At 42.4% G+C, this 144179-nt stretch overlaps 1 protein-coding gene across 1 annotated transcript; it reads right to left on the bottom strand.

Annotated features, from left to right (window-relative positions):
- Positions 1-54921: 54921 nt before the first annotated feature.
- On the bottom strand, positions 54922-131526 carry KIT (KIT proto-oncogene, receptor tyrosine kinase). Its single transcript, XM_044418061.1, has 21 exons — positions 131424-131526; positions 98942-99190; positions 90883-91161; positions 90166-90302; positions 86303-86462; positions 82832-83021; positions 81335-81450; positions 72552-72666; positions 69141-69334; positions 68559-68665; positions 68338-68464; positions 67212-67316; positions 66287-66397; positions 64951-65092; positions 63226-63314; positions 62814-62941; positions 61506-61628; positions 58426-58537; positions 58204-58303; positions 56252-56357; positions 54922-55057 (listed from the first exon to the last, which is right to left on the bottom strand). Exons 1-21 carry the CDS (start codon positions 131482-131484, stop codon positions 54932-54934), a joined length of 2877 nt encoding a protein of 958 aa, XP_044273996.1. The 5' UTR covers positions 131485-131526; the 3' UTR covers positions 54922-54931.
- Between the last annotated feature and the right edge of the window lie 12653 nt (positions 131527-144179).

Below are 144179 nucleotides of genomic sequence, written 5' to 3'. Positions count from 1 at the left end.
GTGCGCATAGCCAGCAGTGTGACCACTTATTAATGCGTTTATTTATAGCCAGGACTGGAGTTTGCAGGCATGATACAACTTGACAGGGTGTCTTCAGCCCTTGAACTGCTAGATGATGAAAAGCCACATGGCTACCTTGAAAGAATGCCCCATAGTCCATTTTTGTCTGGGACTTAGCCCACATTACTGTATCCAGTGCTCCATCCTGGTGTTTCCCAGGGCTCTTGTGTAACCCCAGAGATTACATATTCCTGAAGGGTACTGGAGAAGGTCAGTGGTACCTGACCTTCCTCAGGACCTCATTCAAAGCTGGCACTGTTGCAATCTCAACCAAACAGTGGTTAGTGGGTCATAGTAACTCCCCACCTCCCTACCCCCCCATCTTGCTGGGCTCTAATACTAGCCATGTGAACTTCAGAACTCAGAACTCAGTAGTTGCTTTACAGAATGTTTCCAAAGGACACAATTGGAAGAGGCCTTTCCCCTCCACTCAAGAACAGAACAATTTCTCGCAACATGAAAAGCTGATGCAAGCCTCCCGCTAAAGCCATTGGGAGCCTTTCCAAAACATTCAGTAGGACTTGGATTGGACCTGAAGTGAGCGATTACCACTGGGCACCAAAGAGGATTTTGTGTGCCAAGCCTAGACAGGCTAGGAAACAAATACCTGATGTCAGTCTTGGAGAATTATTCTGTTGTAATGCATCTCCCCCAAGGAATAGTCTCTCTCCACAGTGGTAAGTGAATGCCAGTGCACTTAAGAATATGAAAGTACATTTATGTTCAGACATGAAAATGAGCTGTATCTGCTGGCCAGTTGTAAACCAGAGGGGTTGAACAAAAGGATTTAGCTACCAGATGACAATGCTACAATAGAGTGCAGTGGAACATTGGTATTATGTGTTGATACACAAACAAGTAGCATAGAAAAGCTTTATCCTTCACTATCACCACCTCCACTTCATGTTTTGTTTTGAATATCTGATGGATCTTGGATGTGCCAATTACAGGTTTTTGTTATTGCACAAATTCCTAAAAAGCTATTAGAATACATAGCTTTGCCATTTTTAAGAACAGTCTCATATTCAGATCACAAACAGAAAAAAATAATAAGGCAGTTCTTAAATCAAATTGTGATTAGGAGTTTCTATTAAGTGACCTCAAATTTAGACCACTTTAAACTGTTTAAAGCTCTGTTGAAGTGGCACACTTCTTCAGTTATGAGAACATTAATGTTATACCAGTAAACAAGCTTCCACATGGCTCCCACTTTAACTGCAGTCTCTGGACCAGACAGCCTGTCTGCCCAAGTAGTCCAACCACCTGTTAGGGCAGTAATCTTTTCAAGATGAAGCAGATTGGAATTCATATGGCATTTCCCCAAAGCCTTGCAATATTGTAGAAGTTATAGTGGCATTATTCTCAGATGGCATCTGTGTGTGTGTGTGTGTAATTGATGCCAAACATTGCATGCCACTTCTTAGGGCCCTTACCTCACAAAGCAGCTACATCAAATGGACAAAACAACATTACATCAGGTTATATATGTGTGTGTGCAACAGGTATTGCAAATAAATAGATGAAAAAACTGCTTTAGGTCACACAGCTATCAACTACTTTAAATAAATGCAGCAGTAAAATGACACATTTTAAGGCACTTGTGGTAAAAATATTGTGACTTGGGTCTGCAAAACTCCCTGCCACAGTTCTTACTGAAGTTCTCAGATCAATTTCACTGTTAAAATATGTGCTTTCCACTGTAAAGCTTTTCATCACTGCCACCAAAAGGAACTCCCTGAATCTTATGGACATTTAGTAGCTTAGTTCATATGGCAAAGGCATGGGATTGATAACAGCACTAAAGACAAGTTCAGGCCATGAACAAAATTATTATTTAAATGGGGAGCCATTCACTGGACCCTCTTCCACACCCAAATTTGGCAAAGAAGATAAAAACCATTTTTGGGGGGAAAAAGGCATCCTCTGTGGCTGTAAAATGCTTTTTCTTTGCAAACATTTTGTTATGTTCAGGATTTATATGGCAAAAGAAAAAATCAAAGATTAAATTAAAAATGCTCCAGGAGGCCAAAGGGAATGGGGGCTTTGGCCTTCCCGACTGGATGCTGTACCATCAAGCTTGTGTTTTAATGTGGTTAAAAGAATGGATAACTTTAAGAAATAAGAGAATTTTATATCTTGAAGGGCATGATTTACAAGTGGGATGACATGCTTATATGTGGTATGAGACATGTAAGACATATGGTTATTTCTTAAATCATATATTAGAAATTCATTGATGTCGGTTTGGGAAAAGCTAAAGACAAAGCTTTGTACTAAGTTGCCAAGATGGCTTTCTCTTATGGAAGCTCTTACATATCCAAATACACTGCATTTTAATATGATTGTGAGATATGATGATATTTTAGATAATGATGGAAAATTGAAACGGAATCAAGTACTACAGGTACTGATCTTTCTTGGTGGCACAAGGTTCAAATACAATCGAGATATATTAAAGACTATAGAATGTATGGTTTTTATAAGGAACAAACAACATTTGATCAAATGATTTTAAAATCAAATGAAAAATGATTAAAAGGTTGTATAACTGTATTTTGGATATGAAAATGAAAGATAACAAGTTAAGGAAACTATGCTAACATGGGCACAAAATTTTGGATATAATATTGAGTTACAGAAATGGCAAAAGCTGTGGGAAAGAAATATTAAGATAACTTTAGCAACTTCATAAAAAGAAAACCTTTATAAAATATTTTACAGATGGTATTTATCGCCAAATAGATTAGCAAAAATGTTTCCAAATATGTTAAATAGATGTTGGAAATGTAAACACAAACCTGATACTTTTTATCATTTGTGGTGGACTTGTGTTAAGGCAAAAAAATACTGGGTTAAAATATACAAATGGCTTGAGGAAATGCTACAAAAACCTTTACCATTTAAACCTGAAGTTTTTCTATTAGGAATTATCCCTGATAACTTTGATAAACAAGCTATATATCTGACTTTACATGTAATTACTGCGGTGAGGATTGCATTTGCTCAATACTGGAGAAGCGAAGAGCCACCCACTGGAGTTGATTTTAAAAAAGATTTTGGATTGTGCGGAGATGGACAGATTGACCTTGTCTTTGAAGGAGAAGGATGATACATGCTTCTATCAAACTTGGAACTCTTTTTACTATTGGTTGGAGAAACGAGACTATGCGTAGAACTGAATATGGTTATTGATTGCAAAATAGAATAAGATGTCAACCCAGTATGTCCGATGTCTTGAATAATTGTTGTTTTAGTGTTGGATTTGTAGAGAAAAATGATAAAAATTTGACCAAAATAACCCCCATTGTTTGCAAACAAGATAATTTTTGCCCTTTTGGCATTCCATAGCAACTACAGACAGTTTTCCTCCCAAGCACCTGCAGGGAGGAGATACAACCATGGTGGGGGAGCTAAGGACAAAAATGGCCCCAGATCTCCCAAGGTTGCCCACTATGAAATAAAATGTCACTTTTCAAAATATAGGCTGAGATTGCTTACATGAACCTAAGTTTGGTTACACCTTGAAACAGCTAAATAAGCTCTCTTATAATCTCTCTCTCTCTAAATAATCCAAGACTTCTGACCTGGATAGTTACATCAAAATTTAACTGAGGGGTCACTCAGAAAAGAAAAAAAAACTAAACAGGTAAAAGTACAGTTTCTTCATATGCCGTTAAAGTAGATAACCATTACTGGATTATGTTCTGCAGGTGTTGCCAGGGAGAGAGAAGAAGCAAACTTTTGGGGGTCAGCTATGAAAGGGATTACTCTTATCTGAGAGAAGTGAGAGAAAGCAAACTTTATTTTTCTATCTTCTTACCTTTAGTAATCATTGGAAGACTTACATTCTAAGGCAGTATACAGATGTCAAAATATGGTGCTTCCAAATTCCTGGTAAGAACAATCAGAAGGCACTGTGCAGTTTTTCCATCTTTCTCTCCTTAACAGATTTTTTGCAGCAAGGGAAAAGTTGGAAAAAGTTGTATGAAAATATGGAAGGCTATGAAGAAAATGTTGAACTATTATGTTTTAATTTAGTGACTAAATACAAAGAGATGAACATTAGAAGGCAAGCACCAAGTGTGCCTTTGGTAGAGCTTTGTGCTGGAGAATTGAGACAGTGACAATATCAGTGACCAAGCATGGTAAGGTATCATGTTGTGTGAACCTACTGCCAGCGTATCCAGAAGGCATACAGAGGAAAGCCCTGATTTTGTGACTGCAACTGGTCAGTACATTGATGCAGAGCAAAAAAATCCTCATTCCCTGGTCATGTGGGAATTTAATCAGAAACTGCACCTTGAACTGAGCCTGGAGCTACCAAGCAGCCAGTCTAATTAGTGCAGCACAAATTGTATATGACTGTACCATCCCTGGCAGAAGGTGGGTACCTATATTTTTTCTCTATCTGAAACTGCTGAGTTGTCTTCAAGGGCAGCCCCACATGAAATGTATTGCTGTAGTCAAGCTTAGTTTGTTAGAAAAACATGGATCAACATAGTAACAGTGTTGTTGTTTGTATTTGAGCCTCCAGATAGTTGGGACTACAACACTCAGTATTCCTGACCATGGTGTCTGGGACAGATGGGAGTCACAGCCCAAACTTCTGGAGCCACCGCACTGGGGAAGGCTAATTTAAACAATTAACAAAACAATCCTATGCAAATCTACTTAGGAGAAAGGATGGCTGAATTCAGTGGGGCTTACTTCCAGGTAGGTGAGTATGGGACTACAATGTTTATGTCTGTTATCAGTTAATAATAATAATCATGGAATATGCACTCTAGAAAAGAAGACAAGAAGTCATGGAAAGTGCATAACTGCCACAACTCCACAGTATAAAATGAAAATTTGGAAGTTTTCTATCTTTGAGCTGAATCATGACGAGTCTTCTTTCAAAATATGCAGCAGATTCAAAGAGAGCCAGGAGAATGCTTCAAGGGCAGGCCTGCAGGAAGCATAAAGCATCATATCCAAGATAAAGAGAATGCACACTCCTCCTTCCATTTTGAACAGTGTGACAGGATTTTCTGGCCTGGTGGTACAAGGTAGCCTAAAGTTTCCTTATCATCTCACAGTACAGAAGTTTTTGACAGGGTCATAGAAATAGCTTATAGAGAGGCAGGATAGCACGGTAGAAACGCTAGTGATGTTTAGAGCAGCAGGCTCAGAAACAACAGTGGTTTGAAATGATGCAGGTATTTTTGGACACACAAGGAAAGAAAGGATGCTTATTTAATTTGCTCTATCTTTCTGATGGAGCGCACAAGTGGACTGCCTCCTCCTCCTCCTCACAAGACTCCACTTTTTCAAACAAATGTCACGTACATAATCACCTACTGAGGACACAGTGTTTGGTGAACATCCATACAGAATTCTGGTTTGAGGACTGAGCTTATATCTGGGTGGTGGGGGTGGGGGTTATGGGTCACAGTAAATTCTTTATGGATATGCCCATCAGTTTTTGCATGACAAGGTAATTGCCTGCTTTAACTAATTAGCTAGGAATATTCCCTGCTGTCAAAGTGGCCTCTTTGCCACAGTCATGTTCGAATCCATTTCTAGACAAGTACTTCGTGTATTCCTGCTTGTTTCTCACTCCAAAATTAGCCTGCTGCTGAACTGGCCCATGGATCAGACAAAATATACCATGAATATTAAAAGTATGTCATCCAATTTTGGATATGATTTCCGCCGGGCAGAAATAGGCACTGAAAAAAATATCTGTGTGGTTGGACGTATACCACTTAAATGCATAAAAGCAGAGGAAGACAGAGTGGTGTCAACAGGCACAAATGAATCCAGAACCAGAACACAAAGAAATGACTGCTGGGCAACAAGCCCACAATCTTAAGACAGAACCTGAATCACTGAATGCATTTTCAAAAAGGCTAACGGGGAGGCCATTTCTGAGCTTCTTCTTGAAAAAGTTAACTACATCCTGGAGCCGACAAAATGTCATCCTATTTCAAGAACAAACCTAGAACATAAACCAGGGGAAAGCCACATAAAAGCATGCCTTTTTCTCACACTCAGTTAGGTTTTTTGCTAAAGCAAGGCTGCCAACGGGGGTGAAGTATCATTAGTTTGTAGATGACACTCTGCTCTAGCTCTCTTTTTCAGAAATGCAGGTGAAGCAGTGACTTTCCTGAACTGGTGTTTGGACTCAATAATACGTGGATAAAGGGCCAGTAAACTGGGATTCAATCCAGACAAGGCAGAGCTCCTCTTAGTGAGGTGGTTCAGCTGTCCAGTTAAGCATTCTCCAGTGCGCTCAGAGTGGGTTTGCACCCCTCCCCACTGGAAAGTTCAGGTTCATAGTCTGAGACAGCTTGTAGATCTACTTCGGTCGCTCAAGTGTCTTTCATTAGTGTCACAATCTACTTGGACACTATGCCCTACCTCTTCCTCCAAGTGACAGCGCCAAGGGAAGTGTGCAAAACGGCAACAAGGGCGAGGGCTTTCTTGGTGCTGCCCCCTATACTGGGGTACCTGGGCTCATGAATGCCTCAGTTCACGACCAAATCGAGTCACGAACAAAAATTTCATTAAAATTTTGACTCAGGTCGTGAACTCCGCATTGGGTGACGATCGCTGGGGGTGGGGGGGGGGGGAGATGGCTGTGATTGTGCCCGTCTTTCCTGCATGAACACAACCGCAATCTCGGCCATTCCCCCTGACCCCCAGCACAATCATGCCTGTCTCTCCCCCCCTCGAGCGCACCCGCGTTCGCACCCATCTCTCCCCCCCCCGAATGCATCCGCAATCATGCCCGTCTCTCTCCCCACTGCCCAACACACTGGGATGATGGGTGCGATCGTGGTCGTGTGTGGGGCGGGGAGGAGATGGCTGCTCTCATGCTTGGGGTTGGTGGGGGGGGAGATGGCTGCAATCTTTGTTGTTCTTTGTCACTTTGCTTCACATTTTTCTGATTAAAAAAAATAGTTACAGAACAGATTAACCTTATTTACACTGAACCTTATCGGGAAATTTAACTTGGCTCATGACCAGTTTGGGTCATGACCAGAGTCCTAGAATGGATTAAGTTTGTGAGCCAAGGTACCACTGTATATAGAACAGCCTTCCCACTGCAGCCCAGCTGGTGCTGAATCTGTCACCTTTTTGGTGTCAGACTAAGATGGCTGTCTTCTCTGAAGCCTTTAAAGACTTACTTGGCCTCCCAGGAAATTGAGGTGGATTACCAGGTGTTTTAGAGTCATTCTTTGCTTTTCTTTGCTATTGTCTGTTTTCTTGTCCATTTTTAGCTGTTCTGAACCTTTTAATACTTTTTCTGATTTTATGATATTTTATTGTCTGTTTATATGGACTGTTGTAAACTGCCCAGGCAGCTTTGGCAGTGGCACAGTATAAAAATAACATCATCATCATCATCATCATCAACAACAACAACAACAACAACAATAAGAATAATTATAAATGTTCAGCTGATATATTACGTAAAATCCTTGGCTGAGTTAGCTTGGCTACAGTTATCCATGCTCTGGTCACCTCCTGACTGGATTATTGCAGTATGTTATGCACTGTGCTTCCTTTGAACATGGTCCTGAAACTTGAGTTAGTGCAGAGTAGAACAGCAAGGAAGCTTTCTGAGTCTGGCAGTTTCAAAAGTATCATTCCAGTGCTCTCAATTGCAGTAGCACCAAGTCATTTTCTAGGCCTGATTCAAAGTGTCTGAGCCCTAAACACCTTAAAATTACTCAACTGAACAGAACATTTTCTCCCATATCTATCTACTTGCTTACTTATTTACAAGATTTACATACCCTGCTTACTAATGAAGAAGGCTTTCATTCACCAGTCCTTTTGAAACTCTCTTTTTGTGGTCTTTTCTCCCTGGCCTAAATAAATAGTAGGGCTGCAGGGCGAAAGTGGATTGGGGCCACACAACTCCCAGACAAGGGTGTCCTGAGCTGTTCAATAGGAGCAATGCACATGGCATTCACTTGCAAAAACTGTGGCCTGCAGGACTCCTGCCACATGAAGACATTTCTTAGACACAAATTAGATGGTGCATGAGGTTCTGTGTTACTTTCTTCTGCAGAATTTGTTTGGCCTCCAGGAATCTACACAAGGCCATCACAAGTCACCAAACCAACTTGATTTATGCTATTGAAGGCTCAAATCTGTTCAATTTTAACACAGAAAGAAGCTTATGGCGACTATTTTGTCTAGTTATGGTTTAACATAGAGGTGTTGAACCACAGTTGGACGGGCCAAATCTAACCCTACAGGGTCCCCAGGCAGCCACCCCTAGGGAACCCCAGGTTTCCACATCTGCTGATCATTTGATGGTTTCCTGGCTTTGGAGTCAAGCCAGGAAACCATTCAGTTATTCAGTTATTTATTCAGTTCTGAAAGGTTGAAAGAAATATTTCTCCCAAGGCTTACAGCTTCTCCACATGAGGAATTTGTTGTGTGTGCCTCTGTCCTTGCTCATGGCTGTGTATGTGCTCTTTCAATGGCGTTGAAAGAGCACTTTCAATCTGACTCTCCAGATTTGCTTCTGCACCTAATGAGAACTTTCAATACTTCTTTTCCCAGGAGAATGTGGGAAATACAGCTTTTGATTGTGAAAGTGAAATAAAGCATTATTTCCACTTGCATATTTGCATTTTTCTGTCATACTGCAGTGCCACCTAGAAGTTAGGTAGTGGAAAAGCAATGCTGTTCCTGTAGTGTTCAAACTTCAATGCTGCAGTGAAATGGAAAACGAATAGCAATGAATGAATAGACTATTAACAGTCTAGTTACTGACAGTAAGAGCTTTATGTTCAAATATCCTGGTGTTTTTAACATTCTGGCTTTCCTTCTTTTCTTTACAGCCTGCTCATCATTGAAGTGCGACCTCCCAAAAGCTTCCACAAAACTGAATTTGTGAAAGAGATTAAAAGAGATTCAACACCTCTGTTTTAATAAAATAATACCAGAAAGGTCAGCCTCTATGGAATAAGGTTAATGGGTGGATTGGGGTGGTCTCATGTCTAAACTGAACTTTGCTGGAAGTGCTTTCTCCTTTGCGAGAAAACAGTGAAATTTGAGTTTAGTATGCTCATATCTGTGTTTGTTTTCACTAGTTTCCCCATTTGCTTGTTCAGCCATGTTGGGTTAGGAAAAAAGGCCCATTTGCTCATGTGGCTGCCTGGAAATGCGGGCATGACTCCTTTCACCGCATCAAATGAACTGCTTAAAGCTTTCTGTCTTCCCTCACTGAGCAAGTCTTCCTTATTCTTTCCTTGGATCTCAGGAAGCCATGCCAAGAGAAAGGGTGTGGAGCATCAAAAAACAGGCTTCCAAAATGCAGTCTCACTTTGTGCCATTGGAAGTGGTGCATGAGCTGCTCACACACCCCTCTTTGGATGCAGAGACATTACTCCTGGAACGAGTGTGCTTGGAGAGTTGGCCAGTTGAAAAGCAGTTCATGAGCAGCTCGTGAGTGACTTCCAGCTTGGCTGCTTCACCTCCCTAGGCTTTGCCAAGTTGAAGTGCCAGAAAGGGAATCAACCACAAGGCCTTTTTGAGCCTTGCATGTTTGGCAACAGCCTATCTTGGCAAGGGTTGTGGAGGGAGTGAGGTCTGACCCAGCACTGAGGCAGGCCTTTTTACGGCATTCACCGCTGCACTGCATGCCCCCTTTCCCTGTCGGACACCCCCTTAATTTCTGCTGTTGCTCCTTCAGTTGTGTGAAGAGCTCCACAGCCACAAGAAGCTGGTCTGCGACTCCTGCTCATCTGGGTTTTGCAAGAGGCAGGCAAGCTCTAATGAGAGTCCCACAGCCGCTTCTTGGGGCCATGTGTGGCATGCACAAGGAGGGGAACAACGGGCATTTTGCTACACCAGAAGCTTGCTGACCACTGTATAATGGTGGCAAATGTCAGGCAGGGAGAGTGAGTAGCAGTGGACACTCCTGGCAGGGCGCAGCAGAGTGCTGCAATTCACTGCTCCTTCTCTCTTCCACTTGGTGCAGGCAACTCACCCTGCTTTATGGTAGAAAAGATCCCAGGGGCAGATTCTTCTCTAGAATCCTGGTGAGCCAGTGCAGAAATAGAGTTAGGTGGAAGGGTCTGAATGACTATAAGTCATCCCTGTGTGTATCTTGCATGATTATTCTGAGTCATGCCAACTGCACCTGCAATGTAATACTTTGGGGTGTGAGTATGGCAAGGCTAAAGGCAAAGAGAGACAGATAAAATACAAAACATGCAAGCATATTTTAGTTTAAATCTCTTGCCACCAGCTACTAAGCCTTCAGAGAGCCGTTACAAGCTTTAAAAAGGGAGAGGGGGAAGCTGCACAAGGGTCCAGAAACCACCAAATAATCAATGTGGTGTATTATTTAGACAGTTGTGCTGGGTTCTTTTTCCCACTTGGCCATGAAGCTTGCTGGGAGACTCTGGGCCAGTCCCTGATTGTCAGCCTGATCTACCTCACAGTTGGTAGTTGTACAGATAAAATGGAGCAGGAGAAGATGAGGATTACAAAAGCCACCTTGGGTTCCTTGCATGAAAAAAGATGGGATAGAAATAAAACCAACAAATAAATACACCATCAGTTATTTCAGGAAAGGAATGGGTCCAGGGGAAGGGAGGGGATCTTCTGGAGGACCCTGGAGCGCTGGATTTGGCCTCCTGGCCTGACATTCTGCACTTCTGACTTAGGCCTTTGTTTCTCTTGCCTCTTAGCAACACGCCAGAGAGAAAATAACATAAAATGAATACTGCTTGCCCAAACCAAGAAAGGGTTTTGCAGCTCGAGATGCACACATCCGCTCTGTGAGAGGCAAGAATCACGTGCGGGCCTACTTGGCTACAGAACACTGCCTAGCGATGTGACAGAAAGTGACATGTGACACAGCTTTCCACAAATTGGCAGGTCTGCCATATGTTCTGAAATCTGGTCCATTTGATACGAACAGTACATTTTCAGAAAGACAAGTTTTTGGCACTTAGCAATTTCTCTCACTGATTTGTCGCTGTAGCAAATGCACTGCTTTTATTGGATTTGTGCTCCTGCATGAACAGAACATTGGGAAAAAGTTGATCAGGAAGAAACAGCTTCCACTAAATGGAAAGGTGAGACATACTGTCATTTGAAGGACAATTAAACAATTTGCTTTCCCACTAGCAGTGAACAATTACTATTATTGGAATATTATGGGGATTAATATTAGAGCCCTGATTTTTGAGTAAAACATTTTCAGAGAGACAAAGCAAAAATATTGCACCAATCAATGTTTCCAGTGTATATTCAAAACCTCTGTCTCAAAAGTTCTCTAGAATTTTCAGAACTGGTGGCAAACAGCAGATATTTCCTAGGACTCATAAGGCTCCTAATGGTGCTGGGTTCTTGTTATAATTATGCCAGTCCCATTATTTCTTGGCTTTACGTTTCTAGCTCACATGACTGCAAAGCAAGCATTTTAAAACAGAAAACTGATGAGAAAGAAAGGATGGTGATCATGAGGAGCCCAGGTTCATTTTGTTTTTGTTTTCCTTAAGCCATGGTTACTTCCAGGTGCAGAGTAAGCTCGAGGAATGACAATTTAAAACTCCCTGTGGTGCATTTGATGGAAAGAAAAAGGTGGAGGAAATGTTAATCACCCATTTTCACCTGGCATTTCCACTGAGAAATCTCCTTATCCCACAACTTGTTTAGTGTTAGGAGTTATGTTTCCCTCATGAAGTCCTGTTTCAGCCTCAGGTCAGTTATTGTACATGAGGCTATACAAAAACTCCTTCTTGCAGAATAAATACTTTAAAGCAAAGGGTGTTCTGTGATGTAAATTCTTACACTCACAAACAGAAGCTTTCCTGTTTACTGTTCAACCTTTCCTTTCCTTGCCATAAGATGTGGGTGGACTTATGGGATCTACTTCCTTTCCCTTCTAAGAGCAAGTAGAGCCAAGCATTTGCACTATTACTTAGTGAGGCAGAAAAACATTTAGAATTACAGAAAGGTAAAGGATACCTCTGAGCACAGGAACAGCAGTCAAGGAATTGGTTTTTGTTGTCCAAAGAGGTTTTATTTCTTTATTGGATTTATATGCTGCTATTATAGCCCACATCTGGGCTTTTTGCATGGCTCACAAAAGTCTTGGACTTTTCACACACAAAAATGCTCCTAGTTTTCCCACTTCCCAAATTTTGTTCTTTGTCCCAGACTAAGATAAAGGCAGAATAATTGCTTTAAAAAGATGGAAGTCACAGCCCATGCTTTTCTACTGGAAATTTTCCAGATAGATCTGCCAATAGAGTCCAATCTACCTTCTTCCCCAAGATTTAAGTGATCAGAAATAAGATCCTAAGCCAGGTTCAGTGCTCATCTAGTAGTATTTATTATATGGATAAGTAATAGGATGAGGTTTAATTTTAAACCATTCTAAAACAAAGAAACAGAGCCAAATACTAGTTCCAACCTTCCTTAATGCTCAAATCAGAATTCTGTGTACTGGTAAATTTAGTGTCCAGAGAAAAGGCAGTGAAAGCACAATCTTTTCAAAAGAGACAGAAGGAACTGTGTAATCCACATCTCCAAAAGGCAAGCTGTACACTCCAACACTGTGGCTCTGTGATGTTCTCACTGGCAATGTACGTGCTGCATACCATGTTGCCCAATTTCATGGCACAGCTGCTTAAGATCAAGCTTGCTTCTTGAAAATCCACCTAATTTTTCGGCAAAGTTACAAAAATGGAGGAAGGCTAAAAGCATATCTCATACTTTTAAAACAGTGGCCAGCATCTTACATGAATGTATGCAAATCAACATAGACACCCAAGACAGAGGGCTCTAGTTCACACTGCTAAATTTCCCTAATGGAGGTATGCAGTCTGTTGAGAAGGGCTCTTGACATGTTCAGCAGTCAGCAATTTCTGTCTTGGCAGCTGCTGGAAAATATGCAGCCATGATCACAGAAATGGCCTGGGCCATTTCCAGAGGATGGGATGATGGGACATTTGTCAGGGCTATGACATTGGCACCACTCCACCTCACCTGCCTTTGCTATACCAGGGGAAGCTTTATGCCAGGGAAGCATAAGAGCATTCTTGGTTGGGTGTGTACTACTTCTTCAAAGGTAACCCAGCACCTGTTACAATTCTGCAGATGCTGCTCCAGAGCAACTCCACCTCAAATTGCCTTTCCTGTCACCGGGCTGTGACAAATGGCTTGCAGCAGAGGCACACTTCCACCACCTCCGTTCCAGGGAAACTGCTTCTCATCACCATGGTCACCAGCTGCTGTTGCTCCCCACCCTGCCTGTTCTATTAGCTGTGCAGGTGCCAAGCCCTCATGGGTCTTCGATAAACCGGTGTGGGAAAGGCCAGCTCTTCAAATAGAGAACACCTACAATTAGAAGATAGTCTTCTGTAAAAGAAGCCCCCCTTAAGCCCATAACTGTCAATGCTGAGCCCACAGTTTGGCTATTTCTGACCTTGTCGGTGCATCCAGCTGCAAATCCAAAGCACCTGGTTTGCTGCTAGGACCACAGAGGGACCTGCACAGCATTCTAAACTGGTTGAATTGGGAGAGCCAGCCCTGCATGCTGCATGCTGCCTTTGTTCTTTGATCCTCACCCTGCCCTGATTTCCCTAGATTCTCATCTGATGCCTGTCTGCCTCTAGGTCTGACCTGCACATTTTCTGATCTGCTTCTTGGTCTGTTTATCTGAAGAGCTGAAGTGAGGTTCATTGGATTGTGGCCTGGAGCCCAGGTTCTGGGTAGGTAGTTTGAGCTTCATCCCGCAAGGGCTGCTATGTGCACTATAGTATAGGCCTTCTTTGGGGTACTGACTCTGGTCTAGAGTGCTGGAGCTGAGCTGAGCTGAGCTGAGCTGAGCTGAGCTGAGCTAGGCAGTACTGCTGTGTTGCTCAGAGTAGCCATGTGCTCTTCACAAAGGACAGTTCTCTGTCTCAAGGGTTATCCTTAATTTGAGGATGTTTCCTGCTCGAGGAGGCTGCCCAGTCCAAGTCCAGTACAAAGATATAGAAATAGCAGAAGGAAGAGCTGCACCTTGGGGTGGTCCACCTGCAGCATACCAAGCAAGGTACACAGGTCTCCTGGAATGCCACCATGTGCACTGTGGGGATATGTACTGTGTTTCTATTTAAATTATAATAATTGTTTCTAAATTTGCACCTATACATGTAAGTTAACATAAACAGATGTTAATTGCTGTACATTGCTCCCCTATTTTGCGCTCCCCTTCAATGATGTATTCCCCATTTTTTGGTGGTTCATATGTGCTCCCCCAAGCCCCTGTGCTGTTACTTGAGTATATTTCTAAATAACACCTGCAGCTTTGGATCGGCCACTCATTTTACAGAAAGGAGCATCTTGGTCCTTCAACTGAGGATATTATATGTAGATTTCAGGTAAACCACATGCAGCACTTTTTTATTTTTAGAAAGCAGAGCACTGCAATCTTCCATCAGGACATGAAAGCTTATTGTTCACAAATGATACATAATGTCACAATCAATCACCCTAGAGATCAATGATGAAACATTGGTGAGCATTTGACTTTGGAAGGCTTTAAAAGCTTTCCTAATCTTCCCATAATTAAAGTCGTCAAGCTTCTTTATGAAGCTGTGCATCACTATAGAGAAGGCTTTGCCAAGACACCTTTTCTTTGGCAGCTGCCTGCTGTTAGGGTCCCTCTTGTCATCTAACATTTTCTACTCCTGAATTTATCAAGGGATGTGAAATACTTGAATAGTGACTCAACTCCTACTTAGCTTTGAGGATGCACACAGGGGTGCTCTGAACGGTACACATGTGAAAGAAAGCCTAGAGCTTTTCCTGACTGTTGCTTAACACAGAGCTCCCCACTGGATCATTCTGGCAGCTCACTGCCATGCGCACTTGGTGGGTGCGCCAGGAGGCGTTTCTCAACAGGCATTGTGCTTTAACTGTTTCACACTGGAGACAGATGCGATGCTTTAAGAGTGGCGGAGGTTTGATATCACCAACACGGTCTCCAGATTTGCTCTGTGTGCTCTGCTGAAATTAGTTCTGCAGGTTTTCAGAATGGCTCAGGAAAAAACAGTCCCTTTTATCGAGAGCAGAGACAAAGGCTGACTCAACTATTGTGTATACAGCTGTGGGTATACCTCTTTGGTGCAGCCTGTATGACATCACTGAAGGCAGAGGTGGACTACACATTGTGCAGGCCATGAGAACACCATCAAAAGCAGCATCACTGTGGGCAGTTCCCCCCTCTCAAGTGCAATAGTCAAGCTGAGTATGAGTGCTCTTCCCACGTTGTACACTCATACTTGTATGGCTCTACCATTAGGCTAGGGGGTAAATTCACAGGTTCAGGGATCAAATCCAGCAGTCTAGTGGTCAGAGTCCTGCCTCCCAGATGCTCCCAGTGGCCTTGCCCTTTCTTCTGGTTCCACTCCTGTTTGTCCATCTGCAATCATTTGATGGTTTCCTGGCTTTTTGAGGCAGCAAGGGAGGGGCATTGTGGCAATGTTAGGAAGAGATTATTACTTACTTGAAAGAGACTTTCATTTTGAATTCTCCCTTCACTGAGCAATGCACTTGTCATGAAGAGGTCTTCCAGATGACTCCTTTCTGTACTGCATGCAGTAATCTCCTTGATAGAAGCTATTATCAGTGATGTTGTAAAGAAAAGGAAGAAAACACTTTGTTATACAAATGTGAATAATTCACAGGTCTACCAATATTTTTCTGTTTAAATACTGTTAAGTGGGAGTGATGCCTGTTTTCTTTTATTATGTAATTGGTCAGCCCAGCCAAGAGCAGGAGAGAAAACTACTGGAAGAAGCAGAAAGAGGACTGAGAGCAATTGAACAAAATTGAAAGGTTATAGTTCAAGGGACAATAACAGGGGGAATGGTGGTGGGGATCCAAGTAAGTAAGAGAGAGCTACAAGGATTACGATAGAGGTACTTGTCCATAAGATGGAGGGTTTATATAACTGTCCATATCAGGTAACAGTTTAGGGTGCTTGTTCCCAAACTGGGGGGCCTGCATTTTTTCACCAAAAATTATACCAACAAAAAACATGTATTATTATTATTTTGTTTGCATTTGGATTCTGTTTTGTCAATCAAGGCAAAATCTAGGAATTGCCTGAATGCACAGGCAGACTTGTGGATCACAGTCAGCAAGAAAGTTCTACATGTGACAAAGTGCATGCACATGGTAGGTATGTTATGAGCAGAGCTGGCTAGAGCAGAGGGTCAGACAAGATAGCCTGGGAGACCCCTTCTGACTCGCTCTGTTTCTCTGTTTCTATGTTTCTAAAATCATGAATGAGAAGCAGGAACAAAGAAGTCATTGAATGTTCACAATTGGTATTGATTTTTGCTGTTTACATTTTTTTTCCTAATTGCTCAATATATATTTGAATTTTATGCACTGAGTTAAAAGGGCAAATTTTAGTTTGGTTCGTTCACCCTTAGTACTGTATGTAGTTTAGTTTGTGGTTCAAAATTTTGAATTTTTCATCTTTAAATGTAATATTGCTTTTGTAGGGAGTGTGAACATAAATCAAACATTTTCCAGGGGCGTGGGGCATAGAAAAGATTGGGAACCACTGGTTTAGGGGTTGTACTCAGAAGCAGAATTTGAGAAATTTCATTAATTAGATGTAGCTATATCTTTGCATATATTAGGATCAAATTATATATTTGTGATTCGTTGCACTATAGTCATCCTATAGTCTATTAGGATCTTACATGATGTTATTGGGACTGTATGTTCTTTGTTCAAGTCTTTGTTAGGTGAATCTGCTCTTTTAGCAGAACGATAAATAAACTTGCAACATACTACAATCAGTTAATTGTTTATTATTGGCCTCCAAGTCAACAGATCAGAGAGAACCACTTGCAACATCGGAAACCTTCTGGTTTAGAGGTGGGAATGAGGCTTTTATGACTACTCCAACAAAGGCTCATGGCCTGCAATTGACTGACCAAGAGTCTCCCTAATTTTATAGGCCAGGCTACAGCTCCAGCAAGAAGATTCCTCTTCAGTACCTGCATGTGAAAGCAGAGGACTAATCTAAAGCCAAAGACTCTGAAAACACCTTGTTTTTTTCTTCCTTTCCTGGATTCATCTGCAGAGCCTGCAGCCTATGTGGTATACCTAAGCAACTGGAAATGTACTGCTGTTAAGTACATGCTATAATTTGTTTTTGTTTTATATGATTAGCACTCTCTCTTTCTCTGTGTTTATTTATTTTGTATATATTTATTTATCTTGCATGTTCTTGAAGCAACTGAGTTCTTTCAGAGCCACTTAGGGTAAAAGATCTGGATGAACCTGTGACCTGTATTAACCAGTTGGCAGGATTACATATGCACATTTTGAGGTGGCACAGGCACATGAAAAGGGCTATATTAAATGCAAAAGAACCTGGCAGTTGGCACCATACAATGTGCCAGGACCATGAGCAAAATTGGTACTTAGTCCCCCAGTGTCCAGACCAGCCATATTTCACAGCTGGCTATGGGTTGTGCCCAATTGCAGCTTTTCACAATTAAAGGATGGCCCAGGAGCCTTCTCTTCCTGCTGAGTAATTATTATTATGCAAAACAACTCTTGGAGAAAGAGCGCAGCAATTGCCAGTAAGAAAGCAAATGGGTGATCTTCTGGAAAATGTTCAATATGCCATGATTCCTTTCAATTGCATAAAAAGTTTATTTCTAGAGAACAGTATATTGTGTGCAACTGTGCAGTGTAGAACTACCAATTAAATCAAAACAGCTGCTAAAAATAGCCGGTTGACCGGGACTTAACTATTTTTGGTCTCAGATAATTAGCTATATATATAGTTGGCTGTGAATATATTAAGTAGAATTTTTTTAATCGGCCATGGACCATTAAAGGAAACAATTCCCCGTCCCTTATAGTGTTCCTCATTTAAAAACTGTTTACAATCACCAGACTTCTCTAACTGTGTCTTTTACACATGGCGTGGCAGTTATGCACTGTTCATTATTTTATCCTTTCCTAAGATCCTCTGAGGTAAGTGGTTTGTTATGCAACAAAGAGTCAAATTGCCACATGTCACATGAGAGTACAAGGAAACCAGGCGATGCCTTAGATAAACTGGGAATTTGCTGGGTTACAGTTGTTGTTTTTGGACACACCAGCAGCAAGCGAACTACCCTCCGATTGTGAGGGCGATATATTCGTTCAGAAGTTCCGTGTAAGTAACCCACATGAAGTGCCACATTTCCTGAGCATCTGGGTTTCATGATACCTCCAGACCTCATGGATTTCCTTGTGAAGGCCTCTGGCTTCCTCTCTGCAGAGTCAAAACCTAGCAAACTACCTTCTGTTGTGCAACAGCACAGGGCCCCCCGTATGTAATCGGGTGGGCGCTTCAGTTGCACCGTATTTCACTTTGAGGTAAACAGTCTAACATTTGAAGTGCTGTAGAAACCTAACGATTCTGAGGTAGGTTGCAAGGTAGAGCAGCCTTCCCCACCCCGGTGGCTTCTGGGTGTGTTGGACTGCCATTCACAGCATCCCCAGCCAGAAGACCCATTGGCTTGTGGGGAATGGGAGTTGGCAGCAAGCTGGGGGCAGACTGTGACTTTGCCTGGGGGTAACTTGTTCATTGCCACCAGCCATTCAGTGCTTGGCTTCATTTCATGGGCTTGGACAACAGGATATGATTTTCAAAACAGGGTTCCTGAAACATAATATGTTCCTTAAGGTGTGGTTGGCTAATCACTCAGTTCACTCAGGCATACGCTTAATCTAATTTTTATGACATACTGTGCAAACTCCCTTGCAGCTGCATAGCAGGATCTGAAAGGTGAGTTTCTCTACCTCCTCCGAGGCACCTTCCTAATCTGCCACTTGAAAAGCTATTTTGGAAAGTCATGGGTTCCTCCCTTGAAAGAAGCTGCAGCTTGAGGGAGAAAAGGGAAAGCTGGGATTGCACACGCAAATGCAGATCTTGGCCATGGCGTGACCTGGCGGGCAGATTATGGGTGCTTCCAGATTAGGCTTTTATCACATGGTGCCCTGCCTCATTCTTGGAACCAAGGGAGTCCAGACAAAGCTGTCTTCCATGCATAACTCTCCCGTGCTTTTTCCACCATTGTTTCTCTTTCCAGGAAAAAAATCATTTAGAAGGAAAAGACAGAAGAGCCGTGCAGTGTCTTCAGCCTGGTGAAGCTAGAGAACCCTCTCTCTGGAAGCAGCCGCTGATTAAATCCAGCTGAACCAAAGACTTTTTGCAAATGGCCTTGGAAGGTCATTGCAAACTCTTAGCTTCTGATCTGTGAAAAAGTAATGATCACAAAGAAGCCGAGAGGAACATTGAGATAAGAGGTCAAGAAAGGATGGCATAGAATAAAGGGACAGAACTCAGGCCCAGGAGCTGATCTGGGTTCTCCAGAGATCTATCTCTGCCAGAATTTCCTAAAAGGCTCTTCCCTAGTCCCACTCCCTTTTTGTCACCCTCTGATCATTTGGTGGTTTCCCAGCTTTCATGCAGTTTCCCTCCCATTCGAAAAGGTTGTTCTCCTGAGCTAAAGTTATGAGCCAAAACAATGCTAAGCTAAAATGTGCTGCTTTTTTTGTTCCCACCCTTTTGCCTTTAGCTTGATCCGCTGCTGCAATGTAGCCACAGAATGGTTCTCTGAATCGGAATTTGGCCCTTGAGCTGGAAGAGTTTCTGCAGCTCTGGCACAGAGGACAGACAGGAGTATGGCCACAAGTTCCTGGCCCTAAGCCTACATGCATGTGGACTGGCCCTAACCCTACATGCATGTGGACTGTGCTTGTAGAGACTTGTAGGTACAGTTGGGAGTTGTGGTTTTGCACATTTTCCAACCATGCCCACAGAAAGGCAGGTTGCTTACCTGTAACTGATGTTCTTCGAGTGGCCATCTGTGCAGTCACACATATGGGTGCTGCGCCTGCGCAGTGCCTAGGCCGGAAGATTAAAAAGCTAACGGTTTTTGGTGGGAAAACTCCGCTGCCCTCCCCCTTCGTGGTATAAATAGAGCGGAGTGTCCGCCATTTTGTTCAGTCTTGAAGTCCGAACATTCGCCCTCTACAGGTTAAGAATAAAATTAATGACAAACAGCACTGTACCCCAATGGTACCAATACAAATTATAGTACGGTACCGAGAACAATATCCACTCACCGGCATATACCATCGGTACTGATGCAAATTACAGTATGGTACCGAAAAGCAGTATCTACTCATGGACACCGAGTGGGGCCGGTGGGTGGGTTGTGTGACTGCACAGATGGCCACTCGAAGAACATCAGTTACAGGTAAGCAACCTGCCTTTCTTCGTCGTGGCCTCTGTGCATCATACATATGGGTGATTAGCAAGCTTACCCAACTTGGAGGAGGGAGGTGTCATCAGCGAAGAACAGACGAAAGAACAGCCCTGCCAAAAGGGCAGTCCTGCCTGGCGTGCACATCAAGCCGATAGTGCTTGGCGAAAGTGCATGGCCCTGCCCACGTTGCAGCTTTACAGATATCTTGAAGCTGCGTTAATAGCTGAGGAATAGATGGGAGGCGAAGAAATGTTCCTTTGGATAGACATAGAAGGGTGGCGAACCACAGTTGTCTCGGCCACCATGGAGTTATTATTATTCCCGTGGCATTCTCTTGAGATATTTTCGCTACCACTTTCGTTAGAAGTGGGATTGGAGGAAATGCATAAAAGGCTATGTTGTCCCAGGGGATCATAAGGGCATCTCCCATCGATCCCGATCCTATGCCTGCCCTGGAACAGTATAGGACACACGCTCTGTTGTCACAAGTGGCGAGCAAGTCCAAGTCCGGATAGCCCCACAAACGGAAGAGGTCCTGGCATATTTGTCTGTCCATCTCCCATTCGTGCGTTGTTGACATATGCCTGCTCAACATGTCTGCTTTGGTGTTGTCGGTCCCTGCGAGGTGGACTGCTAGAAGCATAATGTCCCTCGGTATGCACCAGTCCCAAATGGCCATCGAGAGACGTGCTAAAGCTGGCAATTTTGTGCCGCCCTGTTTGTTGATGTAGAAGACAGCTGGTATGTTGTCTGATGCAATCTGGATGACTTGTGGGCATAGTACAGTCTCAAAAGCCTTGAGGGAGTTGAAGATCGCTTGAAGTTCGAGGAAGTTGATGTGCTTCCTTGCTTCCCGTCGGTTCCAAGTCCCCTGGACCCAAAGATCCGAACATGTTGCACCCCATCCGAGTAGCGATGCGTCTGTATACAGGGTCTTCGTTGGATGAGGTGTTCGAAATGGGACACCGACAGACAGATTGCTCGGAATGGTCCACCAAGCTGGAGTGTCGAGTATCACAGATGGAATTTGGATCAGTTTGTTGAGAGAATCTTGCTGTGGGCGAAACTAAGTGTTGAAAAACAGCTGCATGGCCCGCATACGAAGTCTGGCATACGGGACAATGGCAACTGCAGCAGCCATGTGCCCCAATAGTCTCTGAATGGATATAGTCGGAACCGTTCCGAGCGTTCGGATTCGATGGATGTGGGCACATAAGGTAGCTCGACGGTCCGGAGGGAGGAAAGCTCTTTCCCATGTGGAGTCGAGACATGCCCCGATAAAGTCGATGACCTGTGTGGGAATAAGGGACGATTTTTCGTGGTTAATACATAGTCCAAGATCATCAAGCAAGATGCAGGTCATGTGTATTGCAGACAGAAGACCTTGTTTAGTTTGGGAAACAATTAGCCAGTCGTCTAAGTATGGGTATATTTGCACTTCTCATGTCCATAAGTGTGCACATACTGGTGCCATACACTTTGTAAAAACTTGAGGTGCGGTGGCCAGGCCAAAGGGCAGCACAGCATATTCGAACAAGTCGAGCCCAACAGTAAAACGCAGGAAACGTCTGTGCGAAGGATGGATAGCAATATGAAAATAGGCATCCTTCAAATCCAATGAGGCAAACCAATCCTCTCTCTTCAGTAATGGAAAAATATTCTGTAAAGTGGTCATCTGAAACTTTTTTGGTTTGATGTATTTGTTAAGATTTCGTAAGTCCAAAATCGGATGAAGACCACCATCTCTTTTCAGGACCGTAAAGTATCTGGAGTAGAATCCGTGCAACTCCTCCAAGCGGGATAGTTGTCAAATTGTGCGAAGAAACTGAGAGACTTCTTCGCACAGTACCGATGAAGAAGATGTAAATTGAATCGGAGATGGTGGAGGGACAACATCGAATTCCTATATCCAAACTGAATGATAGACAACACCCACCTATCAGATGTAATGGACTCCCAAATGGGGAGTAGGCCCTGAAGCCGGTCCCCAAAAGGGAGAGGGGAAGGTGGTGTGGGAAGAGAGAGAATGGTTCACCCGGACTGTCAACATGGACGTTTATCGGCGTCGAAGCACTGCCAGCCCTGGGAGAAACGTTGCTGTGGCTGTTATCTCCGCCGTTGCTGCCTTTGCTGGTAGTGTTGCCGAGGGTGGAATTGTGGACGGTAGGAGGAACGAGGCCATTGCCACTTATGCCTCTGTTGAGGAAGCTCCATGCGGTGCGCGGTCATACGCAATTCATGTATCGCTTTTAGTTTGCAGTCGGTTTTTTGATGAAACAATCCGGTACCGTCGAATGGCATTTCCTCGATCCTCCGTTTCATCTCATTGGGGAAATTGCAATTGCGGAGCCACGCGTGTCGGCGCAGTGAGATGGCATTCACGAGAGCCCTCGAATTGGTGTCTACGTGATGTCGTGCAGTAGACAACTGTTGCACTGCTATCTGCATTGCTTCTTTGATGAAGACCTTGGCAAATTCGGCTTGGTGGTCTGGAAGGGAGGAAGCAACATTATCCAGCTTCTGCATAATAAAATACTGGTAACGTGCCAGTGTTGCTTCATAATTCGATATGCACACACCGAGTCCAGAGGCCGCATAGACTCGGCGCACGAGCATATTGATTTTCCTCCCTTCCTTGTCACGAGGGGCTGTGTGTCCCCTGGACTCCCTGCCCTGGGAGAATTCAGTGACGACAGGGTTCAGTCGCGGATGGCGAATCAAGAACGGGATGTCATCCTCTAGAACTCTGTACATGGCCTCATACCGATGGGAGGTGGCTTGCGGTTGGGCCAGTTGATCCCGGAGTTGGACCATAGCCTGCCGAAGTGTGGTAATTAGCAGCAGGACTATGGCCGCGGACTGTTCTCCCCTCATGACATCATAGAATCGATCCATGGATGGGCCAGGCTGTTGCCTCGCTTCAATTTCGAGGGAACAGATGAGGCGGGACATGAGCTCCGTAAAAGAGACATGTGGCTCATCGGGTGAAGCAGGTCCTTGGGAGGTGACTACTACATCGGGGGATGTAGAGTCAACTTCAGATTCGTCCAATTCCAGATAATAAGGAGGACGGTCGCTCGAAGACAATGTTTCGGGGGAGGTTGGACGTCCCCTCTCCACATGCCTGGACGTCGAAGGCAAATCTCTCGGGACTGATGGAGACACACGATCCTGAGGGAAATATGGATAGGATTGATAACCACCCCAGTCTGGGAAGGCATCATATTCATGCATCCTCCAATCGTCATCCCAGTGTTCCAACAAGTGGCTGCAGCACCTAGGTGGCGACGGTGACTCCGCAGGTGGCTCAATCGTGGGCATTGGAGTCGGAGATCATTCCCTCAGTGGGGTGTCTCTAATCTCACCATCAGAGATGGACTCCCGAAGCAGCTCCTCCACTTGTTGGGGCGGCATGCTCTCAGGCCGAATGTCCCGGCGGTGTCACCTGCGGGGCTGGTGCCGAAGGGGTTGGTACCATGGCAGCAGATGGTACCGAGAAGCCCGACAAACCTGAGCCCCAGTGTTTGGGGCGATTTGGTTTCTTGGTTTTGCGAGTGGGTTTATCTGCCTTCTCCTTCCTCAGTACTTTACGAGTGGAAGGCTTATCTGAACCCGTGTGCTTGCACTTCTCCCGTTTCTTGGCTGGAGAAGAAGGCGGCACCTGGGTCTCTGCTGGAGTAGCGCCTTCAGCCGAAGGGCGCTGAGGAGGAGTGATGGAAGCGGGACGCTTTGGAGAAACGCTCACAGTTGAGGCAGAGCGTGGAAGAGGTGCGGCTGAAGAGGAACCAGGCCGTAAGAGCAGTTGATCAGATTGCATCAAAGCCTGGTCCCAGAGGAGCTTCTGGAGATGGTTCTCCCTGTTCTTCCACGCTTGCTTGGTAAATGCCAAGCAATGGCCACACTTGTCAGTTCTATGCCCCTCGCCGAGGCAGAGAAAGCATAGATCATGCGGATCCGCGGGCGACATTTTGAATCCGCATTCGGTTCATTTGCGGAAGGCCGCTCGCTGCGCCATCGCGGAAAAAGAAGAAAAGATGACAGGAAAGAGGGTAAGATAATTTTTTTATTTTATTTTTTTAGAATAGAAATAAGAGAGAGGGATACACAAACTTGGAATATAAGAGTTTAGAGTTAAGAAGGGATAAAGGCAAAAAACGGAAAGTAAGGACTCAAAGATCTTAGCGAGGGACGTTAACAGGCACGAAGCGCAGCAAACGGCAGTCGCAAAGACTGAACAAAATGGCGGACACTCCGGTCGATTTATACCACAAAGGGGGAGGGGAGGGGAGGGGAGTTTTCCCGCCAAAAACCATTAGCTTTTTAATCTTCCGGCCTAGGCACTGCGCAGGCACAGCACCCATATGTGTGATGCACAGAGGCCACGATGAAGAACCTCTGTGTCCATATAGTTTGTATAATCAGAAGGACACGACAGATGCTTAAATCACCATATACAGGTCCGGGAGTGGGGCTGGGCACCACAGCCCTGCTCTTCTGTTATGTGCTATCATTCTGCACATGTTATCATTTGAATAGCATGACAGAATGCTGTTAGCCTACCTTATGGGGATGAGATGGTCATAGGACAAAATAAGCCAAATTTAAAGGCATGAAAATACTGTGCAACTGCAGCTTTGTCCTCTCCTATGCATGTAGATAACAAGCTGGCCTTTGTGTTGAGTTCAAGATTTCACATGCCTTATGGAAGTTGATTCCGTCTACCTTGGCCTGTGTGCTTAATGACTTGCTTTAGAAGATCTAGTTTTGTTAAGGAGCGTCCGTTAAGGATTGATAGCCAAATGCTGGGGGCAGGGGGAGACATTTAGAATATTCTCCCCCAAAGAAACTGTGGCTCTCCATTTATTACAAAACCTTTCACATCTCCTACGCAGGACTTCAAAGTCAAGCACCATGGCAAAGTCTGTTTGCCTTTGAAGTCTTTGAAGTGTTCAAAACAGCCGTTCTCACAGATGAGCAACTGGCAATATTCTTTAAAGTCCAGTAACAGCCAGACTGATGAGTGCTTTTGTGGCTGCATTTTGGAGTCCCACTGTAGCCTTTCAGTGAAGGAAAAAGCTCTGGCAGGGAATGGAAAGAATGGAAATGGGGCAGGGAGAAGGTGGCCAGCTGGGTCAGTGGAGGATGGGTACCAAGAGCCATCTTTTGCCTGGGTTGTTCCCATGTAGATTACAAGTGCTGAATGGTCCATATTCTTGGGGGACTCCAACTACCATAATCCCCAGTCCCCCAGGGCCAATGATCAGTTGGGATAGGAATTAAAGCTCAACAACATCTGGAAGCCCTGGTTTCCTAAACCTTATTCTAGAGGTTGAATTGTCTGTAACAAATCCATAAAATACATGATTCCGCAAGCAGCAGTTGGTAAGCCTGAGTGACCAATGTACAGATTTCTCTTGCCCATTAACTGCTTCCCCAATGATTTGAATGGAAAGCGATCTTCAAATGTGGATTCTCACTGGAGGGAGAACAGCTCCCACCACTGAAATTAACTGGGAACGTGCAACCCTCACTGAATTTGAGACATGCGGTATTTGCAGAAACATTTTCTATTTCTTTTCAAAGAATTCATGTTTAATAAAAACCGAAGTAAATTGGGAAGTGGAGGGAATGTATGGATTTCTGTAACAATGTGAGAGAACAAAACCTTTTCTTCTTCTAGAGTTAAGACTTCTATGCAGGTAGCATTTTCAACCTGACACCCTCTAAATTAGGAAACCAGAAAAGCTGATGCATGTTTATTCCTATGCCTTAATGAGGCCCTTTGAAGATTAGAATTATGGCAGTCCAATACCCAGTGAAGTCAACAGGGCACCCATCAGACAATGTTTTTTTAAAGATCAAAGTCTAGGTTTTTTTAAAGTGACCATGCTACCTTGGTTTCTGTGGTTTCTTGTAGTAGAAGACTAAATATGTGGACAGCAGATCATTTATTTGGCAATATGCCACCAAATACGTCAGGGATGGGACATTTGTCCCCCTAGAGGTTGTTGAACTGCAACCTCCAATAGCCCATTATGAAGAAGTGCATGTTTGCTCCTCCACTATAGACTAGGAAAGCAGGTGGACCAGCCTTCAGCCCTGCTTTGCACAGGGCTTAAGTCTTGGGAGGGGAACATGCGCTTTACTGGGCTTAAGGATTCAGGGCACTGGCCTAGGCTGCAGCCTTATTGCCATATAGAGGAAATGGAAGCACTGTTAGAACAGAAGATGCTCCATTCTGGGCAGCGACTTGCTGGCCCTGGCTCTTTTCAAGATCGGAGTGAGTGTGTTGCTTGTGCAGTTAAACGAGGACTCGTAGTTCCAGAGACCAAGAAATGTGCACTTTCATATGTCACATGCTCTCTCATGTACTGCCGGTCTCAGAGTTCCTTAGGCAGACCCCAAATGCATGTCAGCAAACAGGTAGTTCACACATATCCTACTGATCTTTCTGAGAATTCACTTATGCTTTTTTTGTGGGGGGCATTGAAACAAAGCAGCACACCAGTAGGAATTAACATAAGTCTGGGCCTCTTCCCGGCTCTGTCCCCCTGCATGCCCTTTGCCACCTCTCTGAGAACTAGTTGTACTCTGGGAGAGGCAGCTGGTGCAAGGGGACAGGCCTGGGGCTTGGTCTTCACAGTCCCAGCTCTGAGGATTCGGATCTTGGATGTGAAGCTCCAAATAGTTCCCAGACAACATGAGGAGGCCATTGGCTTGCACCCTAAGAGGGGTTCTAACTACTCATTTTCAATGAAGTGCCTTGGAACCCTTCAGCCAGAGCCCTACAGATTTAGTTATTAATTTATGCACACTGCTAATGAGTGTGGAAGAAGCTGGCATGTTAGCACTCATCAGCCTACTTTGGGTCAAAAACAATTACACCATCTAGTTATTTCGTCCACTGAGAGTGAGTTTGCAATAGTGGGGAGATGATGACTTTTAAATGAAAAAGACTGAAATAATAACACTTTAAATGAATCGATCTATTTATTAAATGTGTGCATTGGTGTATTCAAATAATAATTGGAAATATAAAAACATCAAACAGGACCATATCCTTATTAGGACCAACCCAAAAGCTGCAAATTAGTTAGCAAGTTTCATAGAACTCATCTCCAGACTGGAGGTTATATTCATCAACCATACCAAAAAATGGAGAGGAATATTTTTGGGCACCGTAGAAACCTCTCATGGTGCAATTTCAGATAATACAGACAATATTACTTCAGAATTAGCATTTCTTTCATGATTCAGGAGACAGTATGTATGTGATGGAATTGTGGTAAGTCTGTGGTAGGGTAAGTCTGTGGTTGTGTTACATGTCTGTACTGGGGGCCTCAGTATATGGTATGGAAATTTGTATGGATATTAGGACCCCCTGCCCAAATTGAAAACTCCAAGGATAAATTATGGAGTGAAATGGTGACAGGAGGTTCCGCCAGGGCCGTCTTAACAGCATTATGGGCCCCGGGCAAAACAGTGTACTGGGGCCCCTACAACAACTACAACTACTGTTATTTTTGGAAGTTTTCCAATTTTCCAAGGGTTAACATACACCGATTAGTATGGAGCCCATGGTCAAGTGCCCGTCAGGTCCATGCGTTAAGACAGCCCTGGGTTCCACCCATCATTCATTCCAATGATTTTTGGAATCATTGATCCAGTGTAAGACTTCCATGCTATTTAATCTCTGTCTTTTCCTCTTCTGGGTGGTCTGGCAAACTCTTTTACAGAGGACAGGCCTCTGTAAAATATATAAAATCTGTTATAGAGAGCAGGCAAAGGATAATCCCCAACTGAAGGTTTCCCTCTATTTGAAAAGGTCTCCAGTCCAATCCTGGTATAAAGAACTGTCAGTAGAAAGAGCTGGGCCTTAAAACATACAGTTCATCTGGTCTGGTGAGATGCATCATATTTCTATTTAAATTATAGTTATTGTTTTGAAATTTGCACCTAAACCTGGGCATATATTTGCATAAGCAAATGTTACACAAATTGGTGCCTTAGTTTGGATGATGACTACCCTCTTTTTTGGCAATGTACAACTGGGCACCCTATTGTGGCAGTGTTCAGGGATGCTGGAAAACCAAATCTCCTCTTCCATCATGTACAATTACAGACAACAGGTATATAGGAAGTGTCATAATCCCAACAATAAAAATCAGAGATCTCGCCTCCCACCCATTATTTCTGCATTAACCTTCTCAATCCCTCAAAATATCCTGGAGGTATGAATGATAGGCAGACAGCAACACTCCAGCAACAATGTACATCCCTTTCTCTGAACTGCTTTATCACCATAAAGCATCTATTGAGGTGGTGTGAGCTTTTTCCACATTTGTAGGGACAGACAGACTTCCATATCTTGAACCTATATTTTTCCACATTCACCTTTATTGTATTCTGTCCTGTCACAGTGCCCTTTGAGTGGGTCTCTTCAATTAAACAGCCCATTAACATTATTGATAAAACATGTTTATAAATCAAAATACTATGATGGATGGGCATGGGAAAAAACAACCACCAGTAAGCAATATACCTCTGTATCAGAAGACAATAATAACTGCAGTGGGAGGTCAGCTTTGGTTTTCTTCAAAGGCGCCCTTATGTGTGAATCTTTGTTAACATGCTATGCAATAAACTTTAAAGCTTTTCCAGATGGAATGACATGTGCCTGTCTTTGCCTAATGGATATGTAGTTCAGAAAATACACTTTCATGAATGAATCTCTTTTTGCTGGTCCAGTAACATGACATTTCAAGTTCCAGTGGGAGACTCTTAGTCTAAATAGCTTAAGGAGATGTTTGGACTATATTTATTATGCCCTTCTATTCCATCAAAGGTAGCATTCATGTGCAAGACGCTTCAAGCAGAGTTATCATGGGCATGCCGAAGCACCTTCCTTTGAGCGAAGGCCTATTTCTCACTACACAGAGGGCTCACTACAGTCAGTTAGATAAGGGTTTCACCGTGTCCTTCTTTCCCTACCAGTATTACAGACTATAATAGAGTAGTGGGCAGGGGGATCCCCTCATCCCAGCTCATTCACAACTACATCAAGGAATGAGAAAGGTGGGTTTTCATACAATGAAGAGAGCCCACCTACTGGTACCAGTGGCAGGGCAGCTTGAACAAGAGGGCACTCTTGCAAAGAGCTTGCTGGCCTGGATAGACCCTTGGATGATCCAACATGGCTTTTACTGTGTTTTTATGTTTAGCCTTACAGCAGTCAAGAAGGAGCTGTGGCTTCTCCAGCTACACTTTGGGTCCATTTCTTGTCTTCCAGCTGTTATGGGACAAAATGGTGGCCCTGATTCCTCCAAGATAGCGGCAATGCAACTGGATAGAGAGAAGAGTGGTTAAAAGCCACACGCTGGGAGTTGTATGCTTTTTTTGTGGCTAAACACAAATAGGATTGTGCCTTTAGTTTCTCAGGCAAGGGTGGGCAACTACAGGGATGCTGGTGGTGTGGGGTGGATTTAAGCTCCTGGAACCCTTTTCTGGAGGCCATACTACTGTTGAGTGCTGCTGGATTTTGGTGGCAGCAACCACAACAGCAAAGCAATGGGCACTGATTTTCGGCACCCAACTCCAGTATCGGCCTCAAAGGCCAAGTTTAGCTTTCAACCAACTGCCTCTTGGCTTATAGCTACATTTGACCTTCTTCGGTCATTGTTGTCCTTTGCCACCAAAACTCACCAATTGTTTTGCCACTGTTGACATAACATACAATCCAGGGATGCCGGGGTCACACTGCAGTGGGATACAAGCAGCCCGTAGTTGGTGCATTGCCCGCCTTTGCTCTCAGGAATGCTGTGAGGATAGAAATGGAAAAGAAGGCTTCTTATGCCACCTGGAGCTGCTTGGAGGAAGGTGGGGAGAACATTGCAATGAAGAACATGTCAATTAGGTGCCCGTGCTACTCTCACTCCAAGCCAACGCTGTTGTGATTTCCAAGCTGAGATTTCTGCTGGACCCTCAGCACTGCAGTTCTGTCAGGCACAGGGTCTTTCCCAGGTTACAGATCCCAGGATCCTTTGGGGAAGTCATGACCCCTAAATGATAGCATAGGCATAGGCGCACCCCCAGGTTTAAGTCAATTTGATGCAGCGGACTACAGTTTTCCAGCAAGAAGACAACGTGGAATTGTCACTGTGCTGTGTTGTACTTGGAATACAGTTGCCTGGAACCTCTGTGAAAACGGTGTTGTTCTAATCCTAGAAAATGGGCAAGGTCCTGGATAAGGCCTGTGCATGAGGATGCCTCCAGATCTCCTCTTTCTCCCCCCACCCTTCCTTTCATCAGATCCAATGGCATTTTAAAACCCAGGGTGGCAACATATCTGGCTCATGTGCAATCAGATTTGAGAGCTGGGTTATCATGCATGCCAGGAAAAAAATGCATTTACAGAAACGTGCCCCCTCCCCACAGAATACGTATTAATAATGTATAACCATAATTTGAAGATAATGCAATAATTGCTTGCTTGATTACGTAGCCAAAATAATCATTTCTGAGATGTTTGATTTCTACACGGTGACTGCATTCTGTATAATTTGGTGTTGTATGAAGGGCTGAGGAATCAGGGTGGGGGTGGGGGAGTCAGGGAAGAGAAAAGCAGATGCTCATCTATTTGTAATGGTCCAGAAAGCAGTACTAAATTGAACTGGAATTACTTTAAACCTTTCCAAGCACCTAATTTTACTTTTAAAATAATCACAGCATACATGGTCTTATATTACTTGGTGAAAATCTATGTAACATTCATGGATGAAGAAAACAATTTCCTCTACTTAATAATCAAAAAGTAATCTGCAGCATATTTGTTTTTAATAGAGCATCTCATTTCTTCCTATTCTTAAGTTCTTCTTCTTCATTTTCTTCTTCTTCACCATCTTCTCTTGGAAACATATTTATATTTGCATTTGGCATGGGCAAACTAAATACCAGGCCAGTGAAAAATGCTCAATGCACTTTTAGCTGGAAGGGATTCTCATAATTAAATGCAGGAAAACTTAACTCTGAGTAAACATACACAGAATTGGGTAGTAAGTCCCATTGAGTCCAACTGAGGAGGATGAATTCATGCTTAACTGCATGAAGCCAATGGGATTCAGAAGTATTAACTGTCGGCAGGATAACTCCCTGTAGTTGCACCTGTGAGGTAGGCAGAGATCAAGAATTACCCAGTGGGCTTCATGGCTGAGTGCAACTAGAACCTGGATCTTCCAGGTCCCTACTCCAACCTCTAAACCATCAGGACACACTGATTCTCAGGCATGTTTCCTTAGAAATAAGCCCTACTGGAAGTTCACGCTCCAAATAAGTGTGTGTGAGAGTGGGACCAAAGCCCAGGGTGGACAACCTATGGCTAGCCTTATATTTTGGCCTACCGCTCCCATCAGTGTGAGACAGCACTATCTGTGGCATAGAATTATAGGTCAAAACTCTCATGGATCCTAAGTGGTTCCTCTGGGCCATAGACAGTCTTGGCTTCTGACAGTCCCAACAATTCAGGGTTACATTAGCATACATTTCCAGCTTATCTTCCAATTTCAGCCTTCTCTGGGCAGCATGGTGAGAGCAAAATCCACATTTTCCCTCCATGCTTTAGCTTGTCCACTAAATCAGACATGCTTTGCCTGAATGGGTCTTCCACCAATCCACTGTTGTGGATTTCAGAACTGGTTAGCCATAGAATATTCACATTCAGGTATTTACTATTTACTATGCAGTTTTGCTGCCCAGTGTTTTTTGTTTATTGAAACTAGTGCCATGCCATGTCTTTCCCCATAAAAAAGTAAATAAATAAATAAAATTCATCAGCATCTTATATTGATAGATTCCAAAATTCATGTTAATCCATGTTAGACTTAGAAAAAGTATTAGACTGAGGTGGATATTGTATTTTTTTTCTTAAACGCAGCACTGTTACCTCGCTTTATTTACTGGCATGGTATTTGGCCTTATTTATACCCATGAATCAGAAGAAAAGGGTAGAATTCTGGGGTGGGGTGTACCCACTTCTGTAAGGGCTATTCTCATTTTTTAAAATGCTTGTCTGTTGCTTGTGGTTTTATTTGGTCACCCCTTCTTTTTGTTTGGTATTTTCTGCTTGGAAATGATCAAAAACCAGTTAAAAAGAAAGCAGATGCTTTTCTTCATGATGTGCTGTGTGGCTGGGTTTTTGTTTTAACCCATAGCCCATATTTAATATACAGAGACAATAGTGATTGGACAGGCTAGAAATATCCCAAATAAATAAATAAAACCGGCACCTCAGCCCAGGATTCTGAAAACTATTCTGCCAAATCTAGAGCAGGTGCGCGTGTGTGCGTGCATGAGTGTCAGTCAATATATCTGGAAATGAAGAAAAAAATTTCTTTGATAATGAAGATTTCATTCAGTGCTTGATACTCACCAAGGAATAAAATGATCCAATGTAAATGATACATTGAACTTAATCTTTGCCAAAACTGTACTGACAATGAATGGTGGGTGCAACAGTTTGAAACATATGCACCAGAGACAGGCACTTTCCACCTGAATAACTGTTAGCTTGGATTTCCTGATCACTTCCTCAGAAGCCTGGGGAACTGCTTCTTCTTTGCAAGCTGGTATTGTGTAGCACCAGCTTTGGCTCAAGGCACACACACACCCTGCCACCAGAAGTCCAGGTAGGTTATTTGCACCCATGGTTGGCCATACTATTCTGGCTCATGAGGAAGAGCATCCCGCTCCCTCTTGGCCAGTAAAAACACAGTGATAATGAAAAATCAAGGCTGCCATTCTCTGCACCAGGGTGTCGAACCTCTTTCAGCCCAAGGACCAAATTCCATTTCAGAAAAGCTTTCCAGTGAGGGAAGGCCAAGGGCAAAGAGGCAGCACCAAAAATTCTAGCTAATTTTAGTTGGAACTTCTTCCCGTCAGTAACTAAACCTTAAGAGAGACACCTCAACCTTTTGGAATGAAAGATCTGCACAGAAGATGAGAAACCAAGAGACGATTGATGGTTAGGGAAAAGGGTGTGGAACCATGGGACTCAAGGGCCATACTAATCTGAAAGAGCATAATTTGGGCTGGATTTGGCAGCCCAAGGCTCTACAGGTCTGCTAAAAGACAGACTGGGTTCAGATGAGATGATAACCCAAGCTCAAGGGTTAACTATAGCTTAAGTAGGTGCTGTCATTGGGCTGTCAGTTGCCATTGAAACATGGGATCTTATATTGTCTGAACCCAACCAAAATAACAAACCATAATGAAGAGGCCACTCTTGAAAACATGGGTTCTTCATGGTTAACAAGCCATAGCTGTTTAGGGCTGCTTGGTTCAAACAGGAAATCAACCATGTTTCAGCCCACATTCATCCCATGCTCAACCCCTGACTCTGGGTGATCATATTGTCTGAACCTGGTCACTTTCACATGGGTTCCTTGTATCTTACTTCTGAGTAGACTCACTTAGAACTGTGGTATAAGCAACTCTCTACTGTCCTTCATGGCACCCCAAATCAGCAGCCTGAGTGAGATTAATGCTTCTTCTTGCCACAGTCTGAGCTGTGAACAGGTCATGCTCTTCCATTACATAGCTAAGTTTTGGTCTCCTCTGATGTCTGGCAAAAGGAACAAGAAATGTGGTGCAAAGGGATACCAATTTTGGCACATAAGGGCAATTAAATATCAAATCCTCCGCATTCTTCAAATGTACATATGTTGCTGGGGGAAATTAAGAATGTAAAATGTAGACACTCAGAAGAAGAATTAGGAATACATGAAAGCCCCTGCAGTAATTAAAGTCAGAAATGAGTTTTTGTGGCACGAAAGAAATGCTAGGTACAGGAAGTGGCCAATTTGGTTTAATGAAGGATAGTTCCAAGTCTGTTGCTAAAAAGGAACTCGTGCTAGAAATGAGAAGGTGGGTAGGAAAATCAAGCAATGAATTATAGCCAAAGCTTGCAGGCTAAAGATAACAACATAGAAAAACAAAAGAGAGAGAGAGAGAGAGAATGTATGCATCACAACTAAAGAGTAGGAAAAAAGTATGTCTAGGGCAATGGTAAAAAGGAATGCTGTCTCAAGCTTTTTGAGCAATCCAGGTACATAGAAACCCCTTTCTACTGGGATTCATTTAAAATAAGGTGGAATATATATTTCACCTGGTAGCAGTATGTAATTGTCAGCCTTGTCAGTGGTGGCACCCACCCTTTAGAACATTCTCTCAGTTGCAATCCAAAAGGCAGAAATGGGACATGTTTTAGACACTGTTTAAAAATGCCTCTATTTATGCAAGCTTACTCTGATCAATGAGGCTTTACTACCCTGTTTTATTGTCTGATGATGCACAATTTTAAATGTTCTGAACTATTTTAATTATTATTTTTACCTTGTTTTATATTGTTGGCTTTAATGTAAATGAGCTAGGAATTTTAATTTGTTCAGTGGCATACAAGATTTGTAATACATACCCAAAGTGTGACAAAACCATTGTTCCTTTCCTGTTCAAGTCACATTTTTTAACCTGACATATTGCTGTTTTGTTATGCCTGAAGAACTGGTATAATTGAATACAAATGGAAATTCCTGTTACAAACGTTACCTCAGTCAAGAACTCACTAATAGGGCAATCCTATACATGTCTGGGGACTGCAGGTGGTGCAGTGGTTTAAACCGCTGTGCTGTTGGGCTGGTTGATTGAAAGGTCACCGGCTCGAATCTGCACAACGGGGTGAGTTCCTGTTGTTCTGCCCCAGCTCCTGCCAACCTTGCAGTTTGAAAGCATGCAAATGCAAGTAGATAAAAAGGTACCACTTCGGTGGGCAGGTAACAGCGTTCCGTGCACTTTGGTGTTTAGTCATGCCGGCCACATGACCATGGAGACTGTCTGCAGACAAACGCTGGCTCCCTCGGCTAGGAAATGGAGATAAGCACCACCCCCTAGAGTCAGGCATGACTGGACTTAATGTCAAGGGGAAACCTTTACCTTTACCTTTACCTTTATGCATGTCTGCTGAGATATAAGGACCTCTTATTCTTGCACTTAGGAAAATGCACATAGGATTGCAGGCTGACTTTAAAAGCTGTTCCAGCCCATGAACTGCTCTTGAGCAGGGCTCTATGAGGAATCTACTGGAGACAGGAAATCCATTGGATTCCCCATATTTGGCTTTATGGACTCTGGTCCAGTTTCCAAACACTCTTTGCACTGCAGAGTTTGATTTACTACTCAGCTCATGTTCTTCGTGAGCTGCATCACACATATGGGTGCTGCGCCTGCGCAGTGCAACATGCCATCAAAACAGTACTGAAGGTGGGTTGAGTGGTCAGATGGATAAGTGGTTCAGACAGGTGCTTAGGTTAATGCATGATCACTTTTCCTATTTTCTTAACTTTACCTGGATAAAGACAGTCTATATTTTCTCTTGACACTTCATGTGAACTGGCTCTCAGCTCCAAATCTATCATAAAGGCTTACTTCGCAATATTAGATTTGCATAATTATTCCAATAGAATTAATCCCCACTTTGTCTTTTTCCCATTTGCCCATATCAAGATGTTTGTTGGAGGTGGCCGTGTTTGATGGTCACTATGCGGATGAGCTTCCTAAGGAAAATCAAACTTGTCCTACTAGATCACTTGAGAAGTCATTCTTAGTCCACTGTTTTGTTTCCAACGACAGCAACAATACTCATATTTATGGCTCCAGTGCAACACTGCAAGCTATGACGTTGCCATCCAGGAGAACTTTGCATACCCCTGTGATGGCGCGAAGAACTGGGTGGCCAGATAAGAGAACTAATTGATTGAACAAGAATGGTGAGGAGGAGGATTATTTTTAAAAAGCAATTAGAATGGTAGTTTTAGAAGAGGCAAAAAATAATAATCACACAGATAATTATTTTCCATTCACCTGTTAAAATTGGCTCCACTGCCTCATAAAATCACAGAACAAATATTAAAAGAAGAAATATCAATAAGCACACAGAGGGGAACAAAATATTGACTTAAAGGCAAGTGTTGAACAGAAAAGGAACAGAATGTGATCACTTCAATGAATTGTGAACTCCGTGGAGATATTATACAATAGGGCCCCAGGGATAATGCAAAGCAGCTTTGGTGTGAGTTGAAAAGGTTCCCATGTGCATAGCCAAATTTCACCATTTTAACTGCCAGTGGTTTTGGCCGTATAAATACATCTTAGTTAATGGTGGAGGGAATTCCATGGGTAATATGTTTACACCCATAGGTAGCTTTATAAGTGAAATATTTGGTGAACTTAACACTTGGTGATGGCTTTCAACCGGTCACGGAGAAGGACTTTTATAGATGGAACAGAGGAATTCACCTTATCATCTTGATGCTCAAGAACTTCAGGGGAAGAATAAAATTATTATTGTTGTTATTATTATTGCTATTATTATTAATTTCATGTCAGTACCCCCAGTATAGCCAGAGCTCTTTGAGGGGTTTTTAACAGTTCATTAAAACAGTACAATAAAATGCCATAAAGAGAAAAATTAAGAACAGCTAAAATAAATAAATAAATAATAGTCCTGTAAGAAAATCTAGAATAGGTGATCCCTTCAAGCCCCTGATATCCTAGTAGATCTTTAAAAGTCTCAGCACAAAGGGACTGTTGTGATCTGATGCTAAAAGCATGACAAGGTTGGCACCAGGCAGGCCTCAGTGGGAGGTTATTCCATAGATGGGGAGGGGGGGTTAATGCCATAGAAGTTTTCAGGTGTTGGTTCAGGTGGAGACCCTTGGTATTCCTTGGCAGCTTTTCAAGGCTTCCTCTGTCAGAAGCCAAATAGCAGTGAACTGGATGGAAGGGAAGCAATGTTGCTCCATCTTCACTTCTCCCTTGACTGGAATGGCTTGTTCATTTTTGGAGTGGCACTCCAAAGCTGCTGAATAAAATAAGATGCTCCAAGTATGTTTGCATGGGAAACAGGACCTGTGTGAAAATGGCTTCCCCAAATTCTGCATGCTATTTAGAGGAAGGGTTGAAATGTGTTGGTTCAGATATAACTGAATGAAGCAACACTTACTATTTTCACTATTTGAAAACACAGTTACTGATCTTGAACAAGATAGTGGAAGATGGATAAATGCAGTTTGACAAGAAGATAGCTGGAATATAATAAAGGCAGCTATGATTCTTCTGTGAAATGAAGTTGTTTGCTTGACCTGGTTAAACCAATGCACACATGTGTACCCAAAGACTGCAAACACATATGAATAATACTTCTTAAACAAAGCATAGAGAGGTTTTTGACTGATTTCTTGCTCATATTCTGAAAGACACATCTTGCTGATTCATCTTTTGCACCCAGACATGAAGGCTTCAAAGTTTTGAGGGAAGCTGGTTGGAGCTGGGGGTCAGACTAGATAGCCTGAGAGACCCCTTCTGACTTGCTATGTTTCTATGTTTGTTTCTTAATGCAATGGGTGGCCTAGAGCAGAAGTGTGCAGAAAGTAATTTTCCAGATATTTTGGACTTCATCTTCCAGTATTTGTGACCATTGACCCTGCTGGCAGGGACTTCTGGGAGCTGAAGACCAAAGAATATGGCAATCCACCTTCTACTCACCCTGGCTTAGAGTCCCAAGAACTGAACAGCACAACCAGAGTATGGTCTGTAGGCACATAAGGCATCTGCCATGTTGAAGATAAGTAAGCCTGGAGCTGGCCTGAGCTTGGAGGGGAGACCACTTGGGAACTGAATGTAACCACTTTGAGTTCCACAATGGGAGAAAGGTGGGATATAAATTTAATAAATAAAAAACCAAGAGAACAGCTGTACTGCCAACATTGCTGAATCAACACAGAGTGAAAGGAGACAAAGCAGGTTGCTTACCTGTAACTGATGTTCTTCGAGTGGCCATCTGTGCATTCACACATATGGGTGCTGTGCCTGCGCAGTGCCTAGGCCAGAAGAATAGAAAGCTAACGGTTTTTGGCGGGAAAACTCTGCTCCCCTCCCCCTACATAGTATAAATAGAGTGGAGTGTTCGCCATTTTATTCAGTCTTGAAGACCGAACATTCACCCCCTTGAGGCTGAAGATGATATCACAGTAATCATCATCAGTACCCTAACATTTAAGCATGGTACCGATGAAGAACATTTCCACTCACCGACACCGAGCGGGGCCGGCAGGTGGGTTGTGTGAATGCACAGATGGCCACTCGAAGAACATCAGTTACAGGTAAGCAACCTGCTTTTCTTTGTCATGGCCTCCGTGCATCACACATATGGGTGATTAGCAAGCTTACCATACTCGGAGGAGGGAGGTGTTGTCAACGAAGAGCAGTTCTACCAAAGGAGCAATCTTGTCTGGCACGTACATCAAGCTGATAATCCTTGGCAAAGGTGCATGGAGCAGCCCAGGTTGCAGCTCTGCAGATATCTTGGATTGGAACTCCCACCGCAAAGGCCAATGAAACCGCAACTTCTCGCATAGAATGACCCCTTGGGAACGCAGGTAAGTCCATCTTTGCTAACTGATATCCAAAACGATAGTCTGGACGATCCATTTAGACAGTCTTTGAGATGTGACTGGAGAACCTTTATCATGATCAGAATATTTAACGAACAGTCTATTAGAAGTCCTGAAGGATTCCATGCAAGATCTGTAAAAGGCCAAGCAGCGTCGAACATCGAGAGTGTGAAGAGATCGTTCAATCAGATTTGATGGCGATGGAAAGAACGCAGGCAAGACAATCTCCTGATTCACATGAAATGGTGTGGCCACCTTGGGTAAGAATGTTGAATCCATTCGAAGAATGACCTTTTCTTTGTGAAAATTCAAATACGGTGGATCTATCCGAAGAGCACAAAGTTCACTAGCTCTTCGTGCTGATGTGATAGCTACAAGGAAGGCAATCGTTCCAAGATAATAAGTATAAATCAACAGTCACCAAGGGTTCAAATGGGGGTCTCATAAGCACTTGGAGTACCACGGAAAGACTCCATGTTGGCATGACAGGACGAATGGACGGATGAAGGTTCTGCAGTCCCTTAATAAAATGCCGAACCATAGGTTGGGAAAAAACAGATGAGCCCTGTACATTGCCACGGTAATGTGAAATGGCAGCAGCGTAAACCTTTATAGATGATGGTTTAAGTCCCGAATGATGCAACTCGAAGAAAAATTGTAAAATGTTCTTAGTAGAGGCCAATCCCGGAGAAAATGAATGGCACTCGGCAAAAGATGAGAATCTTCTCCATTTCTCCGCGTAAGATTGACGTGTTGACGGCCTTAGAGCAGATTCAGGAATCGCTTGGATATCCGGATCCAAGGCTATCAGTCCCGGAGTGACTCCCAGCAGGTCTGAGGAAGGTTGCACAGTCTGTTGAGCTGGGTGTTCCAGCGCTTGAGATGTCGTCAGAACCGATTCAGTAGTGAGACTTATTGAATGTGCCAGGCTGTCAGTTTCAACAAAGTCAAGTCCGGATGTTGAATCACTCTGTTGTGTTGTGTTAACAGATGAGGAATTGTTGGGAGCCGAAGAAATACACCTCTGGACAGCTGAAGGAGAGTGGTGAACCAGGGTTGCCTCGGTCACCATGGAGTTATTAATATCCCCGTAGCGTTGTCTTGAACTGTCTTCGATACAACCCTCATCAAAAGCGGAATTGGAGGGAAAGCATAGAAAGTCATGTTGTTCCAAGGGATCATAAGGGCATCTCCTGTCGATCTCAGTCCAATACCCGCATTCGAACAAAACAGTTTGCATACCCTGTTCTCTCGGGTAGCGAACAAGTCCATGTCCGGGTATCCCCATAGATGGAAAAGCTGCTCGCAAAGCTGTCGGTCCAACTCCCACTCGTGGGTCGTTGACTTTTGTCTGCTCAGCTTATCTGCTTCTACATTGTCGGTCCCCGCAAGGTGAACTGCCAGTAGCATAATGTCCCTTGGGATACACCAATCCCAAATTTCCATCGATAGCCGAGACAGAGCAGGTGACTTTGTCCTGCCTTGCTTGTTGATGTGAAAAACAGCAGCAAAGTTGTCTGATGCAATTTGGACAACTTGACGTTGGAGGACAATGTCGAAAGATTTGAGAGCGTTGAAAATTGCCAAGAGTTCGAGGAAGTTGATATGCTTCTTCGCTTCTTGTCAGTTCCAAGCCCCTTGGATCCGAAGGTCTGCACATGCCGCAACCCACCCAATGAGAGACGCATCTGTGTACAAGGTTCCTGTTGGTTGAGGCAGTCAGAAAAGGACGCCAATAGACAGATTGTCTGGAACAGTCCACCATGCCATGGTACACAGGATCAACAGCGGAATCCGGATTAACTTGCTGGGTGGGTCCCGCTGTGGGTGAAATAACTTGTTGGAAAACAACTGTAGTGAAACATAGAAAGCATCTGTGAGAAGGATGAATTGAGATATGGAAATATGCATCCTTCAAGTCTAGTGAGGCGAACCAGTCCTCTCTCCTCAGCAGTGGAAGGATATTTTGTAAGGTGGTCATCCGAAACTTTTTAGGTTTGATGTACCTGTTAACGTCTCGCAAGTCCAGGATAGGACGAAGACCACCGTCCTGTTTAGGGACTGTAAAATATCTGGAATAGACTCTGTGCAACCCTTCAGAGTGAGAGAGTTGTTGAATTGCTCCTTTACGAAGTAGCTGATAGACTTCGTCGCATAGTACCGAAGAGCAGGGTGTAAATCGGATCGGGCTTGATGGAGGAACGATGTCGAATTCTATCCTATATCCGAGCAGATGTAATGGACTCCCAAATAGGGCGTCAGCTTTGGAGCCGGCCCCCAAAACGGAGAGGGGAAGGTGGGGAGTTGAGAGACGGAATGGTCTGCCCGGACTGTCAACGTTGTCGCTTCTCAGTATTGAAACACCGACGGCCCTGCAAGAAGCGTTGTTGAGGCTGTTGCCTTCTACATTTTTGCTTCTGCTGGTACTGCTGGCGAGGTTGGTACTGTGGACAGTTGGAGGGTCGGGACCATGACCACTTACGTTTCTGTTGTGGAAGCTCCATGCGGCGCGCTGTCATGCGTGATTCATGGATCGACTTAAGCTTATGGTCGGTCTTTGCATGAAACAGTCCAGTACCATTGAATGGCATCTCTTCTATCCTTCTCTTCATTTCCTCAGGGAAATTACAATTTCTTAGCCATGCATGCCGCCGAAGAGAAATGGCACTGACCAGGGCCCTAGAATCAGTGTCCACATGATGCCTTGCAGTGGAGAGTTGTTGAATGGCCACTTGCATTGCCTCCTTTATAAACACTCTGGCCAGGTCCGCTTGGTGATCCAGAAGGGAAGAAGTGCCAGTGTCGCTTCATAATTCAATATGCGGAGGCCGAGTCCAGAGGCTGCATAGACCCGGCACGCAAGCATGTCGATCTTTCTCCCTTCCTTATTGCAAGGGGCTGTGTGACCCCTCGACTCCCTGCCCTGGGAGGACTCTACCACCACCAAGTTCGGTTTCAGGTGACGTAGTAGGAAGGGTATGTCTTCCTCCCGAACCCGGTACATGGCTTCGTATTGACGAGACGTAGCCTGTGGTTGAGCTGGTTGGTCCCAGGGCTGGACCATCGCTTGGCGGAGCGTGGTAATGAGCGGCAAGGCTATGGCTGCAGACTGCTCACCGAGGACGATGTCGTAAAATCTATTGGTGCTGGGACTGGGGCGATGGTGGGCCTCGATCTCCAGCGACCGAACCAGGCATGAGATGAGATCTGTGAAGGTCACATGGGGCTCGTCCGGGGACCCAGGGCCCTGGGAAGTAATGGCCACTTTGGGAGATGTGGAGTCCACTTCCGACTCATCCGAGTCTTCCTGATAGTGGTAATGCTCGCTGGAAGAAGAGGACTCCGGAGATGTTGGGCGCCTCCTTTCTGCACGCCCTGACATGGATGGTGCCTCCCTTGGGACCGGTGGTGACTGACGGTCCCGTGGGTAGTAGCCAAACGAGTGGTATTCACCCCAACCTGTGAAACCACCATATCCAGGCATTGGCCAGTCATCGGCTGGACGGTCAGCGGAACGGCTTCGATGTCTAGGTGGCGATGGAGAGTCTGCAGGTAGCACGGCCGTAGGCATTGGGGTTGGAGAACACTCTCTCGGAGGGGAGTGTCTGATCTCTCCATTTGAGACAGACTCCCTAAGCGGCACCTCCGGTTGTCGAGGAGACACGCTCTCAGGCCGAACAAGTTGCCTGGGGGATCCCGGCGGAGTCACCTGCATTGCTGACTGCAGGGCCAGTCCCGAGGGAGTCGGTACCGTAGCAGCGGTCGGTACTGAGAACCCAGATGAACCCGGACCCCGGTGTTTGGGGTGGTCGGGTTTTTTGCTCTTACGAGCCTGCTTGTCCGCCTTGTCCTTCGTCAACTTTTTGTGACCGGAGGATTTATCAGATCCGGTATGCTTACGCTTATCCTGAAGGATACTGTGGAGGTGCAGCAGAGGCCGAGGCAGGGCGCTTCGAGGGCGTGGCCAAGGCTGAGGCGGAGCCCTGAGGAGGCTCAGTTGAAGAGGAGCCAGGCTTTAAGACCAACTGGTCTGATTGCATCAAGGCCTGGTCCCAGAGTAACTTGCGGAGATGGTTCTCCCTATTTTTTCTGGCCTGCTTGGTGAAAGCCAAGCAATGGCCACACTTATTAGTTCTATGCCCCTCGCCGAGGCAGAGGAGGCATAGATCATGCAGGTCCACTGGGGACATCTTGGAGCCACACTGGATACATTTGCGAAATGCTGCTCGCTGCACCATCATGAAAAGGAAGAAAAGAGGATAGTGCAGAGGCTAAAGTTATAATATTTTGGGGTTTGTTTTTTTTTTAGAAAGAAAGAAAGATTTTAAACGGGTAAGAGAAAGAACTTGGAATATAACAAGATATAACAAGATAAAGTTTACAAGAACTGTAGAACGAACAACAAGCATGAGGCAGAAACTAAGCAAGAGACGAACAGGCACGAGGCACAGCAAATGGCGGTTGCAAAGACTGAGTAAAATGGCAGACACTCCGCTCTATTTATACTATGTAGGGGGAGGGGAGCGGAGTTTTCCCGCCAAAAACCGTTAGCTTTCTAATCTTCCAACCTAGGCACTGCGCTGGCACAGCACCCATATGTGTGATGCACAGAGGCCATGACGAAGAACAGCTGGTGATTCTTCCTTTTTCATGTTGTGAGTTTTAAATGAATGCCCTATTTTCTTTCCTAAAGCGTTTCCCCTTCAGGGGTGGTGTTCTCCCTATTTCCAGTGCTGTGGTTTACATCCTCTCTATACAACAAGCCTGCCTAGTCTCCCATCCCAAAACAAGGCTATTCAAGGCAGCAAGTTTATCCCCACCTCTTCCTTTAAATGCAAAATCAGAATAGCAGGCATGGCTGGAGAAGGAAAAGTATGGATTTTAGGGGTTTTGCAGAGTGTAGCTTTAGAGATGCTCGGGACTAAGGGGGACCGGCAGGTTTTGTGATGGGATGAGTACTGATTTCCTCAGAATGAGGAAGGGTGCACAGGTAGCAAGCAGTGGGGAAAAAGACACTGGCTGAGTTACCAACACTAAAGCTGGGAGTCACACATGTCTATGTATTTCATAGATGAGCATGCACATTTATGAACAAGGGCAGTGTATTTATGTGGAAAGGCCATTCACATTTCTTGGAAATATCTCTGGAACAATTCTTCCTTTTACATCACTTTCTGAACCACAGCAGCCATGCTTTAGCCCCACCATGCATATGATAGTCATGTGCATCGATTATAACTGTAGCACTTTCATCTCTTGGACACTCCACCTCCTGAAGACATTTTTTGTCACTTGCGTCAGCTTCTTTTCCTCTAAGCAAAACAAGCTGGAGCCTGGACATATGATGGTTCGGCCCCGTAGATAACAAGCCTCTCAAAGTAGCCACTGCTTGGAAGTTTTTCTTCCTGAAGAAAGATTGCAGCAGGAAGTAGAGAGCAGGAAAGAAGGGAGAGCAAATCATGCCAGTAAAGGGATTTGCAGCTAAATAAGCCGACCAGCTGGTTTATTCTCCAGCCACAGATACTGGCTGTATGTGTGTGCATAAGCCACACAAGATGCAGAGAGCTGTGGGGTGGATACAGGAATCCCCTCCCTGGAACTTTCCAGGGATGATACCAACCCTTTGCCACAGTTCCCCCCTCCCTCCCCAGAAGTGGCTGTGCACCTGCATTCCATGGGAAAAGAGGCATACAGGTAGCTTTGTTGGCCATAAGAATTGCACAGGGGCTATGACTCAATGGAGGAGTCATATGTGCCTGGCCTCCCTGAAGAAACACAGTAATCCTGTAGCACAGCAGCGGTGGAGCTGTGCTGCAGGAGCACAGACGCGGTGAGGGCTCCAGAACTTCCCCTGGCAGGTCACACGTCTCCTACCCTTGCAATAGAGAAAGATGTTTGGGAGAATAAACAGACGGAAAATATCCAGTCAGTTCTCTAAGGGATTATGCCAAAGGCTTGACAGAAAAGGGGAATTTTGAGGATGTAGGATGATAAAGTAGCAGCAGCCTCTTGCTCTTATAAGAAGGATTTCCAGGCAGAAGGGACAAATGTTAGGTTCACTTGAGGGGGCGGAAAACCTTTTCGGCTGAAGAAGCAAAAGTCATGGGAAGACATATATTGGAGTATGAGGGCAGAAAGAAAGAGGGGCATATTCGTGGCAAGCTTTGGAAGTAAAGAATAGAAATTTATGTGCAGTTTAGTATGCAGATATGTAAGGAGAGCATTGTGTGATTGGAGTGGTGAGTGTTTTGGTGGCTGAGTTCTGGGTAGATGTATCACAAGGAAGGAGGCTGGGATCTCTTGGTGGATCTCTGAGGATTCGTAATAGCTTGGCAAAGGTTACCAACTCCCAACTTTCTAATAATAGCAACAACAAAATAATGTTATCAGTCTTAATGAAGTTACTGAAGTGGTGAAAACTTACTGGAAATGGGGGAACCAAGAGAGGCTTTTTATGTCAATGGGTTGCAAGCCCACTTTTAATATTGAAAACAAATTCTTGGTCTAAGCCATGCACTCAGGAACACCATGAAGAATTCCATTGTAGGAGGCACTTAGAGGTACTCTCGTAGGCCTCAGAAATTCTCTGTTTCAGCCTAAGGCCTTCCTGTCCCTTCACTCCTCCCACCTCACCTGGACAGGCAAAAGGTCACATGACTCCCCCGCCCCCCAAGAAAGGAAGCCCATGCTTTACTGTTTCCTTTCCTCTTCTAAGCTAATCAGCTAACACTCAACTAAGATATTCTACATGAACATACCAACATCTCTCTGCTTCATGCAAGTCAAAGACGGATTGTCTGTCAGTAAATGAGCTTTTCAGCCTTTTCTTAAAGAGCCTCTCAGTCTGGATTCTAACAGATCCAGGGGCAAGCAGCAACCTCTTCAAAAAAAACCCACTGTTAAATGCTTACCTCTGCTGAACTTGCATATAACCAAATGCACAACAGGTTCCCCTACAGGTTATGGGCCCAGGGCGTGCATTTGATTCTGACATTCTTTAGTTTTTCAGATTAAGAGAAAGAAAATTTTCTTGGATTGAAAATTTAAGTGAATTGTTTTTTGGCATGACTTTATAGTTATTTTGACTTTGTATCTATGCAAATCTATGCAATTGCCAACAATTGCCAACAAAAAGCATGGTGTGTATGAGTTAAGCCTTTCAGATGACCAAATGCATGAAGTAAGAATTCTGCAGGTGGATGAGTGCACATGGCCAGAGCAAACACACCTGCAGAAGACCTGGAGTCGTGGCACAAGCATTTGGGACACAGCCATAACAAGGTAATTCTGGAACTACAAAACAGAGACCTTACCAGAGCCATCAAGGTAAAACAAAATGAACTTGGTAGCAGGTTGGTGGGAGCCTGAAATTTCTGTAGAGGCCTTTGGGCTAGGGAAATAGCCCATATTTCTCTTGTTGAATAATACAGAAAATTCCACATACTTCCAGACAGTAGGGACCATACAGAATATGCTGCATTAACAATCTCTTGTTTTATTCATCTTCCATATGGTCCTGTATCTTGATTAGTTTTTTTCTTCTATTCCTTTCACTCCCTCTCTTCCTGAAGAAACCAAGTAATCATATGCCATGCCTTCAATTAATTACAGTCATACACTTAGCTGTATGAGGTACTTGTAAATCAACAGTATTAGATAGCCTTGTTGGATGATGTGCATAAAAGTGCTAATAAAATAAGTTGATTTGAACTTCTCCCAAACTGGTTATTCCCTCAATTACTACCATGATTTTTTATGTAAAGCAATTCTAGCATAAATCACAACAGACTTTTCAACATTGGGTTATGGACACAGGAAGAATGTGTTTCTTCTTTAAATAATTAAAGATTGAACAAGCAGCAAGTTAATGGCTGAAGCCACAAATGTAGCAAAATGAGCCTTGATAATTTAAAATTATTATTATTGGAATCATGACTGAAAATAAGTGAACAGTGATTCCCAAATGAAATAAACTGGGCTATTATTTATGGTGTTTCAGGTAGAGAAACCAACTCAAGGTGGATGGAACACTTTAAGCACTGCTTGATGAGTGACCAAGAACAGGAGAAGAAGCCATTGAGAGATGGGTCACCAAAGATGTAAAGGCAAGTCATGTATTTGCACACTGCTTACTTGATTATGAGATTGCATCTCAAGCCAACCAGGGCAAAGAAGCAGACATAAAGAAGATAAGAGCATAAAAAAGCCATGCTGGATCAGACCAATGGTCTATCAGTCCAGCACTGTGTTTGTACAGTGGTGAACCAGCTGTCCACAGGATCCCTCAAGCAGGTTGGGTCATAGGCATTCTGCCTGTCCAAGCTCCTCAGCAACTGGTTTTCTCAGACCTACTGCTCTGATAAAGGAGTTAGCACATAGCCAACAAGACTAGTAGCCATTGATAGCCTTCTCCTCCATGAATTTGTCAAATCCCCCTTTAAAGCCTTCTAAATTGATGGTCTTCAGTACTTCCAGTGGCAGTGAATTCCATAGTTTAACTATGCACTAGGTGAAGTGGTATTTCTTTTTATCTGTACTGAATCTCCACCAATCAGTTTCATGGGGTGACCCCATGTTCTAAGAAAAATGTATTTGTCTCCACACCATGCATAATTTTAAGCACCATTTTCATGTCTCCTCTCACCCTTTTTAAGCTGAATATTTCCAGTAGTTGTAACACTTTCGCATAAGGGATTTTTCCAACCACTATATCATTTTAGCTGCCCTTCTCTGCACATTTTTTCAACTCAATAATAGCCTTCTTCAGGTACAGTGACCAGAACTGTACACCGAATTCTAAGTGCAGTCACACCAAAGTTTTGTGTAAGGGGAGCATGATTTTGGCAGTTTTATGTTCAAGCCCTTTCCTAATTCCAATTACTTTTCATCAGGCTGGCCACCCCAAACCCAAGAATCCTTCTTGATCAGTCACTCCTAGCTCAGATCCCATCAACCTATACTTGAAGTTGAGATTTTTTTGCCCCAGTGTGATGGAGCCACCCATATGCTTTAAATGCAACCAAAAGGGCCACCTACAGAGAGGATGGCGGAGCAATTTTAACTCTCCCAGGGACCACAAAGCCAATGGGATTATAATCAGCATAAAAAGAGAGGTTATAAAATGTTTAAGGTAACCCAAACAAGAAGTATCTAAGTTGTACAGCTGATTGTTATGGTGAGGCATCTTCACAATGTCTGCAGGTGCGACTTTAATCCATGAACTAACCCAGATGCAAATGGAAGCCTGCATGTAGCTGATGGAAATCCTGTTGCCATTAAAGGAAACGAAAGGTATCCCTACGATGCAGGAATGAGAATTCGTGCAATGATGTTGCAGCAGAGAAAGGGCAATCCATTCCCAGCTAAAGACAAATCAGCTGAGTGTATCCACACTGATGAGAAAAGGCTCTGAGGTTTGCTTTAACAAGAAAGGCTGTAAAGTTTCCTTTGAAGGTCAGCTAAACGCCAGAGGTTTCAAGAAGCATGAAGTCTCTGAACTAGACTGCCAGGAAGAATAGGCTAGTATTGTCAATGCACAACTGAGAATTGCTCCACGCTGTGGCGCAGACAGTTGGCACATCATGACATGGATGACTCTGGAGCTGAAGGGAAAGGACTTGGTAAGAAACATCGATATAAAAGAGTGTGTTAAGTATAATCATATATGTGTGATATGCATGAAAGAAGAGAACCAGGCTTCTAATTCCTCAGCAAAGTCAAAGACACTTAAGCAAACCTCTCAAGTTGATTCATACAGGTCTCCATGGTCGCATCCACAGGAGGAATAGACACTTCTTTTATGGATGACTTTGCCAGATACTGAGTGACCTGCCTGCTAACAGAGAAGCCCTAAACTGCACATTTGCAGAAAGAGTATGTTGTCCATGTGGCTAACAGACTGAGCAGGAAGCTACAAGAGTGGGAATATTTCCAAAGTGACAGTGGTGGTGAGTGCATGTTGTATTACACATACAAACATATTTGAGAGAGCGGTGAATACCACATAAATTTATACTTGCATATATCTCAGATTGAAATGGGGCTGATGAAAGAAAGCATCGCTCATTAATGGACATGGTCTGGTGTAGGCTGCTGGATGCCGAATTTCCTGACAAACATGGGGAGGAGCTGTAATGAGTTTCAATTTACAAAATAGAACGTCAGCCAAGGGCACTGGCAAAGCTCCCTATGGGTTATGGCAAGAATGGCAGTCAAACATAGAGCACCTGGGGGGGGCGGGTATGGGAGCCAGGTCTATGCACACATCCGAGAGAGGAGACCCAAATCCACATCTGTGCAAGAGAGAGGAGATTCAAATTGGACTGCAGAGCTGAAGAAGGCACTACCAGCCGATATACTCTAAGAAGCAAGGACACAGGATCTTCAACCCAATGACAGGCAAGACATCTGAATGCACAGCAGTGCACTCTGATGACTGGGAAAGAAGTGACCAGAGCTGTGCTGGTAGTGATGTCTGCAAAGATGACAGCAACAGCAAAGTTAGAAGAGTTAGATCCCTGAAACACAGAGATCACCCAAACACTACCAGGTGAGGAAGTACAAGTGAAAGGTCCGAGAGGGGTGGTGGAGGAAACAGACTGCAGCAGAGGTTGCTTCCAGCAGATCTTAAATGTGCAGCAGTCCACTTCCCCAACAGTCACATCCCCTCCTCATCGGTCTCGGGGAGCAGAGTCTCTAGCCAGTCTGCGGTATACAGCTATGCTAATTTGAGCAATTCTAGAATATGTCATGCTTGAATTCCACTGCAAATGGCATTCTATTTTCACCATGACACAAGGGCACACAAACCTGGTAACTCCCAGTGGTTTGGAATAGAACTCTCATCAATCCCAGTCAACATGGCCAATGGACAGGGATTATGGAAGCTGTATATCAAATCGCCTGGAGGACTATAATCAGAGTTTCCATTAAACCATGACATTGCTTGGTTGTATCCTACCAGTGGAATTGTCCCCTGCTCCTCTGCAGCTCCCACCTAATCTGTTTCAGAGAATTTGGAAGCACCACAAAATAATTTTGAGGGCTTGTGAGCTGCAGGGGAGGGAAAGGAAATGGACATTCTCATTACAGATCCAGAAGTTACCATTGAATTTAGTTATGGACTTTCGGAGCTGACTAAACTGTTGTAATTAAGAGACCAAGAGAAGTCTTTCTGATGTAACAATTGATGCCAAAGAAAAGCTCATTTTGTAGCACTCACACAGAAGATCCACAGAATTGTGCTAAGTATCCCCATGCAGTATTTCCAGGTAGAAAAATGTATCATATTTATTATAAGCATACAAGTGAGCATTGGTAATCACTGTATTTGAAGATGACCATGTTGTTCCACAGACCTTCAAATTGTATGAAGTGCCCAGGTTTAACCTAAGTAAAAAGTCATGTCCAACAAGAGCAATGTGTTGGCAAAGAAATAAATGAAACAGAAATGCAAAGATGTAGGAGTAATCATATATGTTGTTAGATGGTTCTCTTCTCAGGCCTGTTTAGCCTGTCTCATGGTTACTAATCTTCTAATTTTATGCCTTCTGTCTCTTTCAACAATGTATTTAAAGGCCGGATGTCTTAGTCTTTCCCCTTTTCACTTTAAACATGACATGTAACTGACATACTCTGTTAAGTGGTTTGACCTAATTCTAGCAGATTACTATTAAGTAAGTTAAATTAATGGTAATAATTGATTGCTTGTAATAACAACCAATGTGATAGCGATATTAATTGGCATCTAAATTAGCAGATGGCAGCTTTTTGTTTTCGAATTTTCAATGTTTCCTTGTAAGACTATCTCTTTAAAACTCGGGGTAAAAGATTCTCGCTAAGCTGGGTAATTACCATGAGATGTTTTCTAAGCTGAAGTGTTTTCCTCGATCCAATCACCCTGTTGTTGTTTCTGGTAAATCACCATGACTGGGTTTGGACACGACAAACCATCACTGATGACAATCAACAGTTGCTTGTCATGTTGTGCAAAGCCAGTCAATGTGAGAATTAAGGATGCACTGACATCTCTCCCATTGGAATTAATGGGACTTCAAAGGGCTTAACTTGTGTTTGATTGTGCACAATCTTCAAGGAAAATTAGGCTTAATAATTATGTGTTTATCTGTATGAAGGGAGGCAGAAGACCCTCAGGGGTCCAAAATACATCAAGGGTGATGAAGAAGTTGACTGTAATATAACTGATACTGTCCAGTATAAGCCCACTTGTGTCTGACATGACTGAAACTATCAAAATGTTTAAGTCATAAAGAGCTGTTTGTTCTGAATGATGGTGAAGATACAATTTATAACGTTCTCCAACTAGATCAATTTAATGCTGTTCCCAGGGAATAGATGACTTGAGACTTTGATTTCATCAGATATATGACTCATAAAGTACAACACAGCAAGACCTACAAATTAATGAATGTATATTATTTACATTTTTATTTAAACTCTTCAACAATACATCTGCCAAACATTCAGATATTTATACATACAGTTGCTGTGCATATATATATATATATATATATAGAAAAATATTTTAGACTCAAGAACCTAAAGGAGCTGAGAAGACATTATTGCTAAATTTCAGCATTTACATGAAACAATTTGAACAATAAAACAAATCTGAAAATATCGAGCTGTTGCATAAGTATGTTCTCAACAAAAACAAAATTATAAAAATATAACTTTTGAGTATATTAAAGGAAAAAAATCTTTCATCCGTGCCAATAAAGTACCACAGTGTTTACAATTATTATGAATTTGCCCAAAACAGCTATGTAAGCCAAAAGGTTTGTTTGTTTTTTTTAATTATAGAAGAATCAAACTACACATTACACTATTTTTAGCCTGTAGCTGGAGCTTCTTTTTTATGTAGGCATCCATGGACCCAGTTCAGACTGGAACCATAGTATGCTGGTGGGAGAGTTAAATGTATTCCCTCACCCATTTTCCTATGAAATCGCCTTCCATGGGATGTGTGTTAAAAGTAAAGGAGTGGGGAGTCTAAATTGGTATGAAGGAGGCTGCCCCCCCCTTTAACCCTCCAAGGAGAGGGGAATCCTAGGAAACACTGAGGGAGGAGCAAGAGGGTTAACCATCCCTCCAGGGGGGGTTACAGTCCTGTCCATATTGGGGATACACATGTTTATGTGACAGCAAAAAGCAAAGCAGGTCTCACTGCATGCTGTGGGATTAGTGTAATGTGTAGTTTGGCCCTAAGAAGTAGAGGGAGGGTGTAATGCATGACACAAGCCCTGTTCTCCCCTTCCGTAGCTCCATACTTTGAATGCGCAGCGAGAGGAAAGGGATTGTTTCCTTCAGTTCCCATGATTTCCATGGAAAGTATGAAGTAACTTCACATATGTACAGCTGTATGCACATCAGCTCATGGGCTCTTCTATGCAAGTGAAACCTTCTACCTCATAAAAAAGGTTTCCCACTGCATGTGGACATGAAGAGCTGCATATGTATAGAGCTCCTTTCGCACCTTCTACTGAATGTATGAAAGTCCAGGCCTGCACAGTCCTGCTCCCTGCTCTAGTTTTGTTACAAGCCTCGTCCAGGCTGGACCAACGGTGAAAAGAGGGCTATCAAGTGAACACCATCTGGTGGCTCCAGCACACACACAGGAGTTGATCTAGATGTAACTCTCTGGGCATCCAGAAGCGTCCCCAGTCTCAAAAGAGTGAGATCACCTGCAAGTGCAGTGGGAACATCTGGAGTCATCTGTGGAGCATTTCCCTTCACAGAAGAGAATGGGAAGCCACCACTCTGGTAGAGCTCATCCCCTCCACCAGTGAACCATCCCCTCCGCACAAACCCTGACAAACTTTAGAAAGGTGCAACAGCGTAAATAACCTCTGTGCAAGTGCCTACCTTTTGAAGTCTGGCTAACAAATTTCTTAACTATAACCCCAAGCAACATGAGAGCAAATGCAACCATAGATCAGATACACAGAAAAAACTAGTAGGGTTCAGTGTAAATTGAGGGCACCAGCAGTGGATTGTTAATTATTTTGTATTTGGGAAAATAGTCACTAGACAACCGTAAGCATCTAGAATATCTTAAAAAGCAGATCTTCACCTCACTGCTCCTTCTACTCAGCTTTGGAAGAGTGGAAGCAGCTTCAAGATACATCCTACCCTGGCCACTTCGGTCTACTTACCTACAGTGTTAGTCCCTCTCTGAGATTGCTTTCCCGACCTTAAAGAACAGATAGCATGCTTCTTTTTTGGCATCTGCAAGAGGCCAGGGAGGAATCAGAGCTTGGATTCCCAGCTATGAGGTCAGAGCACCCTCTCCATTCTTGGAAATGGTAATCTGAACAATCACATGGCACCCCAGACAATATCTAGGGGCCAGGGAACTGCTCCTTTAAAAACATTGCATAAGAGTGAATAGTTAATTCAAAAAGGGAAATATGAATCCAACAGAAGAGGCTGGTGTGCTGTAAATAAGAACATTCTTCAGAACTGGTCTAACACCTAATGCCTTTCTCTAGATTTTTGCTGATTTAAGGAAAACAGGACTTTTAGAAAATCAAAGAGCCTTTTTAAAAGGTTAAGCAGTATTTGGTGGTCAGGGCCAGCAAGAACAATTTTTGCATCAAGCAGAATTATAGATACATCATTCCTTACTCTGCCTGTCTGCTAAATACTCCATTTCACTCTACAATGAAAATTCACAAATATCAAATAAGTTGCTTTTCTTATTAATGTTGCCATCTCATACACAGTGTTGCAGAAGGAAAAAAACCCTTCCTTATGACTGCACAGGTTTTATTTGCAGCAAATATTAAAAGGTGTAAAAAAAATACACCCAAATGATGCTTTGGGGAAAATAAGAAAAACATCTGTTTTACATACCACCACCACCCCAAAAAAAGGAAAAGAAAGAGGAAAAGAAAAATAAACCCCTCTCCTTAAATACCTCATACCATTAACATTCTGTCTACTCTCTCTTCAAACCACAAGAGCATAAAAGAGCCTGTTTTGAAATGAAACATCTTTCACCAAACCTGGCAGCTAATTAGATATGATACATTACACTCACGTCTACAATAGTAGATGGAGGTGTAACATTTTGCTAATTTGGAAATAGCCACACAGCAGTGTACTTTTTCTTCCCAGTACATGCTGTGGGAAAAGGATGCACCGACTCACTTTCTGATCCAAGGATAATGGGATAAAAATAACACACTGGACAGCCATTGCTACATTACAAAATACTGCTATGTATGTACGAATAGGAACCTACACATATAAGCAAGCAAGCACAGAAATTGTCTCCGGTCTCCTGCCCTTCCCACACTTTTACATATGTTCAGACTGGAATGGAAGAGGAGGAACAGGAATGAGAGACTTACAAAATGGGAGCTGTCATAATCTCCAATGACCTACAGCAGGGGTGGAGAATCCATGGGCATCCAGGAGCTGTCCAATTCAAATGCTTTGACCTTGGGCTGTGCTGGCTAGGACTGATGAGAAGATCCAGTTCTGCCTACTCTGTTCTAAAGGATGACCCAGTTTTAGTATGTATGCTCAGCTATGATTCAGTCTTTCTGTATCCTTCTGCGCTTGGATTGGAAATGTTGCTTTTTGCTTCCATTTTTAGCATTTCCAAGTTTGGGAAGTAATTGAAATTGGTACTGATATTTGTATTTATTCATTTTCAAACATGAACATCAACTTCCTAGAGTCAGAACCCTCCATATCTGGTGGGGTTTTTAAAAGATTCCATATGCAAGTTTTTAAATGTTTCTTCCCACTCCCAAATCTGCTTCTACACTACACATGTATATAACACGGCAACTATACACAGATTCTAGCAAACAGGGTAGCAATGCTGTAACTGTATGGGCAGTCTACTTTTGTTTCAAACAGTATGTGATCAAAAAAAAGAGAGAGGAAAGAGGGGGTGAGAGAGAGAGAGAGAGAGAGAGAGAGAGAGAATTACTGCAATATTCCTACTACCCTTGTTGTAGTACTGAATAAAATTATAACAACCAGTAGTCATCCCTAAAACAACAGCAGATTTTCCATCAAGACTGGCTGAGTCAGTTCTTAAGCATCTTCATGTGTGAGTAGAGGCTGAGTAGATGAAGCACTGCTGCCCACTGAGTTAATTCTCTCAGAGTGATCTGTAGCATTTCCTTGGCTGCAAATGCCACTTGCAACATTTGAGTAAATCTGGAAAAAGACATATACTGATACTCAGTGACTGCACATGATACCAAACTAATTATCCATTCCTCTGTATTTATCCCAAGAAAGTTAACCTATAGGTCTGGACTTTAACCATTTAACAAATAGGCTCTTGATTACAAAAGTTGATGCTACAAGCAATTTTCAAAAGTTTTGTGTGTATGCATGTGTGCGTGCTTGCACACTTAGATGTGTTAATCTGTTGCAGTAAAAACAACCAACAGTAGTATGATATGTTAAAGAGCTTGATCAGAGTCAAGCTGCATCAACTGTACTGATTGGCACTCCAAGATTTAATATAGACTGAGTGTAAGTTCTTGCTGAATCCCTGGTATTATTGAAACATGGGCTGTCACGTTGTTTGAACCTAGCCATGCAACAAATCATGGTTTGTTAACCATAAGCAATCCACAGTTCACAGCCAAACAGCAAACCGTGGGTTTCTTTATGGGTTGTTCATGATTAACATGTCTAATTATAATAGATTATAATGTGGGTTCAGACACATGGAAATGTTTAAAATTTTGTATGAAGACATAGTTAAGAGTTCATACATAACAACTTACAAAGAAACCAACTCTGATTCCCAAATGTTATTCTCATTTTTTAAGGTAAACTTGGAACTTTGTCAAAACAAATGGGAAAAATACTTTTGGACACCCACAATTGGCTTTTTCCTCTCAGATCAAAATTTCAGTTTGGAAAATTATTTCATTTCCACTCTGTCTTATGATCTGTAAGGATCCCCCATCGCCACAATGTGACTTCCATGAAATTAAAACAATACAGTTATGTTGGGAGTGCTTCTATACCACGTAACACATAGGGTCATCAGGCCACTGTGACTCTTCTTATTTCCTTTCATCCCTTTCTCTTCCTTGATTTGCTAGCAATTGCATAATCAGTTCCCTGACTGTGTACTACTTCAGTGGCTTGCACTGTTTCCAGAAAAGCTGCCAATTTGAGGCCACAATTCATTAAGTGCCGACCCTGAAAGAAATGATTTGAAGATATGCAGAACAGAGTTTAAGGATTACTTCCTTCATTAAACACCTTCACAGAGCCAAGAAAGGTGTGTAATGCAGAGGAAAATAGAAAGGAAACATTTACAGTGTACATTAAACAGGACACTCGGCAGTTGTCTCATCAGGAAGTCAGGTTGACAGGCTCAATGCTTACATGGTTTGTGGTATCTGAAATCTGCTGTTCAATCAGTTGCACAATTTGCTTGAAAGTTGGTCTCTTTACAGGATCAGCATCCCAGCAGCTCCTCATTATCTCATATCTGCAGACAGGGTTAGAATTTATCCACTGAGATTCCGGCAGCAGATAAAATATTAATCACAAACATGAGAAAATTTAAACGCATACGATTTTATTGCCTGTTTCTAAAACAAACCACTAGTTTAATGATGAATAAAAGGACAAGTACAGTGGTTAAGTTTCCTGTTCAAATCTTTTGCTTCTGTCATGAATTCACCACACAAGGGTGAGTTCTCAGTGCAGCACTACATCCAAAATAAGGGGATAATGCTGACTGTACTGAAATCATGGATTTAATAATACACATCTTGAACACTCTGAAGTGCTAAATAAATGCTACATATTATGATTGTCCCAAGAGTGTCTGTAATCACAGGGGAGAACCAAATGAAAAGCTAGAAGTTTCTTTTAAGCTTCTGTTAAAGCCACTAGCTGAACATGCAATAATTTTAAACTATGAAAGAGTTTGCTTGTTCAAATGGCTGAGCAACTGCACAGAAGTATCAAAGACACCTTCAGCTAGACCCACAACTCTCAGTTGCGTGCACACAGTTTGTCGAATGGCAGCCAGTATAATTAATTCTCCTGATAAATTCTGCAGGTATTATGAGCTGGTCTCTTTGTCATGAATGGGAATCCCATTTCTGGAACTTTTTAAAACCCTTTATCTAACTTTCGAAGGGTATAATTGCCCAATATTCCTGCTATCAGACTGCCTGCTATCAGACGGCTACAGCCTTCTTCCAATACCCATTGCCTTAACTGGTGCACTAGATAAGCTGAGTGTACCCCCTTGCTTAAAGAGCTTAGCACTGTTTGTGGAAAATAAAAAATAGGATGTATACGAACACTTTGAAAACTCAATTACTGCAACATACCACAAACAAGGTGCTGTCCAGATGTTTTGGACTGCAATTCCCACTATTCCAGACCATTAGGTAGACTTGGTTGGGGATGACAGATTGCAGTCCAAAACATATGGAGAGCACCATGTTGAGGAAAGCAGGCTACTAGCTATCCACAAACCCTAAGCTGAAACAGACTGTGAAACCTAACATTTTCTTTTATGCGTCATTTGCGTAATGCAGCAGAGGACAGGTAAGTATATGCCATACTTTTGTGGATCATGCCACATCAGATCCAGTTCTGGAACCAGATGGGCTTGAAAGTTTCTGGACAGTGCCTGATGAAATTTCGGACATTTGTCAGCAGACTTTGCTTGAGCTAGAATTCAAGCAGCAGGGATGAAATGAAGAAGAGGAGGCACAAGTGCCAAGTCCAAGTAATTTCACCAGTCCAATATAATCCAGTGCTGATTTATGCAGAAAAAACAAATACAGGCAGATGTGAGAAGGGGCCATGTCTCAATGTGAGAGCATAAACTTTTCATGTAAATATTCCAAGACATCTTCAGTTCAAAGCAAAGACTTTCACCAGAGACCATGGGGGAGGGGACTGCTGCCGGTAAATTCTGGGCTACGAGGCCCAGAAATTCATATGCCGTGTACTTAATTTAGGTGAATCATCCAGATTGCTGAGTCCACTTTCTCTGCGTAGTCTGATTCACTTGGTTGCTTGATTTTGCTTTTCAGTTTTTAAAAATACACGCAGAATGCATACAACTGTGAACACAAATTACTAAGCAAGTACTCCAGTCTTACCCATATGTACTTAGCACTGTTTCACTGGTGTCTGCCTGCCAGGTGAGGGCCAGTTGTAAGGGGATTCAGTAATAGTTACAATACAATTACGACTTACTCCACTACTCCAACTTTGGAGAAGGGGGGGAAATGCAAAACGTTATTTAAATAAAAATCTGGACATTTGTCATTTTCCATTTCAAAATTGTTGAAAGTTTAATGTCTCACATTTCAGCAGGTGCAAATTCTGGGCTAAACATTCTGTATCCTTCCTTAATCCTTTTATAGAACTTGGAATCCACAGGCATTCCAGGGTAGGGGCTGCTTCCTGTTAACACAGAAGCAGAATTTTAATATATCATATCACGTTCTTAAAATGAAATATAAGAACCAAGTAATAATCTCTTTTGATTTACACAAAGTGTGCCTTGACAGTCAAACACAATTTACCTAGAGAAAAGAGTTCCCAAAGCAAAATTCCGTAAGACCAGACATCGCTCTCAAATGTGTACACACATTCAAAGATGCTTTCAGGTGCCATCCACTTCACAGGAAGTCGTGCCTTTAACAGATTAGAGAATGTTAGCTGCCTTCAAACTACTAATCACTAATTAATCGACAACATCTGAATTTACATATTAGCAAATGAAAGCACTCAAAGAATGCTTACCACTTAATAAAATAGCTACCATCACTTGAATAACCATAATTAAGTTTCTCTTTCATTCTGTATTACATTCACACCTAAAAACCAAAATTTCTCTCTGGCTTCATCAATTGAGCAAGGAACTAAGTTCCTTGCTTCCTAAGCTACTGGAAGTTTGTAACCCAGGCTTCCCAGAAAGAACACAGCAAGGCGAAGGCCAACCTCGTCCCATCCTTTGGCTGAGGAAGATGCAGGATGCTTTGCTTTGCTTCCTGCTCCTTGCCAGGCAGAATACTCTGCTGCCTTGGAACCGCACAGTGGAAGGAGCACTGTTTAGCTCTGTCTAAGCACTACAGGGGACTAAGTGCCACACGACTGTCTCTTACCAAAAACAGTTAAGCAACCAATTTCAGCTGTCCAACAGTGGTGACTTGGAGGACGAGGTGATGCCAAGATATGTCATGCATCTTGGTGGTGCTCATCCCCTCCCCTCCTCCTGGAATGCCCACTAAACCTTTTCCAAGGTTGTTTTGTAAGCTCAGAGAAGCAGCCAATGCAATTCTTTCTCAGTTGGCTGGAAGGTGGAGGAGTGGGATCTTAGCATATATCCCCAGCTCTGAGGCCAGGTGATCTGAGTGTGGATCCAGAACTCCAAGTTCAGAGCTATTATCTGACCTTGGAGCTAAGAATCCAAGCAATCCTATGGACCCCAGATGCTATCTAGAAGCCATAGCATCACTCGGTAAATATGCTCTTACGCTGCTAATTAAAATTGGTCTTCAGCAATTTGTCAACCAACACTTTTGCTGATGAATCTATGTATTAAATCTTTTATACCTTCCACTAACAGCATGGTTTCTATCAGAGTACCAGAGCTGTAGAGATAGCTATGCATTTTCATATGCCAGCAGACCAAGGCAGTGGAAGGAGCATTATTTCTGAACCCATTATGAATCATCTAGATATCTTAGGGTGGTTCTAGATAAGACTTCTTTCATGCAATTGCCTTTCCATGTTCACAGATTTTTTTTGGGGGGGGAGGGCAGGGGAGAAATCCAAATGACATTGCCACCCATTTGTAGCCCTGCGAGGCTTAAAAAAATGAGGAACGGCTACCAACAATGCCTTTTGTTTGGTAGCACTAGGAGTGCTTTGTCTGGAAAGATCCTGAGATGGAATTGACCAAGAATCTTCCATTCTATTTAAGGTTCTGCCCTTACATTCTGAAATGTTTAGAGCTCACTTAGGGAAGGACTTTCTTTCTGGCCTGATCCTGCAAAAATGGCTCATCTGGTGTCTGGTAAGAATTCTAGAATTACTAAGGTTGTAACATCTTTTACATTTAGCTGCCGGGAAATTTAAGTTAGTTACAAGAGCTGGCAACCCTGATAGCCAAAATAATTTAGTACTATCTATAGAAAGTTAGTCAGACCATGGTTTTACAAACCATGTAAAATCAAATTAACTTAAAAGTCATTCTCCTAAGACATGTCAGATGGTTTTATGTGTACAAAGGAGCTTTGAGCTTGTGTTTCTTGAACAGGAGTGTCCGCAATGCCATATGGTGAAACATTTTTTGAAACTGAAGGACTGGTCAAAAACAGCCTGTGATAGAATACATTTTCTGTGCAAAGAAAGTCAAATGGGTTCTCCTTTGGGCTTTCCTAAAGGAGGTCCAAAGACTTTTCTGTGGCTCCAGTTTCTATACTTAATGTTACTGTGGGATGTGTAGTTACTACATGAACTGTTTTAAGTTTCAAGTTTTTCTATCACTTCTATACAGTTCTGAAAATACATGGTGACCCGTTTAGTTGGTTTTAGATGTCAACAGTACAGACTTTGGTTATAATCAGAGCATTTCACAATACAATTTCATAATCTATTTCATCAAACAGCGACCACTGTACTGTACAACAAGAACACACTGTTTGGGTTAAGGAAAGCAATCTGCATTACAGCTTCATCTAATTAATTGAAGCAGGGCCTTGAATCAGAATGACAAATTTTAAAGCCATCCTCCCTCTGATCGCTCAAGGATGATCAAGTAATTCTTTCTGCAGACAGACTGAGGTAGCTGCTGGCTGGTGTCACTTTCCAGAGCAACCAGGGTTCTCCTAGCATCTGCTCTGAGATTATGCCAGACACAAGTAAAAGACATGTTATATTCTCAGTTCCTAACAGTGTTACTCAACGCTGTATCCTGATTCTTTCATGCCATGAAACATCAGGCAACTGAGGACACGGAAATCCCTAATCTACACAAATGGAATGCAATTACTTACTGCCCACCTGCAAGCTGTTGTCCCATACTTGGAAGGAAAAGACTTGCTGAAGATAATTAGCCTGAAGATAGAAATTAAATCTGGTCTCTCACTTTAGGGATTTTTTTTTTTTTTTTGGTACAGACATTATTAAGGGGCTTTTGCGGCTTTTATTGTTTCTCCTCAAATTGCCTACATCCCACACTGAATATTGCAGGGGCACGTAGTGGCGGTTAAAACTGACTGAAGAGGAAGGATTCTTTGCTCAAGACATGGATGAGCCAGATCCTCATTATCTCAGGAGACTGTTCCGGCTACACTGCCGGTACACAGGAAGAGATTACAGGTTTAACAAAGGGATTTAGTTGAGGGGAAGTTTGCTTGAGGGGAGGACATTTGCAATAAGCTAACCGATGGCAGAAGGGAGTTCTTTCATGCTGTCTGTTTGGAGGACCATCCTAGTTTTCTTTTCCCCTCCCTGCTTACCTTCCTTCCCAATCCGAGTTGCGACCTCTAGGCAAAAATTGTTTGGTATGTAGAAGTGTGATCTCCAGCCATTAAGGATCAAATCAACTTCTATGATGTGCCTCAAAAAGTAGTAGCTTCTACCCAGACAAACTTACATTTCCTTTTACCACGTAATTCGAGTCATTCCTGATATCTCTCGCAAGGCCGAAGTCACAGATTTTTGTGATCCGGCCATGGGTTAGTAAGATATTCCTTGCTGCCAGGTCTCTATGAATGCACTGAAAGGCATGAATTACAAAAAGAAAGAATTACAAAACAAAAACAAAAAACCCATATATGCAGCATAAAGGAAAACCTATGGCTTTACACTGTACACTACTATAGCATAGAACTGGTGATATGTTACCTAAGAGCAATCTAGTCTTAACATATTTTCCAAGTCCCACTGATACAGCAGAATGACTTTGAGAAATAAAGAACCAAGTTCCTCATGAATACAAGGTGAATTGTGCCTGCACAGCTACAAAAGGATCCTATGGTTAATGAGTTAACCTTGCTTTAGTTTATGCCAGTCTCCATTCTGATTCAGCTCTACTACAATTGTAGTAGCACAGCCTTTGACAACCTGATGCTCGGCATATGTTTTAGATCATAACCCCCCAGAATTCCTAGCCATTGGCCGTACTCTGAAGTACAAAACATCTGGAGGACATCATGTTGAAAAAGGCTGGAGCAAAGGCTTGCTTCCCTTCCCTTCCATCTACCAGCTTAGCATGTGATTTATGGCATGTTCACGTAGAAAAGAGTTCTATGTGAATCAATAGCATATACTTCCAAGTAATGTCTTCAGGACTGGAATAATTTTACTCACTTTTATTGAAGACTTAATTTTCTTGCCCCTCATGAGCAAACAATCTACCCCTTTTACCCAAAGTCCTGAGTGACTCTACTGTAAAATTAAGGCCAGACATTTTGTGTGATGCGGAGAAGTCAGGCAAAGGAAATAAATGCTTTTAAAGGTTATATTAAGGGCTGACTGTACACATCACTGTCTACCAGTACCAATAGTAACAATTTAATTTAAAATGTTCACGCCACCATCCTGATGGCCATTTTTTTAGGTTGCAGGACTACAGTCTTCCTGACCAAACTGGGGGCCAGAGAACCTGCCCAAGCCATCACAATATCCCATCTCCCCTAGGTTTCCTGCCAATCTGCTAAAACCTCTTGCCTCCCAGTGGCAGATATATCTGCTGATGTTTAAGAACTGATTAAGAACCCCTAATCTGACATTAGGCAAAGTGTAAAGAAATCAGAGCACAAGGCTAAAGGTAGCCCAGAGGCCACCAGTGAACTTTCCTCCCTCTGAAAGATGACTCGTGAATGAAAATTTCCACCACTGAAAGTTATTCTACAATGAGTCTACAAGAAGAAGTCATTATCTCCCTGAGTTCTTGACATACGTTTTTAGAAGAAAGGAAGCTCATCCCCTTTGCCACTTGATAAGAAAAACTTAATAGGTCTTCAATATTCAAAGCCAGTTCATCATCTTCTAAGATGGCAATGGTGACATCCTGATTAGCAAATGATCCTAAGCAACACATGGGGGAACAATACATAAATGGATTAATTATGGCAGTTTCGGAAGATAGCAGGCTTTCTATTAACAGAGCACGGCACTGAATTAACACGGAAATGCCACTCAAATGCATAATCTGCTATCAATGCATGAAGTAATTCTGAACATCCTCTCTAAATGTGCCTGCCCAATGGAAAACAGAATTCATTTTCAGCTTCAGCATAGATTGTTAATGTTATATTAATGTTGAATTAGTTTTTTTTTATTTGGACAGAATTTTTCCTTCCTTAACTTACCTGGCCTTCCGGGATTTCTGTCTGTGGTTTTGGCATGTATGATCTGAGATACTCCTGGTTTCATGTCCATGTATTCATTAGTGGCATCACTGCATAGAAGGCAGGGACAGTGTGAAGTTACTTAATATGCAGAATTCCTTTGTCATACAAATAAAACCTGGCTTTTACAAAGGCAGCTGCTAATCATCAAGGTCCCCAGAACCATGCCTCCAAAGACAATCCAAAAATTAAAGTAGCTGTGTAGAACCATATAAAAAATAAAGTCCTAGCAACCTTCATCTCCAACTGAAGGCGGTCTTCTGAAAAGCTGTGTCTTAATTGTCCACTCAAGACCAAAACACCCGAAATATTTTACACTGCAACAGCTGCTCACAGCAATACTAAGTTACTGGGGAGGCGCAGCTAAATCCATCTAAGGGAGTGGCACAAACTGCATCATTCCTGTTAATCAAAAATTCCTGGTGCTTTGATCCTGAGAGTCCTGGCTCTACTACCCCACTGATCTCTGAGTTCTATTCTTTTCTTTCTTTTTTTAAGAAAAAGGTATCTAAACAGAATGTAAAGAAATTCATTTCATAAACAAATTGTTGCAGAGGATGGATCACTCAGCAGATGTAGGTCCCTAGGTCCAATCCCTGGCTGTTCTGATGAAGGCACCTTAGGTAGCATCTGTTGTAATTACTTCTGCACTGACACCCTTATTAAACTCCAGTGACCACACCTGTGTTGTCATTTGTGTTCAGGGTATATCCGTTGCCAGTCAAGATTTATAGCCCCTCAAACCTGTGGCCTGGTTCCATTTAAACCGGTGTTTTCATACAAAGATCTATGGTATGAACAAAGAGGGAGGAAGACATTTTTCTTCTTCTCCCACAATAGTAGACCCTGGGGTCATCCCATAAAGCCAAGTAGTGAGATTCAGGACAGAGACGAGGAAACGCTTCTTCGCACAGCATATACTTAAGCTGCGGAGTTCACTTCCATCAGATAGCCATCAGTCTGGACAGATTTAAAAGGGGATCAGACAAACTCATGGAGGAGAAGGTTATTAAGAGCTTCTAGCCCTGTAGCAAAGGCAGCCTACCTATGTAAGCCAGTTGCTGCAGAACCTCGACAGGAGAAGACCACTGCACTTGTGTCTTGCCTGTGGACTTTGTGTGGGCAGCTGGTTGGCCACTTGCATCCAGAGTGCTGGACTAGATGGAACCTGGGTCTGAGCCATCATGGTTCTCATGCCATCTTCTAAGACTGCAATCCTATACTTACTTGCCTCAGAGTAAGTCCCACTGAACTTGCTTCCCAGCAGATGTGCATGGGATAGCACTGTTAAAGACTCAGTGAAGAACCTATGTAGAATAACCTGAGCTCTTGCTCTTTCCTAAAAGAAAGCCAGAGCATTGTGGTGAATAAGAGTCTTAAGACCTGAACCACAAATATAGGATCCATATCCCTTCACAGAACAGTGCTTAACTGGGCAGCCTTGGGCAGGGCCCCATCTTTCAGCTAAGTTTATCTCATAAGGATGCCGTGAAGGTAAAACAGAACAGTTGTTCTGTACTCCACCCTGAACTCCTTAGAAGAATGATAGATCTTCATAGGTAAAAGTTTTCCCCACTTCATAAAATGGGTACAAAACTGTGAAAGACAAAAATGAAAAACAAAACCCACAAAAGATGCACTGTGGTTTTCTGGCACTGATGGCAAATATTGACATAATGTCCTTACTACATGAGTTCCTTTTGATGGAGAAGATTCTTGTAAACAGCCGTTTCTTCATGCTTTGGGCAAATAAAAGAATCCCGTTTTCTCCTCAGAAAATTCAAAAGGTCACCATAGCAGCAGTATTCTGTGATGACCAGGATAGGACCTGCAGATGCAGAGGAAGTGCAAAGCAGTGGGTGACTATGAATTCTGGCTCACGCATAAAAAAAATGATTATTTGGCTACAAGTGCAAAAATGGGCCATTTCAAATCACACTACAGAGTAGCGTTTCAGCTTGAAAAGCCAGGGTGAAATTACATCAGCAGTGTTTCTTTTCAGAAGCTGGGCCTCATTTTTAATTAAAACGATGTCATTCCCAATTAATTATTTCCACACATCAATAGTACTGCAGTGTTAAAACACACACGCAAATACAAACGCAAATGAAGAAAGTCTCACGATAATGGTGCAAACCAGACACATCTGTTTCATTTTGGAGCCCTTCCTGAAGGAAGTTATCTGTTCCAAATGTAAGCTTCTAACATTAATCCCTTTGATTCACTCCTGTTTACAGCAGGACTTCTTGCTTTAACAGTAATGTTTTAAAAATGATATAAAATATTATAGTCTTCAGTATAATAGAAAAAACCCCATTCAAATAAAACAGCCTAGTAAAACAGAAAGCATAAAGCTTCAGACATTTTAAAGTATTAAAACTGAAGTGCGGAGGCAGAAACAAGTTGCTGATGGTACAAAGGTTTTAATATCAAAGACGTGTTTTCTGAAAGCCTGGCTGCTTCTGCTCCTTTGAATATCAAATAATGCTGTCTAGGATTTCAATTATTGGATTTTGTACTAAGGTTACTTAATCTGGGTCCCCCCCCCCACCATACACACACATCCTGTTCAGTAACTAGTTTTTATGATAGCAGAATATATATGTGTTTGGGTCAGGGAGGGGGTTTGACCTGCTGGGGCATTATTGGGCCTCTTTTTTGCATGATATTCACCAATAGGGTGGGTTCCTTCCTGAACTGTTTGGGTACTTTCGTAAACCAAGGACACCTTCCTCTTGTATTTGGAAGGTTCCATTTTGGCTACATAATAATTCACAGCCGTATCATTGGTTTACGATTAGTGTAAGACTGATCAGGTTCAAAGTGAGAAGATTATTTGCTTGGGGTCCAGAAATCTTCCCCATTCCTTGGGCTTCCCTTGTGGGAAATAACTCCTGCCCTTTTCGTGAACACCTGAAACCAGATGCATGGACAGACCCTTGTTACCAGACACTCCTGTAAGCAAACATCATTGGCTTTCCTCTGAAGATATCTGAGCTGAGGAATTTTTTTGAAATCATACCTCCGACAGTGCAGGCCCCAAGGAGATTCACAATGTTTATGTGGTTGCCCAGGTAACTTAGCACTTTCAGTTCTGACATCAAGGCTTCCTTCTCAGTGAAATGGGCACTGGCTGGAGGGAGACAAATGAGGCTCAGCAAATGAAGGATGGGGTAGAAAGATTGTAAAAGAGCACACAACATGGTATCGTTAGATTCTTTTCTCCTATATATACATAGCCTTTAATGTGCGTGCAGATTCTCCAAGGAGGCCTTGTTCAAACTAGACAGGCCACTTCTTACTTCCAAGAATAGTTCCTTATTTAGAAAGGTTATTTAGAAGTGAGGAGCACCACAACTGCAAAAAGGCAACTTCTCCAACCTGACCACACAGATGTGCTGGACTGCACCTTTGATGCGACATATCTGGAGGGCATCAAGCTGGAGGAGGCTGTGTTAGGGTATACTCTAACAAGGAGGTACTGTTGATGTTCTGGTGCATATAATATGTTGTTTTATTATAGTCCTGCAAAGTGATCCTTAAGTTGGTGCCACTTAGGTGGCAAAGCTAGGTCAAACTGTCTTCCAAAATGAGTCTGATAGCTCTGCGGGTGGGGGGAGCCCTTCCTGGTGGCTGTAACTTGGTTGTGTGATTTGCTTTGCAAATAGCATTCTGCATGGCATTCTAGGCTCACTTACTGCTGAAAGCTAGTTAAGACCTGGCTCTCCAGGCAGGTATTTCTGTTCACACTAAGCTTCACAGAATGAGTTTTCAGTAATTTGAGTATTAGATGGCCGAGACAATAGTTTGCCCTTTATTGTATTTATTACTGTTTCATATTTGGGGGCATAGGACACTTTGGGAGCTCTCCGAAGTGGCAAGGCAAGCATTTAAAAATAAAATGTGAAAAAAGAAAGATGAAATGAAATGAAGGTTCATGAACTTACGTTTCAGCATTTTTACGGCTACCCTCATTGTCCCGTCAGGTTTGAACAAACCATAGGCAGTTGCTTCAACAACTTTCCCAAAAGCTCCTGCTCCTAGAATTTTACCTAAAGGAAATTCAGAAAGTGCAGAAATCAAGCACAATTAAGAATTCAGCAGATTTTTAATGCAGTTTACTACCTAAAATAGAACATTTTCTGACCCAATTTTACAATTTTTGATCTAAAGAAGGGATTGGCTAAAAGAAGTTTCACAGAGAGGGTCCCAGTCACCTGGAAGGACCGTCCCTCAATTATTCACTGAATAAAGGAAGAGGGTAGCAAAGCTGTGACAAGTGATGAGAAGCAAAACCTTCAGCACCACCTCATCATTATTATTTGGGGACAAAGGAGGCATTTCCATTTTTTTGTCTGCTTTTTTCCCTTTCATGTGGCTTCTTATGGGAGAATTTTTGCCTGTTCATCTCCCCTTTTCCACTGACAGGCAAACATGTTTTTATTCAGGCAGGACGTCAGCATATAAACTGGCCTGATGCTGAAGGATTTTTCCATTGGTTGGTGAGGCTTATTTATGGTGTGCATGGCTGTGCACGCATGCTTTTAATTATATTTTTATTATGTTTGTTATGTCTTCACTTTATTTGTGCTTGGGTTACGTTTTCATTCAGATTTTGCTTTTAATCTAGGTTTTGTTGTCAGTTGTCCTGAGCAAGTTTTTGGTGGCAAGGTGCAATGTAAAATATAAAGTTGTCTTGATCACTTGACAGCTGTCATATTTAATAAACAGATGTTATAGATATTTATAAGGCATGGTGATGACTCCTTTGTGGGTAGGGGGCTGAACTAGAATAACAAATAAAGTGAAAAGGGTTAGGATTTGAAAAAATAAAATAAAACATGGCTCCATTTGTAGGGTATCTGAAAGACATTTTTCCCAGGAAAGTTTTCCACCCGTTCCCTTTGACTGACAAGCTGCTGGAATGAATATACTGGAATGTGGATCATTCCCTTCTCAAAGCACTTGCAGCAATATTAGTATTTTTTACATTTTTCAGTGGGCAGAACAATTTTGCTGGCCCAAAGTTCTACAGATCTTGTGACTTCTAAATACCAAGAAAATCAAACTAACCAAAACTTAGCTGGTTTCTTGGAAACTCCCATTTGTCATCATAGGGAAGCTGTGTTGGATCTATGTAAACATAGTTGTTTCCATTTATTTCATCAACCACTTTCCACTGAACCTCATACTTGGGTTTCTGGAAGAGAGATACGATGACTTTGAGTGCTCAAACTTTGAATGAGAGGGAAGAAATAGCTACAGGGAGTTTTAGTTAAATACATGATTCTTACCTGGAGATATTTGTACACAAGAACTATAACAGTAATACACATCAGTCCTGCTGCTACTCCAAAGCCAATTAACAAAGGTGTGAAAAGGGTGTGGGTGCTGATTTGTTCTAGAAAGAGACACATCAAAAAGAGCTTAGTTTTAAATTTTGTACAACCTAATAACAACCTTGCTTCCTTTTCATTTGGTTCGAACGTCAAACTAAGAGTGGAACACAGTTTAGGGCAAATACCTCATCAAATGTTGACAGGTTAAAATTCTTATTTTGCAAAAGTGAACCAGGTATTAATATACAAACTAGCAAATGGACAATACTATACTGCTTATAAATGGATTTGATGTACCTTTATTGAAAGCTGCTTTATAGATCACATTGTAGGAAAACACAATAGACATTTTTATAAAGTGTATCGTAGGATATCTAATGTAAAATGCATTATGATGAAGGAGAATTAAGATTTTTAAATTACAGAATACTTAAGGAATGTGGTGTTTGTAGCATATAGCAAACTGGATTTCTCCTGTTCTCAAGAGCTTACAGTAGAAATACAGGATGCCGTTTCAATGATGACTCTGGCGGATACCTTTAATGGCAAAGTTGAAAAAAGCTGAGCGCTTGTCGACTGCATTGGACGCCTCACAAGTGATTGTGCCATTGTTCTTGAACATGCTGGCATCAATGGTGCTTTCAACAACTATCTTTCCAAAGGAAGGAAAGGGCTGATCTTGATATTTGGTCTTCACATCCACTGCAGAAATATTTGATGAATCTGAACACCTGGAAGAAAGGATTCACTTGGATGAAATGATGTGGTGGACAAATGAGTAGCTATAACATGAGTTTAAGTCTTCTGTGCTTATCTCTCTCTCTAACACATTGGCCTCATTCACATACAACAGTTAGCCATAATTCTAGTGAATCCTGGCTTATTGTTCCTGAGTGGCTAAAGTAACTAGGATAAGGCTCCTGGCTTGTTGGTTCCATTGTACTCAGACATTTTAAGCCAGTTTCAAAACTTGGCTTCAGACTATTGTTTCTTAGAAGAGAAACAAAGTTGGTTCAGACATAATGGTCAAATTTTTCTTCTTGGTGAATTCTATGTTACTGAAGCTGTTCCTACTGGTAAAGAAGCAAAGCGTAAGTGATCAGGTAGTGTGCACCTGTACACTTGCTCATGAACAATAAGCTGGGATTTTCCAGAGTTTTAGCTCATAGTTCAATGCATACTAAAATTCTAAAATTGCACGAAGGATTATCATCATTGGTTATTTCTCCTTTGTGCCATTTGATATTTTCAACCAAGATGGCAGTGTCACCAGGAAATCTTTGCTTTAGCAACTTTCATTGACAAAGATCAGACAAAAATTTGTTGAACAGCTTGGATACATTTCAATAGATACTGAACAGGTCAAGATGTTGATGAGTTAGAATCTTAGAATAACAGAACTGATGGTCCTATAAGCCATTTAATCTAATCCATTCTCAGTGTGGGAAATTCTAGAACTAGAGGATGCCCATCCAATCTCTCTGAAGATAGGCAGGAAGGGTCATATCTATATCTATATCTTGCAGATATATCTCTGCAAAGTATTAGGTGAACTGAGGTAAAACTGAACTGACAGTACAATAGGTTTTGTACTGATAGTGCAAGCACAGTATTTAAAATGTAATATTAATGAGCATAATTTACAAAGCAAGTTTGCAACAATTTGACTATTTTAAGAAAACTGCAAACTAGCAGAAGTTAGAGGAGGTATTGCGACAGGTGGAGCAGGGTGCAGAGGGCTCCCAGAAGCAGTGCAAACAGAAATTCAATGTTATTATGCCAGAAGCAGTCTTCATCTCTTGCACTGGTGGGAACACACCAGGGGGTAGGAAGGGGCAACACACAAGGGACAGCTCCAAACCCTAGCATCAGCCTACATCAACAAAAAGTATAGATGGAGGAGAACTGAGAAGATGAGAAACAGAGTTAGATGATTTACCGCACAAAGAGCAACACAGACTGCCATTGTATACCTATTTACCTGGAAGTAAGTCCCATTAAACTCAATGGAGCTTACTTCTAAGTAGACATGTGTAGGATTCCACTGACAGTTATGCAACTTGGAACTGGATGGTTTCCTTTAGGGACTGCTTTACCTGGTGCAGACAAAAGTTTTGCTAACCTAGGAATAGTTTTAGAAGTCTGTATGCACTTTCTCATTACGTATTGCAATTTAAAATCCCTTTAGGACAAAGGATAAATATTGATTTGACAAATTTTGCTCTTGCTCTAGTTGGGGACAAATGCATTATTTCAGAAGAAAACTTAGGAAAAATAGTCTTTGAAACAATTAGGACAGGAAATGCATTGCATGGTAGCAATAATGTCCGGAATGCTGTCAAAATAAACAAGTACTTTATAATCCAGTTTGCAAATCCTCTACCTGCACTGCAAATACATAGAATCTTCTTTGAAACTTGGTAATTGCCTTTGTAGTTAATTCTTTTCCTTTCCTCAAGCTTACAAGACACATTTACCATATAATCTACTGTGTGTAAATGGAAATCTAATTACCCTGTGTCCTGGAAAATTGTGTTATTACATGATAAATCCAAAAGATAATAGCCACACACAGAAGCTATTTTGTAATTGTCATTCTACAGGGTTAAATAATTAGGGCCAAGAGCAGCCCAGTTGCAAGTGGGTGCAAGTTCTCTGAAGTCTGATTTGGCCCTTAATGCCTACTCATAAATTACACCGTCCACTTCTAAAACAAGAAAGCACACCACAAAATGACCTACGGCAAGAAAGGCTACTTGGAGTGTGGGAGCTAGCAAGCTTCATAGGAAGTGGCCTCCTTAGGAATCTTACCACAGGTCTGTCAAGCCCTGTATTTCTGACACAAGATGGAGAGAGGTTCTCCAGGGTTTCTGGCAGGATCCCTTCCTTGCCCTACTGGGAGAAGCCAGGAATCAAATGTGGGACCTTCAGCATGCAAAACAGGTGCTTGACCAATGAACTATATATGGATCCTCCCTTCAGAGCCCCACTGGTCAAACTCACTCCTGTGAGAGATACAGGTAGCTCCCAATCAGTTCTGTTCCTGCGAAAATGGAAATTGGTCTTTAAGTTGAATTTGTATGTAAGTCAGATCACGTATAGTGGAAAAAAATGTTTGAGCAGGGCCTCCTCTTTTGGCAGCAAGGAAATGTTGGAAGGATTTCCCTCTCTGAATGGACCGGGCAGGAAGGCACAATTTGGAGGCCATGCTTTCTCCCCTTTCGCTTCCTCTCTATGGTAATTATGATTTTTCTGCAGTAATTTTTTTAGAATTAACAGACTTTATGGCAGTTGGTTCTTAAGTACAGGTCGTTCCTAACTCAGATGTGCGTAACTTGAGGACGGCCTGTATTGGCTAGTTCCCTAGTTGCTAACCTGGGAAAAAAGATAAATGAGGTCTGTTCAGATGTATTCCTTCCTGCAACACACAGGTTCAGTGAAGGCACAAGAAACAACAGAACCATACTTGCTAGTTCCTGGTGCATGTGCTGACTAAGTCAGGTTAGAGGCTCTGTTTGATTGGAAAGAGCCCTAAAAGCATCCGCTTGTATGCACGTCACTCCTCTCCTTTGAAACTGGGTGTGGCCTGAAGGTGTTATGAGGTTAATGAGCACACACCTATTTTCCTCATATGTTTAGTGAATGCATGTTTTCCCTCACTCCTGCACATTTGCACATATGCACAAACACGCATGCATGCACAGCTCCAATGAAAATGTGATTTCTGTGGCAACAAAACTTGCTGGCTGGCTACCCTGGGTGGGGGGAACGACCCCTCATACCCTAAGCAAACTTCCAAGAACATAAGCCACAAAGAAGGGCTGTAAAGCACAAAAAGGGCTGTAGAGGACCAAAACGTATATTTAAATAGCTGGTGTTTAAAATGTTTTACAACCTAACTTTAATCTACAGTCAAAATAACATGTTGCAATTGATTCATATACCCACCTCTGCACAGATCCTGGGCAAATATACCAGTTTATTGTAGGGGCAGGGTATCCTGCTGCCACACAATGGAGCATTCCATTACTAAGTCTTTCTGAAGTGACAATCTCTGGCTTGGCTGGAAATAAATTGACAAGTGCACAAGTCATTTTTTGGTTCTGCACATTTCTGCACATATCTTATACTTGAACTCAAATACCGCAAGCTTCTTGGAAATTCAGGCCTTAACTAAGGATATCAGAGAAATCTGAAACTGATTCAAATACATTTGGATTTCTGTGAATCTGGCTTTCTGATCTGGCAGCAAACCATTTTTTCCCAAGTCACAAATTCTATAAACTTGCAGATCAAATTTTCACTTTGGGGGAGCATTGTCACTAATTTGTATGAGTGGAAGTGTGAATTAGTGCAAGAAAAATAATATTCTGGTTTAAAAAAAATCAATTCCAGCAATGAGCAGATAATGGAACAAAAGACATCTGATTAGCCACATAAAATCTGTACATATCTAGTTGAAGGTTCTGCCTAAGGCTCCAATTCAGTGTAGACTTACGTACAAGCAAGCCCCACTAAAAATGGTGGACCATATTCTAGCATAAACATAAGCAAAAACCTTTCCCAACTACTGAAAGCATCTCACATATTTTACTCCTTAACAACAGCAAACATCCTATTCCGTGGGCACCTTGCTCAGTAAAATCCTTGATGCTGTTTCTCTCCAAAATGGTGTCTGGAAGGAACAAAGATAGGCTGCAGACAGCAAAGGCAGCTATTTGAACTGTCTTTGACCCACTGATTGCATCTTCCCTGCAGTAAGTTTTTACCCTAGCTAGGCTTCAAAGCATCTGGAATCTTTGTTAGGGAGAAAGTAGTTTGTGAGAGGGAAGTGTTCCTAAGCAGCTTGAGGTATACACCAGCATTTGTTTTTGACTTAATGACTTTAGCTTGGGAGAGCAACAAGCCACACATAGGGGTTTAGAGGCTGTGCCAAACAAACCATGGACAGAGAGTCCCTGGCTTTTTAGCTTTTCCTCCCTGCAGATCAAGCTAAGCAGGTGTAATCGCACAGTGTGCACAAGCACACTTATCTACTTATGGCAATCAAGAACTTTATTTTAAATTCTGGCTTATCATGATATGCAAACCAGGCCAGTGAGTCAATTTCCAATGGTGAGCTCTGAACCTGGGAATCTTACTAACCACTGGGTTATGCTGGCTTGTTTCCAGTCTGAAGATAGAAGGTATTTGTGGCCAGGCTATGCAAAGGGCTACTACCTTCACTTGCCTTAACTTTTAGCAAGAGTGGATACAACTTAAAATAGATTTGAAGGCAATCCTTCAATCCTCTTTTAAAAATATGCTTTCCATTAAATCAAATTAAGATTAATGGCTTGTTGTGCCTTTAAATAGCTGCAATACACATCTCCCTGGATAAAGACTTGTGGTATTTTGCTTCCTTTTCAAAGGCAGTACACTTTCTTTTATTACACTGAAGAAATCACAGCACCGCTGCGTTTAAAAGATTATTATCTGAGCCCAAGGGAAGGGAGCAGCAATCAATAGAGTTTACAGACATTCATGCTAGCTGTCTTTGAAAGGCATTCAGAAGAACAGGTACTCCAAGACCTTTGACAATCTTTTCTATAACATCCTGTAAGGATTTATTTAATGGAGAAGTTGGACAGCTTGAGCAGGAACGGAGGCCAACATGCTGTGGAAACAGTCATGTATATGTCATGTCAGATCCTCAGACATTGAGGAAAGACTATTAAGAGCAAGTAAGAAGAGATGCACAAATGGCCTCAAAGTACTCAGCTCAAACTTTTTGCGACTGTTCTGTCTGAATGCTCTGGGGGTGCCCTTTGCTATTTCTTCCTCTTCCTTCTCATGGGCTCAAGAAATTGACCCTGGAAGCAGTCTAGCCAGAAGTGGCAGTAGGTGCTCCCTGGGCCTCTCTAGGGCGTCCAGCTTTCAATCACCAAAAGAGAGGACGAAAGAGGGTGGGGAATGTCATAAAATCTGGATGTGGTAATTTGCATTTGTAAATGCACGCTTGAAATCATTTTAATGATTTAGATAGAAATGCCATATATTCGACCACAGTTTAGAAAACTGAGCAGGTTCAATGGACCCGTTTAGTCTGTTGTCTAGGTCTAATGCTGACTGGCGACAATCTCACTGTTGCTCATCTTTGAACTAGAATTAGGCAGGGCATCCCTTAGATAAAAGGCAGCTTCAAAAGAGGACACCAAGGCACCCTAAGCCCCAGAGTTGTTCATCTGCCAGGGATGAAACTGAGCAGTCTGAGAATCCCCAGTGGAAAATGTGATTTCTACCATTTGCACCACTGAGGAGGTCCTCTGAGGATGTGCCAGTCCTATTTTCACTGAGCAGCAACACTCTCAAGGGCAGTGAAGGAGAGAAGTTGAAGCAGCACTTGCCACTGTCCCACAGAGTAACAGCAAGAGCTTTAGCCAAGAAATCTTAAGTTCAGTTCTTAATTCAGCCACTACAAGTCAATAGACATGGGAATCCTTTCGGCACTTCTTGTTGTTATAATCATGATCAATATTGTTGTTTGTTTGTTTAACTGCTATATTGTCTGATACCCAAAGCTCTCTGGGTGGTTCACAGCAGCATATTTAAAACAATATAAAATATACCATTAAAACATTAAAAAGTCTCTAACAACATTAATAGCTGTTTAAAAACTGATCAACTTATTTTAAATATCATTTAGCAGAGCAGCAGGCTAACTCTTTTCTGGGCAGGGACTCCAGAGCAGTCAAAGGATCTATGCTTCCTGAGATTATGGAAAGGGGACAGGAGAGTCTGTGTGTATTCTCTTTTCATCTGCCACTCACAAATGGATTCTATTACAGGAACCGAAAATGTTCTTTTCTTTTTCTTTTTATTTGCATATATGTAGTGCTCCTGTCAAAATACCAAACCAACCAACCAAATCCATTTTGCAAAATTGCCAGGGTTGATTTGCAACATGACTCAACGGCAAATTGAACGATCATGCATATCCTGGTTGAAGGGAGCGTTAGGAAAAACAGCTTCAGGCAAGTTAAAAAGTCTCATATTTATTTAACTCCCAAACAAGCACAGTCAGGAACTAGTCTTCCTGCATCCACCCAACCGACTCTTACAGCCTGGTTTTATGGTACTGTGGAAACAGATGCTTGTACTGGCCACATTCACACAAAATAATAAGCCAGCATTCTGAACTATCATGAATAAATTGTGTATACATGCAGCCTTCTTTCCATGCAGCTTACCCACCTCCCCTGCCCCATTTTTTTCCTACCAGTTTGATTGCAAGGTGCTAAACAAACCAGGAAAGAATTTTCAGCATGCTGTCCAAACCAGCGTTCCTGGATTATTGCTCCACAAGTCTGTAACTGTTAAACCAAGAACAAATCCTGCTTTGCAATTCTGCCTTGTGAAGAAAGCAACAAGTCCTAATTTCTAGTTCAGTTGAGGAAAACTTCCCTGAGAAAGGATGGCCAGCTGGTAGACATTCAGCAATACATTCAGTCAACAAAGCAATATTGCCTGGCCTTTCATGGCCTTAGAAAATCTTAATCAAGGTTCGGTCAAAAAGCTGCCCATGGTTTCACTAACAAAAAAATTGTACTCCAAGTTATCCATCCCACATTTTATCACAGCTCTTTGGTTTTTATGTAGAACACCCTTAGCTGTGAAACAGCACACAGTGCTTCCCACATTTATGAATTTTCAAAGTAGTCTTTATTTATTTATACTATTTACAGACCACTAAACTTTTTAAATATCCCTAAGCTCCTTTGATATGAATATGAAAATCATAATAAGAATTACATTGAAAATACAAGTTTAAGAACACTACAATCCAACATATCATGATTACAACAACAACAACACAAAGAAATGCAGGGGCAGTAATGTAAAACTCCACGATTAATTTTCTTAAAAGTCGAGGCAGGTGCATCTCCATGAGGTATCTGAAAAATATCACATTTTCTGCATCCCAAATGGCACGAAGGAGTTTTTTTTCCCACTGGGCTGGTGCCAACACCAAGAAGCCCTGCCATCTCAGTATTATATGGTGACATTTCAATAGTGGCCAGCAAGGCCTTCTCCTATTATCTTAATAGTGAGTTGGGTTAATGTCAGCGAAGGCAGCCTGGCCCTAAGTTGTTTAAGGCTTTGTACGACAGTAACAGAACCTTGAACACGGCTTGGGAGCTAACAGGCAGCCAGTGCAAGGTTTGTTTTCGTTTTTCCTTTTCTTAACATGGGTCTTATGCGGGCATAGCTGGGTGTCCCAACGAGCACCCTACCTGCTGCATTCCACACCAGCTGCAGCTTCTGAACCAGGCCCAAGAGCAGCCCTGAAAGCAACACATTATAATAGTTCAACCGTGAGTGTGCCAGTGCATGGATCACCATGGCTAGGCTACAGAATGGGTGTAGTTGGTGTTCCAACTGAAGCTGACAGTGGGCACTCTGGGCCACTGAGGCTACAGGATCTCCAGTGACAAATATGGATCTGGAATCAACCCCAGACTATGCACCTGCAGTGCAACCCTGTCCAGAACATGCAAACAGCCCAGTTGCCAGACCCAGGAACTCCTAGCACATATGATCTCTGTCTTATCAGGATTCAGTTTATTAGCCCACATCCAAGCCTCCAGGCCACGGTTCAAAATCTGCACAGCCTCTGCCAATTCAGATCTCATAGAGAAATTGAGCTGGGTGTCATTCATTTATTGGTAACACCTTGTCCCAAACCTGATACCACTCCCACTGAGGAAAAGGTGGTGCCCTATGACAACCCACTGTTCAGTTGCCACAGGGCTGAGCTGCAGACATCCAATATCATTCTCTGGAACCAACCAAGTATGAGTTGATCCACTGTAAAGCAGTCCCACCAACCCTCAACAGGAATCTACAAGGATACTGTGGTTAGTGCTATCAAAAGCCACTGAGATCCAAAAATAGTGATAGAATTGCACTTTCCCTATCCCTCTTCATCTCCCAAAAGGAGGTCATACATCCTTGGAAGCAAGGCTGATTCCATCCCCAAACTGAGCCTGAATACAGACTGGAATCGGATTCAGATAATCAGCTTCGTTCAAGAGTGCTTGCATCTGAGACACCATCACTCTCCTGAGCACCTTAGCCAGGAATGAGTATTTGTGACTAGATGATAGTTGGCATAAACTTCTGGATCCACAGATGGGTTTTTTTTTTTTTTTTTGGAGTGGTTCCCAATTGCCTCCTTCAGGAAAGGAGGAATCATACCAGCACACAGCAATATATTGACCACTCCCTTGATCCAGGCTAGTTTAAATAAGCCATGAAGGGCAGGAGTTGAGAAAACATGTGGTGGGTTATACAGATGTAAGCACTTGGAATGCGCCACTGGATGGCTACTCAAGTATGCAATGAAGGGAACAAAGTAAATAATTTTGCATGCTCACTGCCATGCACTAGGCAGAGTTATATGCTCTTATGTGTGCTCAGTTATCCTCATGATGACTCTTACACCATTTAGGGTCCTATTTAGGGATGTGTGAGGAATCCAGTTTGAGGGTGGGAATCCATCAGATGTCCTCAACTCAGTTCCCAGGACTGCAGCCTACTTTTTTCTGCCTTAAGTCGACCTTGCACCAAGTATTGACAAGTTCAGCAGAAAGTGAGGCACAGCAAATCCTTTAGGACAGCTTGCACACATCCTGCCCATGCATCTGCTGTGCAAGCCAAGTTCTGCTTCTGCACACACGACTTGCAGGCTTTATGTGCTTTGCATAAACAATTGTGTACTTTGCACAAAGAAGCCACCAGCATTCCTGAGTGTTTGTAGACTTGAACTTGGCTCACTTCCTGGCCAGAAATGGTTCAAAGAGGCACAATTCTGCACTGATTGGATGAGATGCATGTCCTTGTCTGCAGCACTAGCCTGACTAACTTCCTAGTTAATTAGTGTCCCCTCTGCAGCAGTTGTCCAGGTAAGCAGTACACAATAGGCAAAACCCCAATCCCTCCAGGTAAGCAGTACGCAATAGGCAAAACCCTAATCCCTTGGTGCCAAAAATCCCTACATTATCAGATATTCCTACAGTGCAACCCATGGTGGGCAGGTGCTCAGCACAGACCAAACAGGGCCAGCATAATATGAAACTAACCAAAGGTCAATTTCCACCTACTCCCCACAGGCAAAGAACAGGTACAACGCGCCGTGAGAGCAGGGGCAGGCTTAAAGTCCCTCTACTGATCAGGGCCCCAGCACTTGCTATACATGAAAGAAAAATTCTGCACTCAAGGGCACATCATATGACTAACACGATGTGTCATTTGGACATTACATGCTTGCCTGCCTAATTGAGCAGCATGACAGTGCACAGGGTTGGGCCTTGGGCAACAACTACTTTGTTGGCAGATGATGGCAATTATACATACTGCCACCATATTTATTTGCTTCTGCTAATTAGGAGGAAAAAGAAACTAGCAATAAAACCAATGCAAATTGACTCAATGGCTCTGAAGTGATGACTATTGAGATGCAATAGTAGGAAAGTAAATTCTATAAGCTATCTTTAACTGTTCTTGGAATCTGTCTTGATAGTAACTTGGTAGCACTTAATAAACTAATGAAATTAGAGATTTAAAGCAACTTAATGGCTAAATATTGACAAGAGGATGGAACTATGCAAAACAGCTTAATGAAACATTCAATAATTAATTTGTTCTAGCTGAAGCAGTGGGCAATATATAGCCATTAGCACCTTTTTTCCTTATATTGCGGGTAATTAAAAACAGTGGAGTGCATCAAGCCAATCCCTGTAAAACAGTTCTCCAAGGCAAACACTGCCCACACTTGCTAGCACTGGGACATGTTGAGATCCATTTTTAACCATGCCCTTAGACTACAAATAAAGGTGTCACTCGGATAGAAGACATGTCACTGCCTTAGCCCAGGCTGCCCCAAACTGGTGTTTTCTATATGCTCCGACTTGAACGTCCATCAGCTCTACCTGGCGTGGTCAATGATCAAGAACACTGGGAGATGTAATCCAAAGTATCTGAAAGGAACTAGGTTGTGAAACACTGCCCCAACACTACATGGATCCCACCTTCTGACCTGGCCTGCAGAGTCCTGAATGGCCAGGGGCGGGAAAGTAGGGCCAGTTCATGGCTACCCACCAATCCTACTTAGGATTACTCTGGAAGTCACTTATTCTGTTAGTTAGATAGGTTAGATGATTGTGTACAACATGATAACTTGACTAGTTCTAATGGGAGTTTGTGATAAGTTTAGGGAAAAGGGACACATTCTGAATATTGAAGACTCTGTTACGTATAGTTTTAGATTTATGGTAGTGCACACAGGAAGTCATAATATGTTCAAATCTGTCAAATTTGAACTTTTTGATTTATAGACAGTGTAGATAAGCCTGACATCAGAGTCTGCAAACAGAAACCACAACCTCAGAAACAGGGCATACCAGGATGGCCAAACCAGGCATCAAAAGCTGCATGCAGCTCTTTATTTTGCAGCTTGCTGCTTGCCACCCAGGGTGCCCACAGGAGCCTGCTTGCTGCCACCACCCCATGGGTGCCCACTGGTGGCTCTTAAACACCTGACATTTACCATAGGAGGCTCTTCTGTTGAGTGAGTCTGGCCACCCCTGTATATAACCTTTCTGGTTTCTGCATGGTACTCTTGAAACCATTATTTTGAAGGAACAACATGACAAACTAGAGCGTGTTTAATGCTGGAAAAAGAGGAAAGAACTGGCAACTGTAGTTTTGAGAACCTAGTTAATGCTAGCATGTAACACTAAACCATGGTTAACGCCAAGAAAGAAAGGGGAATTATGTATCATTTTGAGATAACACGGTTAGCATGTAAAATGCACCATGGTTCATGCCAAGAATGGAAGGAATGTGGGGTAATACTTGGGAGAGGGGAGAAGGGAAATGGGGTGCATACCTGGGACTAGCTTCCATTTTCCAGCCATGTTTTACAGGAAGCTCCCTCTCAACCAGGAATACTGCCAGGGATCCTGCTGCTTCAGGCAGGAGGATTTGTTGCCACTTCTTCCCTGCCTTGTCGTTTCTCTTTTTTTCCTGCTGTTGCATTAATAGTGGCAGTAGGGGAAATCTTACTCATTAATCGCCTTGTTCTGAGGAAGGGGTCTTACCTCAAAATGAAGGTAGCGGGGGCTCTGAAAACTACCAGAGCTGCCACAGCAGCAGCAAGTTACTAAGGAAACATTTAGGTGGTGGGCAGCTGTGTGGATGTACAGCAAGTGAGGGGGAAGTGTGGCTGCTGCAGAGGCAAGGGACCACTTCTCCAAAGGTAAGGACTGACCCTGCCTCATGAAGCAAGACAGCCCTGACTTTGGGTCTCTTTGTACAAGCACCACACTCACTGTGGCCCATTTAAATCACACTGGGTTGCAGCCTATGCTGGCAGCCATTTTGACTATTCAACCCTGATGGGAAGTGGCCATGTTTTGTCACATTGTCCAAACCCACGTGACAGGGGTTTTCTTATGGTTAAGCAACCTTCAAATAACTCTACAACAGTTTATAAGTTACTTGAGGGTCATTTAACCATCATTTAACTTTGCCATCCAGGTTTGTACAATAAGATACAGCAAACCATGGCAAAGTTAAATGAGCCAAGGTGGGTTGTGAACCTGGTCTGTGACATCTTGCACAGACATTGTTTTTAATATATGCAAGGATCTGTAACAAAGAGAAACTGTAGACTGTTCTTTTCTACTTACTGTTCACATAGACATTAAATGATATAGAGGAGCTGGCATCTGAGTTGGACACAAAAAATGTGTAAATGCCTCCTTCTGTTCCTTTCAGTCGAGTAAGGTGAAGCTCACTGGCATATCTACAGGAGGAAGAAGCATTGCTTTATCACTCATATCACTCAAAGGACAAACAGATTGGCCAGAGGCTCTCATCAGTGAAAGTCTGCAGGCTGTTTACAAATGGATCCTTAAATGTTGCTGCACTGAAGAGTGTTTTTCAGGTCCCCTTGGTCCTTTTGGACAGACACATTTTGCAAAGCTGCAGCTATAACACAGAAGGCTGCCTGAAGGTTCCAAAATTAAAACAGTGTTCCTTCGACAGGCTACAGAGAATAAACCTCAGTATCAGTCCGCTTAATGTAATGAGAAAGTACTGGGCTTGTCTGTGTGAAATTCAAGCCAAGCTCAGTATAGAGTTACTAGGACACCTTCAAGAGGTTGTTGTCTCTCAGTCTAACTTATCTCACAGGTGTTGACAGGCCAGAGTAACATTATGGCTACAATTCTACGCTCACTCAAGAATGAGCTGTAGTGAACCTAGTAGCAAAAAGCACTGGATTGTAAGTGCTGCTCAGATGCTGGACGAGACAGAAATGAATCCATGAACACCTACCTGCTACTAAGCAAAACTAAGCACTGCTACACTAGATCAATCTGGTATTAGCCACTATTTGCTTTGAAAAAGCTTCCAACTTTGTCTTTTAATATTATCATATTTTTCTGAAAGTAAATTTAGACTGACAACCACTGGTTTTGCTAAGAGAAATCATGAGGCTTCCTGATTTCTGCCCCAGTTGTGGCTTGTCTTATGATTACTGAGGCTTGGCAGAATGTGTCCCTAAGCCAAACATTTCCTTTTCCCTGGAGAAAAGAGGCCTGAAATCTTCAGACAAAAGTATCTGAGCTTATAGTCCAGGCCTAGTGCCAGGGACTGGCACCAATGAGCAGTTTGTGATGGTCAAAGCCCTAAGGCTACCCAGACCCAGTGGTCTTCTCAGTGGTGAAAAAATATAAACCAGCAGCACCCAGCAATGCAGCCCAAGCACCTGGGGTTTGGTGACCAGCATCTGAATTCTTTCATAATGCTTCTGGGCACCTGACACAGCACTGCTCCAGATCTATGCTTTGTTACAGGGCCTATGGGCCCATACAGGGTGGGTGCTTGTGTTGAAGGAAGGAGGGGAAATGGCCCGCCATGCCAAGGGAGGAAAACATGAGTCCAAGAGCAGGTGGTGCCAGGGACCCTGCCAAAGTTAGCAGTGACCTGGACTTCAGTTATTTGGTTAGGCAATTATGTAGCACTAGAGAATTAGCAAACCACAGACATATCTCTGCCCTCTCAGCTACTGTATGCCATACATAAAAGGCTACTGGGGAATTTTCACGATTCTACTGAGCTTCTCCTCTATCCAAAAAAGATGTCACAGGAGTGATATGTTTGGTTGCATTGTATTAGTTTACCTGTTTTTTTCTAGATTTGTGACTCTCACATAATGATCAGATGTATTTTGCAAGGTTTCATTCATATACATCCACACTTCTTCTTCAGGTCTGGGATATGCTTCATATGCCACGATTAAATCCAGATTTTCTCCATCATTGACATTTACTGTGGTGTTAGTTGAAGCTGATAAATTGATATATCCCTTACCTAGAATTAAAGGCAAAATAGAAAGTGTTTTTTTAACGTTGTCAAGAGCCTTTCTTTAAACACACACATACAATATTAAATCAAGGTCAATGGAATAAGGAACCTTTAGTGAGAAAATATGTTACAAATTGCAACCTGTGGAAAAGCAACCCTTATCTGTTCAATGTAAGACTGAGTGCCAATGACAGTTTACTGAGTGAGGTAAGCTATAACTCTTCATATTGCACAAAGATCTTGCCCTTCTGTATATTAATAACATAGGCGCCAGATCCAGCCACTGATTTCAGTGTGGTATTAAAATCAATGTGGCTTATGGCTGGCTTTATTTAATTTTAATAAAAAAGTAAATTAAGTAAAGTAAAAAAGTAAAAAAAGTAAATTAATTTTACTTCCTGTGCTCATTTCCTATGTTTTGGCTTCTATCAGGACCAAAAACTGACTCAATACAACAAATTCCAACATAAACCAGTAAACAATCAAAATATTAGAACCATGTACTATGATACCTTCCAAATGTTATGGGTAAAATTAGGTATACAACAGCAGCAATTCAGCAAAGGCTTCTGGGGTTTTGTTTTTAACTAACAAGACACCTAAAAACAAATGCATCTGACAAACCTACATAAGGAAGGCTTTCCACAGAATGAGAACCTCCATTTTGAGAGGCCCCATCCTTTCCAGGCACAGGCCAAAATCTGAAGCCTCTGGTACTTGCACTGAGGTCTCACAGGCTGATCTAAGCGCAAGGAAAGATTCATATGGGAGAAGATGATTTCTAGGGTACCTCGATCTCAGGCAATTTTGGACTTTAAAGTGAAGATTCAGGGCCTTGAATTGCAGCCAGCAACTAGCATCCAATCAAGCTCTTAATACAGATGCAATACATTCCCATTATTATTTCTGAGACTGTATCCATCATATTTACAGCACTGAATGAATTTGACCCATTATACTATCCACATAATCAAGAAATGCTGCAATGTAACAGCCAGATTTTATTCATTTTCCTATGTGCAATAATACTGCCTGAGATGCAGAGCTACCAGGAGAAAAAAGAACCTTTTGCCAGTTACGGATAAAGACATGTTCAGAATACTCCTGCTAATTACAGTACATGAATATGCTCCTAATCAGTTTAGCACTTATGGTAATTTTAATATTTAAAAAGTACTACATGTCGCAGGAATTTAGCACTCTGGGGAGGCTTTTCAGGAAAGCATGTTAATAAACACCACAATGTAAGCACCTTTGATGGCTCTTGACAGAACTGATCCAGAGTACGTGTGAGAGACAATGGATTGGGCTTTTCAGAGAGCTCGGAAATCAACCTCTTTCACAGTAAAATGCACTCTTTGGGCATAGTCCAGCCTAATTTAGGGACAGCTTTTGTACAAAGCCTTTGGCCAGCCTTCTCTAGGCTGGTGCAAAGCAGATATTTGGACTTCATCCCATCAACCACAGACAGCATGGTCAATAATGCCAGATGCTATAGCCCATACTATGTGGAATCCTATTTATTATATTTATATCCCACCTTTTTCCTTGTATGGGACTCAAGGAAACTTACACCATTCTCCTCTTCCCTGCAATCGTATCCTCACAACAATCCTGTGAGGTAGGTTGTTCAGATGAGAGTCTGTGACTGGCCAAAAGCTAGCCAGTGAGCTCCATGGCTGAGTGGGGACTGGAACCCAGATTTCCTGAGTCCCAATCCTGCATTCTCAATCACTATACTACACTAGCTCTTCCAGCTTGGGTAAGGTTGCTTTAAATACGTTTTAATTGGGCTGTGGTCACAAATACCATATCATTTTTCTTTGGTGTAATGTCTTTGGTATGCTTGCTTTGATCACATCTTACCTCTTGCTTTTAAGTTTTTATGAACTATTTTTATTTTAAACATGGTTTGTGTGTCACCAAACTTTTTTTTACTTGTTTTGTTTTCAGCAGTCCCCCCCCCCACCACACAATTTATTTCAGTAAGGATTTTGGCTGGAGAATGTCCTTCAACCCAATAAATATGCAAGTAATAAACATTTAGTTCACAGATAACAGTAATTTTCAAACATAACATTGTTGCTTTATAAAATATACTTAGCATTCCAATTGCTGGAACAGTAAATAAACCTCATAGTAGTTCTGTGTATATACTAACCATCCTAATAGGTTTATGTATACTCTGTATTGACATTCTGTACTGATACGCAGGGGACTTTACATTAAAATGGAATATACTTAACAATTTAGTAACTTACACAGTGAAATAAAACAGGGCACATCATTTGGAATTAAAATAGCTGCTCCATGGCTTGCTGCGAGTTAAAGACATGGCTAGGAACATTGCCCAATGGCTCTGACAATGGGCTGTATCCACCTGGGTTATTCTGCAAGCACAACTAATACCAGCGGAACACGATCAAATCTTTCTGTTGCACCAGGATTGCCCATTACATTTAAGCAACCAACTGTGTAATCAGTTGCACAAGTGGAATGTGCAAGCGCCTGCTTAACAGGCCGCACAAGAGTTAGGTGCAACCAGTTGCACAACAGGTTTCATAGGAACAATGGCAACCTGCCTACACAACTGTGCTTACACAGACATGGCTTTAATTGGATTCTCGATAGTTTGGAACCCAGTGTCTGCTGGCACTGCATTATTTGCAGTAACAGAATGACAAAGATGGCTACTGCCCTGAGGAGAGAACAGGCTGTACAATGACTTATAGGATCCCATACCTACACACAACACTCAGGAGGCTCACCTTTATCTCCCCTATGTGTGCACCACCCACAAATGATAATATTGCAAATACAGAATCTGTTTTGTTTTCTTTGTGATATTGATGCAATGTGGCTATTCCAGATCAAATCAGTCATTGTATTCACTTATGTGCTTAATTTATTCAGCTGGTGCCAGCCAGGTGTCCACATAAAGGGCATCCCAGTAGTTTCACGAAATGGGTACAGTCTAAGAGTCATAAGTTCTACATTTACACGAATGGCACTGCAGAAATACTCCTCCTACTGCTGCCACCATCAACTGTAAGTCTAATAGCAATACCAATTAGAGAACCCTTACACATGTCCTTGTCTTTACAGATTAACATATCCACATTGCAAAACTGATACTGGATTTATTTTAGCACAATATTAAACATTATATGTACTTCCAACAATCCCACCCTCTTCAGCACCGAGAACAGGGGGTTTAAGCATATGTATATGTCTTCTGCTCTTCCCATGACATACAAATCTTATACATTTACTCTGCTAGTATTTACCTAGTACTGTCAAGGTTATTGTGTCATTGGATGTTCCAAAAGGGTTGTTTGCTTGGCACGTAAATGCTCCAGAATCATTAACTCCCACTGAACGGATGCTCAATGTTAATTTTGTTTCAAATCCATAATCACCCACATTCCTTCTTTGGGTTGTATGAGTCTGTCGGCAAGGGGGAGGAAAAATTAACATCTAAGATACAGTGTACAAGCATCTTTCCCAGATAAATTAAAAATAGATGTAATTATAACTTCACCATATTAATATTCATAACTTAAAACCAGAATAATAAGCCATCATGGCAAACCTGTCACTGGAACCTCTCCATACAAAACAACCACATTCTCAAAGCCCTCTTTGGGGGAGGAAGAAAAAGTCCTTCCAAGAGCAGTTCTCCCTCCCTCCCTCTTTTCTTCAGATCCTTTCCTACATTCTTGGTATTCCGCCTTCCGTTCTACTAATAATGACAACATTAGGAAGATTTGACTTTATTAAGATAGACGCAGTCTTGGGACATTTCCAATATTACCTCAGCAGCATGGAGGCCATTCCAACTTGTCTATTTGTTGCACTGCTTCACTAGACTGGAAGATGTGAGTCAAGAGGGAGCCTACAACTCAGACCCTTCCCACCACAGAGATGATGCTGTTGCTGCCCAGTTCCCAGAAAGAGAAATGCTGGCTGGGTAAGTAGCTGTGTCACCGTTTGCTCTCACGTCATCTCAGAGGAGAGGCAGTGCAGCAGCTTTAAGTTGACACCGGCAGGGGTTTCAGTTGTAGGTCAAACTAAACCTTTTTGTAAGCATGTATGTGATAGGGTTATTTACTTCAGAGTAAGTGCAGAACTGGGTTGGGACCTTGACATTCCAGGAAGTGTGGGAGTGGAGAGTTAAGCTTTCCCACCTACCTATTTTTGTCCCAAAATGTCACACTCCTGTGAAATATTGGATCAAAAAAAGAAAAACATTACAATCAAGGAAAGGATTTAAAAAAAAATCAGCATCCCCCAATCTCATGAGGTATATGGAATTTCAGGATAAAATGGGTTGGTCAGGTTAAACCTACCTTTTCCAGGGCATGCTTACTGTGGAGTAAATAAATCAAGCATACATAGATCAGCTTTAACTGATGATAAGAACATTAGTTTGGCTCTTAGACTGGTAGAATTCCATGCCAAGACAACAGAGCCAGCAAATGGTTGTACTTCTTTAAAATACAATTTGGACTAGTAGCCCCTGGTGAAGCTTAGCCATGATTAAAATCTGTGCTGGAAAAACTGCTTAATCAACATAATGTTAGATGGTAGGAACGAGAGGGGGGCGGATTCCTATTCTAGGAAGGGAGAAGCTGTGGTGATGGAGAACCCATTGCTGAAACTAGCTCCTGATTTCCTAACCACATTTGGCAGGGAATTAGTATTACCATGCCAGTGTTAAATACATAGCCTAGCAATTTCAAGAGCCATTTTTATCTCTTATTACCCGTTTAGCAGATTGCCACCAAATGCTCTTTTCCAAAATAAAAATATGGATGAAAGTGTTAGCCCTTCCGAAATATTTTGGTAGCTATTTGTCATGCATATGTGGGAAAGCTGTATACACAAACAAAACTAAAAAGAGAATTTATTTTAAAAAAATAAGCTAGAAGAAGGCCATGAGTGAAAACTAGGTTTTGGATAAAAAATTAATAATGCTCTTGGAACTGTCCCAGAACTCCCATCTACAAGTCCCACTTTGAACCATGTGCTGCCTAGGCTTCCTTCATCCTTGGAGTGGGTGAGCTGTGATTTGCTGACAGATAAGCACTTAAGAGGCAGAACCTGTGCCAGCGCCAGCAGATTAGCAGAGAATGGCATGTAAGACCCCAGGGAAAGATTACCCAGGACATATTTTCCCAAGGCTGTAGGATTTATCTTGCCTTACAGTGCCACACAAGTCCTTTTTATATGCACACAGGAGTTGCTGATTATACATCCTAATCACTGCCATTAACAGTCACCAATTAACAGTGGAATCTTTTCAGCATGGTTAGAAACACTCTTCTGGGGAGGTTTCCTAGGCACTTAAATTGCAAGATATGCTGCAGATACATTTGCAGAGTTCAGAACTACTAGTGATACAGAGCCAGTTCAACTATTACCTCTGCAGACTGAGTGGCTGCTACTGAAAATCGTTTCTGCATGGCTGAACCTCCCTGAAGTTGCAGAGCTGGGACCAGATCTCCTTCAGTCAATCTTCTTGCCCTATTTCAGACCCTATGACCCACTGGCTGATCAATTAAAATAAATAATGAGTGAACCCCTCACTCTGTCCTGGTCTCAATCTGGAACTGGCTCAGGAAACCAAATCATTTCCTTTAAACATTGTTTAAAAACAAACACTGGAATGTAAGAAACTCTCTTATATGGAGAAAGGTGATTGTTCCATCTAGCCCAGTGCTGACTGGGAGAGATTGTCCAGTACTTTCAGGCAGGATTCTGCCATAATTCTATAGGCTGAATGTATCTTCTATTTGTGAAACATAAGCTCTACCAATGAGCTACGGCATCTCCCCAAAGCCCGGTTTATTTCTCTTCCAAAGAGTAATTCTTTCTCAGACTTAATGAGCATGACAAGGTTCAAATCTCTCCCATTAGCCCTGATTTCCTACATCTTCTCAGATGTGAGGCAAGCATTATGAGTAACTGAGATGTGTGTTCCAAGCCAAAGAATGACAGACTTTGGCAACTTGCATCCCAGTTGGGTGCTGGGACTATTTAGCAAGCTTTCTGAGAAATCTGAGTTATCCTCAGTATCAGTCCTAGTCTTTCAGGTGGTAGAAGGGTTGCTTCGGGATCTTTCTTTTAGGTATCAGTCTTTCTATTCATACCTTCTTCCTGGAGCCTCTTATTTATACCTGACCTACTTATTTGCATTGCTACTACTTTGAAAGACAAAAATCACATCAGACTTGCCTGTCTGTTGAGTTCTTGCTGCAAAGACAGTGCAGCATTTACATTTACCTGGGGTTCCACCCCCTGGACTACACCTGGTGTGTGGCTAATAGATCCCTGAGATGTGTTAATGCTAATACAGAAGTAGGTAGTACTTTCCCAATGTTTTGGATCATAATTCCATCAGCCCAAGCTATCATGTCCAATGGTCAGAGATTATAGGAATTGGAGTCCAAAACTACTGGAAAGTGCCAGGCTGCTGAAGGTGAAGTCTCACAGTTCTTCGGTAGTTCTGCCATGTGTAGAATACAACCGGTTTGCACAACACGCCAGCTCAACATGGCATGGCTGCCAGCCATGACTGGTTCCTGTGTCACACAAACCCAGTTGATGTGTTAATACCGTGTCTCTTTCAAGACAAAATAAAAGTATGAATGAAAGCAGGAACATGAGCAAGAACAAACATGCTCTGAAGGATGAAGACATAGCGAGGAGAATCAAAGCAGGGAAAATAAGAGTAAGTCAACAAATGCAATACGGATTCAAAAGCTGTAAGGTGGTAAGTGAGCCACCCCGAGGCTTTGTTGCGATGGAGGCAGCATAGAAATGTTTTAAATAAATGAATAAGTGTCTACTTTTTTCATCTGAACTGATTTCTAGCTGAAATGAATCAGAGGAAGCAGAGAGGAAGTCATGTGGGTGGAATCCAGCATCTGCTGTCAATCAGAAGGGAAGAGATGCTTGATGCAAATTCAGGCAGATTGTTGTCAAGGGCTGAAGGCCGAAGCTACTGCTCTGGGTAATGACACTTCTCAGGAACACTGTTTTGCCACAGCTAATGAAGGATACACTCCCATGTCATCCTGGAGTGTGTATTTTTCAGACTGTTCTTTCAGGTACATTAGTAAAGACTGATGGAGTAGATTGAACTCACCGCATTGCCTTGAAAAATCCAATTAGCTTCCAGAGTGCTATCCACATCTGTGATTGTGCATGTAACTTCAAATTTTTCACCTTCTTTGAGAAGCTGATCAGGTTTGGATAAGGAGATGGCTGGAAGGGATTTGTGAACTGGAAAACAATTGAGAGGTTTATTATTTTTCATTACACGTGGGGTGGTGATGGGGAAATCAACGCTTATTAACCTCCCAAGAAAATACCAGACTACCTAGAGATATTTTAAATCTCTGCAATGTATTAGATTTGTTCTGCCACCCAAGTACATTTCTCAGTTAAAAGTAGGATAACATTTACTGGAGCTACAGAACATGCCCAGGTAGCCTATACAATAGTTAATGCTGAAAAGATCAATGACCTATCAGGAAACTCATTCCATGGCCATTTTTATAAGGTTACAACTTGCCACCTACTGATGGAAGCTAAATGTACCATTAACATGAAATAATTATTGAATTATATTACTCTTGTTAATGTGTAATCTTATATACACCAGGAGGATGTCTTCAGTGTAGCCTTTCCTGACACAGTACCCTCTAGATATATTGAATTATAATTCCCCTTATGCCCAGACAGCATGATCCATGGTGATGCTGGATGGGGATGATGGGAAGTGCAATCTAACATCTTCAGAGATCACCAAGTTGGAGAAGGCTGCTTTACAAGATATTCTTATCCAAATGAACTGTATTACCTGGCCTCACGTCAAGATAAATGTTGTCTGATTCTTTCTCAACTCCATTTTGTTGTGCTAGGCACCGGTAGCAACCTAGAAATGATCTTTGTACATTTTTGATGGTAATTCCTTTCTGTGGATCAGGAACTAACAGCATATTCTCAGGCAGAGGTTTGGCCTGACACCTTTTCAAAGTGAAACCTGAAATATCTGGATCTGTCACTGGACATTCAATAAGAACATCGCTGTCTTCTGTCGCAAAAGCGAGAGACTCATGAAAGAACAGGACATTTGGATCTGTAATGGAAGAAATAAAAATAATTTTATAGAAAACTATATATTAGCACATCATCTTTCACCTAAGTATGTAAATAGATCATAGGTAGAACATGGCATCTGAAAAAGAAAAGCCAACCTTTCTTTTGCCTGGTTGATTAAATTGTAATTTACACAATAATCCCCGAGTATGTGTATGTGAGTCATTCACAGAATCATAGATTAGTTGGATTGGAAGTGACCAAGAAGACCATCGAGTGTAACCCCTGCTAGTGCAGAAGACCAGTTATACCATCCCACTCAGATAACTAGTTTCTTCTTGAATGTCTTTAGTATGGAAAAGCACACAACCTCTCTTAGCAGTTGGTACCATTGTCGTATTGCTCTTACAGTGAGGAAATTATTTCTTGTGTCTAGCCTGCACCTGGTGTACTATAGTTTAAGTTCACTGTTCCGTGTCCTACAATCTGGGATGAATGAGAATAGGTCTTTCCTCCTCCTCTGTGAAAGCCTTTGAGGTACCTGGAGCGTGCTATCATGTAACCTCATATCCTTCTTTTTCCAAGGCTGAACAGGCCCAGTTCTTTCAGCCTCTCATCATCTTATTTTCCAGGTCCTGTACTGTCTTTGTTGCCCTCCTTTGAACCCTCTCCAGATTACCAGTCTCCTTTTTAAATCTTGGTACCCAAAACTGAAGGCTGTATTCCAGGTGAGATCTGACTTATGCAGAGTAGAGGAAAATGAGCAGTTCTCTATTTCTGAAAATGGTATCTTTAATCATGTATTCCAAAATAGTTTGCCTTTTTTTGCTGGCTCATATTTAGCTTGTATTCTACAACAACTCCAAGGTCCCTTTCACTCTCAGTAGTGTTGAGCCAAGTATTCTCCATTTTGTATTGATGCATCTGATTTTTAAAATTTAATTAATTTTATTTTTGCCAAGGTGGAGAACTTGGCATTTGTCATTGTTGAATTTCATTCTGTTGTTTTCTGCCCAGCATTCAAGCTTGTTTAGGCCTGGAGGTTCTTCTGTCTTTCAGGGTGTTCACTATTCTACCCTGTTTAGTATTGTCTGAAAATTTATTTATTGTTCCCTGGGTTTCCTCATCTAGATCATTAATAAAGATGTTGAAGAGTACCAGTTCCAGGACTGAGCCCTGTGGTACCCCACTTATTGCCTCTCTCCAGGTTGAGAAGCTCCCAGTGATGATGACTCTGTGACCTATTTTGAAGCCAGTTGTGAATTCACCTAATAGTAGTTCTGTCATGACCACATTTTGCTAATGTATGTATTAGGATGGGGCACGCTGTTGGCTTTGCTAAAGTGCTAAAGTCAAAGTAAATAATGTCCTTGTGTTTCCTCTGTCCATTTGGGTGGTAACCCAGTTGAAGAATGAGACTAGGTTGGTTTGACATGACTTATTCTTAAGAAAACTGTGTTGGATTGTATCACTATATTTTCCTCAAGATTTGATTTTTTAAATGATTTGCTCCAGAAATTTCCCAAGGATTGAAGTTAGGCTGACTTGTCTATAATTCCCTCATGCATCTTTCTTCCCTTGCTTGTAGATGGGGACCACATCAGCTCTCCTCCAGTCATCTGGCGCTTCCCTCGTTCTCCCAAGATTTCTCAAATATTATATATAGTGCCTCAGAGAGCTATTGTGTCAGTTTCTTTAATATTCTAGTATGGAGTGTCTCAGGTCCTAGATATTTGAATGCTTCTGGCTATTCAAGGTGCTACTTGACCATTTGTCTGTTGATCTTAGGCTGCCATCTTTCCCTTTCATTTTGCATTTCCTCTTCTGTAGGCAGGCTGCACATTCTTTTGTGGAAGAAGACTGAGCCAAAGGAGGAGTTGAGCACCTCTGCCTTTTCCTTGGCATGTTATCTTTTTGCTGCCCTCAATGAGCTGCTGTATACCTCTCTTTTGTTTGTCTTTTATTTTGTACATAGCTGTAGAAGGCTTATTTTTAGCATACCTCGCAAGTCTCAGTTTGTAACTCACTTTAGCCTTTCTGACTGCATCACTCTTCACTGTCTGCTTACACTCTTCTTTTGAGAATTCACCTCCTTTCCACTTTCTGTACATGTTCCCCTTAGCTTGAGATGTCTCTTAACTTTTTGTGGAGCCACGAGGAGAGGGCGGTTTGCTAGTTTTCTATTATATTCTTTGTTGGGTTTAGTTGTTCTGATTTAAGATTTTCTTTAAGATTTCCCATTCCTAATGGATGCCCCTCTCCTTTAGGGAGAGCTGCCAGGAGAATTTGCTTATCACTTACTTGAATTGCTTAAAATTGACCCTTCTGAAGTCAAGGATGTGTGATTGGCTGCCACAGACATTTGCCATTCCCTTAATAGAGAATTCAAGAATGGTGTGGTTGCTTTCACCATATACATATTCTTTAGATATAAACTCAACATTTTGCACCAATGCAGGATAAGCAATACCATGTGAGGACAGCCCATAGTTCTCCACATGTTTTACTTATAATTCCATGAAACCTTTCACTGATTTTAGCCTTTTATGGTGACTATGAAAAATTGCCAAGAAGGGAGTTTTGAGGGAGGCATTTGTAAACATCTCCCAAGAAAAATTGGGAAAAGCTGCACCTTGGCAAAAGTAGTGAGTTTTTAACATAACAGTCCCTCATGAATGAATAGCTCAGAATGAAGAATATGTTTGGATGACTTGGTGCTGATGAAAGCAAGAGAGAAGGATGGATGCTTTGTTGTTTTGTGGAGTTTAGGATTGTTGTTGTGAGGATAAAATGGAGCTATGTAAGCTGCCTTGGGTTCCTCACAAGTATTTGTAATAATACTTACTCTCCTGAAAGATTTGAAATAAGAATTAAATAAATGCATGCACCCATCCATCTCTCCACCCAGCAAGTTTGCCTTCTCTTAAAAGGCTCTACCACCAGTGCTACTGCCACACCAAACAGGTCCAGCTCTATCCTGAAGGCACGTCCTTGTCTCAGCCATGATGGTAAAGAACAGATAGACCTAGCACATGCAGGGAGAGGGACTGATGGGTGTTCTGGACAGGAAGGAGAAAAGAGGAAAGGAGAAATGTGAAAAGGGATAAAATGGAAAAAGGTGTGAACAAAGGAAAAAGGAGGGTGAAAACAACAGGTAAGGGAGATGGTAAGGGAGAACAAAAATGGTAGGAACTTAGGAATAGATCACAGGTGGTGATGATGAGAGTTGTAGTCCCAAGCACTGAAGAGGAACAAGTTGAAGGTGACTGCCCTAGATTACCACTCCCTTCGGCCTTGGCCAGCACAACTTATTGTGACAGATGATGGGGAGCTTGAGTCTAAAACAGGTTGGTGAAGACTGATCTAAGGGATAAAGCATTAAAATGAATTTAAGTAATCTAATCAAAGTGATTATATCTGATTAAAGTGACTGAATACTCTTAGCCTTGATGTTTCAATTGATTTGAAGCTACCCGTCCAGCACTGCATCTTACCAGCTTGTGGAATGTCCTGTTTAACACTGAGAACACAAAGATCAATCTTATCCAATATTGCATGTTGAATGAATTATAGTGGGGTGCCCAGTGCACAAAGGAGGATATTCACAAGCGGAGCAGCAAGGCAATATCCACTCTCTGTTGCTTGCTGGTAGCATCCAATACTCAAAGGTATGGTCCTTTGAAAGAGAGGGCAGTGATGACTGATGCATGAACGGTACCATTCAGGGGTTGGATCTGGTTACCTCCTGGTCCCTTGTGATTCCCCATTTCTACAAAGTGTTTGTACAAATGTGGAAGAATTCACAAGATATGTACTTGCCAAGTTTGAATTTTACTGCACTATGAAAATGGTCTGCTTTTTAAATGGGTAATTAAGAACCCTGCACAAAAGAATCGCTCCAATTTTTAATTATCATTTCAATCCTTTCCTGTCTAATTGAAAAACTCTGCTACAGCACACTTTGCTGTGACTGCCACCGAATATTATTTTATAAATTCCCTTCCAAGGGTACCACAAAAATTTTATGACTTGGACAAAGGCACTGAAAGAAATGCATGGCTATACTAGCTAATGGATCCCCATCAGCAGGGCACATTCTTCTGAGCCTCATTAAACTTTTCTCCGCATCTGTGTCATACGCCTCTCCTCATTAGCCTTTCCCAATCTGATGCCCTCCAGATGTTTTATTCAGCTATTCCCAAGATTCCCAACCACTGGCTATGCTGGTTAAGGCTGATTGAAGTTTAAATTCAAAACATCTAAAGGGTGACAAACTGGGGAAGGCTGCTCTACTTCTCTACTCATTTGATATTCTCACAAACGATTAATTTAATGCATTCCATTACATTTATACCCCATCTTTTTTCTTCTCGCAAGGAATCCAAGGCAACTTATTGGATTTTCCTGGTCTCCATTTTATCCTCAGAACAACAACCCTGTTAGGCAGGTTAGGCTGAGAGCCAGTGACTAATTCAGTCACTCATGGCCAAAGAGGAACTAGAACTTGTATTTCCCAGTTCAAGTCTAACTACTCCACACTGACTCTTCACTATGATTCTTTAGGCTAGATGGTCATCTGTGCAGAGTCATCTGTGCAGCGTCCTGCTACAGAACTAGATGCCTTCCAAGGTTCCCTCCAGGCCTAAAATGCTGTGATATGGATGTTACAGCCAGCCTACTCCCATCTGGGGTTTTCCTCTTGCAAGCTAATCAGCAGATCCTAGAATCACAAGTTGCTGATGAAAGCCTTCTTGTATGATTTTACTCTAGTGTGGTAGAAGACCAAATCCCAGGACCAGATAGTTGACTGCTTTGGGGAAATACCACAATTTTATTTCCAAGGCCCATGAAGAATGTCCACTAAATTAGTGGCCTTAACTACTGTATTGAGTTTTTTCTCCAGGAATTGGCTTATAAAACGTTGCTCACTATTTGCAGATGGTGGAGACCTAAGGAAATACTAAAACCGTATTTTTACTTCCTGGAAATCAATGAGCTATTTTTAGGTCACCAGGAGGCCATTACAGATTTTTTTTTACATAGATATGGAAATGCATTAATTATTAGGCTTACCCTTACCAATTCATCCTATTATGTGCCAGCAAACTCTAAGAAGGAAAACTAATACACAGTATTAAAATTCCCATTATAGTTCAGCTTCCTTTCACTTGTTTAAATTTTAGTATGAAATTGTTGCCTGCTCAATAAAAGTCACACTCTAGTTCATTACCATGAATAGCTTTCCCATCTCATTCACAAAAGGGAATTTCTTTGGAAAGTGTCATAAGATCAGACATTTAATCCTGCTCTATAGAACAGAATCTTAATGAAAATTCTTAGGCTTACAGCAAAGTCCAATTCTATTGCTGCAATCCTCAAAACACCTTAAAACCAGCATCCAAAATCCATAGTCCTGAATCCACTCCACCTGGCAGGCAGTTTGCATGAGTGGGATTCTCAGTCTTTGCCAATAGTTTCATAATATATCCATTTGCATGCATAACGCTGTTCCCGCCATAAATGAGAAAGCCTTCTAAAGGAAGAGGTGCTTTATGCCCACACCGGAACTCCCATCACTTCCAGGAATCTCTGGGCCATATCTTCTGAAATAAGTCTTTGTGAGGTAAAGCAGACTGAGTAAAGCCTGAGTCATGCACTACTCATGTGGTGTGGTTGGTGCCTCCTTGTACACCACACTAATAAATGATACAACATACTAAACAAGGTTGATGGAATCAGCCAGGACAGACAGAATATGCAAGATGGTCCAACATTATGCAGGCCCTTGGAGTGAAACAGCATTCATTTAGGATCTTTCTACATTGTCTGTCCAGGGGAACAGCATCCCCCTTGCTCTAGGAACACAGGAAACAGTTCTTATACCTTTTGAGCGTTCTGACAATTAGTCCAGAGAATCAATTTAATTCTTGGTTACTCCAAAATGTGATAATCTTCCCTAGGGATAAAGTGCCAGAAAGCACTGGAATTCAGACAAAACTGTCAATGGATTCAGACGTGCAGGCTCATCACTAGAAGATTTAAATGTGTGAAAGAAGTATTATAGATCTAAGACAATTAAATGTTTGCAATAATCTCACAATGCCAATGTAGCTTCTTTCCATGAGAAATAAAGTCATCTGTGTGCACTAACCAGCACATGTATGCACTAACCAGCTCTTAAGTGTTGGCAGTGACGGGATTATGGATGTTCTGGCAAAGCATGTCAATTCACTTTTGGTGGTGCTTCCAAAAATCTCTTTAGCATCATCATGACCCACAGAACAGCTGCAGACAGCACCAGAGGACTCATTAAAAATCAGACTCCAGTTCCTCAGCTCCCTTAATGTTTGTCTTGAGAGACCTGAGCCTCACATGGGCATCTTTCCAATCTTCTCAGGGAGAGAGGCATCAGCAACAAGAACAATCATGTCTCAAAGGGGAATCTTTGGAGACATGTTGCCCAACATAAATCCCATAGCTAATGTTTTAGAACATAGTTACAGGAGCTCAAGTCTTACTAGTCTTCCAAATTTAGGAATGTGGCGACAGACTGGAGCTACCCAGAGGCAAGTGTGCAACATACACGTACTTCAGTCTAAGTCTTTCCTCCTATATCTCTGTTCAAGCAATGTCATTCAAAACAAGTTTCCGTTCTGCATCATTTCATCGCTACAACCTTGCTTGAGTACTTGCATGTGTGCGCTGGCCATCACCAATCTAACACTACAGTATGAACTCAGATATCATTCAACCTTGTGTCACCTTAACTGCAAATGTTGTCATATGCAAACAGCCACAAAGAAATCAAACAGTTCTCATTTCTAAAATGTCCCCCATCCCCCGGGAAAATTACAGAGCAGGTCTTTCTTCACAGACACTATGGGACTTTTCATCAACAGATAATGAGAAGAAACTGTGCCTGATGATCCTGGAAAAGACGAAAGACAGCAGATGTAACATTATGCTCTGTAGCCACTGGATCGGGGATAAAAAATGAGCAGAGATGCAGAGGACTCTTATCTTGCCCAAAAATGGGATCGCATAATTTCGTTGCAGTAAACCAATTTCACAATGAAGGTCTCTGATCCAAAACCCTCACCATGGCTACACATCAAAGCTACATTTCTCCCCCACCCTTGCCACAATTATGGAGATGAGTGTGCATTGCAGAAATATACATTGAACATACTATGTATTTGGCCCCAAGTTCCAATGCTTCTTGAAGCAACTTCTTGAGTGTGGTGTCACCCATCACAAGCATTTGCTCAAAAAAGCATATATCACGGTGAGCAAATGCCTAAGCATTCATATAGGTATCATATCAACCTTAGAGTAAACAGCAACATGGAATGTAGTTAAGGATTTAGGAGGAATTCAATGGGAGGTCAAAAATGGATTTTCATGATTCACCCCCTCCTCAGATTCTGGATTCATTGTCCAGAACATTGTCCTAGCACATTCATTGTTGGGTGAACTGAGCCAGTTTGCAGACTTCTGTCTTTAAGACAAGACAGAAACCATGCAGTTCTAGCATGATTTGCACAAATTGTGCCAGAATTATGTAGTTTCTGACTTCCAGTTTGCACAAATAACTGATTTTTAAATGTTTAAACCATGGCCCATCTTAAATATAGAAGTCTGCAGAAAAACCTGATTTGGCCCACTTTCGATTATTAGATTGGAAAGTCCAACAAGCTCAAACAAGCTGAACAAATTTCCAGCATCACATCTCTAAGTGCAGATCTCACATCTCTAAGTAAGATTTCAGAGAATGTCCTCTTGAGATAAAAAAAAGGGATAAAATAAAGGCATTGGGTTACCTTTAACAAACACATAAATGGAGCTGTTCAAGTTTTCTCTATTTTTACATGTATATGTTCCTGTGTCTCTGGGTGCTGATTTATTTATGTAAAGCTCCTTGTATTTTACATTCTTTCGCCTTGCCGATGGATCTGCATTCTGAATAATCCAGGTCACGGGGCCATCATCATTGCACCACAGACGTAACTCTTGGCCACTCTGCACAACCAAAGGGGATTTGGCTGGAGTAATAGAAGGACTTGCACCACCTGCCAAAAATAAAATGTAGCAATTAGTGTCTACTCATGACCTTTCTTTCATAGCTTTAACATATATCTATATGCTGAACAACCAGTCTGTGAGTTTAACTTATCATTTTCATTTGTTTTAAAAAGATGACTGAAGTATTACAGTTTTAGAAATGCCTGACAACTGAATCTTGATTGAATGCTTCAATAATTGTATCTATCTCTCCCTTATTTTTGGGCCAAGTGGATAGAAACACAGTCACAAAATGGAGATCCAGAAGTCATATGCCTTGTGTTGGATCCAAATGAACAGGAGACCCACTGAAATCAGTGGGACTAGAGATAGTCATGGCTTCAATGGGTATATTCTAAGTATGAATATACTTAGGTATATTCTATGGGTATATTCTAAGTATCTGCACCCGGTCCCTTATTTATAAGGAAACCAATCTGAGCACAGATTATATGCCTTTATGGACATATTACGGCTGTACAGTCATGATCCTATAGTCTGTTTATCCATAGTTTGTCCTGAAGTGAATATGGAAGGGTTTTCCATAAGATTTTAACATCCCATGATGCACTTTAACTATAGTGGAAGAAACCTACCTTTCCAGCCTCCTTCCCTGACATCTGACTAGCACAGCAAAATTCCTAAGTGTGCTCCTTGACTCTGTGAGAACAACTTTAAGGTCCACTCTTAAACATATACACCTGTTTGTTGCAGTGCATTTCCTTGTTTCTCCCTGATGACACATCTGCTTGATTAGTATTTCTGTAATTAAAGCCCCAGATGGTGGCCCTGATCCAGAAAAGGTTAGTCATCACAGTTAGCTATCTTTATACCAAGCCAGTCCCTTGATCCATCTCACCCCAGTATAATCAGCACTTGCTGACAGTGGTTTCCCAGGGTTCAGGCAGGATTCTTTACTAGCCCTGCTAGGTGATGCCAGGTATCAAGCCTGCTACCTTTGGCAAGCAAAGCTCTACCGTTGGCAAACAGGCATTCCCCTTTGACTGATGTCAAATCAAAACTAATTCTGCCTAAATTGAGTTCAAGTAACCAGGTTCGGCTATAGTGTATTTGTGTAAAGCCACATAAAGTCAATGTTCATTGCCAAATGGTAGCTACTGAAGATCTGGAATATGGTTTAAATCTAGCTATTTTATGTATTGTTGCTGCCTTGCTCCAATGCCCATATGTTAGGTATTTCTCACAAATTTAGCACCACAATTTCAGTTGAGCAAACCAAAATTTGGTTATTTCATGCTTTCTCTGTTTATACCAATTGTCACTCTGACAGAGAAGGGGAAAAGTGTGAGTATATCTCCACTTGGCTTACAATGCGCTTGCCTGATACAGAACAATTAATGATTTCTTTAAAAAGTTGGCTTTTCTTCTTATTAGGAGCAATGTCACCAGCTAAGCCTACAAATGAAGTTTGCCTAGATTATCATGCAGTCTCAAATGTATTTATCTTGCAACCTTAGCAGTTCTTAGAAGTACAAGGGATTTAAGAGGATGTCGAGTAAACACTTTCCAATTAGTGAGAAATTCAAAGAAAGCGAAACATAATAAGGCAAAGAAGGAAGGATTGGAGCCTCCAGAGTATCGAAGCAGTGCAGAGTCTTTCAGATCAACAAAGACCAAGCCTAGTACTTTGGGTGGCATGTTGCATAGGACTGGGGAGATCAGGGCTGAAATCTTGGCTAAGAAGCAAAGCTCATGGGAACCATTTGGAAAAGCAGGTTGCTTACCTGTAACTGATGTTCTTCGAGGGCCATCTGTGCAGTCACACATATGGGTACTGCGCCTGCACAGTGCCTGTGGCCAGAAGATTGATAGCTAACGGTTTGGCGGGAAAACTCCGCTCCCCTCCCCGCTAGCAGTATATATGGAGCGGAGTGTCCGCCATTTTCCAGTCTTTGACAGACCGGACGTTGGCTCTCTAAGAAACAAATGGTAACTAAGTATAATTTAATTTGTTTAATTTTAATTTTTTTTTATCGACAAGAAGAAAAAATATTGTGTAGGTACTGAGAGCAAGAGTAACACAGTACCGAAAACAACACCACCCAATGACACCGAGTGGGGCCGGTGGGTGGGTTGTGTGACTGCACAGATGGCCATTCGAAGAACATCAGTTACAGGTAAGCAACCTGCTTTTCTTCGTCGTGGCCTCTGTGCATCACACATATGGGTAGATTAGCAAGCTTATCCAGACTGGAAGGAGGGAAGGTGTCATCAACGAAGAATTGTTGAAAGAACGGCTCTGCCAAAGGAACAGTCCTGCCTAGCACGGACATCCAGCCGATAATGCTTTGCAAATGTACATGGAGTGGCCCAGGTGGCAGCCCTACAGACATCGTCAATCAGAACTCCCAACGCGAAAGCTGAAGAAGCAGCTACAGCTTTAGTAGAATGGCCTCTTGGGATTGTAGGTAAGTCCATCTTGGCCAATTGATAGGAAAGAGTAATGGTTTGGACTATCCACTTAGAGAGTCTCTGAGGGGTAACTGGAAAACCTTGATTTTGCTCAGAGCACTTGACGAAGAGTTTAGTGGAATGTCGAATAGACTCAGTCCTTGATCTATAAAAGGCTAGGCGGTGCCGAAAATCGAGCATATGCAAGGTTCTCTCAATTGGATTCGACGGAGATGGAAAAAAGGCAGACAAGACAATCTCCTGACCCAAGTGGAAGGAAGTAGCCACTTTGGGAAGAAAAGAGGGGTCCATACGTAGAACCACTTTCTCCCTGTAGAAATTCAGATACGGAGGGTCCACCCTGAGAGGACAGAGTTCACGAGCTCTCTGAGCTGATGTAACCGCTACCAGGAATGCTGTTTTCCAAGAAACAAGACGAAGATCTATCGTCGCCAAGGGTTTGAAAGGAGGTCTTGTTAGAGCTTGTAACACCACTGATAGGCTCCAAGTAGGCATAACCGGCCTAATCGTCAGATGAAGGTTATGCAGCCCCTTGAGGAATCTTTTTATCAGTGGTTGAGAGAAGATGGAGGAGCCTTGAACTGTACCCAGCTAGTAGGAAACTGCTGCCATGTACACTTTTATGGAAGATGGCTTAAGTCCGGAATGATGGAGTTCTAAAAGGAACTAGAGAATGTGGTCTATAGATGCAGAATGTGGAAGAAACGAGCGAGACTCGGCAAAGATAGAGAATTGTCGCCACTTGGCCGCATATGACTTTCGAGTTGACGGCCTTAGCACAGAATCGAGAATGCGTTGGATGTCCGGGTGAAACTGCATCGAACCCGATGGAACATCCATTGGATTCGAAGACAGATGGATGGCAGATGGATGCAAGGCATGGCGCAATGCGTCGGATCCGGGGACAGGATCCGTAGAACGTGAAGATAACGTCAGTAGCGAATCGGCGCCGACTGCTATCGAATTCGCCAGGCTGTCAATTTCAGCAATGTCAAGTCCAGATGGCGAATTGTGCCTTCTTGCTGGGTGATGAGATACGGAACTTGTGGGAGTTGACGATATTCTCCCTGAGAAACGTGAAGAAGCATCAAAATCCATGCTTGACATGGCCACCATGGAGTTATCAACAGTCCTGTGGCCCCATTGTAGATTATCTTCGATAGTACTCTCATAATGAGGGGATCGGAGGGAAAGTGTAAAAATTCATATTGTTCCAAGGGATCATAAAGGCATTCCCTGATGACCCTTGTCCGATTCCTGCTCTCGAGCAAAAAGTCTCACATACCCTGTTCTGACAGGTGGTGACTTTGTCCCTCCTTGTTTGTTCAGATAAAAGACCGTAGCAATATTGTCCGAAATTATCTGAATGACTTGATGCCGAAGAACGTCCTCGAACAAACACAGGGCCTTAAAAACTGCTAGGAGTTCCAGGAAATTGATATGGTTCCCAGATTCCTGTCGATTTCACATGCCTTGGGTGCGAAGACTGGAACACACAGCCCCCCATCCCAGTAGGGATGCATCAGTACCGAGAGTCACTGAAGGGCACCGGGGCCAAAATGGAACCCCAACTGATAGGTTGGCTGGGATTCTCCACCATAGCAGCGAGTGAAGAACAGATGATGGGATCCAAAGTAACTTTGTCGGTAAGTCCGTTTGAGGCCTGAACATTTTGTTGAAGAAAAGTTGAAGAGGACGAAGTTGGAGCCTGGCATGAGGGACAACGGCAACTGACGCAGCCATATGTCCCAAGATGGATCGGGCAGGAACCATCCTATCTCGTCGCATTTGATAGATGTGTCGAGCAAGGGTCTGCTGTCTGTCCCATGGGAGAAAGGCTTTTGCCAAAGTGGAATCCAGATGGGCTCCGATGAAAGTGATCATCTGTACAGGAACAAGAGAAGATTTCTCGGTGTTAATGCAAAGTCCAAGGTCTTGCAGCAGAGGACAGGTAGTATGTATCAAGGCAAGAAGTCCTTCTCTGGTCTGGGAGACTAGCAACCAATCATCGAGGTACGGATAGATTTGAACACCTCGGAGTCGTAGAAAGGCACAGACAGGGGCCATGCACTTTGTAAAAACTCTCGGAGTGGTGGCTAGTCCAAAGGGTAGTACCATAAATTCAAAAATTTCAGACGCAACAGCAAAACAGAGGAAATGGCTGACATGGATGGATTGATATGTGGAAATAGGTGTTCCTTAAGTCCAGTGAGGGGAACCAGTCCTCTCTCCTCAGCAATGGTAGGATATTTTGAAGGGTGGACATCCTGAATTTTTTTGTTGTGATGAACTTATTGATGTTTTGTAAGTCCAGTATTGGACGAAGACCATCATCCCGCTTCGGGACCGTAAAATATCTTGACTAGAATCCATGCGGTCCCTCTGTTAGAGCTAGTTGATGAATCGCTCCTTTGGGGAGAAGATGTCGAACTTCGTCGAGCAATGCAGGTGAACATGGAGTGACCTGGATTGGGCTCGAAGGAGGAAGGACGTTGAATTCTATCCGATAACCGTGTTGAATGATGGATAACACCCACAGATCAGATCTGATGGACTCCCAAATGGGGAGTCGGCCTTTCAGCCGGTCCCCAAATGAGAGAGGGGTGGGTGGAGTAGGAAGCAGAGGAATGGTTTGCCTGTCCCGTCAATGTTGTCTCCTGTTGCCCTCAAAGCAGCAACAGCCCTGTTGGTAACGTTGTGGCGGCTGTTGACGATGGTATTGTTGTTGTTGCTGCTGCTGGTGTTGTGGTTGCTGTCTGGATTAATAGGGTTGCCGGTAGGGTGGACGGGCCCAAGCCCACTTATGCTGTGTTTGGAGCTGAAGCTCCATCCGCCGAGCCGCCATCCTGGATTTGTGGATCTTTTTGAGCTTGTGATCAGTTCGGGAATGGAAGAGCCCGTACCCGTCGAAGGGCATCTCCTCTATGCGCCTCTTCGTCTCCTCCGGAAAGTTGCAGTTGCGTAGCCACGCGTGCCTCCAGAGGGAGACGGCACCAACCAGGGCCCTGGAGTCCGTGTCCACATGGTGTCAGGTGGTAGAGAGTTGTTGCACCGCAACCTGCATGGCCTCCTTCACAAAGACTTTTGCAAGGTCACCCTGGTGAGTGGAAAGCACGTTGTTGAGGCATTGCATAATGAAGTACTGGTACCGAGCTAGTGTCACCTCATAATTTGATATTCTCAAGCCGAGCCCAGAGGCCACATAGACTTGGCGAGCTAGGGTATCAATTTTTCTCCCTTCTTTATCTCTGGGCACGGTGTGACCCCTCACTTTCCTGCCCTGGGAGGACTCCACCACGACCGAGTTCAGTTTAGGATGACGGAGGAAGAATGGAATGTCCTCCTCCTGAACCCGGTACATGGCTTCATACCTCCTAAAAGTAGGTTGCGGATGGGCAGGGAGGTCCCACGGTTGGATCATAGCTTGCCGCAAGGTGGTAATGAGCGGCAAGACTATCGACATCAATTGCTCCTCATGGACGACATCGTAAAATTTGTCGGTACTGGGGCCATGTCGCTGTATGGCATCCATTTCCAGCGACTGGACCAGACGTGACATCAGCTCTGCGAAAGAAATGTGGGATTCGTCGGGAGACCCAGGGCCCTGGGAGGTCACCGTGATATCTGGAGAGGTCGATTCGGAGTCATCAGAATCAACCCCATAGTATGGGGGGGCGGTGGAGGAAGACCCTGCCGGCGAGAAGGATCGACTGCTCTCCCTGGTCGGAGCTTCGGGAGCACGTCTCGGGACTGAGGACGTAGGGCGGTCTCGTGGAGCTCGCAGAGAGGAGTGACCTCTGGGAGCCAGGCAGCGTCCAGCAGAATGGTAGTCCCCCCATCCATGATAGAAAGACGACTGCGGATGGTACCATTCGTTGGACCTTCGCTCGGACAAGCAGCTTCTTCGACTCCTAGGAGGAGACATCTCCGCTTCCACGTCGAATCCAGCCGGGGGCATAGGTGTGGAGACCTAGCCCTGGGCAGGGAATCTCAAATCTCTCCATCGGAGATCGAGTCCCTAGGTGGAGCTTGAAGAGGCTCCGTCGTTGGCTCGCCCATGTGCTGAGGGGACCTGGGAGGGGTAACTCGCATGGCTGCCTGAATTGTCGGGCCTGGTGGTGTTGGTACCGTGACGGCTGTCAGGACCGAGGGCGCCGACGAAAGCGAGTCTCGGGGCTTGAAATGCTCAGGGTTCTTAGGCTTTTTGGATGGCTTCCCGGTCTTGTCCTTCTTAGCCTTCTTATATTTGGACGGCTTGTCAGAAAGACTATACTTCCGTTTCTCACGCCTCTTCTTAGGCGAGGTGGGAGGTCAAGCCCCCACGGTGGGCACACCTTCATCCGAAGGTCATGAGGGTGGGACTGTGGAAGAGGAAGCCAGCTGGGCAGACGAGGCTGGGCGAGCAGCCACAGCCGCGGTTGAAACAGGGCGAGAAACCAGTGGGTCTGATTGGAGGAGTGCACGGTCCCACAGAAGCCTGCGAAGGCGGTTCTCACGATTTTTCCTGGCCGGCTGGGAGAAGGCCAGGCAGTGAGCACATTTGTCCATCCTATGTCCTTCTCCTAGGCAGAGAAGGCATAGGTCATGTGGGTCTGCCGGAGACATTTTCAACCCACATTCTGCGCACTTGTGGAAAGCCGCTCGTTGCGCCATCGTTGGAAAAGGAAAAAAGAAGATAGTGCAGAGGGTAATAATATATTTTTGGGGGTTTTTTTTAGAAAGAAGTAAGTAAACAAGAAAAACAAGAAGAGAAACAACAGGAGTTAGCGAAGAACGGGGATGTAAACTTGGAATTAGGAGAACAATCGCAAATTGGAGAAGACGAGAAAACGGTCAGAGCAAGAGCGAAAGTGGCACGAGGCACAATGAACGGCGGTCACAAAGACTGGAAAATGGCGGACACTCCGCTCCATATATACTGCTAGGGGGAAGGGGAGCGGACTTTTGCCACCAAACCGTTAGCTATCAATCTTCCGGCCACAGGCACTGCGCAGGCGCAGTACCCATATGTGTGATGCACAGAGGCCACGATGAAGAACATGAGGATGTGGTCCCCTACACCACCCCCCATGCCTGCTGGGAAGGAACATATGAACTGGGCATGCAATGCTTGATCACAGGGAGGGCCTGGTGTTGTAATGTCTATCTTTTACTCTGAGAGCTAAGCCATACTCTGTATTACGTGCACAGTGCTTTGTGTACCTTAGTGTAACCATGTGGGTCCGACCCAGTTTGGGAACACCACATGTGGGCTGGGGAAGTTTAAACCCCAGGGAACCACTTTTTCTCCAAATTCTCACCACCACTCTATCATAGGGACACGAGCACCAAGAAGCACCTCCTATCTGCTAATCCTTGGGCTGGTAGTGCTGGTAAGATAACAGGAGTGGAGCAGGGTCTGAGATCTAAGGGTATTTATTAGTTGATGGAGGTATCTATGTCAAGTATTTTCAATTTTGTATTCAGTTTTGTTTTAGATGTCACTGAGTTTTTAATTTTGTATTTTGTCCATGTTAGGGTTGTTCTATTGTAGCATGGTGCTGATTTTGGAACTGTTGTAAATTGCCCAGAGAACTTTGCTTATTGGGAAGTACAGATGATAAATAAATAGACATACATGAAGCCAGTGGTGTCAAAGTATTTCTCATTCCTATGACTCCTATGTTCATTTGAAAATCTTCTGTACTTCAGAGAAAGTTTAAGAATGGCAAATATGTGCACTCAAATATTAAAAGCTGCTGAACATTGCTCGTTCATATTCTCATGCATGCATGTCCTTGTACTTGCTGCTTTGGCCATCCATACAGAACAATAGCTCTCTTTCATTCTTTAATACCCAAGTCATACATTCAAGGGCTACTGGTCTGCTTACAATGAATCTACTCTTCTAAACCAGCATACGCACCTCCAACAAGGTACTTGATACACAAGTATGTTCCCCTAGCAATTATGAATGCCCAAGTCACAAGACTTGGCTCAGCTTTCCAACTCATCATGTGTCCATTTACATTTTTCAAGACAGGAAAGTCAAGCAATCACTTAATAATCACAAAGGTGACACAAACAACATATTGAAATGGCACGAGCTTCACTCACACTCAACACGATCCAGTTATATAACCTGCAGACTGACCAAGCGGAACAAAACCCACCAGCCATGTACATACCCTGCTTTTGCTATCTTGGACAAGTACCCCAAATTGGGAAGATTACTGAGCACTCAGTGGGCAGCCATAGCTTGGTGGGTCACAAGTTTGGCCTATGCTGCCCCAGATTAGCAATCAGCAGTCGGTAGGAAGAGCGACCATGAGTGCAACTAATTTTGCTGCAGTTAACTATCCTATGTGTACACAGCTTGGATTTTGTTCTTAATACACATATTATTACTGTTAGCCACCTTGAATGTTTGGTGGAAAGGCAGGATGAACCAACACAGCAGTGTGGCTGTATTCCCCATAGACTCTCATATGTATTGCTATTTTTTACCAACTAGCAGCAAGGAAAGAGTGTTGTGCATCAGGGTTGCTGGTGCGTGCACAAATGTATCTGTGCATGCAGCCCCCAAGTCCAGTGTCAGCATCACATGTGACCCTTGGGCTGAAAAGCCTGGACGCTCCTGCTAAAGAGCAAATTACTGCTCCATTGCTCAAAAGTCGCAAACAAGCAAGCGCCATGGTATGACAAAGTCTATCAAAATACAATACACACAAAGAGCACTTATTATATTATGCATCTGTTATAGTTACAGAATACAGCATTGGTAAATACATTATGTTCTTCTGTGCATTTAAAAATCAATGTAATAATTGCATTTATAGAAATGTGATGTGATAAAGGTAAATGATAGGGCTGCATTTCCTCACAGGGCTTCAATTCCACTGAAGTCCACAGAACCTGAGCATGTATAAAGGGATGCAGTCTTGCAGCCTTAACAACTAATCAAAACGCATTTACGGAACTTCCACTTAATAAATCTCGATGAAAAAGAGACCCATGTGCAAAAAGGAACCGTCATTGCCTATCCTGCTGATATTGCACAGGAAATTTGGTGGTGGCTGCATATTGCATAATTCTGTAATAGCACTCACTGCTCCAAATGCAATGGATGACATCAGGTTATTTCCCTCTCTAAAACATTCATCCTTAACTAAGGAGTTAATACCACTAATGTTAGTGGCAGTGCTAATTCCTGCTCTATGATTCTAGCTATGATCGCTGCAATACTAATAGTGCTAACTGATCACTGTGTGTGTGTGTGTGCGCGCGCACGCACGCGCACGCATGCGCGCGTGTGTGTGTGTGTGTGTAAATATAAATGACTAGAGCACCATCACTGTTCATCTACAGTGGTGACTTTTGATTTTGTTTATCTGAGTCCATACAGCTTGGCACTATCAGCGTTTGCTTTGTAACAGCAATCTACCTGTGCAGCATTTTGCACATGACTAACCAAGGACAATGTTATCAAAGGTGATTATCAGCAGTATTTCTCATCTGAGCCAATGAGGAGCTTTTGAAAGATCCAAGTCTCTGATACTCCTTCTTACACTCTCAATGCCAGGGGGAATACAACAACAAAGACCACAATGCTAATACACTGTTTACAGTGGCAGGTACCTTGCAAGGTCTTCCTTCTGAACAAAGCACTCTGTTGCCATAGTTTGACATTACAGGCTAGCAAGGCTTAGCAAAACAGGTCAATTATCCTTCACAACTACAGGTCCTGGGCTAACTGTCCTAAGGTGTGTAGATCAATAGTGGTTTCTTAGGGAACTCTTAAGCAGAAGGAATAAAAAGAGACAGGATTAACAACAGCTCTGTTGTTTACCAACGGGGATGTTTGCACCATCTGGGAAGTTAATGTGATAATGATAATCTCTCTCTCTCTCTCTCTCTCTCTCTCTCTCTTTCTCTCTCTCTCTCAACATTAATCTCTTTCTTTAAAACTCAGAAGAGCAACAAACTAAACTAGCTAGAACTGAGGAGGGAAAATGGGGATGACCTGGAAGAGACCAATCTGAAACATCCATAAAAATGATGACAGTACTGGTTAAAAAACCTCTTCTTTGAGTAAAAACCTGGTTAAAAACCTCATATTTGCGCATGATTGATCAGATGTGGCCATGAAGGGCTTTTCAGGCACCGACCAGGGTCAATAGGTGGAATTGGGATGCAGGCAGGAAGATGCTGAGTGGAGAAGTGGAACATTTTGGATGGGTGGCCAAAATTTATTTATTATTTATTTATTTATTATTTATTTGTATGCCGTCCCATCGCATAGCCTGGGGATGGCTTACACAAAATAAACAAACACCATACAAATAATACAAATAAAATCCAGATTCACCCTGGCTGCAAAGTAAAACCTATAGATGATATTAAAAGTTATTAAAATATTGTTTAAATAAAAAGGTCTTAGTCTGGCACCGAAAAACAAATAACAACGGCGCCAGGTGGACCTCTCTGGGGAGCGCATTCCATAGGCGGGGCGCCACCGCAGAGAAAGCCCTCCTCTGGGTACTTTGCCTCCTAATGTCTTTCACGGAGGGTTCCCGGAGGAGGGTCTCTGCTGCCCATCTCAGGGGGCAGGAGGGCAAATATGGAAGAAGGCGTTCCTTTAGGTATCCAGGTCCCAAGCCCAAAATGACATGAAATAGCTGTGGAAGGGGCAAGAATGGGTAGGTCATGAGAAGAAGCCAGGCGGCAGGGTCCGCAGCTGTGTACTGAATAGAAGAACCTACTCTGTTGCATTGCAGCTGTGGTATGAATGGAAGGCCTGGCATCAAATGCAGACATCCCCAGGTACCTGCCAATGGCCCACACCTCAGTAAAGGCCTCCTGACAAGAACCTTTGGAGCTGCCCCTCCTCGCCACCACAGGCTGTTTATTCACCTGCCTTTCCCTCCAGCCCAGCTCAGAGGGAGGATCAGCAGATGCCCCTGCCTCTTCGCTCAGTGTCAGCAGGTGGTAGCAGCGCTGGGAATGACGAGCAGCTGGTGACAACGGTGCTGAAAAGCTGAGGGAAGGAGTCCGCTGAGTGTGTCTTGCCCAAGGGTCCTCAGTCTGGCACTGGTGAGGCATCTCTGGTTCGCTGTCTCCAGAGGCTTGTTGGAAGCTAGCTAGAATCATTTTTTGGTTATACTGGAAGAAACTGCAGCAGTAGACAGGCCGCAATTGTTCCACTTTGAGAGCTGTGCTGGATTTAAATTTACCATGTATAAAAAGGGGCTCTCAGATGTGGCTGTTTGCATGCTTAGCATGCACGTAACCATCACATGCAAAACCACAGGGCTGTAAAGGAAGAATTTCAGCCCCAGTATATAATTGTTTTTAACGCAGCAATGGTTTAATGAACTCCTCCCACACTTTATGATGTAATAGATGGCTGAAGTCTGGAGAGTGTTCTAACTGCCCCACTAATAGACTTCTGTGAAGGTGGAAGCCGCTGCATATTTGTTATGAACAGCTGTTTCTGCTGCACACAACTGGTTCAATATTATATTGTGTGCAAGTGCACACACATTCATGTATGTGTGTGCGCATGAATGTTTACTGTTCTTTTCTCTTGTGCTTTTAATGGCACTGTTTTGCAGCTGCTTTGGTCAGAACTAATGCTTTTAGTTCCCTTTTTAATTCTTGTACACTGTTCTGAGAGCTGTTGCTAATTGAATTGTTTATAAAAGTTCTAAATAAACAAACAAACTAGAGTAAGATACCATTTTGTTGTTGCTTCTGGGCTTCATATGGGTATCTGGTTAGTTCCTGAACTGGAGATGCCATTCGTATGATCTTGTGTTCTTATGTCTTGTTAATTAATTGGTCCATACAAGCTGAGCTTGCAACAAACAAATTGTTGCCATGTATCCACTTCCAGAAGTTCTCCAGCTTCAGCTTCCCATGAACCTACCAGGTTATTGTGAGAAGTTCGGCACCCTTGTTGTAAAGGTTTCTTTATACATGTCCAAACCTTATATGGAATTCTATACCAGGCATATTGTGACGAGCTTTTGTACAACTGCACCCCATGAAGTTTGTTCAAGTAGCATATTGCCTACTGAGAGCATGTCTCAAATCTGATTTCATATAGATGTACAAAATTAATGCTGCTTTCTAAAATGTACCCATTCTTCTTTCAGCTTAATAAACTGCTCATCAGCTAATTGCTCTCACTGTTATTTTTTCGACTGCTATAGATTTATATACAAAATATGAAATAATTGACTTGGAAGAAATAAAATAGATCAAAACACACACTAATGGAAAATTCATTATGCAAATGTGCTGAGTTTTTACTTTTTTCATCCATCATAATCTTTACTGGACATTTTGCTTAATGGTGCAGGATTCCCAACCCCACTTGTACTTGGAAGCTGTTTAAAAGTACATTATCATTTTACTGTTTTTATTTTTTGAGAAATATTTATTGGAATGTGCCATGAGGATATGGAATGATGTTTTCTACATTCCTGTTAGAAAAGCATACAGGAAAGCTGAATAGTGCCATGCATTCTTTCTCAAAACCACCATCTGAATCACAGGCCATTTAGAAAACACCGGATTGAATTGAAGTGTAGTTTTCTTGGTAATATGAATGCTAATTATTTCAAGGGCTGGCAGCTATTTAATCAAGATATTGAAGTTTCATTAAAGATATTCTGATAGTCCCCTCAATAAAGGCTTTAGATGAAAAAATAGCAATATCTACATAATTATTCTACTATTGCTATTTTGCTATATCTTGATTTTTTCGCCCACAATATCTCATTTCAAGAAAAATGCAACAATGAATAAAACATGCAGATTAAAATAATCTACACAACTAAATTGGGGACAAAAGAATACTAATACTGTATCTCAACTAAAGTTGACAATGGCTAGTCTCAACAGGGGTGCTTATGTCTTCTATATCTGCATGGCAGTATGAAAGTCAGGACTGAATGGTCATTCTGGAGACGGATAGGACATCACATCCAGAAATGTTTCAATCTGCAACCCATTTTGATCACCGAAAGAGGTAGCGGAGCAAACTTCTGATCTGAGACACAAAAGATCCTGAAAAACTTATTAGAACTGTGGTTCCAAACAAACCTACCCAGAAGCAGAATTCAGTGAGTTTTGTTCCAAGATAAGTGAGTATTCAGTTACAATCCAAGGCCAGCTATATTACTGAAGTTCAGTTTTACCACAGAATACAATTTTGCCTAGTTTGCAGTATTAGGCTGAATACTTAATCTACATGGCCATAGATTTTCTTTACCATTTGTATTACAACTTTTGAGCATCCCCAGGGTACCTGAATCTTGGAAGTCTAGGAATATGGGAATATTCTTGGAATATGGAAGTCTAGCACACTGGAAACTACATGATCCAGGGATCCTTAAACTAGGATGCTGATGAGCAAACATAGTTAAAAAGTAATTTATATGAAGAAGCCATGGGATATATACCTTATGGGACATCAGACATCCAGACTAAGAAGTCAGGCAACTCAAGAAGGCTGTATTTTCCAGCTTCCCTGGATCCTGGAATACTATGCTTATACTGTTCAAGATACAAAGAAGAGTGAGGCCTTGCCACTGCTGCTGGGTAAGCAGGAAGGGACAAGGCTTTTGGACAGGTTTGCAGGCAAGGATCTGAAAACTGTTGAGTTTCTGAAGATAAGTCTAAAGTTCTGATTGGGCTAAAACAAAAACAAAACTCTGAGGGGTGGACAGTTGTCAAGCCCAATTCTAAATTAAACCAAGGGGGAGTTTCTCCATCACTGGCTGCACTCTGGAAAAAATAACTAGAGATGATGCTAATTTAATCACTATCAATTCAGAAAAGCCATGAATAAGTTGCACATAAAGGTAGTCCATTAATTAAACAACATATGGACAGGCGCATTTTTAATCAACAACCTATGAGCAGCTTCTATGTTGGTTGATGAGCATGACATCTGAACCTAGCCCAATGGATTGGTTAGGGACTAAATAACCCAACAGTTAACCCAATAACCAACTATGGGTTAACTTCTGTGTTGTTGAGTCCCTAAACCATCCATCAGTCCTAGAATGGACATCAAGTTCAACAACCTACTAAGGAGTAATTTGTGAGCTGTTGACTAAAAGTGGAAGATACACACAGGCAGTGCACTCTCTTTCTTCCACTTGTGTACAACTACCTATGCAGTATTTAAACCATGGGTTGTTGCTATGTGTAGGTCAGGTCATAGAGCACTACAGGTAATGCTGCAACTGTAGCAATAGCAGAGAAATTGCACACATTTCTGTAAACGCCCACTGCATTAAAAATACTGCAGTATGAACTTGCAATCCAGCCATATTAGCAACACTTAAAATGACAAATAACCATATGACCCATTTATAGAGAATTCATTGCTCACAGCCGTTCTGTATGACTTGTGACCCTCCGAGCTGAATACAGCACCCTTGCCCCAGATGTGTGTGGCAGCCCACCAGAAACTTGATAAGCTTCTTGTTCTTGGATTTAGGTGAGAAGGCCCCTAAGAAGCAGAAACACAGAGCTGGTTGGATGCAATAGGCTTCAGTCTTTAAAAACCTGACTGCCTGTTCTGTAGCAAGATAATGATAACTTTGACTCATACACACTCATACTCACACTTCAATTTGATACTGCATATACAGTTTCCATTTCTAAAATAGTCCCTACACTTTAAAAAAGAAAGAAACAGAAGAGGCCAGAGTAGTCTATCAAAATAGCATACTATATTCAACGTGTTTACTATTGCATTCACGTATCAAGTTACTTGGGGAGAAATAACCTGTCTGTAAACGGTTCTTTCTGTCTTACATAACTAACGAGGCAGTGGGCTGGTTGCCAATCCACATGCCATTAGCACAATACATAGGAACCATTTTCATTTCAATGCTATTGCTGTAAATTTTCACTGGAATAGTGACGCTTAGAACCCACCTTTGTCTGTGAAGCCGAATTGATGAAAATATAATTAATTCAAATACTAGCTGAGCCAGCCATTAAAACATCTCTTTGTGAGAAGGCTCTCCACTTGATTTGCTCATGTCACGTAGTCAAAGGCTCCACTCTTTTAATTTGGGAAACTGGCAAGTCATTATTTTTGGAAAACGACAAGGCAGTTCATGGCTCTTTCCCAATCTCATCAGCCATCTGCAAGTTTCAAGTCAATACTTTAAACAATATATACATTGTGGGCTGTTTAATTGGCATAAACTAAAGTAAATCTGGAACATCCAATTGAGCATCTCTGAAGATCACTTGTCCACTTGCAGCACTGATTAACAACGGAACTTTTTGACAGGGTGGTGGTAGATGCAAAAAGCACTTTCCAAGATTGTACTTTTATAGAAGCTGCAAATTACCCTCTATGACTTCTGGAACAGAGCCTGCACACTAGTGCAGCAATCTCAGTTAAGGATAAGAGGACCTACTCTGTTCCTCTCAAAAGGCTTTGCTGGGACGTGGGATTATTTCATTGTATTTTGCCTAAAATCTGAAATGAACTGTGGAATCTTTGGTAGTATGGCTGGGCCTCTTTCAGGGTCTTCAGTGAGATGTAACTACTATCTCTCATCACTCTGGACAGCCCCATTCAAATGCCCAGCATCTCTAACACAGCAAGGGAAGCAACTGCCGTCACCCACTCTGCCTTACAACATGCACAGTAGAGATTCAGCCCTGCCTTGGAATGTTGCCAGGCGACAGAAGTAGCTCACCTTGCATGCTATTTGTGTACCAGGCCCCAAATACCTGGCGATTCTTCTTGTTCTCTTCCAGAAAGGCTTCTGGTCACAGCCAGTAGCCCGAGAAATTAAATTAACCTGAAGTAACGATATTACTACTACAACATTATCTGAACCAACCAAAAGTCAGTTTTAGGAATATAATGTGGGGCACATCCACTTTGAGGAGACTGGGTTGCCCGAGCACTACTCAGAATAAGCCCACTGAAATTAAGGAGGCTTAAGTTAGTCATTTCAGTGGACCTACTCCAAGAGGGTCTACCACTGCATGTTTTTGGTAAGCCTCAGGGTCTTCGGTGAGATGAAACCACTATCCACTACCACTGCAGTCCATCATGTTTAACAGTAATACATGCTTATTTCAGTGGCTACCATCTAAAAAAGTTATTAAATTCAGATCTCAGTCCCATGTGAAAATCACATTTTCTTAACTTCTTGCGCTATAGTAAATACCACCCATAGGTCAACAAGCTCACCCACAAAACTGCTGTGACTAACCAATGGATTTACAATTTGAAATTGATTACCTTCAATTATCTTTTCATTTTAAACAAAAATTAAATTCCAAAGTGACAGGTCCACTTAATATAGGTTCATTTAGTCTTTGCTAACATCCTTGTTTTAGTTTTTACTCAAAGTAAGTGTATTCCAAAATGTTTCCCCACAACGGAAGTTAAGGAAGGTGAGTTTTTTGTAGCTTGTGAAGTTAAAGCAAGATAGCATTCCTTCCCCACCCACTTACACACTGCATACCACTCTGTAATATGTGGAAGTGTTACAGAACAGAAAACTGTAAGGGCAATTTATGTAGCTAAATAAAGGCCCTGTACAGGGGAAGCACTGAGTTGATGGAAGGATATGCATGATACGTTGCAACATTATATGAACTTTCACCTGTAACCTATGAGTGTGATATCCTAGGAATTCCTAGTCACAGAAAATCACCCTAGTCATATTCTAAATTCTGTACAGTTCCATTGTACGGGCAATCAAAATGAACATTATTCAGCTTCTGCTGAGCCTTTATTTCCTCTAAAAACCACCAAGCATTCTTCAGTTATGATAACCAACACATTTTTGTTTCTTCAGCTCTGAATTTCCATCAGGACTTGTGCTTGTAATAGTCCACTTGATGCCATGAGGGACATCCGTTCTCAGTAGTACGCTGAGATTTGCCAAGTGAAGACTACTACTCACAGGAAAGAAAAGGCACAGTACATCCGAATACCTTTGTTATCTATTTTTCCAAATAGCATAACTCATCTGTCACACTTCCAAAGAGAAACATCCCACTTGCACTGCTAACTACAAACAGAGCAGATTTGGAGCTATTATATTCAGAGCTAAATTCTTCATTTCTGTCACAGAGAACTGCCAATCAAATAAGAATTATCCTTTTTTAAAGGAATGCATTAATGGTGTCTTTCCCACAGTTCATTCTTCAAAACTAAATGGCAGGTGCAGCTATGAGATTTGCCTAATGAAGTATACCTGGTCGGCTAGTAGTTCTAACAAAAGCCGAAGGGAAAAAAAAAAACCAAGAAAACAGAGATGAACACTTGTCTGGCCGCCACCCCACAGAATGTTGGCTTCCGATGCTTAGTAGTCATGCTGATGTAATTAAGTAAAATTCAAAGTAGAAAATGTGTGGCTGATTATGCTATAACTGCACATAATGTTCATAATCAGTTTATGTTAGTAAAATCATTTTAGTTAAATTGCCATGAAGTTAAACATAGGACTACTTGTTCTTTTTACCTGCACTGGAAGAAAAATAAACTTGAAACATTTTTCTTCCCCCACTCTTTCTTTGTATAGCTTGTAATTTACAAAGATTCATTGCAACTGTTTTTTTAAGGGAATCATTATTTAGGATCTATTGTACAACCTGTTTTTGTGCGAACCTGAGAAATACCCTCTCACTCATTTTTAAGATTTGCTTTCTGATGCTATACACATCTATTTGGACATGATCTCTGCACATTGCAATGAAACTTTTTTTTCAAGTGTAAAATCAAGGTGGCATTGATATACTTGAACAAAAGTCCTTCACATATGTTAGCCTTATGTTTCTAGGCATCAACAGTCTGACTTACAGGAATACAAGTCCTATGCCATCAAAAACCTTTACAAAATCAACCTCACATGGTCAACTGATTCCAGGGTTTTCTGGAAAGACTCACAGTGCCAGTGTTCATCTCATATTGTGATGTGAGCAGAATTAGCAGGATGGCCAGAACCTACCACACTGGCCCAGATGACATCAAGGATATCTGTGTTCTTGTTACTGTGACTGACCAATGTGGGTGGCTGGACAATCCCGAAAGAGCCTTTTCAATATGAAACTGTCAGGATTTGCAGAGTAAAGGAACTTCCTGAAGGATAGGCAGGAGTAAGAATAGGGTCAGGTATGTCAGGCTGCAGCAGAGCTGTAGCACACCAAAGGTTCCCAGGTTCAGTCCTTTGTCCTGAGCTCTGCCCTTCCCTTCTTGCCCTCAGGCTCCAAAACATGACAGTCTCTTTGCAATGCAGATCTGTACTGGTACTCTGGAGCTACAAGACCATGCAACTCTAACAACCCTCTAGTGAGTTGGAAGATTATCCTCTGCTCATGTCAACAGTGTTGAACCGAGTGGGAACTTCTCTTCAAAACTCTTCCCTTTCAGTAACTCTGTGGATTCCACCCTTAGGCTGGCTCCCACTGGTGAAGGGTCAGCCAGTGACACCTACACAAGCCAGCTTGCCTCTCCAGACACCTCATCATGGAGTCAGGAACAGGGCAAGGCAATAGCTCTCCCTCCTCCCCTTCCTCAACGCTTTATTCCAAAATGTTCCTGTTCTCCTGATTAGCCTGGGAACCCATGTGTTTCAAAGGCCTCTCCTTCTCCCTGAGCTTCCAGAACTCCTGTCACCAAGTCTTCAAGGTCTCCTCCTTCTTTTTCAGAATCCAAGTCATGATGACCATGGCATGCCCACCAATAGCGGCAACTGGGTCCACTCACTACATCCTTTTCTGAAACTCTGGAAAGCCACTACCAGTTAGTGTAGACAGTAAGGTGTTCGATAATCAAAGTTCTGATTCAGTATAAACTTCCTAGGAAGTTAATAAGGTAATTAAATCATCCAGAAGAATACAGAATGCAAGGAGGATACTATGAAAGCTGTAAGTTCAAAGGCATGGACTGTTCTCAACAGTTCACTCATTGGATTAGTTATACTAGCAGGCATTGCCAGTTGTTTTGAAAGTGGCCAGTGATGGGGAATCATATAGTGTGACTTGAACCAAGCACATGAACAGGTAACTCGCTACTGAGGTTTTCATTTAGATACTCAGTAGGGAAACCCATCTGGAGAAGCCAAATTATGCACCTCTAAACATACAGCTTCATTTGGGGAAGCAATCAGAACACAACTTTGAGTAATATTTAGGTACAAAAGCCAAGCACAGATGCAGACCTATTGGAATCTAACACAGTCCTTTCTTTTTATAACAATGGTCTTTCTATTAGGCCTTTGAAAATATATTCCTTCTGCACCCTAAAATCCTCAAAAATGTAGGATACTCAACTAAATATATGTATTTTCTGCAATTAATTTGTGATCCAGCAGTCCAATTCAAGAAACCTGTGGCCCTCAGGATATTGTTGGGATTCAAATTGCTCAGCCAGCATAGTTAGAAAAGCTGGAACATTTAGTCAGCAACATCTGGAAGGCCTTAGGATAAAATGGAGAGAAGCAGAAGGATTGGGTAAGCAGTCTTGGATTCCTGCAAGGAAGTGGCACAACAAAATAAATAAATAACTAAATGGCTTCCTGCCCCTAATGTTGTCAAAATGGAATGTTCATTGTGCATTACAGAACATCCAGCTTTGCCATCTGCAACTACAACCATTCTTGAGTCCAGTCTAAACCCATACTCGGCTGAATCAGAACTGTGCACTCTTAATAGGCCTTTGTCCAGTAAGAATACAAACTGGACAAAAGAATACAAATAAAATAGAAATGTAGTAATGCATCCCTCTCAGATGGATTAAAAAAAACCAGTGGTGGGAAAAATAAACCATATATTTCAGTAAACAGAGTACTACATACAGGGGTTTTTTTTAAAGGAAAAAAAAGACGGTCCCATTCAGGATATTAGAGCTAATTTCCTCTTGTCCTTTAAAACAGCTGAAAGAGACTTGAGGAAGTGAGTCAAAATCCTGGAAGATGTTTGTACAATACTACAAAGAAAAATAACATCTGTAAAACCAAGTGCTAATGCAAAAAGTAAGACCGTGTGGGATGGCACTTCTCTAGAAAAGTGAAAATAACAGAAGGACAAGAAAAGGACTAACTCAAGTGCTTTAGATAGGAATTCTATATTGAACACAACGGAATTTACTCTAAATTCTGTTAGTGTGCAGTCCTATACATTTACCTGGAAATAACTCCCACTGAACTCAATTTGGCTTCTTCTGAAAAGCCGTGAATAGGATTTAACTGTTATGCTTGCATCACTCGGATCTAAGGTTTCTCATAAATATTACAATCCTATACATGATTGCTTGAAATTAAATCCCAACAATTTCAATCAGACTGATTTTCAAGTAAGTGGGCATGAAATTAGACTCCAAAACTTCAACCCAAATACATGTACTAGAGTAGGCATCACTGAATGCAGAAGAACTTACTTCTGAATCCACATGCACTGGATTCCATGTATTATGTGTGTTTGTGTATATTTAATGCATGATGCTTGTGAGTGTATATGCCTGATGACCTTTTACTACTTCTGTAGCCCTTTTTCTAGCCTTGTCCATTTCATCATACTTTACCATATCATTAATCTGACATGCTAGCTCTATTTCATAATATTTTCAGTATCTAGCAACTTAAAAGAACTCACCACTAAACCAATTCTATACACACTTCTCTGGAACTCAACTCAACTGAGCCTATTACTAAGTAGCCATGCATAGGACTATGCTGTAATAGTGGTTTTTACTTTATACATCCATTATCCTTCAAAGTATCTCAACAGAAGTAATCCCAATAGACTATTTCCCCTCCCACTCTTACATTAAGTCCAACATAATGGGTTTCCCCATTAACCCTTGCCCCATTTCTTCTCCTTTTGTCCTTTGTTTCCTCTGTATAAAATTTAAAATTGTACATTCCCCTGGGTAAGGACCTGCTTTTTGTACTCTGTAAAGCAGCAGGCATACCCACCAATAATTTAAAAAATCAAATAACAACTTACTAATAAAATGTTCACCCACAGGCATACTCTCACCAGGCCTTGATTTATCTTTTGCTTCTGCTTAGGAACTTCTTCTTCTGCCTTACTTTGTACCTTGTGTCATTTCTAATTGGGGATTTAAGTCACAGGTGGCCAACTCCATGGAGTCACACACACACACATTACCCCTCCTGATTTCACTGCTGACAATTTTTCAGGGTGGAATTCAGCAGCAAAAACCCCAGAGATTCCCTTTCAAAATCAAGGATGGTGGGGACTGTACTTTGAAAGCAAACTTGCTGTTTTTCTGTGCCACTGAATCAAATGCAGTGGAGGGGGAAGACTCCTGCAAAGGCTGGGGGTGCATATGTTTGTGTTGCCGGCTCCTGATTTAAATACTACACATGTTTTGCTCTTGGTAGCAGAAATATTGGAGGCAATTTTTTGATCTTACTTGTTCTCCCATGCTGTATGAAAGAGAGGTAGACATAAACAGAACAGCTCAAAACAAACAAATGGACCGAGAAGGAAGGCACTCAGCTTAAGGAGTAGGACTGGACTGATTATTTAGTGTAGGCATATCTCAGCATTCTTTCCCTGAGGACTGACAGGTGCTGGGTGCCCTGTCAAGACAGCTTTCTTCCCCTTGGGCATAAGGGTCATGGCTCATGTTATCATACTGCTGATTGAAAGACACAGAGTGGATAATATCTGAACAGAGCCCTGTCCATTCAACTTTGGCTCCAGGTTGAATGGGATAAGTAGCATTTTAAAAGCCCAGAGGAGACTATTAGACTGTCTCAACAATGCAATGCTGACAGAAATTTACCTCCTCTTTTGCTTGCTCTCTCACTCTCATTCTCTTCTATCAAGTGTTCTTTGTTGCGTCTTCATACATCACAACTTAGGTTCTATTGTATTTCAATGTATTTTATTGTGTTGTAAGCCGCCCCGAGGCTTCGGCAAGGGGCGGCATAGAAATGTTATAATAATAATAATAATAATAATAATAATAATAATAATAATAATAATAATAAATAGCCACTGCCTCTGTTGGCATGGGGTGTGTGTGTGTGTGTGTGTGTGTGTGTTGGATCTGCATAAATGCATTTTCCCCTTCTCACAGATTTCAAATCCTGTGAGAATCCTAAAATTGCGCAACCATCAAAATTCAAGCTAAGCACCTTGCTTCCAAAATCTATGCAAAGGCTAAATAAACCAGCATTCAAATCTAGTGCAACCCAGACCAATGAAGATACATGATTCACTGAATATGGACTACAGCAGGCATCCACAAATCAAGCCACCAGCTCCCCAGAGGTCCTAATTTTTTATTTATTTATTTATATTGCGATTTATATCCTGCCTTTTTCCTACAAAGGGCTCAAGGCAGCTTGCATCATTCTCCTCCTCCATCTTATCCCCACAACAACAACCCTGTGAGGTAGGTTGGGCTGAGAGTCTGTGACTGGCCCAAAGTCACCCAGTTGGTTCCATGGCTGAGTGGGGACTCGAACCCAGATCGCCTGAGTCCCAATCCCATGCTCTTAACCACTACACCACACTGGTCCTCCAGCAGAATGATCCACAGCACACTTATACCGTGTCCTAGGGTCCTACTTCCCCTGTGGTTTGAAAAAGGTAAGGAACAATAGGGATCTTCCTCACTGTATCTTACCTTCTCCATACCCCAGGACAGGGGTAGGCAATTCTTCTGAATGACAGGCACATTTTTCCATTTGAGAAACTGTGCTTGGCACCACCACAAAAGGTCTGAGATAGGGAGTATACCAAAAGACTAAAACCATGAGTACAAAGCCAAGGTGGAGTCTGCGTCTCAACAAACTAAGTAACTCCCTTGAACCCAGTCTTCAACACCAGCAGAGACCTATTTCACAGCAATCCAACTGCCAGTAAGAAATATAAGTGGGAAAGCAGGGCACCTTAGGGAGTACCAAGAAAGGTGTTGGGTGCCCATGGATATCATGTTGCCTACCCCTGCCTCAGACCCCACCGCCCTCAAAAAATCTCTAATTCTCACCCAGCCATGCCAAAGGGCTTAGGAGAGGTTTAGTAGGAGTGAGCACAGCCAGAAATAGAAACTGGCTCATAACCCAAGTCAATATTTGTGGAATGAAATGTAGGGGGGGGGGTGGAGGGAAGGAAGGTAATGGCTGGAAAATTCCCAGATGCATGACTGTCCGGATGCCTAGAAATTCGATGCAGGTGCCTACAGACTTGAAATATTTATTTAGCTTTCTTCTTTGGCATCTAAAACCCCCAATACTGGTTTCTAGAACTATGAAATATTTTCCAGCCCTGGACAGGTAAGAGGGGAAGAGCAGAAGGATGCCAGTACTTCCACCATGACATGCTGCCAGCTTTCAAGATTATCATCACAAGATTTCAGCCTATACTGTCTCCAAAGGCAATGTTGCCACTGGAAAGAATATACTGTACTCTGTTTTGTATAAAACAGTTTCTTTACATTCCCCCACCCAAAAAAAAGAAAAGAAAAGAAAAGAAAAGAAAAGAAAAGAAAAGAAAAGAAAAGAAAAGACCCTCCAATACACAAGGCCAAGTAAGGGAGAAAGAAAAAGGAGTATTTTGCACAGAACAGTATTTTGCTGTTCTTTTCTCCAGGAGTATTCCACCGTCTACTCCATGAGCTTTCTTTCCTAGAGCGCTTTGTGGGCTAACAGATCAGCAAGGCTTGGCATCGACAATGGATATGCAGAAAACAACCCTGTATAGACACTACTTTAGGAGGTAAAGCAGTCTGCAACAAAAAATGGAGAATCCTTCAAGTAGCAAATGGACAGTGGCATGAACCCTCAAAAGTCAAGCCTACCATATCAGATTGCCATGAAATAGCCTAGAATGTTTTTCGGGTGACAATTCTATGTATACTTTCCTGGAAGAAAAAACTACTTCTAGGTAGACATGCAGAGAACGCACTATTAATTAACTGAATGTCTACACTGCTTTACCAATTCTTGGAGCAATTTATTGTAAGATGTAATATACAGATATAAAACAATAGTGTAAAATAAATGACAGAAAGGAAAAGTAACAATAAAGAAGTATTTTAAAAGTAATCAAAAGTTTTCACTTCCCAGCTGAATTTTACAACAAAATCCCAAGGCAGGGAATTCCATAGGTGGGATGCCACTACACAGAGAATTGTGTAGATATTCAGTGTTCTTCAGACACTGAATGCTCCAAAGGAAGTCTTTAACTGAGAACAGTTTTAATGCCTAGAGGCAAATATACAGGGAGATGGGTAGGACCTATGCTGGTTAAAGACTTAAAATCCCCCTAGCATTTTGAATTGGACTCAGAAGCAAACAGATTTTTAGGGCCATATTAACACCAGTAAGTTAACATTCTCATCTTTGCATTTTCTTTCCAGTTAAAATTCCTGAATTGTCTTCAAAGGTAGCCCCATTTCTATGCAGTGCAGTAGTCCATATGGAGAATCCCAAAATGTATTATGAGATCTGTACTAGCCTGGGAAACCAGTGTATTGCTATAGGTTTGTTTGTGGTGTTATTTTAAAACTTACCAGGTTATGTTACACAGGGCCAGTGAAAGCTCAGGCTGCAATAAGGTTAGTTGTTAAAGCATCACAGATCTCTCTACCTTTGCTGCAACACAGTAACACAAATCCATGTCCACAGTTTTCAACAATGTCTCATGTCACAGAACAGGTAGGAGGAAACAAAACGACATGAAAACAAACGTGGTAATTCAGCAGCGGTTCATGGTGGGGGCAATTGTGGTGTTTTCCAACTTCATCAGGACAACTACCCTGCCCTGAAACACTGAGAGAGGGTGACTTGCTCAAGGCCACGGCATAAAATTCACTGCACAAGTGGGGATAGCCATAATTTCAGTCCAAAACTTCTAAAACAAAACCAGGACACAATACTGTATGATACATTCAGAGAAACTGTAAAAGAAAGGTCACTGTAGGTAACCTTCCATAAAAAGTGTAAAAGGAAGGAAGTGAGGCAGGTTGGAAGGCCATAAAGGATGTTAAGTTAAAAAAAAAAAGCTGGAGAGTTGAAGGTTTAATACTTTGATTTCATAGGAAGGTTACATTAAAAGTTAGATCTGGTGCCAGTTGCTCTCTATTGGAAAGAGTGAAGCAGAACAGCAAACAAAGAAAATAAATCTAAAGTAAATGTCTGCTTTATGTTTGCATAGGTAGAGATCCATTAGGGCAATGTGTCTCCTTCTGTACTTCAGGCTTCTCCTCAATATTAATAAATTAATCCTATGTGTCACTCAGAGCAAAAACAAACAAACATTCTCTTCTGTGAGCCTCCAGAGAACAAGTCCAATGTCCGAATATAGTTAAACAAAGAAACCAGAGGCAGAAACGATCACTCCAGCAACCCCTGGTCCTCTGTGCATCAATGCCTGAGAAGATGTGATGACCTTCCAAGGAAACTGTAAAACTGGCCCCGTTTTTCCCTGCATAAAAAGTCCTCCTACTGGGGTTGCCGGAAAATATGAGGCACCTATCATCTGTGTGGGAAATAAAGCAGAAAAATACCATTTTTCCTCTGCCTGTGACCTATTAGAGTATGATTTAATCTTCACAATAAGTAAGCCATTATCAGTGTCAATAACAGAGACAGCGTTTTGAGGGAGAATGGTCAGCAATACATTAAAAATAGATTTCACAAGAGCGGCCGCTGTGGTTTTCACCATGCATAGGAAGGTCAGCAGGTGGAAAGACCCAGTTGCAGGAACCAACAATGACTAATTCCTTGCCTGAAATAATGTTTACAGCAGGCTTGCAAATATTTATTTAGGGGATGGTCTACCATGGCCTGCACTGTTTCCTATACCTCTCTCTCCTCCAAACCATGGTACTGAGGGGGCTCTACTACTGTTTCCCTTTCTCATACTGAACTAGTAAATCCTGGGAGTTAAAAAGATGATGGGAAAAAAGAAAAGGGAGGGAGAACATTTAACTATGTGTTAAACGCAGGGCATTGTTGAGAAGACTGCACAAGCGGATTGGCTTCCATTTGCTTCAGAGCTCTACTGGCTAAGCCCAAACTCACAAGCATGACACACACGTGTTATAGACCTGGTTGCCATTATAACAAGACCGTACAGCAATCTGTAGATTCACTGGTGCAGCCCATTCCTCTCCACTGCATACAGGACATGGGACAGATGCTCCCCATGGAGGAAGTGTGATTTCAACCCCACTCACACACAGTGTAAGAAAGCATAACCCTGAGCTGGTGCACTCCCAGTGTGTGTCGCTCCCCAAAATCCCCAGCCAGCATGGCCAGAAGGTACCAAGCCAGCAAAGGCTACAGCCAGCATAAGTTATACGCATGCTACTCTTCCACCAAGAACTTGCACAACATGTTCCTGTGTTTTGCATGTGGCCTGAGAGAAGGAGAAAGAGACTTCCCTTGCACAGTGCAGGAGCATTTTCCTACTTTATACTTATGAAGGGCCAATTGCTACTTGCCACTGCAAGGGGTACCATATAAGGCAGGCAGACATTTATAGCAGATGAGAAATATACTGAAGCCTTCTTGAGCAACATCGAGCTGGTAACAGAGATCCCAAACACTGTTTCAGGCAAGGAAGGTCAGTGGGATAAGTATGCCATCAGCGAGGGGTCTTCTGCATGTGAAATGTAGTTTCATGGATCATGCTGCCATTTTGATTCTTCACACTTTACTTCCATGAACTATCACCTTCTTCTATTCACTGTCACTTGAAAAATATTAAATTAAAAAAAAAAAAGATTTCCTTATTACCTTCAAATCCCACTGTTTTTCCTCCAAGAAACCCAAGGTGGCTCACTGGGTCCTCCCCTTCCATATTAGCATCTTTTATCAAAGAAAAACAGAGCAAAGATAGTGTAACTCTACACCAAGCAATCTCTGTTTTAAACACACACAGTCCTGGAAATTACCATAGAGCTTTATTAAGGCTTTTTTCTAAGGCTACAAAGTGCTAGTGACATCATCTAAAAGCAAAGTATCCAGCCCAATATTCTTAAAAGGTTGTTTCCAGCCACTTTGCTCTTTCATATTATTCTACAGACCTATGTGCAATCCAAAGGACACTGAAACCATATGCATATTTATCCAGTCATAAGTCCTACTGACCTCTTTATGAGCAAAATGTTGCACTGAAACTGTGCTAAGTATGAGCAATTAGATGCAGATGCTTAATTGGGAGGTTATGGACCACTGATTTCAACTGGACTTAAGTATATTTTATCTCTGCACCTCACCCTGTTTTTGCCCCGGATACAGCAGCACCCTTTGAAAGATAAATTTGGTAGTAGTGGTTATTATTATTACAGTACATTTCTATACTGTCCATAGGCAAAGCTCTCTAGACTCTACCCTCCTACACAATCCAGTTGCAATTGTTCCAGCAGACCCTTTAACTGAATGAAGAGTCCAAAGACCTTCAGGATGGCACAAAGTCTCCATACCTACCATTTCACATCATGGCCACCACCACATCTCAGCTCTGTACCACACACAAAGTGCCTTATTGCTGCTGTGCTGCCCAGAAGAATGTAAGAAATATTTTGCTGGACAGAGCAAAACTTCTCTAATCCAGCACTATGTCTCCAACTGGCCTGATGCTTCTGGAAAGTCAAAGGCCGAATGTGATGGAGACTCTCTGCATCACCTGATACTCAGAGATAAATGGCCTTGAAATACGTGACCACTTCAGTCATCAAACAAGTGAAGGTACTTCAGAGATGCACTGTATAGCCTCAAAATATCAACATGCTCCTGTGGTCAGCCTCCACAGCTCCCACATGTATATCGACATGTGCAGGGCTTCTTCCACAGAGACAAGACCCTGCTGTCCCACAGAGGAAGTTCTATATATTTATAGCCATGTGTGTGTGGTCTTCCTTAGGACTGATGCCAGTCATATACCTTCCTGGGGGATGTGGATGTCAGTACCTATCGGGTGAAGCTAGGTTCTCAGAATCCCCTTCACACACCTGTTACTGAATACCTGAAGTAGGCTATATGGTTTTGCTTTCACGTTTGATAGCAATATGAAATTGATATTGACATACCCAAATTCTAGAATTTTGAAGGACCAGGACAGACACTCCCAATATAACATGATTAACACTTTTGCTGTGCAGTTATTCCTATACTGATGATATAACCCCATGAATTATGATGTTCAGCTGGTGCAGCCATGCTTTAGAAGTGCTTCATAAATGTGTGTCTGTGCTCACAACTGATCCAAAAGTAGACAATGTGGAACCAATTTATGAGATTTGGCTCACAAAGTAGAGGAGACTGGAAGTCTGGTAAAGATCAGGTAGTTCTATTTTTCTGTCAAAAGTTGCAATCCATAATCGTATCTATCAATAAATGCAGTGGTTTGTGTTTATATTCAACCCATACATGCATTTGTGGATATAAAAACTTGTCATACAGTCTTGCTCATATACCTCCATGTTATTGTTTTTAGAATTCAGATGTAAATCAGTATTTCCCAAGTTGTCTATCACCAAGTTGCCAGACATGAGGCACTAGGAACTGTGAGGAAATGGATTTGTGACAAGATCAATGTGGAACCCACAACTATGCATAAAAGTTACAAGTAATTAAAATTGCTGGGTTTCTTAATAAACCATCAAGGAAAGACTGAAATAAATATGTGGTGTCAAGTCAAATAACCATTAATGTCTCTATACAGACTGAACAAACCATGTCTATGTTAAGAAAGAATAAATACACTGTTCTAGTTTCATCTCCTCTAGACAGCCTCAGTCTTGCATCTTCATTGCTGATGTACTTTTCAACAATCCTTTGAACCACAAAGACACAATGTCCTGATCACAAGGCAAGTCAGTCTTAAAAACAGCACTACAGAAAAAGATTTAAGCTCCATTCCGGTGACAGACAGACAGACAGACAAACTCTATGCATGTTTACAATCATGCAAAATAAAGGTTTAAAAAGTTATATTAGCATAGACACTTTGCATGTGCTCAAGATAAAAAAAAGGCTATGTATGGTTGCTAAAGTCTCCTCTCAGTGGCAAATTTTGATATTGCACTTGCATAGCACACAGCTCAGACTCTTCCAGAGAACAGTACATTAAAAGGTGTTACCACATCTTAGGTACTTTAAAAGCCACATTAGAGTACCATAACCAACGTGTTGGAAGTGTCAAGACCCAGGCAAAACAGACTGCTGAGCAAGTGATTCCTCTGCAACAAGTGCTGTGTATCTACAAACTATTCCACTGTACAGTGGCTATTTTATCCAGAGAAAGTAGTAACTTCTCAAGGTTATGTGTCTACAGTACCATGCTCAATTCTTGGCATTTCCAGGTAGAGGTAACAAAAACCACTGCCTGAAACCTGAGAAGTTGCTGTTGGTCAATAGCCCTGTTTAGAGGCAACAGTGCTACTGGGTGGCACTTCTTGGGCTAATTAATGATTTGTTCTTGGGTGAATGGGGTTTAACACATTAACAGCCTCACAGACTCTGTTCTGACATTGCAAAAACAACCTGCAAATGCAGCTTTCCTAGGTTTTTCCTGGAAACTGAAAATGACTCAGCATAGCATGGGTCTCAGCAATGAGATAATTAATTTGCAACTTGCCACTGGACATCATTATTACATGGCCAGTGTCAACACTACTGGGTAATACTGACTCTTTGTAAGGTAGTTTCCTGTTCTTGAAATTCACTTTTCAAAAATTATTTGAGCATCTCTTTTACTGCTTGCTAATATCAGGATTCTAATCAAAATTCTTTGGAAAAGGTGGGTGATTGGGTGTTGTTTTTACTTGCACCATGTTCTCTATTTCTAGTCATATAGTGCTAAAGAATTGTAGTGGCCGGTCCAAGGTGATTGCAGGTGCTTCTCTGTGTGTGCTACAGAGGTAACTCCTCTGAGCAATAGCCAGCTTGTATTGTGGCAGGGAACACCATGCACGTGGCAATTCCTGGACCGTTGTTATGGTACATGTATGTCTCAAATTGGCACACTTTCCTCAGATTTAAACTGTGGGAAAACTCATCGTTCAGTAACACATTTTTATAGCTATTTCACAGTAGCATGAATGATATTATGGAATTTGAGTGGCTCCAGAGCCATATGGTTAGAGAAGAAAGGCTCAGAGTCTAAAAACTGTAGGCTTACTCCATCATTAACCCTGCTTGATCCTTCCCAGATCCCACAAGGATCCCACAAGAAAAACACACACCTGATTGTGAGAACGCAATGATCCACCAGACCAGGAGGCAACAACAGCCTGCTCAGAATCCTGTCTGCCAGCTTACTCTATGCCCAGCCCATACTCTGTGCAGCCACGCACACGCTGACTCTGCTTTCATGGTGTCTGGCACATGCTCAAACACCAGCACTTGAAATGGTGCGCTAAAAGCTGGATGTTGCTTATGGCTTTGGATGCACATGACTGGGAGTCGGCATGAACAAGATTCTTAAGCTGTGTCCATACACCCATAAGTTGTGAGAATCCTCACACAAACTGTCATGTGACTCCACTGCAGGTTGTGTTGGCAGGAGAGGTTTTTCTACAAACCTAACATGATAAGGATATTTATATACAAATGGGCAAAAAGACTTGCATTACCTACATCTTGACTTCTCTCTCCCCTTAAAGTGACTTTTCAGACCAAAGAATTTCTGAAATGTTTTTTTTTTTTAATTTAAGAGCAATACACTTCATTTAATATCCCAACAAACTGATAAACCAACACTGGGAAAATGTTCTCTTTTGAGTTTTCTCCAACTGGGATTGCCAAATGGCTTTAGGTTGAATGCCACACAGTGCAATCATATGCTTGACTAACACAAAAGTCTCCAGAGGTTTCTCCCACCTAAGCCGGTACTGAATTGCAGAAATATGGGAGTAAAGCCAATTCAAATCCATGGAACTTACGTTTAAACAGAACTGCATAAAATTGCACTATTAAACACTTTAAGGTGCACTCCTAAGCCTGTTAGCCCATGCGTAAGTTCCACTGAATTCAACAGAACTTAGCCTGCAATTCTATGCTTGCCTACTTGGGAGTAAATTCTATGGAACTTAATGGGGCATCATTCTTAGTAAAAGGCCATGCATAGGATTGCTTTGTCAGTTCTCCACACGGATCCCTAACACAGGATCGGGCTGCACGGGGCTGTTGATTTCAACAAAAAGAGGTTCCCTTCGAGTGTACTGAAGAGCCCTGAGGCACAGCCCTCTGATATCCTCATCCAATGGGGCGGTCGTTTGATTCCTACTAAGCACGTTGCAGGGAAAAAGCTCCCTCGAAATCGACGGGACGTAACTTCAAAGTAAGGGGTCGAGGAACGGCTTCAAGATCCGAGCGCCCTTCTCGCGGCCGCTTAACGGGATTTGCGGGGCGGAACGTTAACGAAGGCGCATCCCGCGATGGGCACGGCTGCTTGGGAAAGTTTACTTGGAAACTTCATTCCCAGCCACAAGTGAAAGCCTTCAACTCTTTCCACTCAAACTTGCAAGCAACTCCACAGAAATCCTCAGCAGACACTCAAGCTGTTTGCAAATCAAACGCCTCCCATCCAGCCACCCGGCTGCCCTCCCTTACGCCATTCTTCGCCTATCCTCAGGTGCGCTGCGGGACTATCGTCCACGCTCGCAGATTCCCAAACCCACAATCCCCGGTTCCGGTCTTGAGGAAGCGACGCGTAACCAAAGGACGCGCCGGTCCCTCTGGTGCTCGAGGAACCGTCGGGGTTACTGGCGCAGGTAGCGCCGCGGGAGGCTGCCACTGCGTCCAGGGCGCGAAGAGGAATCCCGAGCCGCTCGGTCCGCACCTGTTGGTTTGCACAGAAGCGTCAGCAGACCGACGATCCCCAGCGCCCCGCAGCCTTTCATGATGCCGCCGCCCGGCGTCCGCTCCTCCGAGCGGAGACTCCCTCCAGACCGATCCTTCAAGCGCAGCGTCCCAGCGTGCAGAAAGCGCGAGCGAGCGAGAGAGCGAGAGAGCGAGCGAGCAAGCGGGAGAGACGCACGGACGCACAGCGCGCGCACCGCTGGCGGCCACGCCTCTCGCTCCCTTTCCAGCAACCCACTGGCTCGAACAGGCAAGATTCGTGCTTCAAACTCCAGGGGCTTCGGGGGGAGGTGGGGATGGTGGCGGCGGTGGCAGTGGCGGAAAGACGCCAGCCTATCAGGTGTGGCCGCCCGCCCGCTCCCTCTCTGTCCCTCCCTCGCTTCGGAACGTTTTAATAACACAGTTTAGAGAAATCATTTCCCTTTTATAGCAGTACATTAAAAACAAAAAGGCAAGAAAATCAAACCTCTCACTGCCAAGCCTTTCGGAATCTTGAGCGAGATATTCTAATTAAGAAGTTTGTTTTGTTTTTATGGGAAGGGGAAGACATCGTGCAAGAGTGCCTCTTCCTACAAAGAAAACCATCTCCATTATTCCCATCAAAAACCCGTAAAAAAAAAGCCTTATTCTCGTTGTTGCTCGGGGGTTCGTCTTTTTTTTATAAGATGTTCAGCGTGATGTCGTGTGGGACTATTACAAAGTCATGTGCATCCGGGGGGGTGGGGGGGGAAATCGGAGTTTCTCCGTATAATCCAGCTAAGCTGAATTCCCATTATTGCAAAGGAAGAGCGAGTTGTTGGATTACCAGTTTACCACCTATAACAAGGTGTACCTTTGGCTGCATTGTCGCATTACGGCATAGTGTGGCATGATGGTTACAGTGTTGTACTGGAAATCTGGAAAATCCGGGTTCTAGTCCCCACTCAGCCAAGAACCTCACTGGATGATTTTGGGCCAGTCATATGGACTTTCAGTCTAACCCACCTCACAAAGGTGTGATGATAAAATGGATAGGAAAAGAACCTTGTAAACCATCTTGCAAGAAGGTGGCAAAATATAAATGCAATATAATAATAATTTAGCATTTGTATGATACCATTTTGCTGAAAAGTTGTTTATTCACAAGCCTGCCAAATGGGCGTGGAAAGCAGAAATGTGAGCAGGATTCATGCATGAGAGTTTGGCAAGATGCAGAGAAGCGGCTGTGTGGACATGCACATAGGTGGTAACTTCACACGCAGCGCTGCAGCTTGTCCCTTTTGTGGCTGACCCAAGATAGCTGGCTGCTTGGGGCAGCTGCAGAGGACATGCACACTCCAGTCAAGGTGTAGTGCTCAAGGCCGACCAATTCATTTTGGCCCCCGAGACAGAAAACCTCACAAGCATCTGTCCTCCTTTGTTGCTGTATAGATAAAAAAGCAGATTGAGCCAATAATGCTATATTATTAGTTAGCAATTTGTTGCCTTTCCATGACACCCACGACAGCCCTCTGAGGGGGCCGTCCCTCTTCACTTACCGCCCTGGCTTGCTTGCAGCACATTTGCAGCACAAGGCAAAGCTTAGGAAAGGCTGTGAGTCATGGGTCAGCTCAAGGGATTTTGCTGCCTGAGGCCCAAGACAAGATGGCTCCCCACCCCCATTCCATGCACAAAAGCAGACGGGACTCACAGTTGAATTGACCTGCAGCACATTGACAAGAGGGCACCACACTTGAAGGCAGTCAGGTAGTTTTAGGAGCAAAGGAGAGGCTACCTGGCACATAAGATCCTGCCCTCCCATGCTTCATTGCTGTCCCCACACTGGACCCCCACATTTTGCTGCCTGGGGCAGCCACCTCACCCTGCCTAATGGTCGCACCAGCCCTCAAGTCTAGTGATAAATGTAGACCATGACATTGTCAGGTCCATACTTATTCTGTTTGAGCTTTTGTTGTGCTAAAGTTTTTGGCTTATTTGCAAAGAAGCAACAAGACAGTAAGAATGAATGCTCCTTTCTTCCCCTCACTTGCAAATTCTGGGTTCTGAAACCTGAGGCCATTTGTTTGGAAGGTGCAAAGTGTTCTTAGCAGACACACTATTTCATTATCTCTCATTTCACCAAGAGGTTGGTTAAAGTTATATCAAGGTTTAAAGGCTTGGCCAAGGAAATATTCTAGGTTATATTACAAAACAAAAATTATAATCCTCCCCCCCCCCACACACACAAACAACCTCATATATTTTCTTTTATAACTTTTATAACTTCTTTTATATCGTTTATATTTTTATTTATTTTATATTATTAATCTTAATTTTATATTGTTATTTTTGTATTGTATTGTATTTTATTGTGTTGTAAGCCGCCCTGAGGCTTTGGCAAGGGGCAGCATAGAAATGTTCTAATAATAATAATAATAATAATAATAATAATAATATATCTCAACAGCATTTGCCATGATTTTTTCATCAAAGGGTGCCTTCCACATGCTTTAAATTCTAATTAATATCTTCTATGACCATTGGCCATACTGGGCCTGATGGGTATTGTATTCCAAAATATCTGGAGGACATTAGGTAGGGGAAATAACAATAGCCAGAGTCAACCTCTTTGTTGTTGCTCTTTTAAAAAAGAAGTGATAGCTTTACTCTTGCATCCTTACCTGCTTCAGAAGGCCTTCTAAATGAAGTTTAATGGGACTTATTTCCAGGCATGTGGATTAGGATTGCAACCTGAATTACACAGGGGTTTCACTTGTGTTCCTAGGAACTCTGCAGCAAGCTTGCATAGAGATGTATGACCGTTTATTCAATGAGAAAGGAGTGATGGACAATTAAGTTACTTGAAAAACATTTTTTCTACAGTTATTATTGATCTTCCTCTGTAACACATGAAGCTGTAGCAGTAGTAAAGTTGTTCTAGGACACACTCACAGTGCAAGAAGACAGGTAAGTCTGTACCCACAATATCAAACTGATGCCCATGTGAACAGAGGCTGTGGCAGACAATCTGCTGTCCTCAGCTTAAATTTAAAAGTTTTCTGCAAATGATCAGCTCAGACCACAGCAAGAGCAATCTGTACCTTCCATCGCAGTTTGCTGAGCAGGGAGGAAGGAAAGAAAGAAGGAGAAAAAGAAGAAGCATTAAATCAGAGTCTGGGATTGTTAATAGACTGGGTGGTAACCAATAAATGATGTTTAGCCCTGACAGGTGGGTGTTGTGTCTACCTTTGCAGGTAATCTTCAGTTTGTTCTGAATGGGGCTGCACTTCCTTAAAGTAGGAGCAAAGAACATGTGGCACATCTGCAACCAGGATATAGTTCCAACAAATATATTTCCTGAAGTAAGAGGTTTGAAAACCACTGATTTATACTCACTCATCTGTAGCTGACCAGTACAAAAGGTTGTCCTGATCGGTCATCATATGGGGTCTAAAAGAATAGATAGACAGGAATGCACACACACGGCACCTTCCTTAAATAATGCCCCATGGACTCTTAGTGTTCTGATTTGTCAGGGTAGATGCATCTGCTAAGCTAGTTAACTAGCATAGCCGAAACCTGCATGAAAGTCCTATCTGCACTCCGAGTGAATATTCCACAGAAGACCCAAACTTTTCTAACTAAAGAATTTAACAGAATTTGCCAAAAGGGAATCTGTACAAAGATCAGGGAACTTTACAAATAGTTATATCATTTGTTGTAGGACTAGCAATCGTAAGGCATCATGCAACTATTCCATCTTTGTTGATTAATTTTTGTGGATAGCAAAAAGATGGGAGAAATGGTGAGACTGTGGGACCTGGGAGGGTAATAAGTGGAAGATCTGGGTCCACAACATAGTTCTGTGAACAAGACAAGCTGATTATAGCTGGTATGGAAGCACCCTGAGAGAAAGACATTTCACTGTTCAGAGCAATGCAGCTACTACCAGAATAAATCAGAATTTCTCTCCTTGTACCCTTCTTCTTCAAAGATGTTGGCTACTAGAATGGAATTGCCTGCTAGTTCTGTTCCTGTCCCAACTATCAATCTTTTCCCAAAAGTTAACAGCTGTATCCTATATAATCTGGCAGTATCAGTCAAAAGTCTTCACCTCTATGCTTGAAAAGGCTGCCTTACAATTTCTTTGCTTATTTTTATCTTCAGCAGGGAACCTCTTTGGCCTGGTGGATTCATATCTTTTTCTGCAAAGTGGAATACAGTTACTGGTCCCTAAAGATTTATTTTAGGTCAATTAGTTTATTTAGAAGCCTATTTCATATCAGGATTCATTATATAATATATATTTTAAAGGAAGAGTAGAGGGACCTTAGGAAAAAAATCAAAAGAGTCTACATTATGTGGCATTTTCTCCTTGGTTTTGCATCACTATGACTTAATTTATCCGAGGCTCAAGAACTAATGTGAAGGACTTCCTGAAATTTATCTTCTAGGGTACATTTTTGGTTTTAATAATTTATTATTACTAGTTAGCATCTGAGAGGGAGAGGGAAAAACGGAATCATGATGGAAAGAAACAGGAACCACAAATAAGGCTAGGAATGAAGCCGAAAATAATCAAGGAAGTTTTCTTTGGAATTACTGGATTTCTTCCTTATGGAGGAAGAGGCAGGTTAATGCTAACTAACCGGAGAAGTCTTGTGTTGTAGGACTCCTGACCCCCATCTCATCAGAAAGACAGAGTCATATAGTCTTAGGCACCTATGGGAAAGTTCACTTCTACCATGTTGGTAGCCCAAAGTGCAATTCTTTCATTTTCTCTAGAGGAGAAATCAGAGTCTTCATGTATGTATTTACCATTACATTTATATTCCACCCCTTTTCTTCTAGCAAGGAGCTCAAGGCAGCTTTCAGAGTCCTCTTTCCGTTTTATCGTCATAACTCTGTGAAGTAGTCTGGGCTGACTGTCAGTGACTGGCGTAGTTACTCTGTGAGCTTCATGGCCAAATGACAGCTTGGATTTCCTGAGTCCCACTGGACCACACAGGTGTCTTCTCCTAACAGATAACTGCATTCACTCTTCCAAAAATATAAACTAACACATTTCGGGCCATGTGTGCCATTTTTCTCAGGCAGCTGAGAAAGAAAGTTAATAAATATATAAATAATTGTATTTTAGAAATTTAACTCAGCTGTTCCTTTGCAAAACAGACAAGCCACATCATTGGATCTTTGCCTGCCAGTCTGCAAAACTACAACTACAATAAATGAAACAGCAAAATGTTTGCTGTCCTTTCATGGGACCAAAATCAGCTACTCCAGGTGATTGCCTTACTTCGGCTAGTGCGAGGGCCGGCTCTAGTGGGTGAGAAAGACCATCCCTCAGCACTCAGGATGCCTGCTCCTTTTAGAGGAAGCCTGCACAATTTGTGACCAATCATGCCAACTGCAACCCAGCATACCGGCCGTGCATGGTGGCCCATCAGAAGGCCAAGAACCCTCCTAGGGACTTTGCCACCCAGCTGAGACTGTGGAAAGGGGCAAATTCAGCTCCCCCCCCCCCCCCCGGCCACAGTGTCTGGCTGGTGGGAGGCATTCAGCTTGGTGGAAGAAGCTGTGAATTGTGGAGGCCTGCTTGAAAGCAGAGCAGACTGGGGATAAGCCTCTCCGGTCAGATATGTAGGCTGAGTGGCTCATTCATGTGGAAAGCATAACCTGAAATAGACCTATATATCAGGCTGTAAGATCTCTTTCCTTAGGTTTTTTTCCATTCCTAAAGCCAATGTGTACAAGGAAAACATCAAAATAGAGTAAACATAACCAGAAGAAAACACACACATGCCTTGGGCCTGTATAGGCTGGGCATGCTGCTGAATCTTTGCAAAGGGAGTCTTTCCTGCAGATATTCTTGATTCTTAAAACCTCAATAATGAGCACATCTATTTATTCATTGCTCACTCACTCAGTTGCTTATTTACATACTTAAAATACATTTTCCCCCTTTTATATATCATCTCTCAGATAATCAGGGTGGGTTGATGTAGGTGGCTAAATCAAAATGTCAAACAATATAAAAACATTAAAAGAGCGCAGAGTATAGCAGATGAAAAACAATAACAACAGACAAGAAAGGAATAAACAAAATCAAGAACCAGTCAGGCAACATGTGCTGCTGCTATGATAAAAAAGGCCCTTTTCGTCATGCCTAGGATTTGTTCTTGGGTTAACTTTGGGATTAACATTGAGTTGTTAACTCCTAAACAACCCAGATTGTCTGGGTTCAGATGTCACAATAACAACTTAAAAATGATGGGATTATAGGTTGTTTACTGAAAGTAGAAATTAAGAGTGTGTCAGAGGCAAAACATTCACCCACTCCCACTCGTGCTTGGCAGATAATGGATTAATTACCCCACAGTTCAGCATTATGTACAAACTGGGTCATAGAAAAGGGCTATACAGAATCGGGTGGGAACAGATGACCCTACTAGTTTCCTGATCCCAAGCTGTTATGGCCAGAACCTTGGACAAGACCCAAAAAGAGAACATACAAAGGCCTGCAAGCCCTTTCCTAGTCAGGCAATCCAGATGAATATCATGATCAATGGTACTGAAAAGTACTGTGAGGTATAGATTAATTAAAAGAGATACACTCCCTCCATCTATTTCTCAGCATACATAATCCTCCAGAGCTTCCCCAGTCATCAGATCAGTCCAGAAAACAATGAAATGGATTGTAGATAAGAGGTATCACACAGAAATGCCTCAAACACCTTGTCCATCAGTTGTCCAACATGGTGGACTCTAGAAAAGGTTTCTTTCATCCTTCTTCAAGCTCTTCCCCTTAATGGTCTTTCTTTGTTTCAGTGCCGATCATTCTTTCCATCCAGTTGGTCAGATCACCTTTGGCTGATTTAATTAACCTACTTAGAGCATATAGATTTTTTTCCCATTAGTGAAATTCTAGAACAAAGATCTGGACAGATCACAGTGGAAGTCACAATCTATCCATTAGAAAAAACACTTTAAAGGAAATGCAGCTCTATGCTGTAGATTATAGTATATTAAGATGCACATACCCCTAATCCAAACATTTTTGTTCATGAGAGTATAATAGGACTCTCTGTGTTGTTTGCTCCTCTGTTCCCTATAGAGTCTTGGGCAGCAATGGCAGCTTTTCTGGGAAGCCACTGTGGAATGTGGAGGGTCATAGGCCAGAGCCAATCTATTGCCCAAAGTGGGCTTCTATTTGCCACAGCTCCGTGTTTCTCTGTATTGACCAGCTGGTACTTTTTTCCTGGGACATCCAGTATGAATTGCTAACATAAAGAGACTGAGTGTTTCTGCCCTACATAGTAGCACTAAGCAAAACTCTGGTGCTTCTCCATCTGAACTTTAAAAAATTATACTATATTGGTAGGCAATTAATAGGTTATAAGTGCCTACAATGACAAAACTGTCCTGAATTTTCAGCAAAGTAGTTTTGTTTTTGGTTCTTTTTGTTTCTCTTTTTACATTCCAACAAGAACAATGAAAAACTTCAAAATTATAGCTTCAAATCTGTCATCTCTTGTTTGTGAACAATTTTGTTATATTCCAAAGAAAACATCAAATCAGCATGACAGCTCTGTTGCATTGGCATAGCTAAAACTGCCTTTGTCTAATAATCCTGGAAAGGATTGCTTGTGCTGAATCAGACATGTATGTATCTTGCTCAAGACTGGAACACACATTGACTGGATTTAGGCAATAACCCACATTCAAGAGTTGTGTCTCAGTTGTTACTAAACTAAAGGTTGGTATTGACATGTGAGTTACTGTGTGGCCTAAACCCTCCTGTGATTACAAACTGTGATCAACAACCCACAGCTCATAACTCCAAAATAAACCATAAGTAATCCAGATGTGCTGTTCGTAGTTAACAAGCCATGGCTTGTTAGAAAAGCTGAATTCAGACACTTGTGTTGTTCACATTTCATCAACAACCCACTCTCAACCCATATTGAGCTTTTGAATGTGGGTTATTGTATTATCTGAACCCAGTCTGTGACTGATTTCCTCATGATCAAAAAGGGGGTTCCACTAACTCAAAAGGACAAAAAGAAAGAAAAATGTAATATTTTGCCTGACTAATTCACATATGCATGAGTGATAACTGCATCATTCATTATGTAACACTACAGACAACTGAAGTCATTGGAAAGGTCCATCAGAAAGCTTTTTCCAGAAACCTACCATGTATTCAGTTGCAAGGGAGCAACTGAGTAGCTTTCATTAATGCACAAGCTGGATGACTGCTGCAAGGCATCAGCTCTCCTGCAATTTAAAAACAATTAAGATTCCAAGAGATTAAAAAATGCCAATACAACTAGAACTTGCAGGCAGAGCAAAAGAAAAAGAAAAGTTACTGCTTTGTTTTTTTAATATGGCTTAATAAATAGCATGTTGATGCTGCTGATTTTAACATGTGTTTAGGACTTTGGTGCACCTAAAAAACTGAACTAGGCTGAGCAACTGTATTCTCAGAATGGATCCGTAGTGGGCCTTTTAGTGGAATAGGAAGTGAATAAAACACAGAACTGAAATCTTAATCTGACTTTTTGCATCTCAAGACAGTTGCATAACACAAACGAAAAGCAAATCAGTTCCTGCTTAGGAAACATTCCAAACCCATGTTTTTTAATTGGGCTAATACCTTTATTAGATTAACTCAACTGCCACAAAAAAATGTGGAAGCCCTTTTGCCCAAAGAAAAATTTGAGATTTTTATTTTGGTGACTTTTGTTTTGGCCTATTAAAGCTGTTACCTTCATGCAGATGTTGATATTGGCATAATGGTCAAACCACAACAAGGCATTCCTCTTGAATCATAAAAGTAGATGGATAATATATCTGTTTGCAAGAAACATCTTTACCAAGGTTATGTTTACATTGGGCCCTGCTTTTTTCCTCTTCAGATAAATAAGTAGGCTTTAATGAATTTGGCTTTCAAGCCAGCCGAGACCAATCTATAATTCCAATCCATAATACAGAAACCATTCAAAGCTCCACTTCACACTTTCTTTTAGCACAGGAGCTGTTCCTCTGTGGTTTCTTCCCATACCATTTGAGTATCTTATCCATTTCAGAACCATGTGGGCAAGGAAAGTGGTCAGCATAGAGAATATGCCTGTTGCTGCAGTGATATTGGAAGAAATCATAAGACAATTTCATTTAAGCTTATTAAACTTCAATTTCTACAACACTGATCTCCAGGACAGGTCAGTAGAGACTGCAGATAATAGCAGGTAAGAATCTGGCAGGGCGAAGGAATCTAATTGGTCAAAGAACGACATACCAGGCCCTGATATTTTATCATGCTTACAGACACAGCAGAATCTCTGCAAGCTCAGAGCTTAGCTGAGACATGGAAAACCTGGAAAGAAGACTTCAAATCCTGGTTGGATCTTGCAATGGGAGATCAAGAGGCATCCGTGAAAATTAAATTCTTCTTAAATTTGATTGGAAAAAGTGGGAGAGACATAAATGACATACTGTGTGCAAATATGTGAGCAAAGTTGTGTGGTGGTTAGAGGAGGGGACTGGGGACTCAGGAGATTCGGGTTCTAGTCCTCGACCATGAGGCTCACTGGAGGACTTTTGGCCTAACCTACCTCACAGGATTGTTTTTGTAAGGATAAAAATGGAGTTATGTAACCTTCGGTTCCTCACAAGAGGAAAAAAGATAGGATATAAATGCAATATCATCCTCCTCCTCAAGCTTTGCAAACTTTGGTTAGTCTTTTAAAAAGTCTTTTTAAATGTTCAATGAAACCCTAGAAGGAATGAAACAGTGGAAAGATAATGCTTTTTCATGTAGGACCAAGCAGTAGGGAAAGGCCTTGAGGAATATTGTGCTAGTTTAAGGATGCCCATTGGAATTTTGGGGATTTTGGAAAGGCTTCTTGATAAGGGACCTTATAGAGGATGGGATACAGGACATTGGAGTATGACAGAGATTGCTGAGGAAAGCAGACTGATCAAAGTACAATTCCAGAACATGGAAAGTGGGGAGATGCAAAATTCAGATGAAGTTGGCATCAAGAAAAGATTCAGAGGGAATCTGGGGAAGGGCTTTAAAGAAACAGGCAGCTAGCAGGAATTCCCAAACTAGATACTGGTACAAGTATGAAGTCAGTTAAGTTACCCAAGAGTAGGCCTGGAACCAGGGTGTATGTGTGTATTCGTGTGTGATGGGGGACATTGCCTCCCCAGCAGACAAGTAAATTTCTTTTAAAATTGCTGTGTGTTTAAATTGCCAGCTGGTGGCAAGAACTGCTCCTCCCCCCCCCCCCACCGATCCAGGCCTGCCCAAGAGTGATATACCAATAGCTGGAGAAGAGCCCCAGAAAGAAGATTTGCAATGTTTCCACCAGCTGGGCATTATTCAACCAGCAAGCAAAAGTACAGGCTGGATAAGCAGCCTGATGGTGATCCAAAAACCAGCAGGGAAACTCAGAATATGTATATATCCAAGGCCCTTAAATAAAGCACTTAGAGGAAGTCATTTTCCATTGTCCTCGATAGAAGATGAATTACCAGATCTGTCAAAAGCAGAATGATTCTCTGTATGTGATGTCAAAATAGATTCTGGCATATCAAGCTGGATGACAAATCTCTTTATTTCACAACGTTTGCCATATGCTTTGGGAGAGATTATTAGCTAAGAATGTGAGGGACATCAGTGCTGCCCATGGGATATTTCAGAACAGGTTGATAGAAGCCTTGGAGGGTCTGGAAGGAACCCGGGGAACAGCTGATACGCAGATAGTGGAAGAAAGTGCGAATTACCAAGAACACTCCCTTTCACCCCACTTAGGCTAACCCAAGGAAGACCACTTAGCCAGAGAGCCACGGCCATGTTGTATTTCCTGTCCAGGAGGGGGGAGGGGGGAACAGAGAGTAGTGAACCCGGTGTGAACTCCTGTGACAGGCCAACTGGATGTCAAAGAGGGCAAGTGAGGAGAACCCTTGGCACCTGGGACCGGCTGGAATCTCAATAAAAGTAGCAAATATATTATGCGGGAGTGAATAGTTTGGAGATAATTAACTGACACCATGTTTGTGAAGGGGAGTCCTTGGAAGAATAAAGAGTTTTTCTGTAAACTAACAAACAGAACAAAGAATAATTTTGTTGCTAGTTGCAAAGTCACATCCGACCCTTTGCAACCCCATGGACAACACTCCTCCAGGCCTTCCTGTCCTCCACCATCCCGCGGAGTCCACTTAAGCTCACACTGACTGCTTGAGTGACTCCAAGGAATAATAGGTGAATGTATTAACTTTGTATCTGGACATCATGTTTGTGATGCTGAGAATATAATGTATGTTCTCTGTACCTCTTTCAAGACTCTGATTTGGGAAGTAGCTCCCCTCTGTCTCTGTTTATTCTTAAAGTGCACTAGAATAAACTGCTTTTAGCGCAAAGTCTCATCTCAGGCTCTGTTTGGCTTAGGGCCTGGGGTCCCCCCAGGTTGTCCCAGTTGGTGATCGACTGACTTCGGTAACACAAGGGATAAGGAAAAGGTTGCTCTGAAAAGGACTACTGAGGAGGGGGATGCTTTACAGCAACTTCCATTTTCTCACTATTACGGTTTTGAAGGAAGTAACTCAGTGATTGAGAAACAGTGAGGCAAACAACCAAGCCATGAAGCCTGTCTGAAGGAATGTGGAGGGCAGAAAAGGATAATTGGCTTGAAAGAAAGTTTGCAACTTCCTATCTCATCCTCCCAGTAGTTTTATGAGATAGGGGGTCGTAGGGCAAGGTGAAGTGAGAGAGGGGTGAACTAGTGAACCTGCAGTTATAAGCACGCAGGCGTAATAGGTTGATGAATATTAACTCACACACCTTGAATAGACAATGGGCTAATTATAATGCACATGTGATGTATGTAGATGTATGTAGAGGGATGAGATGGGAGATAGGCGGACGGAAAGACTGTAACTGTCAGAATCCTGAATCTCAATTTGAGAAGAGGGAATAAAACTCGGGTTTGTGGGAAAGACCAAGCGTCCAGGCCATCTGAGGCTTTATTTTTTTACCCCCAAGGTTCCCGCGGTACACTCACGATAATGCATGCTGCATTACCGGGCAGGCAGAGATGAACTCTGCTGCAAAGCTTCAACACCATTACAGGGCATTTATAGGTACACAGGTACAGGGCAATTGATGACATAATGCAGAGATAACAACAAGTTTCTGAGGTCATCACATACAGAACAGATAAAGAAATGTCAGTCAATCACACTGTAACAATGAGATTAAAATATTTCTAATTGCCTGTATTGACACTTTAGTTGAGTAACTTGAACCCATCTCCAGGTCTGCTCAGACATGCAAATTCAAGCTACTAGAAACTATTCATGATAAGCTCAGACCCTTATCTCGACTCTAAACATTCTGCATGATCAGGGCACATGAAGCCCGCTGGGCTATCAAAAGATTATTGTAAACTGAATTCCAACAATGACTATTTACAATGTATATTTGGGCTAAAATGGCCTGTCTACTGTAGCCTACAGCTAAAGGTGAGAGAAAGGAGCGGGGGGGGGGGAATGCCATTTTAAACAGTGACAGCTTGGTTTTGAGAAGGAAGACAGGATTTGATCCCACAATGCAAAGGCACACAGGAGTAATGCTTTTCAGACAGGATTTATCCAAATTTCCCCAACATAACTTAGTACCTTATCCAGTGAGGGAAATGGGGAGGACTCTGGCGGATGGGTTGAGGGATAAAAGGAGCTGTTTTGTGTGTTGTACTTTGGAGAGATTCTGATA

Source organism: Varanus komodoensis, unplaced genomic scaffold (assembly GCF_004798865.1).
Source record: "Varanus komodoensis strain SLA01 unplaced genomic scaffold, ASM479886v1 scaffold9, whole genome shotgun sequence".
NCBI classification, from domain to species: domain Eukaryota; kingdom Metazoa; phylum Chordata; class Lepidosauria; order Squamata; family Varanidae; genus Varanus; species Varanus komodoensis.
This window is presented reverse-complemented; position numbering and strand designations above follow the sequence as displayed.

Coding starts and splice junctions, on each gene's coding strand:
- KIT (XM_044418061.1), bottom strand. CDS start 131,484: ATGAAAGGCTGCGGGGCGCTGGGGATCGTCGGTCTGCTGACGCTTCTG. Junction 99,191..131,423: donor GCTTCTGTGCAAACCAACAG/GTGCGGACCGAG, acceptor TATTTTTGGCAG/GTGGTGCAAGTCCTTCTATT. Junction 55,058..56,251: donor TTTCAGATACCACAAACCAT/GTAAGCATTGAG, acceptor GTCTTTTTCCAG/ATTTACTCAAATGTTGCAAG.